We start from the raw sequence: 118397 nt of genomic DNA on the forward strand, positions 1-118397 counted from the left end.
GTAGGACTGCTCTACTGCACTTTGAGCTTTGGGAAGAGTTGTCCCAGTCTGAGTAATGAGTGTATGCGCCTCACTTCTGCTGAAAAGCTCACACTGCATATTGTTAAAATAGTTTTACGTGGAGTCTAACACTTTTGCAGCGGTCATCTGCTATCACTCCTAATGCATTGCAGTGTGGTGTTCAGCGTACAATCAAACTAAATTAATGTTTCACGCCAGTAGTTTTTCCAATATTACTATATCGACATTTTAAGATGCTGTTGTAATTTTAAACGAATCCGTTAAATGTTGAATAGGTAGGAAGAGAATGTATCATGTGGTTCAGGAAAATGTTTTCAAATATACGGGTAAATATATTTGCATTTGTCCAGGTATTCTGGCTTAATAAATTATACGAAATATGTCCGTATTAGCATCAGAACTATTTCAACACGGCGCAATTGTGATTTTATATAGTGCTTCTCATTTTCAGTTTTAAAATTAAATGTATGCATGAATAATTTAGAAAATGTGTACAGAAAAATGCGAAAACTTCATATACGCAAGAAAGTAATATTTTCTTCGATGAAGCAATAAATATTCTGGCACTCTTTTCGAGTGAGAGACTACCAGATGTAATTTCTTTGAAGGAGTCTCCACAATTAGGTTGATTTCCTACTGCAGTAGAAAGAGATTCGTTGTACTGCGGGAAAGTACAATAATAGCCTGCAGTGAAGGAAACGGCTACTTCATTCCCATCCATTGTTCTTTGTGGAGAACACAGAGTTAAGACTTCCACTGGCGTGCTCTTGCGTGGAAAAGGTAAGAGATCAGAAGTTTTTTGTGCAGCTTTCTGGTTAGTTGGGGATCTGTCACAACTCTCATTAGCTTTGCCCTTTGACATTACATGTGCACAATGAAAGTTCCAGGTGATATTACTGCCTTCGTGCTCCTTTTCAAGTTCAGGAAACGACGCTACCATGGAAACCGCAGCAACCACGCTAATTTGCACCCGGGTGTTTGTTAGTGCCTCGAATGTGTTTTGCTGCTGATGAATTTAAACAAATGTTCTTTCCCCTCCGGTAGCACTGTGAGACCATTACGGCAAATGCGCCCTGCGGCCCATAGCAAAGCCTGCTGCATCACACGCTTTCAGCTTAATGAAGTCCCATTCTTCAAATATAGGAATGAGAGAATGTGGGTGGGGGGAGGAATATAATTTAGTGATCCATCAGTTGGACCCAGTGTACACCTTCTCGTATCCGCTGTAAATGTCAGGTAGGTTGCAGACGTCCAACGATGATTTTAGTGGTTATTTCAACAACGAAAGTTCTTTATATGACAGTTTATACAACTTTTCTTAACTGGACACTGAGAATTTTTAATAAATCAGTTGAGACACTAAAGGAGGAGGGCAATCATGCTTAGCTGGTTTATTCCGATCTCATACTGTCCATCCATTCATCACCTCCCCCCCAGATTTTCTGATTTCAGTATACTGTACCTTAATTATAGCATATATTTATATAGACAAGGTTATATTTGGCAGGGTGGTGCGGTGGGTTTGCCCGGGTCCTGCTCCCCAGTGGGTCTGGGGTTTGAGTCCTGCTTGAGGTGCCTTGTGACAGACTGGCATCCTGTCCTGGGTGTGTCCTCTCCCCCTCCAGCCTTATGCCCTGTGTTGCTGGGTTAGGCTTCAGCTCCCTGCATGGGACAAGCAGGTTCAGGTGTGTGTGTGTGTGTGTGTGTGTGTGTGTGTGTGTGTGTGTGTGTGTGTGTGTTTGGGTTATATTTGCACAGTGCAATAGAAATTGTTATCCACATGTTAACTAATGAGTGTGATTTTCACAATTTTTCCCAGACTGTAATTGTGTATGTAGTGATGTGAACACTCTCAGACTGAAATATTGAACTGATATATATATTTTTTTAATCCAAAAGATTGTTTTACATGTACTACTCAGAGATTACCTCTGTACATATAAGAATCAGCAAGGGAAATTGTTCAGTGACAAATTAGGAGGCTCCACAAACAACCCAGGGTAGCCATTGGTTCCTCTGCTTTATTTGGGAGGTCACTATATATTGCACTGCCAGCTATTGAAGCCATACTGCACAGACATAGAGAACTGTTTATTAAATTTTACCTCTTCATGCAGCTGAATATTTCTACTTGATGTCTTTAGGTCAGCACCTTATTCAAGGACCGTTTTGAGACTTGAACTGGTTCCCTTCAGCTTTAAAGTCTTTAGTCATTTAATTTAGCTGGGTGGGGGATCCTTTTACTGCAGCTCAGGTATACACCTTCCCAACACACAACACAAAGTAGAAAATGTATGCAGCTCCATTATGGAAGGGTTTCCTACCGTCATTCATCAGATTGCCTGTGCAGGCAGGCAGAGCGCTTGTTGCGTCCTGGAAATAACCCAGGTCATCTCAACTCATTTCCAAAGCCTCTGTTCTGTATTGAAGGTCAAAGACCGAGGTCATCGTTTGGCAGTTAAGAGGAACAGTGACGTGGTCCTATTCCGCAGCATTTCGCTGAAACACCTTCTATTCTAATAACATAAGTAGGACTAAATTTGTTGCTAGATTTATGAGCTCAATGGCAAATTTCAAAGCACATAAAGTAGCAGAAATTGTCAGTCCACAGGGAAGCTGAGTAGGCAGCGGATAATAGCTCAGCAACATCATATTAAGATGTAGCAGAAATCCTCCGGGCTAAGAAACCCAAAATACATCAAGGGACTCCACAGAATGCACGAGTGTGCAGTATGAATGCAGCAGAACTTTCAAAAAGGAACTTCCGCACACTGACAGCAAGAGTTTCGAAATCCTCCAAAATGCACAAATGCATAATTCACGAGGACACTGTGACAAACATGAGCACGATCACAGAAGGGATGCCAAAATGGGGAATTAGTTAAGGGTGACACTTACATAGGAAAGTGAGGGACGAGTGCCAGGTAACAAAAACAGGGAGGTACGCAATAACAGGACCATACAGGATGTCATTACACCGTCACATATCCAGGAATCCACAAAAAAAACACAGGAAAAGGTGCGTATGGAATACAAATAAAATGGGCAGGCATTAGTAAAGGAATGCGTAAAATTCACACTGTTGCTCGCATGGTAAGATGAGCTGCAAGCCATGTACTGATTAAACCTTTTAACTAAAGCACCTGGGTTCAAATTGTGTTCCTTTTGTAGTACCCCGGGCCAAGGTACAATGAGTTGAATCTATATGAGTAAATCACTGTAAGTAGCTTAGTGCACAAGCCCGACACTGTCAGTTTAGAGAAAAGCACAATCCAAGTGAATTAATAGTAAAAATGAAAGCATAGATAGGGGTATTTACATGGTGACAGGATTAGGTATGCAGTAGCAGGGGCAGGTGTGAATACACGCTCGCGAGAGGATGTACGAATGCATGATAACATTGCCAGGGATGAGTAGCCAGGAGGAGAGGCTCAGATGAGAATGGAGTATCAGGATCATGGATGAGTACACAGTAGACAGGGTTTGGGATGAGTACAACTGCAACGGGGCATCAATGAGCAGGGGCTGCAGCGAGTGCTTATATATTATTTTTCAGTGTTTTAGAGAGCACCTCACCTCATGGCCACCTTTTCTTCTGTTGCTGTTAATGATGGAGTTTAGCTGAATGGTGGCACACTTTCTGATTGCAAACCCTCTGGAACTCCCTCTTCCTGTTAGGCAAAGTGCTTTCACTGCTCCTCGTAAACAAAGCCATCCGTTTAGTACTGATACGTCAAACTTCAAGCAAGCCCCAAATGATGAAGTCATTGTCAGTTCCAGCAGAGTACCCTGCAGCAGCTACGAACACTGCTTTACGTGACAGAACTAATTTTAATGAGTGGTGCAAAACACAGTTGCTATTGATTTGCTTCTAATTTGTTTGGGCAAAATGACATAAACTGCATTTCTATTGCAGAAATACTACTGCAGAAACAACCAAGCAATTGTCAGATCTTGATGAAGATCTCTGGCGGTTTGTAACGTCGATGCTGATAAAAGTTCTTCCATTTTTGTGAGGAATCAAGTGGTTTCTGAACTTTATTTTTGAGCAGTTTTCATGACATGGCAGTGCTGTTTGGCTGTTATCCTATCATTTATGGCTCCTCAAATACAGCATAAGCCTAGAAATCATTTTTGTATCTGCTGTTTCTCAAAGCCCAGTTTCTCACAGTATCCTTGGCAACATAAAAGATGCTTTTCCTGATGCTGAGCTGACTTTCTATTCATCCTGAAGTTCCCTATGAGGCCTCAAATCCACCTGGTCATTTCAAGTGTTTCACATTTGATCTAGAGTTTTCTTTCTTTGTATTCTTCTTCTTATTATTGCTTGAATATACAAAGGTTAGGACGAAGAGTCCTAGTTCTCCACTCCCCACCATGCTCTCGCAGTTTAGCTTCACAAAGGCTGTGATGCGCTGGGTCTGTAGGGGCCACATGTGCCATTAAACAGCTGAGCTACTCTGTGACTGACTGATTTGAACCAATTGACATGTTATCTGGCCCAGAGCACTGCCTTTGTATTTCAGCTGTACAATGATAGCTAAGGCACAGTCCAATTCATGCCCATGAATAGCATGTCAAGGGGAAAGGAATGCGGTATTAAATCAGTGTTTTTGTCAATTATTTTTTTCGTTGATTAAACAGGAAGAACCTTGAGAGTAGACGTGTCAATTATTGTCGCTTGGTTCTTCGGAGACTGAGCTGTTGATTGGGGCATAAGAGATGTACAAGGATCATAATCAGTCCTGTTTCCAGTGCATGTTAATGACTTATACGGCTTACTGTTTTCACACTTTTACTCAAATAATTTACTTATTGCACAACGCAACACAATTTTTCAGTTTTCTTAGTTATGTTGATTTTTGCATCGATTATGATTAATTAAAGTTTACTGATTACAAAAATACCACTAGTTTTTCTCGAGTGCCAGTTTTGGTTTGGTACTTTACAGCCATCTGAAAATTCTAGAAGACACCAGAACATTGTAGAAAGTACCGAAAACATTCTAGAAAGCATAAGATCCTAGAAGGTACAGGAATATTCAGTGCTTGGAACCCAGTGCCAAAATTAACTAATTTCAAGAATGTGCAATATTTTTCTAAAAACTGACATATAGTACAAACTAACACCAAAAGTACGCTTAATCTAACAGAACTGAATGGAAAATGCAATAAAATCGACAATAAAATTTTTGTTACATTGTGTTGTTGGCTGCAGTTTCAAAGCATTGGGAAACTTGCTGGTTGCAGAGTATGTCTAGCACAGAGAAAAGTTCTCACAACAAGGGGAAGGATATTGTGTCTCCTAGGGCATCTAAAAATATTTCCATGGTGTTTTCCATAATTCCAGATCACCCATATTATCAATTAATTTTTATCAACACTTGTATCCAGTCTTTATTCATAAAACAGAGACTCCTTGAAAGTGAGCCCCCGCATCTTGATACATTGCATGCATGTGTAAGTCTTATCCTAAATTTATGTAAAACCTTTCCTTCACTTGAGGTCATGATCTCATTATCATTTTTATGTAAAAGTAAAAAGCTGAGGGAGTGCATTTTTTGACAATCTTATTTTAATTGTGCCTGTAATTCCCCTCAGATGCTTAACGGCCTGTCCCTGCCAACTACACTTAATCCTGTGTCTTTTGAGATTCAAGTAATGCCTAAATCAATAGCTCATGGACCAAGTTCCTGACATAAGAAACGGGGAGAAAATATGGACGTATATTGTGCGCTAATTGCTACTTTGTATTCAAGTGAGAAGTGCTGTGATGGGTTGAAATTCCTTCTGGAGGTCTATGTTCACAAAAGAGGGAAGGATTACTTACTGCATGTATTTGAATTATAAGGTGACTTGACATATTTTTTGGGAGAGCTGAATAAACTCCTTTAGCTGAAAGAAGGGGTGCAATATTATTCAAACATTTTAAGTGCAGCTTCACAATGAATCCATCTTTTTAGTGGCCCAGAGAGGATGCACCGATCCCAGCTGTGACTCTGGGGTCTTGGTTATCTGTGCTTAGGGGAACCTAACATTTTATTATCCTTAATACCTTGCGTTCCAATTTCTTGCTAATGTTTTGAGAACTCGCTGAGGTTTACCTTCTGCAAATTGGGCAAAATTTGCAACGTTTATGCTAATTGACTCACTTGATTTAACGTCTGTTTTAATTTAAATGAAAACAAAGCCTAAGCTGCTTAAAAAAAGTGGAAGATTTGAGTTAAATTTAAACTGTTTTCCTGTTTCTCTGTAAACTGAGATTCTCTTTACTTACTCTGTCAATTCAGTAAAAGTGGAGCGAATTTTTGGTTGTAGCTTTGCAAAATCCAAAGGTGCAGTTAACGTTGATCTTGCATCTTGCAGTCTCTGGGGAAAAGCAGTGTTTTATTTAAACATGTTTGGAAAACCTATCCAATGTCAACTTTTCAGACAATGGCATCCCAGAATATGCAACATTGCAGTGTGGTACAAACAGTAAATCATTAGTTAAAGCTTACCTGTCAGTTACTTCAGACAGTGTCTGTGTTTTTGTGTTCTTTTCAGGGTAAGCGGTGGCGAAGAGTGCTGTTAGCCTTGCTTACTTTGTATTTTCTGGTTTAGGCCTGTATGTAATTAACGTAAAATATCAATCATCTAACATTTTTGCACATATTTAATAGAATAGTGTAATATAGCCCTGTCCATAATGATATTTGCTTTAGCTGAACATTAATGTCACTGGCCACCCCATAAATCATCGATAATGATGTTACTACATAACCACAATGCAGTTATTGATTTGGTCTCTGCAGACACTGCTTACAGAGCAAAAAATGATAAAATTGTTAGTCCTGTTCAAAATAGCTGAAAATTGATGGAAGGATGTGGACAGTAAGTAAGTCCAAAGCAAACGTGAGTTCATTAAACCTTAAAGTCCATTCAAACTAAATGTTTGGAGTGACTCGGCACAATTTTTGTTCCATAATCTTGCCATTTTGAGGCTGTTTAGGGCCACAGTGTGTCACAACACAGTATGAATGTAGTATAAATCATAAACAGTATAAATAATGCACATTTACATGTGCTCCATGAAGTTTGTGTGTAATTAAATCTCTGCAGCTTCTTAGCACCACAGAATGTATGTGGATTTAATATCTTCAGATAGAGCATATTCTCATTCATTCTTTCGTTACTTTTTTTGCAGCAAACTGGGGGAACAGGTGTGGTGGCCAGCTCAGGTAAGTTTTCAAACTGATTAAAGTTTTGAACAAATGTGTGACATAAGGTTTTTTAGACCACCCCTATGGAACTACTCAAGCTGAAAGAATAAATATCCCGCAAACCTTTGTGATCCAACCTTAACCCGCTGTTTCTTATTGAAGACATTTGACCCATCAAGTACAATTCAATACTGAACTGTGAAACCACTTTCATTTGATTACAATGACAGGCACTTCTCCATTTTCCAGGGTTCAGTTAAATTCAGTTAAATTTATTTTTTGAGCATCTGTCCCAAAATGTTTCCTCTGAGCACTTAACATATGAAAGTGGCGAGATACAGAATAATATGCAAGAAGCAGCTTTAACAATAATAACAATGATACACAGTTAAAACCAAGTATGGGGAAATACAGCCAAAAGGCAACAGAGGAAAGAAAAAACTGTTATGTATCTGTCTCATAGAGTTAAAAAATAGTATGTAAAGCCAGCTGATTACTCACCCTTCACAGACAGGGTTCAAATGGGAACTTTTAAAATGCACTTTAATTCTAATTTATCTGAACACACTTTCATTTCAATAAATATAATAAAAAAATACATCCAGACAGTTCAGCAAACAGCATTTCTGAGTGTTAAATTTAAATTTAGTTATCAGTGCAAAAACCCAGCAGGCAATATTTAATGTAGCTGATGTAGAGCATCAAAAGGCAATTCCCAGTCTAATATGGAAAGGAAGTTTAATTTGTGTATGTGAAGTGATCTATACAGCCCACAATTGTAAAATGGAAGTAAAAGTTATTACTTACTATGCAACATACACACGAATCCACATTGTATTCGTAGTATAGTTAATTACAATAAACATAAAAGTGTGGAATATCATAGTTGCATGCAATAAATACACCTTTTTTAGAATCTTCACTACATAGCATGTTTTATGATAAAGAATTTATATACTTTACTGCACGGTTGAATATGAAAATAAAGGAATTTGAATTCAGATGAGGTTATTAGTCATTTGTTAATAATGTATATGGATTTTACTGTTGCTTCCATCAAAATGACACTTGTCAGAACTGTGAAATATGTAAGACTGTAAGGAAAATCAGCATAAGATGAACATTTATGAAGATCAAAACTTTTATACGGGCAAATAAAAGTTAATGGCCTAGACAGCATTAACTCATTTTTATGTTATTAAACATTTTAGGGGATGACTCCTCTCTTGGCATAAACTGTTTAAAGGATATTGGATCTCGTCAGAAGCCTTGATTTAGCTGAAACGATTCACATTCAATGTTGATTCTATTTGTGAGACTAATTACCTGCCGCCCGTTTTATGTGCTAAACGTTCACAGTGTGGAAAAACACTGGGCTTCATCTTGTTATTGCGTCATATATCTGTTAATCTTTTAGTATGTCTGTCTCGCTTGTTTTTGTTTTACCTTCTGGCACAGTCTCTTCATGCCCTGGAGATTATTAGTATTTTGTTGTTTAACCAATGCCTCTGCCATGTACTCATTTTAAACACCTATATATTTTACAAAGGCAATTTAGCAAAGAATCTGGTAGGTGGCACTACAATAAAGGCTATCCTGGGGACTTGAACTAAGCACCTTTAGTTTATCTAGGCAAGTCCTTAACCACTAGCCAATCTGTTGTTTGTTTCACTCACTTGGCCTGTAGCCCAGTTTAGTCTCAGATGATTGATTTTTCCGTGACTAGGAACATAGTGTGGTTTACGAAGCCTGTTTTGGTCGAACCTTGCACAAAGCAATAAGTCCGATATGCGAGTGGACTGCATGCTCTGTACCATGCTTTACAAAGGCTGCTGTGGATGAAAGCAGTGCTTTGACTTTTTACAAGCAATTGAATGGTTTCAGAAATTCTCAGAGAAATAATTTAGTAAATGGAAGTTCCGAAATCAAAAGAGTACCCGGTGGATTAGAATCCCTAATGTTTGCTGTCGTGTGTTTGTTTCTGCAAGAAGGTGGAAAAGAAAAACTTCATACATTCATATAATAAAATTTAAGTTAAGGGTACGGAAAAAAGTAACTCTGAAAATTCCCCCAAATCAGTGTCATGGTCAAAAATGAATAGCTGTGGCTTGATTTCTTGTGTTAAATTTTAAAATTATAAATGTATTGAATTTATATAAATACAGTGCTGCTTGAAAGAATGGGAACCCCTTGTGTTCATTAGTTTTACCACAAACTTATTATTTAATCAGAAACAGTCTTTCTCATCTAACATAATAGGTGTGTAATTACCAATTTCATATGTTGATTTAGAGCAAATCACTCATGTAGTAGAAAACTGGAAGTGGTGCAGATGCAAAAAATAAGTGAACTCTAAGCTTCACTGGTCAAACCAAGCAGGTAAATAGAATCAGGTGTATAAATCTTAGTCATTTCTTCATTTTATAAATTTATCTTAAGATTTTGATTTTGTAAGTCTGTATATTTTATACAATAATATTGACAATCCCTATAGGGTTCACATACTTTCAAGTAGCACTGTATATACAGATGTGTGAGGGAAAGTCAAAAAGTGTTTTGTAATGTATACAGATTACTGTAGATACTTTGTTACCTACCTAAATGTGTGTGTGTGCACCTGTGTATATATGTATTGTTTCTGTAATTTGTCATAAAATTTATGTTTAGTTTTTAAATGCTGGTGCATGAAAAGCCATAAAGAGAACAGTAGGTAAGAAGTAAAGAGTATCAGAAGGATGAGTATCTACTTATAGACAAAACCGGACTATCCTTTAAAGATCCGCTACCAGCAATCAGCTCCGTTCCAATGTTTTTATTCTAGTTCTTAAGTACGGCTCCAACAATTTTCTCAAATGGCCTCCTCATTTTTGAAAAGGTGCGTTGATGCAGACCACTTGACATTTGCGCTTAAGTCCTTGAATGTGAAATGGCATGAGATCCAAGTTAATTTGCCGGTTAGCAACGCACTGTTTGGAATCTCAGAGCACTTAATTAAATTAAACAAGGCTCCGGCTGGAAGCACAGGGTATTATTATTTCTTCTTGGTTTGCCATCTCCTTGGCACAGACAAGAGAGGAATTAACAGCAATTGGAACGACACTAAATGGGAAAGGTGTGTGGGTTGCTGTCATGGAGTACGTGCAGTTTGTCGTTAATTACTGCTGGACATTGATTATTAAAAGATGGAGAGAGGCCATGTGGGGATGATTTGAGTCTTTTGGAATTATTTGTGGAGCAAGTGCTTTGTCATTTCTAAGACAAATCTACAGACCTGTCTTGTCTCGGAAACATCGCTACAGTTGCGTGTTATTAATGTTGCCTTGGTAGACTTGCCACAAAGAGTTTCTAGTTCTTCTGTGAAGTATTAATGCTGTTTTTGTCAGATTGTTAGTCTTCTGGGAAATGGCAGTGGAATATCAATCTCCCTTCACTGCGTTCAGGCTTGGAGTAGAATTTCAAACGGTGTCTTGAAACATTTCTTGTTTTGCTGTTCCAAACCAGCACTGTGATATACAAGGGTGCTTAAAAAAGAAAGAAAGAAAAAAAATGAAGTTCACTTCAAGTGTACATTTGGGCGTAGTTTATATGACATTCTTGTGAAGCAATATAGATTTATCACAATAGATAATTTTTTTTTTTTTTTTTTGGCATTCAGCATCAAATAATTACAAGTATCCAAATTTGGCAATTAAGACATACTTTTTTGCCAGTTTTTTTAGTTTGGAAACTGAACTTGTGCACTCAGTTACTCATGAACATTTTTTCTTTTTGGTTTTGCAAATGTACAGTTTAAATTATGTATTTAAATTATATACATTTAAAACTTTTAGATATTATTTAGTTCACTTACAAAGTTGTACTTGTCAGGTTTTTACATAATTCTACTTTCAATAATTTTTACAATTATTTTAGTTGGACAATTTTTACTGTATTAATTCCAAGTACCCTGTTCACTGGTTCTACAGCAAAAGCAGGGGATCAAACCTGGGTTGCTAGTTGCTGTCACTTATATCATTATGGATATTGTACTGTACATATTGTAAATGTGATGAAAGCCTGTGTGACCAAAAAATTATGAGCGATATTTTTTGGATATATTAATGGCTGCTCACAGATTTGAGTCTGTACATCATGTATAATAAAACAGACTTGAAATCAGCAAAGGGGAAATGCTTTCTTCTAGGCTTTACAAACATTACATGTCACTTGTGCACACCTGCAGAAGTGTGATACTGATACTGCTTGGTGAAGGGCAATGATACAGCATTGCCAGGACCATGTTGAATGTCTGTTTACTGCTCTTTTCAGGAGATGCTTCACACAAAGCTTTTTTCCAACAAAAACCCAGGAATGCTGTAAGATGTAATTTTACATACAAACTACACACACACACACAGGTTGAAACCACTTGTCCCTAGCAGGGTTGCAGTAAGCTGGAGCCTAACCCGTCAACACAGGGTGCAGGGCTGGAGAGGGAGGGGACACACCCAGGACAGGACGTCAGTCCACCGCAAGGAGCCCCAAGCAGGACTCAAACCCCAGACCCACCAGAGAGGAGGACTCAGCTAAACCCATTGTGCCACCGCACCCCCCATATAAACTACATTACTTCTAAAATTACTTCTAATAAAGGTATACTCCAATTAGATGTACAAGATCTGCTGCCTTTTTATGGACTTTCTCTCTTTAACAAGAGATTATAATAAAATGTAGCCAATTTAAAAATGACAAATCCATGCAAAATAAAATTTTTTACTGGATGTGTTTTTCAGGAAAGCAACTCCTTTGTTCTTAGTGCACGTCGTTCATTGTGCCGGAAGGAGCACTGCTGACTAGTCTGCGTCTCCAGCTCCATCGCCGAACATTGAAAGAAATGGTAGCCCTTTGTCCTCTTTCTGCTCTGCTGCTACAAATGCATTACTATGAGTAAATTCCAATTTTCCAGAGAAAGCCAGACTTGCATCACTTAAACAAAAATGCTGTTTTTCCACTGAGTTAAAAAACCATTGTACAATGTAACTTCCCTAAATTAAGATACTAAGTTTCCAAAGCACCTTTATCGGTTATGAACGGTGAACAATGGTGTAGTGATGTTGGCGAATGTGCCTTGGAGACTAATTTCTGGCCATGGTTATATTTTAACCATGATGCTGACTGAACCTTTCTTTCAGTTGTGAAGGACATGGTGCTATTCTGCAAGACCTGAAACCATAAACCCTAGAGCATAAAATATTTATCACAACGCCTATGAACATTTCACAGCATGTTTTAGTTTACTGTATCTGTAGTCCTTCGTTCTGCTGTACGTGAAAGGAGTACAACAGGACAAGCCTTATGTTGATTCTTCTGGTAACATTGATATATTGCAAAGGATTCAAATTTTTGAAAGCCCATCCTAACATATTAAAATCCTGCTGTCCTATGATTAATATTTTCATTTGAAATGTTGTGTTTCTTCTTCTGATGAAAAAATTTTCATGGCCAACGATGTAATAATCACTTGAATGATAATAAAAAAGGGCTTCTTGGCTACTTTTTGCCCTGTAACGTCCAACCTTGTGAAAAATGGTACATAATGAATTATATTCATGAATAATTTATATAATATCTGAAAATTATTTTGTCAGAGGAAAAAATGAATTGAGATTCATTTGCACAAGAAAACCAAGGAGGAATTGGAACATTATTTTATCATTGTATGGAGATTTTTTTTTTTGATAGGTGTCCAAAATTTTCTTTTCAGTCACCAAATTAAAATAAACAAGGATTTTTTTTCCCTTTTCTGTCAGTTACTTGACTTTAAAATGAATCCTGCTATGGCCAATTTATTTATTGTATGATATATATTATAGAATTTATTATATTTATATATACTATATATATATATATATATAGAGTATATATAGAGAGAGACTCTATATTTCTTAAAATTTGTCCCATTTACTCAACTGTACAATTACTTTTTCCTATGTGCTGTATATACAGTATATTGAATAAATTCTTGTATACCTTGGATATTGTTCATTTGCCAAAAGACCTAAAAGTTGAGGGGAAACTGGTGATAAAATAATATGTAAAAATGATGCTAAGAAAGTAAATTATTTATGTAACTAGACACAGGTGTAAATTTGAAAGTTGGATGGAAAGTTTGCTGTGTTACCTGTGTAGTCGACAAAAAGATGGTGCAAAGTGAACTTTTGGGAAGATAAATGAAAGAAACTGAACTGGTAGAGTACAGAACCAGCAAAATTTTGGTGGGCAGCCAAAAGCAGCAAAGGAGGACAAGCTAAGGACAGTAAAGAGAGCTTACATGTTGCAACACACAGACATTTCCCTTTGAGATCGAACTTCACTCTCAGACTGTGTGCAGAGCATTAAACTGGATTACAGGACAGAGATGGGCTCAAATCCCACTTTTTGTAACGCATCAATTAATTAGCATGGTGGGGTATAAAAGGGTGCAGTAAGGCCCAGATGATCAAGTTTAAAAACAGGTAGAAATCATATCAACTCAGATAAATCTTAGAAATCCTATGTATATAGTATTTTACAGCATTTTACCCTTTCTTATGAGAAAGTACTCAGTTAGCATACCCCAGTAAGTTTTGAGGGGTCCACAACCATTCCAAGGCTCTGGCATGTTTTTAATAACACAGACATCAGTATTTACTAATTTTCTTTAAGTACACAACTTTTTAAAGCATGGCATTCAATCTTTCAGTCATGGCACTGCAGAGGTGGAAGTCTTTGTGTAGCTCCTTGCGTGTTAAGGCTGGTGTTTCCGGGAAGCCTGTGTCAGCCGGTGGGGTGGGGGTTTAGTGAGACTTGTAATTGAGTAGGTTGGCTGGGGTCAGCTGAAAAAGCACAACTGTGCGTTTATGTCTGAGTGCTGTGTACAGGCAGTAGCTTACTGTAGAACACTTCCAGCATCCAAATGTGGGGTGGGCAGCATTAAAGTATATAATGCACATACATACATAAATACATACATACATACAGTAAATCACAATTACAATGTCTACTACAGAGCTCATTCTTAACGGTTACTATTATGCATCTAGCAGTCAGAATTTTAAAATATGAGTTTGTACAGTAACATGAGAAAGAGTTGAAGCATATCTTGTTCACACTGTTGCATAGACTAAATGTGAGCTTCAAAAACATGGTGTTTTGGGTACATCTACCATTTGGAAACCAGAAGTGGAAAGCCTGGGGTCCGTAGTACTGGTGTAAGCAATAACGTCAAATTTTTATTTTTTTTTTTTCTCTATCGAGCCTGTTTTCTATTTGGAGAGAGCCAGATTATCCCTGTTAAACATTGCGGTGGCTCTGTAATCGCATAAGCCCTAGCTTGTGGGAATCATTGACTCTAGTGACTGCTGCCTGTGGTTGTACAACAACCAAGGAACAAGAAGCTGTGATGTTTCTATATTTAAAGATGATATCACCCCTCTCTTAACTGCTGTACAGATCAAAGTGTGGCTTTATGAACACTAAGAGGAAGTCATATGTCTCTTATTAAACATGAGAAGTTCTTCACTATGGAGCCTGGAGTTCCAGTATGAAACTGCCCTTTCTTATTTAGCCACCTGATATTAATATTTCTTTAGTTTTTCCATAATTCAGCTTACCCTTTGGTATATGTCCAGGTCAAACAGAGTGTTTCAAATGTATGAATGCAGTTGCTTTAAAGCACCTAATAAGGTCAAGGATGGGAAATGATTTCTCCAGATAGCTGATTGTTATACTCAAAATTACATTTTGTCTTTTAAGACTATTTAAAATCACACAATACCAGCAGACCCTTCTGTTGGAACTATTTTCTTGCGGTGCATAGTAAAGGAGCCAGTTTTTGTGCCAACAATTTAATTAGCAATTTGAGCATTGCTTTTCCATTCAGACATTGATATCACTCGACCGAGCGACCATAGACAAATGGAAAATATCCAATCGATTTTTAATCTCCCAGAGAGGTGGTGGAACATCTATCCTTGAACTTGGATCTATAGAGCGGATAAACTCATATCTTCCTTGGAGATGGGATGGAGTGTAATACAAATGTTACCCTCTTTACAGAAAACAGAGGTAAAGATGAATGCTATGCAGATGTTTTATCACAGCTGCACTGCAGAATTATCAGGTTCATATTAGGTGCAAAACCTAGAATCTGCTGCCAAACATTGTTTGCGAGCTCTACAGTGGAAGCTTGTAACTTGTTTAACTGCATGATGTGGCCACATGCTGATATGGCAGACACATTCCAATGGCTGATGGGCAGGGTCCTGGCTACCTGTCAGCCACCCACCGCCGCCTGCTTGGGCAATGTCACTTTCTGTGTGGTTCGCTGGCATCAGCAGCTGCGCCATGTCCAAGTAGTACAGTAGCAGATCCAGAGCGGCCGCCTGATGGATGCTGGCTCAAAAGGAGATGTAAAGCATCTCTACTTTCCTCAGGGAACATGGTGTTGAAGGTAAACAAGCCCAAGGCCGTTTGTGCAAGTCCTCAGCCTAGAAAAACTAAGGGCTCTGCAATCCTCCCCTGGCCTCCCGGGGTAATAAACACAGATTCTCCTATCATTTCCTCGTGAAAACCAACCCAATTTTGCTGGTTCCTGGAGTGCTTGAAAATTTAGGCTTGTTTTCTGGTCCAGACTCATACCTTACTTGCAGTGCCACGCATTAAAAGAAATGTCTTAGCAAATATCCTGCAGCAGCAGCAGGTGTTTTGAAACTCCATGTGTAAATATGTAGAAGATACATAAAATATGTTTTGGAAAATATGTTCAAGAATATTCTTTAGACTGGTGACTCCTAAACCTGTCCTTGGGTACCCATGGTGTTTCCATCCCTTTGTTCAGTGTCACCTTCAGCACACCTGATTCAAGTGGTCATTATGCTTTTCATTAGAGCAATGAGTCCTGCTTATTGTTGAATGGCATAAATATATGGAGGTCTCCAAGGAGAGGTTTTGGAACCAGAGCTCAAGAAGGAGAGAAATGAAGATAAATGTCTGACAAAACTGGTATTTCCTAACACCACTGGTAGCCCAGATGCCACCTTCCTTCAACACTGTGTCCTCCTGCAGAGGAAACCTGGCTTTATTGAGCCCATTTCATACTATTTTACACCAGGCTGCTACAGCCCAGTAGATATAATATACTTATATCCGAGCATCACAGCAGAAAATGTGAATGACACCAATCAATGCATGACAGCACTAGTACTGGGTTACTTTCATATAGTACTTTTTTGATGGTAGAGAAGTAATGTGTTTTTTCTGTGAATAATTTAAAAGGCTACTTTTTTATATAAGTCATTTCTTTTTGTCTTAGATGCAGTGTAGTTGCCAGGGTGAACTCTGTTTATGATGACATGAGATGTGTGAAATGCCTATAGAATATCATGACCACATAATACAGTAACTTTATTTTATAGTACCATATTTGTATATGACAAATAGCTACAGTAGGTGGATACTGGAAGGGTGGGGAAAATTATTTATGGCCAGAAATGAATTGCACATGTGTGACATTCTGCACACTTAATTGCATCTGAAATGTCTGAAATTGTGCTTATGAATCTTGTTGTTATATGGATGCTATTTATTTCATTTGTTTAGTTTGTCAAGAATAATATAAATGTAATTTGTTAAAAATGTTTAAAGTATTTACTGACTTGGCTTGTTTTTGTGTGTTTACAGTTTGCACAAATGAGCCATAGAAATGTATTTGTTTACCGGTTACATTTTCATGCTGAAGCAGTGAGTAATATGTACTATAATACAAGATTAGAGAAGTACACCCTACAGCAGACAGTAGCCATCATTACAGATCTTTGAGTAACTGATTAATAAGAAGGGTTGTGGGGGAGGAAAATCATGATCTTATAGAAGGCCAGTGATTTTTTTACCCCTGACATGCACTTGTAGAAAGAGCAGTTATCCAAAAATGTCTGATCATATCCACACAGCAAGACCAATATCACAGTGCACAGGCAGGCAATGGCACATGGAAAATAATGGGCCCTTGTTTGTCATGAGCATTAGCTTACCTCTTGGCTGTCCTCTTTTCAAGGCTGCACAATTAAATCTCGTAATTGCAGAAGGAGATCCAGAGGAAGAAGTCAGTGAAGGGTTACCCTGTAGGGATTGTTAGATGGCCATAACATCTGCTTTTATCGCCCCTTGCATGGTTGACTGCAGCTCATTGTTCTGGGTACGACAACCGATCCATCTCCATTGCCATTTATAGAGAACGATATGGATTGTAGGCAAAACCACTGGGGGGAAATGCCATACCACATAACTGAAATGGGCAGTGCTGTGCTCACATTTAAAGTGCTTAATATTTCTTATAATTTGATTCAAAATGAGAGGTGAAATATAATAAAAATCTCCTTCATAACTGCAAATCATGGTATGTATGTATGTATTCAAGGGTTGAGATATGGATTTTAAATCCTTTCATAAGATGCACGATTTCTAGTTCATCAGACAGAACTGGAGAAATTTAGTGGATGCTGACACAATCCTTAAAATATTGAAAATTCCTTTAAGACCTTTTTAACTTATATTTTTTAGAATGCATGTCAAAATGTATATTTCAGTATTTGAAAGGGGTAGATGAGACATTTTTTGCACTATGTTGTACAGCTGTTTCCTGTGTCTTTATTTTGGAGTTGCTGAAAGCCAGTCCCTCTAATGCTACTGTTTCTCACAGTGCCAAGACTTCACGGTGTTAACTGAAAGAACCACAGCTCACACATGAAAGCCCCCCTCCCTAATTCAAAGCAACCAGAAGGTTTAAAATGGAATAAAATACCATAATAAGTAACACAAGTCAAGCATTTAGTGTAACTAATGATTTTCAGATTAGCCATTATTAAGAGCAAAGTGCTTGGAGTCACTTAATTATTTTCTGCACAGGGCAAACTGTACAAAGCAACTGTAAAAAAAATGAACACAAAGGAATATGTAATGTGTTTGATCTGTCACAAGGGTCATGGGCTACAGAAAGTCTATTTTCTGTGCTCTTTTAATAAATGAACTCCCAGATAATAAGTGTGAAGAGCATCAAGGGCATTGAAAGACTGCTCCATTTAATTTATTTCCTTGTTTGCAATACTTTAAGTAGAATGGCCTACTAATTAATTAGCAAATGTCATTAGTAAATGTTTGATAAACATACTTTGCTCTTTTCCTTCTTTTAGCATGACTGAGAGCTTGAATGCCTGTCATATGGAGATGTCAGTCGCTCACACCTGTGCTTCTGCAGGGAGGCCAGTCGGTTTTCTCATTAAAATTGAAAGATCAATGCTTTTGATATTTTTCTGTGGATTGTTTCTTAACCAGTAGCACTTATGGTAAATTGTTTCAATTCTTAATAGTTAAATATTAAATTTGCAAAAGATAGACAAACTCTCTTTATTTCTGAATTTGGAAAGGACTATAGAACACGGACTGTGTATTTAACCTTCTATTCAGTAGATTTATCACAACAACAACAACAACAATTCTCTATTTGTCATTAATTTCTTTTACATTTACATTTATTCATTTAACAGACGCTTTTCTCCAAAGCAACATATGTCTTATAGAAAATACAATGTGTGCATTACCTTAGGAGACAGAGATATAGCTGCAGATGTGTGACTCTTAAGTAGACTTAGTTTGTTTCCTTCACCATATGCACCGACGTTCATCATACAAGTAGCTGCATAAAACTTTACCAGAATATCGCCGATTCCTAATCACCTTCCTAGTAGTTTTTTTTTTTGAGATACATATAAACATTTATGTCACATTGCAGGAGTGGCTCTGTAAAGGATTGATTCGAGCATGATCATGAACAATTATACCTTACATGAACTTAAGAGATTATAGGCGAAGTGAGTCTGGAAGAGATGAGTTTTAAGACCTTTTTTAAATGTGGACAGAGATTTAGCAGTTCTAAGTGAGAAGGGTAGGTCGTTCCACCACAACGGAACCAGAACCGAGAACCTCCGCGTTTTACCTTTCGTGGTCAGGACCACCAAGCGGGCAGATGTGGAAGAGTGTAGTAGTCTGGTTGGGGTGTAGCAAATGATCAAGTCTTGTAGATAGCTGGGAGCAGTTCTACTGATGCATTTGTAGGCCATAACAAGGATTTTAAATTTTATCCGGGCAGCTATGGGAAGCCAGTGCAGAGAAATGAGTAGGGGAGACACATTGGAACGCTTCTGCAAGTTAAACACGACTCAGGCAGCAGCGTTCTGTATAAGCTGTTTGATGGTTTGATGGCAATAGTGGGAAGGCCACACAATGGAGTTGCAGTAGTCCAGACGGGATGTCACCATAGCCTGGAAAAGTAGTTGGGAAGAGTCTGTTGTGAGGTAAGGATGGATCCTGCGGATGTTATCCAGGATGTGTCTGCAGGTCCGGGTTGTGGCTTCAATGTGCTGAGAGAAAGATAGACTTGAGTCAATAGTCACTCCCAGACTCTTAGCCGAGGAGGCAGGCAAAATGAGTGAGTTGTCCAGTTTGACTGAGAGATCATGATAGGAAGACAGGCCAGCTGGGAGGTGTAGGATCTCTGTTTTGGAGAGGTGGTGATCAGATATCCATGCAGAGATGTCTGACAGTCAGGCAGCAATGCGTGCGGAAGTGTCTGATGCTCCAGGTGGAATGGAAAGGAAGAGCTGTGTGTCATCAGCATAGCAGTGGTATTTGAATCCATGGGAGGCTATGACCGGGCTAAGGGAGGAGGTGTAGATTGAGAACAGCAGACGACCCAGTACTGAGCCCTGCTGGACACCGGTTGAAAAAAGCAGAGGAGAAGAATGGGAGCCCTGCCAGACCACTGGATAGGATCTGTCAGATAGGTAGGACTCAAACCACTTAGTGCTATTCCTCTGATTCCAAGCTAAGAGAAGAGAGTAGAATCTGGTGATTCACAGTGTCGAACACTGCAGACAGATCAAGGAGGATGAGGACTGAGGAGAGGGAGGCGACTCTAGCCAACTGGAGGCTATCAGACACTGCCAGAAGTGCCGTCTCCATGGAATGACCAACTTTGAATCCAAACTGATATCCATCGAGGAGATGGTTCCGGGTGAGGAATTCAGAAAGTTGATCACAGGCCGCCTGTTCTAGAACTTTGGACAGGAAGGAGAGGAGGGAGACTGGTCTGTAGTTTTGGACCGAGTTGGGATCTACAGAGGATTTTTTTACCAGAGGCGAAATGAGAGCAGTTTTAAAGGTAGATGGGAAGCAGCCAGAGAAGTACAAGGAGTTGATGGTCTGCGGGGAGATGGTCTGTAGGAGTGAGGATGGGATCGGATCAAGCGAGCAGGTGGTGGTTTGGTGTGATATCAGGAGGTCGGAGACCTCAGATTCTGAGAGTGGATTGAATTCAGGGAGCATATCTTTGCAGGAAAGTCCAGGGTGAACAGGGCAGGGTGATACCGAGAACTTGTCCGTGATTGCGTTGACTTTGTCTCTGAAAAACAAAGCAAAGTCATCAGCAGTGAGAGAAGAAGGAGGAGGGGGCGGCAGAGGACACAGGAGGGATGAGAAGGTGGCGATGAGTCTGTGTGGTTTTTTATTTGCAGACTATTTTGTTGTGGAAGAAGGTTGTTTTAGCTGAGGAGACAGCAGAGTGAAAAGTAGCTAAGAGTTCTTTGTAGGCATCCAGGTCCGTGCAAGTCTTGGATTTATGCCATCGTCGCTCTGCAGCCGGAGTTTGGTCCTGTTAGTACCTTTTAGTCTATGATGCAATCATTATAATTACATATTAAGATACTATATGCCTTACAGCTGTTTCCTGCAAATTTTGCCAAGAAAAGAAAAAATATATCATAATAATTCATGTAACTAATTTCCACAGAGCTCACCACATTAGACAAAATTCAGATGATTAAATTTTGTAATTACAAATCTGTAAAATGATAGTGGATATTAAATTCATTACTGGAAAGGATATGAGACAGTGCCATGCTATTTTTCATATTGACAAATTAGCATGCATTTATTAGTTAACATCAGTAATAGTATTTGAGGATTTGAAATTTCAAAATATATTAAATCTTTTCAGGTTAGTTATGTCAAAAGTTAATGAGGGCTGGTTTTTCCAAAAGCAGACACTACTGTCCCAAATTTTGAACCTTACACATGTTAGAAGTAGCTGCTTCAGTTATTTCTTACATAAAACCCATTTATTTAAGTACAAACAGAGCTGTGGTTTCTCTTACCACACGGCTCATTCTAGTAAATTTTTCACCTTGTGTAAAGCTATCCCTGTGAGTTACTTTGGTTAGAGATGTTAACAAACAAGCAAATAAATAAGTATATGGGGTACTGTGGCAAATTTCTAATTTACATTCTTCATATAGTATCTCTATAAACATATACAGTCTTCTCATCCAGTGTCTTCATGTCATCCGATGTGTTTACACTCACACACCATTTGAAACAGCTTGTCCCGGGGAGCCAGAGCCTAACCTGGCAGCACAGGGTGTAAGGAGAGGGGACACACCCAGGACGGGACACCAGTCCATCACAAGGCACCCCAAGCGGGACTCGAACCCTAGACTCGCTAGAGAGCAGGACCCGGTCAAACCTGCTGTGCCACCACACCCGCCTCCGATGTGTTTATTACAGCCCTAATGTTGAGTAACAGTGTTGATCATCCTGAAGAGGTGAACAATGTGTTAGAGAAACAAAGAGGGATTGGGCAGTTCTGCTTACTGATGCCTGTGTATTTCGGAATGTGCCGCCTTAATACATCAACTTCTGCTTGACACTCTGTGATCGACTTTTGGGGGAAGTGTGCTCACTGTATATAGCTGCTCAAACGACATCTCGTGCACAGCGTGTAAATGGTGTGTCACTTGGAGAAGCACTTATTTTAACCCTGATTCCTGTTGAATAATGAATGGCCGACATGGGTGGAATTTGCTTTTAGTGCTCCCCTGTGAATGGTCTCAGTGTGGACGTTCTGCTCCTCTCCCTCAATGCCCAGGCTGCACGGCACTGAAACAGAAATCCGCCTTTCGTCTCTGTGTTTTTAATAGTTTCTGCTGGATACCATTTTTTGCACGTACGTTCTCCATCTCTTGAGGGCAAAAAATGGAAATGGTTGTTTATGAATATATGAAAGTATTCATTTATTTAAATTTGCATTGTGTCCTGACATACTTCTTGGTTATGGCAATGGGAGTGTTAGAAGTACTGGCTTACACTGAAATGTCAGATAAATAAGAAAATTTAATAAATGCATTAATGTGCTAGTAAACATTTTCAGTGAGTATTTTCAAGAATATACAGTGTAAAGAATGTCGTTTGAACATTCGTAGCATTTTAATTACTAACACATGAAAAACAGAACATTTCATTTTCATGTGAAAGGACTTTGAATCCATGTTGGATATTGTGTATTTTGCCATAATCACACCCACACACACTTCCTGAACTGCTTGTCCCATACGGGGTTGTGGGGAGCCAGAGCCTACCTGGCAACACAGGGTATAAGGCCGGAGGGGGAGGGGCACACCCAGAACGGGATGCCGGTCCGTCATAAGGCACCCCAAGCGGGACTCGAACCCCAGACCCACTGGAGAGCAGGACCCAGTCCAACCCATTGTGCCACTGCACCCCTCACTTGTCATGATTATCCTTAGTTTATTTATATGGATATCAATTATATATCATGTTCTTGCTCTTGCTGTAACTTCACTTGTATTTGTACTGCACACAAACTTTTCCTTCATCTTTGTTTTTCTTTTTTCATTTTACAAACATTCAAAATGTTGGCAAATAATTTATCTTTATATTTTTATTCATTTCAGATTAATTGCTGTGAGGTTATTGTGGATACAATATAAATGTATTTCCGTTAGATTGTCTGTGCTCATGCAAAACTAAAAAAAAAAAAAAACAAAATAAAACGTTGTTTTGCATTAGAATGATATTAACTGCATTTTTTTCCCCCAGAATTATACAAAGTGGGTAAATATAGTTTTGAACATGATCAAAGATTTCAAAATTATCCAAGGTCAGGGTTTGCTGACCAGTTTTGCACTGTAATAGAAAGTTATAATGACTTGATTAAAATTCTATAAACAGTGCATTGTTCAGCATTCCCGGTGATTTATGGCAAGTCGATGCAGTGCAAGATCACCTGCTTAAGAATACCTGCTCAAAAGATGACCTGACTAATCCATAGTTTCATTTAAAATTAAATAGAAGTATGAAAGCCCAGCATGTCATGAAGCTGGAGAAACAGAATGCATTTAATTATTAGTTCATTACATCAATAAGACATATTAATGTAATAAACTTCTCATCACTTTCCTTGATTTGGGCTGCTCTGAGGGTCAATTAAATACCTGTCTTATGAATTGTGTACCACAGCACGTGAACTTTCCTCTGAGGCCTACTGCATGTGAGCCATTGTCCTCACCTGTTTGTAACGGGCTTTGAGGACCACTGGAGTAGCGGTGCCAATAGCCCAATCAGTATTCCTCACTGCAGCCCCCCCAGATGTGGTGTGGATCACACACGGACAGCAGGTCGGGAGGCATTTCAATAAGGACTGTGACAACTGAGCTCCCTGAGGATAAACTCTTTCTCTTCAGTCAGGAGTGTAAATGGCACCTGCTGCTGCTGTTGCCAGGACTCGAGTGGGCTGGAGAAGTGGGCTTTCCCCTTGGGCGGACACTCAGGAGCAGTACCTCTTCTTAAGTGTGATGGATTACATACCACTACTTTTTTTATATTTTAAAGATACATAACACTTTCTTTCTGCTATTTTCGTAAAGATGCTTTAAAAAGGCACACTTTCCATGTTGTTCTTTCGATGAAACATAATGGGTTTTATCCAGGTGGTCTGTTTTCTCCTACATTTTATAGATGTGATTTTGGTGATTGTAAATTGACCTGGCTGTGTGTGTGAGAGAGTGTCTTGTGATGGACTGCTGTTCTTTCCAGGGTGTACCCTTGGCTTGCTCCTTTTTCTCTCTGTAGTAGATAAGTGGTTTATTATAATGGATCTAATAAATGGGATAAAACACTGGAAATGCCCTGCTTGAACACAGTGATGCAGTGGTGCGCATTATGATTAATGTAGAACTGTGGGTCTCAGTGTGATGTAGACTGCAAATTGCCCTGCTTGGGAATACCCAAAACTGCTGATCCCACTGGAGACACCATCAGCCTCCCAGGCGCTCCACGTAGTATCAGGACCCAGGGGAACAAGTATAAATCAGCTTATATTTCAAACATAGCAATGAACAGGAGGTTTAAAGTCCCTTTTTTTCCATGACTTATTGTAATTCCATTAATACGTAACTGGTATTTACATATGAACTGGTACCTTCTATTATCAGCATTCATTTTACACATTTTCAAACTTTTTCTGGTTTATTTGTTTATATTTATCTGCCTTTTCTGAAACTTCTGTGTGCTCAAGAGCAAAAATGACCCATGTTTCTGCTTTCCACTAGTAGTTCGCGGCAAAATACACTTAGTTTAACAACCCAATGGAGGTGAAAGACAGACTGTCATTTTGTCGGTTTTAAAGAAATTATCATTTTAATGTATCTTGCTGTTTATAAAAGTGTTAAAATGAAGTCAAAGTATTTATGTTTTCAATAGCTTCTAGTGAAGCACTGCTTCAACAGGGCAGTAAGTAAATAGTATTATATATTATTATTATTCTTAATAAAAATCTGTATATTAAATATTAATATTTCACACACATACAAATAGTATTTTAAATATTAATCTGCATGTTTACATTTAATGTTTTGGTGGACTTTCACATAGCTGTTTCTGAATGGTCTTTGTAAGGCTGAGCCCAGGCTAATACTGTCAATTTTAAATTGTGATATAGTGGATGTATTAAGGCTAAAAAGCTAAAAATCATCTTTTGTATTTGGCTTTTGCAATTAATTTGAATAAATTTGAAATCAGGCATTCCATATACTTGTACTCAAGACCTGGTTAATTTCAAATAGGCAGCTATGAAATCCGTAGTTAATGTTTTTTTTTTTTTTTTTTTAACTGATGAACATACCACTGAAGTGGAAAAGAAACCCCTGCTGTAAATGCTTTATACTGTATTCTGTATAATAAAATGTTTTATCAGGTCATCAGTATTGCAATATTACTCGCAATGCATAATGCCAAGCTTACCTGCTCCTCAGTAAAAGAAAAACTCCACTTGGAACAATGGAGAAGTGTACAAAATGTGTGAAATTTGAAAAGAAGTGCCACGGAACTGTCTCTTGACCTCTGTTGACAGCAATCTCCCGCACGTCCAGCACTCACTGCAGACACTAGACAGGTTGTTGAAAATGCAATTCCAAGAAAGCAGAAAGTTGCTAAGTTTGACTTGTGGCCACGGGGGCTGGCTGGCTCTGTACACATACGATAAGTAGCACTTCTAGTTTACAGTCATATCAGCTCAGATTCTCCATAAATTTTAAGTATTTAGGTTATTTCTGGAAAGCGTTGAGAAAAAGTAAAGAAATCAGTCAAAAGACACCCATATATCTTCTTGAGAACCTTTTAAATTCATAAAAAGTGGCACATTATAAATTAGTTATGTGTCCAATGTACACTGTAGTTAATGTGCAATTAGAGCTAGCAGGGTTCTTAAAGAGTTCATAAAAGATATGTTTAGACAATCCCAACATTGTCTGTGAAATTAGTTCTTTGAGTTATATTAAGGGATGAACTTGTAAAGATGCACTAAAGGAAGAACTTGGATAAAGTCTGACGTAAATAGCTTCACTCTTTTTTTATTACTTCTTTGGAGAAAAAAACAGCTATATCTACTGCTGACAGGGTTTAATACCAGTGCAGCTGCTCTAAGAGTGACAGGTGTTGGTATCTCACCAACATTCTCAGTGCAGCGAGCAGAACAATTCACTGAGGCCCCTCTGATTTCCATCACACCTGATGGACTGGACTCCTTGGATCAATATAATGCCATCATCCAAATCAGTAAGGCCCAGGGGTGTTTCATTTCAACAGTCTACCATTGCCGTGTTTAAAACGCGAAGCGTGACCTTCTCGCTGGTGTTCTTTCTCAACGTGCTGGTAGAAGGTCTGCTAGAGGGTCACCTGTGAAAGTTCCTTCAGAAGCCTCTAAAAATAAAACTGTCCTTTCTGCTACTTTGTCAAATTCTGATTTTACCTTAGTGCAAATCCGAGTTGTGCTGGAGGTATTTTTCAGCCAGCAATCAGGGTTTAAATCTGGAGTTAAAAGGGTACCATACTGCACAACCAATTAGAACATATATCAAATATGCTTCTAAGTTGTCTTTCATCACAGTGGCTTCTCCATTACTATTCTTTATAGCCCTTTATACATTCTTTTTCAGAGGTCATCGTATTATTAATGGGTCGTTTTGACTCAATATGATGTGTAATGACTATCAGAATTCTGGGTTCTGTAAATCCCAGAAGAATGTGTTCATAAAGGCATGAAGCAATTCTAACGTAAGTGTGTCTCTGGGTTGCACATGCTCAACACTGTCATAATAGCTGCATCATCATTCAATAAAAAAATTATTTTCCATCCACCAGATTCTAACTATTAAAGATAGCCACTAGCTGACAGTTCTTGCCCTTTGGTACAAAGTGATTTGTGTGTGATTTTTCAGGGGGGCTTCTCTTGTCTTGGGCAGGAGCAAATTTATGATACCAATCTTGAGTCTGCCACCTCATGTTGCCATGTGAGAGCCATACCTACATGACATGTTTAAAAAGCTCTGTTCAATGGCAGGCAAGTCATTTGTGCTGAGTGGGTGGGACACGGCACTGATGTGTTCCCAGCCCACCCCCTTAAACACGGGTGCGCTCTCAGGGCAGCATCAGCAGGCTCTGAGACCGTCTGGACTGAGCTTCATTGATATTCAGAAAAAGCAACACTGTCAGGGGCCATTTGCCAGACTTGGTCTCAGAAAAAGAGCTTGATGTGATTTATCTCAAGGTAATTGAATTCAGCTGTTAAGCGGGAATAAAGTAACCTGTTAGTTTGGATGACATGAATGGCTGTTTTCAAAATTTATGTGTTGGACACTCTGTAATCCCTTTGTTATGGTATCATACAAGTTATCATAGACAGCGGCACGATATGAACAGCAGAGGTGGAGAAATAACAGGAAATCAAAGTTCAGCACATGGACTCTCTCTTTTTTTTTTATAATGAAAAGGACAGCTGGTAGCATAGTGGTTAGAGCTAGTGCCTTTAGACCTAATGGTTGTAGGTTTAATTCCCACCTCTGGCATTAGTGCCACTGAGTAAGGTACTTACTCTAAATTATGCTAGTTAAATTACTCAGCTGTTTAGATGGCTAAATAATTGCATAAATAGCTTAACACTATTTGTTGCTTTAGAGAAAAGCATCAGCTGAACAAATAAATACAAATTAACAGCAAGAAGTGGAATGAAACACAGAGTTTACAGTCTACCTTCCTCATGTTTAAACTTTACAGATATCATGTATTCATTTTATAATTTGGCTTGAGGTATGAAGAAAGGGCTTAATAATACGACTTAGCAACATAGTTATAAAAAAAGGTCTGTCCTTCAGTAGAGTACTGGAGCAGTAAAATGTCTTTGTGCGACAGCGAAAACGTTGTAGCTGTAGTACGCAGCGGATTAAACAGAGGGAATTATTGTCCTGTCTGGTTTCTTGGGGGAAAAGCCATTGATTGTCCACATCCCATGGCATAATTTACAGGTGCTTTTGAGACTGTTTGGAAGGAGAATATGCCAAGCTGCTTTATTAAAATAAAATGGAATGGGAATAACATTGACCTGACATATTTAAGTACTTTGTCTTCCTTTAGTTCCAAATGTGTCAAAGTTAGGAAAAAAAGTGGCAATAAGAATGAAGTGTCTAATGTGCAAAACTCTATAAAGCTTGTAATCGCCTGCTCTAATCGAATACAAATTATTGAGCAGTGGCCATCAGCCTTGACATTGGCACTGTAGGCATTGCGTAGGTCTAGCATTTGCATCCCTGCAGACAGTTTTCCAAGACATGCAGAACAATTTGTAAAGTGGATGAAAGGTGTTTGCACTGCAGAGAGTACCTGTTCTTTCTGTGGTTGGCACTTTAAGCCCCTGGTTCATTATGAGACCACAAATCAATAATTCCAGCCTTTGTCAGCTTTTTTTACACTGCTTCTGTGCCCTAATTGTTCTAGAAGCTAATCTACTCAGCGTAATTATGCTTTGTGTTTGAAACAAAACCCTGACCCGAAATCGATTGGTTGTTAAACACTGTAAATATCAGAATGCCTTGTACTTTAGATCTAGATGCCTTCGAAGCAGCATAAACTCATTTATCTATTGAGCAACTGAATTTACACCGCTCCCTGTGCATGATGTTTTCCTCTTTTTGCCAATAGTGTCTCTGCAATGTGTTACTTAATTATCACTTTAAAATTCTAGTAAAATGTCAGCTTCCCATCCTGAATCCCTGTTTTTTTTTGTGAGTAATATGTGTACACATGTGAGAATAAAATACGGTAATATAAACAATTGTTTCTCAATGCTAAATAAAGTGGCATTTTGTTCTACTAAATTGTAGTTAGCTTGAATCCATGTTTTATTTTGTATGATCTGCTGAAATGCTCCAGATTTTTTAGGTCTGTTTTGCAATTAATTTGCTGCCCCAGTCCCTTGGCTATTATTATTTATTACTTAAATTATGTTTTTATCTAAAAGCAACTTACAGATTTTTATGCAGAAAGGATTTAGTTTTTTTCACTACGGCAGCGGGGATCAAACCAACAGTCTTGAGGCTACAGGTTACTTCCTTAACTACACTACCTGCTGTCCCTGAACCACCTCTGTCAACTCTGTCTCCCATGTACTATAACATTTACAGAAATAAAGAAGCTGTCAAAATTGTCAGATAAATAGAAATATAGCAAAACTAGTGTCCCAAGCACTTGGCTCCCAGCTGCTCGGTGGCCCAGGGCAGGAGACTGGTCTTCTCTTGCATCCCAGACTGAGCCACTAAGTCCAACAGCAATCTAGCTCTGCTGTGCCATTAAGATGGTGCTGTAATCCCGCACAGAGTGCCCGGCAGCCCGGCAGCCCACCAGCACTGCCCTGCCAACCCACCAAATCGGCAAGATCAAGCCAAGGTGGCGAAGCTGCAGACCTCAGCAGGACTCCTCATGCTATGCTCATAAATAGATTAAATCAGTGGGAAGCGCAGGTTTCGGCGGCGAGTGGTACAGGCTGACAGGTACAAAGTGATTAGTGGCGAGCTGATGGCTTGTCTGAGGTTCTTTCTGTTTTTTTTTTTCAATTTACTACCTGTGTTCATGTAGGTTCGCTGCAGATGAGTCTGTCTGAAACTTAATAATAACAACACAATCTGGGGCAACAGCAGCATTTTCTATCTGTGTGTTGCTGCCTGTTTCTTTTATCTGTTGAGATCAGGAATTCACATTGCAGTCTTCTGCTGATAAAGGCAGTTTACGGAGCTGCCAGTCAGAAATTGACCTCCTAGTCAGGGTTGTTGCCATTACATGTAACAACTAAGAGATTTTTGCTCTCCTTGTTGCACCTCTCGACAGCTGGCTTCACCGTGACGACGCCCCGCGGAGCCTGTCGGAGGAAGTTCTGCGGACGGGGCCGCCGGTGCGAGCTAGAGAAGGAGACGGGCCGAGCGCACTGCGTGTGCCAGGAAAGGTGCCACCCGGCGTTCGTGCCAGTGTGCGGCTCGGACGGGTGGCTCTACGAGAATCACTGTGAAGTGTACCGCACTGCCTGCCTGCACCGGAGGAAAATCACAGTGGTGCACAACAAGGACTGCTTCTTTAAAGGTAAGAAAGCACCCGATAGGGTTCTGGCTTCATATATTTTTAAAGGAAGAGTTTGACTGGTACTTGTAAACTGCGAGGATGGTGGAAGAAGGCTAAAACAAATATTGAACCTGAAGCTTTCTGGGTTATTGCAATATTGGTTGGTGGCGTGAAGCTTTGAATTGTTTATACTGTTCTCACTATATGTGTCAAAAGTAAAAACTTTGTTCGCTTGGAGTTAACCCGTTAACACCCAAATACTGTATATATCATATACAGTATATACAAAATCTCTGTGGAATTTGAAGTTTTATTTAAAAAAAAAAAAAAAAAAGACTAAAGTATATAGGAAATTGGGCATCTGGACAATACTTTTTGATGAAAGCAATGATGATTAATAATAATAATAATAATAACAATGACTAGGTGGAAAGAAATGTTGCTTTTGTTTCACTGTATTACAACTATAATGCAGGTGTATCCTCCTCTGTCTATTCTGAATGTTGAAACTCCACAGTTTCTTCAAGTTTTGAATAGTGATTGATTTCTGTTTTCTTTATTTTCAGTTGACAATAGACACAAATTACATAAAAGCACATTTCATGACTTTGCATCTGACCTGTTCGTAGGAATCCAGTATAGCACACCAAAAATTTTGTTGATTCCAATAGATACAATTCTAAGAATAAACATAACAGAGAAAACATAAATGTACCTAAATATTTTGAATGGAAAGATGTTGAGATGAAAACCTTTCAACACTGAAAGCTAAGTAAAAACGGTCACTCTGAAGACAAGCAGTGAATGACAGCATGCCTCAACCTGTATTATTAATGTTCAGAAGCTGCTTTTATCATCACCCCTCATCACTGTCAATTTAAAGGAACTGTTCTATACAATATGAAGCTGGGAGATAATGGATTAAAGTGAATGTCCTGAATATCCTAAGTATGAGCAAGCATAAAGTAAACACACACACACACACACACACACACACACAATGTATTTGCCCATTAAGTAGAACAGAAGTGACCCAGCATCATCCCAGATTATCAGGGAGTCCATCAGGTAATTGTACTGCTCACAGTGGACTGGTCTCGCTTCAATTTCCATGTGAAATAGCCTCTTCTTCTGAGCGGGATGTTCTGAGCAAAATATTATCACCTGTTTACTGAAGAACACTGATTGCATTTTCTGATACAAATGTACTTGTTTACACATTCACAGGCACTGTGTTAACACTTTGGTAATAACCTTCACTGCATTGTTCATTTAAATTTGTAAAAAATTTCAGCTGCTGTATGAGACATTATTATGATTTTGGTGCATAAATGTCTCAATAACTGTTTTCACACTAAGATACAGCAAAAGTGTTGAAGTGAGAGCAGAATATCAAGGGTAATTAAGCAGTGTGTGGGCCAAGCATACTTAGAAGTGACAAAGATGTAAATGGTTAATTTGACCGGATCTGCATATTATCTCCTCATTTGCTAACTTCAGTCTCAGTATGAGCATCAGTTTGAGTAATTTGTCTCGAAAAGTTTGAATAAGTGCACTAGTGATTTATCGCAGTGATGAATAGTCACAGCGGTGTAATCCTTCACATACTGTATTATAAATACACTGCAGTGTGTGTCCTCATTGGTGGATGGGCTCTCAAGTGTAACATCGGAAGAGATAATAAAATACAGGCTCCCTGGCTCTGGCTTCACATGTTGTTGGATCACTAACACTCTGAGTCCCAGTTCACTTTAATCATATGTCCATTCTCATTATGCTGATTTTCCCCAACAGATCCTTTATATTTAGGAGTTTGTAATTTGTCCTATATATATAAATGCCCTATTTATTTCTCCCCTGCCTTACAAATAGTGCTCAATGCTGAATCTGAAATACATGTTTTTCCAGCTTTTTTTTTAAGGATGGCATGCATCAGTAAATTGCAAATTTAGTGAGGTTGACTTTGAAAAAGGTGCAGTCTTTGGTATGTTTGCCACTGAGGTCCTACAACTTCATCAATACTTATTTTTATTGTGTCGCTAAGCCAATGCTTTCACTGAAATTGATTGTATTATACCTTCATGCCTGTGGATACTTTACTGGAGTCTTGCGGGTTAAATACTTTGAAAAAGGATGTGGTATGTGGCTACGGCGCAGAAATGACACAGCAAGTAGAGAACACAAAGAATGAAGTTGAAAAGGAGACATTGACTCAGTCTGACTGAAGAGGGGGTCCCAGGCTGTGTTAGACACACGCTGGGCTGATAGGAAGCTGTCTCGATGGAGCTCCCTGTCAAACACATGGACGCATGTCAGCAGATGTCCTGTCTCTGTTTGCAGTTATTTTTAAACTCTCTTCCAGAAACATTTTGCCAAAAAGTGAACAGGGTGAGCAAATTTTTCAAAACGAAATTCTCTTGGATAACCTATGAAATTAAGTCTGGATATCATATTTGAAACTTATTGTCATGAGTGTGGGAAGTAGCTCATTTCTATGATTTTCTGAGCCATGGTTAACCACACTGAGCTAATGATTGCAATGATATTATAGTATTAAAATACAGTATATTCAGAATGTTAAACATGTTGTGTAAATCTGTACATTTACAGTACATTGCTTTAATTGAATTAAAAAGTACCTTTTTTTCTGAAAGGAGGATTTGGGGAGGAATGCTTTACACGTGTGCTTTGGTTAAACTAAATATACATTATATTGTCTTGCATAAAACAAAAAATATACTGAAATCTATATGAAAAATTACACTTCATCTCAATATTAGAAAACAACTTTAAAACTCAAGCTGATACCTATTAGTTGTTCAGCTATAAAGTATCCCCCTAGTTTCTGGATGAAGATAAAAAATAACCAGTGTATGAAGTTATGGCTCGTTGTGGATATTTCCACTGATGCTTCACTGATCACACTGCTGGATGTGGTATTAAACTGAGGACTGAGGCACAAGTCATTGGAGCATTAGTGGGGCGAGGTTTTCGCACCTTAAATTCCCACTGATCAGATGGCCACCCTCAGTTGCCAAGCATTGCAAATAGATACTGCAGAATGCTTTTAGGACTTGATGAAAACACTCAGATGCAACATTTAATTGTCAATTCCAGTGTGTGCTTTCACAGCTCTAATAAAGCATTATAGCCAAAGTACAAGCCCAGAGCTGGGCTTTATGGGCCACTGAAACCTTAACATAAAAATCTGTTAAAGGCAGATTGAGGGAAAAGACCACACGGCAAACTGAAACCGTTACATTCCACCTCAAATGGTCTTGTAATTAGAAACGTAGATTTCCAGAGTTGCCCTGTTCTTCGCAGTCGGTGGCTGTGCTCTGTGATACAGTGTCTTCAAGATGCTATTTTAAGGTTTTCTGTTGGGAGGAAACATGTTTCTTTGCATTTTCCGCTGCCTTCGGGATTTGTAAGACAAATAAGGTCTAATATCTTCTGACTTCATGCTCGTTGCTCTCATTAGGGACGCCATCCTTTCATTACAAAAAAAAAAAAAACATTATGAGATAGTATAGTGAAATATATTGAAAATGGAAGTATCAGATGAATTCAATAAGAAGACTGTGACTGCTGAATACATGCCATTGATTATCACCAACTGATGAGTTTAAAGACCCACCTGTACAGCATAGCAAGACCCACATTGCTTAGGGAATTTGTTTACCGTCTCCTCCTAAATTCCCATGCCATCATGCAGATACCATGTTTTAATAGTGTCTGGCAGGCCCAACCCCCAAAGGAAGGGGTTTACAGTCCCATTGCAACATCTTTTAATGTGTCTTTTTTGAAGTATAGGCCTACTTATTGTCAGTTAGGGCCTTTGTGGCCTGTATTTTAAAAGTGAGCTTTTTACACAAAATTTCTTAACAGAGAAGGATCAACAACGCATATAAAAGATGCTCTCCCCCGATTGTGTTAAAGATTCTTTAATTAGCAAATTATGTTTATGTTTTATATTAGAGCAACATAGGTGTTTCATGTCCAGAGGGTTCAATTTGGATGGCTGGTACTTCACTGTATTCAGTCATGTAGTTGCCTTCGTAGAGTTCCAGGAATATCTGTGGACATCTTAGCACAATTAGGATATAATAATATTTGCAACAATAGGTTTCCTGAAACAAATAACAGTTCAGAGGTACTCGTTAGGATAGAGGAAAACTGTACTTCTGTAACGAAAATCTGCGTACTATACTTACTGTATTCTGTATTAAGGCGACAGAGTCAACACAGGTGACAGCAAGGTAATTTATGTGCAAATTTAAATCTTCTGTTCTTAGTGCAAGAACGTGAAGACAAAGTGGCCATTAAAATTTCCAAAAATGGATGATGAATGTCTGTCAGAGTTTAGTTACGTCTTCCCCACAACTCCACAATTCCACCACAGATTCTCTTGGGCTTTTACAAAAAACAGCACTAATAGGTCATGAGAAATGTTCCAAGAAGTATTTCTGAGCTTATTTATGTCTTTTGATATGAATTAGCCATATATTTTCAATGCCTCAACAGCATACATAGACCCAGATCCATTAAATTACAAAAGTTGGTTCCTTGAGGGCCACAGTCTCACATTTTTTTTATTTATTTTTTCCTGATTTTGACCCAGCATTTCAGCTGATGTGACATGCTATCCAAATAATTACTTAAGGAAGCTGTTTCAATCTGTCTCAGGCCTTGAATCAGTGGCCAGTCATCAAGTGCATGACCCTGTGACAATCCTTATCACAGAGTGTGTTTTTCCCTAAAGTCCAGAGCAAGACTACTCTTTTTGATACATGATTTTCATGTGTAGTGATTCCTTAGTAATGTAGTCACTCTGACAGTTGCAGTGAAGATAGCTTTTTAGTGATTCATTTTCTGCTTTGAAAATAATCTGTTTATTTTGAGAGCAAATATAAAAATAAAGCAGGGAATTGTTCATTTTATATATGTCCATTGAAATCAGTCAGTCTCCTATTATCAAGCCACTTTACTCTGTTTAGAAAACAACTGAAATAAAGTGATTTGAAGAAAATGTTATATTTGGTTCTTTACCCCAGTCACACGTCAGAAGTGCGCTGTAAGAGTTATGCAAGCGCACCAGTTCCATCTGAAAAGGATTAGATGGAAACTTTTGAAAACCTTTTAAATAAAATAAATGTAAAAGCAAGTACCCAATTTATAAATACAGCCTGTTCTTTTAACATGGCAACTCTTCAGATAGATTGCCCTGAGAAGAAATGCCTGCCACCTCTAAAATGTTTGGCAGAGTTTAGCAGTCTGCTGCTTGGCAGTCCTTTCCTTGAGAAGACTTTGTTTAAAAGGAACACAGCAATAAGTGTTCCCTTAAAATGAGAACAGATATATACTTCACCAGTGACAATATATCAGCAAAGGGGACTTTCAAAGCTTTGAATGACTTTGGCAGACTTAAAATCCATATTAAAAAGTTTACTTACTTTACCTTTCAGTTATGCAGTTTACATAATTAAATCTGAAGTATGGTTTTTATGTACCACAACTGTTTTCTTTTTTAATTCACAACAGAACAGATCAGGGTCATAGCAACAGATACAGAAACAGTATACAGAGAAAGTGCAAGTAAGAACAGATACATCATACAAGGCAAAGGGGAAAGGTGGGAAGGAAATTCTAACAGGATGGCCAAATATTCTAGGCCCATACAGGTTGAAGGTAAACTTTTGAAGAGGAAGAAAAACAGTTTTTTTAATAATGATTTCACTCATACAGCATTCTTTAACACCTAAAAATAGTTATCCATAAAACCTGCTTTGCTTTACACTGAATTACAAGCACTTGCATAATTTAATTTAAAAAGTCAAAAACAAATCTGAATACATGGAAAAATGCAAATGGACCAAATTTTTCCTTTGTTTTGTCCAAATTCTGTGTATTTGCAAGAAGATCTGTCCAGAATTTTGGATGCTTTTATTAGCTTGTAGGTAGCTTGCACTTGTTAACACCCAGGCCATATCCCCCATTTCAAAGCTCAGGTTGCACGTGGGATATCAATCATGTGCAGAGGCTTTAAGCTGTACTGCTGGGTGACTGGGTTACCGTGGTGAAGGCTGACACTTCGCACTGCCACAGTACAGACCATTCATCAACGTCTTGAAAAACAATAAATATATAAATAAGCACATCTAAATATTGTCCAGGTGCATGCTTTACCTTTGAAATGAAACACCTGACCCTAGCTGATTGCTCAGTGCTCTTGGGGGTGGGGGGGGGGGAGATGAAGAAAATGAAAAAAAGATCTGAAGGAGGGGTGCGAAAGTAATAAATCAGAGTCGGCATCTTGATTAAAATGTGGGTGGGCCGAATATTTTGCAGTACATAGTATATCTAATGTTTCGGTGATGAATACCTCTTGTCTGCTATCTGCTAACAGAGCAAAGATTGCATCAACTGGCTGTGCTCCAGCAACTAAGTAAAACCCAAAGAAAACATAGAGAGATATTGTAATGTTCATGCATTTTCAAACTGATACTTTCTGAATCAGTCTTCACTTTTGTTTTGTCTTCTAAGGCAATATTATTTCTGTTTAAAGTTATTTCGTTGAATCATATTGCACCACTTTCCCTATACTGATTTTATTAGGAAGTATTAATTGACATAATTATCAAAGAGGGTTAGGGTGGGAGTTGTTTTCTTCTTTTCATGTGATATGATGGAAAACTGTGTGTATAACTGTGCTGTTGTTGCATTGCATATGCCCGTAGCATAAGGAATAACAACGTAATAATTCATAGCATGAATGGAAAAATATTGTGAAGTGACTTTGGAAAAGAATGATTGCAGTGGCGCTAGAGGAGAATAAAATTCATATGGAGCTCAGAGTGGGTGAGCTTGTTAGTAGGAAGTATGAAGGCATCAGGGTGTCATGATACTGGGCAAAAGCTTTATAACAATTTACATAAACTATGTTGTTTCAGTATTATATTTTTGTGTGAGTAAGCACATAAGCAGCAGGATCAGTGGTAAAAAGACAGAGACCTTTGAGTTTTGCCATTACAAGTTCTATATCGTTTCACGGAAGAAAGCACTAAAAATGTGTAGGAGACCTTTGCAGCAGTAAAATGTATGGTACAGTGTCATAACCATCATAAGAAAGCACTTTTTTATCTATAATGACTTTCTATAGTAACTATATTGTACACCTATTATAACAGGCGAATGAGTTTTTTATGAAAGTTGTGCTACTTGATGTATTTTTCCAATATGGGATACAAGAAAATATTCCGCCTGAAAGTGAGAGAAATGCAGTTTCAAAAGTGCACAGGGACTGCATCTTCACATGCCACTTACCCTGAAGGCTCAATTACTGGGAAAGGGCAGTTTTGTCATTGTGTTATAAATTTTAATATCCCCTTTGGAGCTGTGCATCATTTCATGTAATCTTTGCATTCATAATTGCAATTTGTCAGCAGCGGCTGGCCAATAGGAGGCAAACACATAACTCCAGGAAAAAGTGAGGGTGATATAGCAGCAATTAGGGAGAACTGCTGCATGTGGACGAGGGCCGCATCTACATACAAGAGTTAGAAAGTTCTTATGGGAAAGAGTTTCTTCAAATACATTATGTATGATTTATTCATCAATATATTCATGATTTCTAAGTAGGTCTGTGATCAACAAGGAATCTGTCACAATGTTTTGTTGTCTGTTGGAAATTTTCCTGATTTGTAACATTACGAAATACGTTGTAGCATTCATGTTCATTTTCCCTCCCTGTTAGGAACTAAAACGTTATTTTCTTTCAGCAATGTTTTGTGAAACAAATAGCTTTTTCTTTGCCTTTTGAAGATGTGTGGGAAAAGGTAGTCTTACATTTTAGGGAATCGCAAAATTATTGATTCAGTACATTTTTTATAACCTGCTGCTTCCTCGCTGTAGATCCACATGTGAGCTTGATCCTGCTTCAGTGAAAGCTGGAAGAAAAATTAATGAGGGCCTTTTGCATAGAGCCATTATTTCTTTGGCATGGCTGACCAAGTATGTCAAAAAGAAATTGGCATGCTCTCAACCAACCTCAGTCAACTGTCTAAAAACTGACAAAAAAAGACTATCTTCCATACACTCCACAAAACACACTTGGGGAATAAGTTAGCACCATTACACTGGCAACCAAAGGGAGTGACGATATGTGGTGGGATACTGGACCACAGGTTGCGGTCAGTATCTGGCACTATTTAAATCAGAAGTGTGATGCTCAGCCCCGGTCGCAAAGCAGTCTTGGTGTGTCCAATGCAAGTACTGTGTTCAATCTCTGCTCTGAAGTCCTTCACCTGTTTCCTAGTCCTTGACTTTTCTCAAATCCTTTGCCTCCTGATCACTAATGTCCTTTGACTTTTCCTATTTCTTATCTGCTTGCCTTTTGTTCCTGGATGTTATCTTCTTTCCTGATCATCCCTGTGCCTTGCCAGCTGTGCTCTTGGGTCTGACAAAAAGTGTGCCTCCAGTGATCTGAAGGGAGGTTCCTACAGCCAATGGTTGGTGATGGCAGTGCTTCCTGGGAGAATGCCCAATCATTACAGATTCTAGTTCGACATGCAGTTCTCACACTCCATGTGGTGGTATAAGTCACAGAATTTTCTAGGATGAGTTCTGGAATCATAACCCAAAGACAACCAAATGTTTATGCCACTTATTACGGAAAGCTGGTTTGTTTACGTTTTATTCCATGCCCTTCTCATTTGAAATATTTTTAAATCATCATGTTTGCAAGTGTGATATAGGCTGTAAGGATGAGGAAGTGCTTTCACTTTTCTGACTAAACATGTCATCCAGGAGGCTGACATTTTAGGTACAGGGAATTGCATTACTTCTGCTTAATATTGAATCACACATTTAGTTTTTGATTTTGATTCTTATCATGTGGCATTATGTTGGCTGTATAAACATAAAGGTCCAACATTGTAGGTGCAACGCCGAAGATGAGTGACTTTATTGTAGCGCACAGTGTTTTGAAGCATAACATTTAATGGTGAAGAACCAAAAAATTCTTCTTTTTAATTATTTAAAAAATTTAAATCTACTGTGTACAACCACAAAAACACAGTAACAAATGCTACTATTAGTGTGGTATGCCTGAACTTGAATTTAATTATTTAGAGACCTAAAAATATAGTTCTCATCTGAGTTGTACCCCACCCCAAAAGAGTAGGGAGCATGAAATGATTTTAAAAATTCACCTTAGACTTCAGTCACTGCTGGAGAATGAGGCCTGTGGAGCTGTGCTGTGGTGGAAGCTGAACTCAGGACTGTCAGTACCTCTCATCTTCAGCTGTCTTATTTTCGCAACCTTTAAATTCTGTCAGCATTGCCACGGCAATGAGGGAAATGCCACATGGTTTAGAGATGAAATTCCTGCAGCATGACATCTAAACCAAACATTCTGGCGAACATTTTGAAATCCTGTAACCGTGTCCTTAAAGGACCACATTTTTAAGAAATATTACTGACCCAATAAATACAAAATGTGAAATTGACAATCCTGAATTTAACTCCTATTTTTTGTACTGTAAACAATGTGTAAACTAGTACAGTGGTGCAGCAGGATACACTGATGAGTTACCTCTCCTGGGCTGTGGGTTCAGATGTGGGTTTGAATCAGATTCACCTTCTTGCAGTCTTTGTGTGGGTTTCTTCCGGGTTCTCTGGTCTTTTCCCATAGGCCAAAGATGTGTTCCAGGTGGACTGGTGACTATAAATTCTGTATGTGTAACTGAATGAGTGCATGTAACAGCCCTGTGATGGAATGGCCTCCAGTGCAGTGTATACCCTCTCATAGACCCTATGCTTCTGGGTTAGGCTCTGGACCTCTATGACCTACACTTGGACAAGCTGTTCTTGATAATGGATGGAGGAATGACCTTACAGTGACTTTTTCTGTGGGCTTCTAAACAGCTACCATGTTTTTCTGACATGCAGAAAAAGTCCAGTTCATTCGCCTTTAGCGTTGCATTGAATTTAATTACACAAAGTTGAACAAAGATGTTGCAATGAATACATTTTAAACAAAAGCCAAAAATATGCAGTGTCTGCATTCACCTCTTTACATAGTAAACCAAAGAACACAGCAATGGCATTAAGATTAAGTTCGTGCAACAATCAAGAAAGCCTAGGCCACAAAGATAGCTTCGCATAAAGAAGAGACTTGAGCTTGAAGAGGCAAAACGTACTATTTTATTGAAATGCATATCCTTTCAAGTTCTAACATATTCCAGAAGTGTACAGCACATGCAGTTTTCATTACAAGCTGCTTCTCCAAAGGAAGAAGGAGCTTGTTTCACATTTCCCAGCCGTTACTAAAGTGGGAAATGATCAGCGGCTCTGTGCTGAGGCATACTCAATGTCTGAGTTCGTTTGAAGAGAAGTCTGCTGTTTGCGACGCCTTGCCCTGTAGGAAAGGATGCCACACAGCCTGTCTCTGCTCATTAGTAAGTGGATTCAGACAAACTCAGCATAAGATGTCAGCTTGATGTGGCTTGAATAGGAAACTTCATCTTATTCAGGGATGCTTATGAATCAGCTGTTTGCCAACAAATGCTCCCTCATGCAGTGTGGTCCCTAGACCAAAAAGGCATCTGGTAAAATGCAAAACATGTGGCAGATAAAGTGGGCAGGTTTATTTGTTGTCAGAAATCCTAAGGACACACTAAATATTACATTGTAAAAAAAGTGCCAAACATCTGTTGTACTGCGGAGATGCTCATTTCACTCTCCTGTCTATTTCTCTTCATGTGATTGTAAATTTGCAAGCTGTCTTTGTGAAATATAATTAGTTATTTATCATTCAGTATGCAAGTAAAGTATTTTGATGGCCGCAGTGGCTCCCTGAGATCAAGTATACATTTCTACCTGATCCACCCATAGTTTTCTGCATATGGCTCAGATACTGATCCAGGTGATGATGCTCTTATGAGTGTTTTCTTCACCTTTCTTCTAACCCAGGTTCCACTAATAGATTTAAATGTCAAGAAACTTAATACTTGGTGCTTGGAAACTGCCCCAATTACATATTAAATTATTTACTTGCTTTAACATACTAGGTTATCAGTTTGTTTTTGTGTTTATCGGTCAGTTTAAGATATTTACATCTCACTTAATGGTCCAGTTAAAACAATGAAAGACTGTAAATGTTTTGTCAAAGAGGACTGCTTAAGGGCATAATTATTTTTATATTTCCATATAATAAGGACTTTTCACATAGCCAATTCAGTATAAAAGAATTGTGTATTTTTTACAGAAGCCCCTTCCAGTAGAAATATTGTAAGAGTCTGCTATTGTCTTCCAGCTGCCAAACTGTTTTCAGTCTAAGAACAACATTCTCTGGCTCTCTTTGGTAATGTATGCTATTACATACTCACTAGAATTACTCACAAAGCTACTACTAAATCTTGAAAAAAAATAAAAGGAAATTGTCACCATATGTACAAGCTTAATGTTAAATTTATTTTTAAATCAACAGATAACGTAGTTGTTGAAAGTTGTTGCTGGTGCCTTCCCATTGAAGGACCCAGGTTCGAATCCCTGCTCCTGCTATAATAGCCTTTTGCAAGACTTGCTTTTAGTTGACACTGTAGGAATATCATGTTGTATGAATGAGTAAATGAATGTAAGTAGGTTAATATACAACCCTAACACTGTAAGTCATGTTGAGCAAAGGTTTTACCTATAGAATAGCTGATGATAACTTTTATAAGATCAACAATATTATAAGATAAAAAATATAAGATCAACAATATTATGAAGTTTTATGTGAGAGGATGTACATAATACACAGTAATACTAAAAAGTACTTGGCATGCTCATACCTGAGGAAAATACTCTCTCGTGTTACTTTTCTGCACGATAAAAATGCTAAATATGGAGTTCTGTATGATGACTTTATTAACCTTAATGAAAGCAGGTCAGCCCTCATTAGTAGAGCTACCTGCTGATTGAGGACATTAGTTTAGTAATAAAATGGAAAAAATATATAGTATTAAGGGGGGCGCAGTGGGTTGGACCAGGGTCCTGCTCTCCAGTGGGTCTGGGGTTCGAGTCCTGCTTGGGGTGCCTTGCGACGGACTAGCGTCCCGTCCTGGGTGTGTCCCCTCCCCCTCCGGCCTTACGCCCTGTGTTACCGGGTAGGCTCCGGTTCCTCGCGACCCCGTATGGGACAAGCGGTTCTGAAAATGTGTGTGTGTGTGTGTGTATATAGTATTATCAGGTGCTGCCTAAACTTAAAATACAGGGGTCACACTCTTCAAAGACATAGAATGTCTTATGACTGCACAATTATAAATTAGGTGTAATGAGCATCAACAGATACTTTGAAATTATCTGCTTTTCATCTAGCCTTTATTTAAACATACTGAACTTAAACCTTGCCATGATCTATAAGAAGTTACTAAGAGTAATATCTCTTATCCAAATCCTAACCCTAACCCTAAATCAAAAAGTAATATAACAAAAAGCTAGAGCTTTAAAATATATTACAGCTCGTTTCAAATTATCTACAGTATCATTATACCTGTAACATGAAGATTGGTCAGTCTTAGTCTAAAACGTCAATTGCATTGCAAGTACCAGAAACAGGGTATTTCCATCACAGACTTATAATTGGAAGAAAAGACCCGTTTATTTTTCATTAAAGTGACATGAATACCCTTATTTGTCAAATTCAGTTGTTTCATGAGTTTTTCTTCTTATCTCACTATGAACTGCTTTATCTTCCTAGTTTTCGTCCATCTGTTTGTATCTGCATATCCACCTGATTTGGATTCTTGCCATCACATTTTATGTATCTCACAATAAATCATTGTGTATCCACCCAGCCTCTTTATCCTAGTCCTCCCTTGGTTAAATGTGTCACAACCTATTGAGTATAAACTGTGAAATTGTGCAATTTTTGTTGTTGTTAGGTGTCATTGTATTGATGTTGACTCTTGGTAACCTAATAAATAGTCTCCAGAAACATCTGTCCTCCGCTTTGGACATTAGTGTTAAATGAGTTCTGTCAATTGTTACTGTGACTGACACTGTGATCTGATTGCTGGTCATCCTCTTCTTCACTTTCCGTCAACTTTTCTAAACATTACAGTCTAGTGGAGAAAATCTGATCTCTGAATTAGGAGTTTGAAGTACAATACCCTCAGTGTCATCATTTGTGATTTTAATGACAGTTCTGGTCTGATTTGGTCCAGGGTCTGTCTGTTTTTATTCCTCTTGGTTCATCCATAAAACTTCTGTCAAATTCCTCTAGCATTACAGCTCATAGGATACCATACTTTTCCTACTCTTTTTTTAAAGCCCAACTTTTACACCTGTGTTGCACTACAGAAAATACATTTTGAACAATTCTGATCTGCATCTTTGTGGAAACATCCACACATTTCAGGTCCTGCTCCACATCTTTCCTTGAAGCTCTGCTAAGTGTTGATCTTCATTGTATTTCTTGACCCTTAGATCCCTTGTTGGTGATTACTAATCCTGAGAGGCGGAAGCTGTCAACAATTTCTATGTCTTCACAATCAACAATAAAGTTTGCTGCTTTTCCATTTGTCATGAATTTTGTTTTTAATTGTAGGCCCATAGTTGTGCTCTCCACAATTAGTATGTATAATAGGACTTATTCATCTTCTGCTAATAGTATTCTGTCCAGTGTACTAGTTCTTTGTCAATGTAATCAGATGTTCTGGAGAACATTGCCCATTTTAACATGGTCAGTGCAATGAAAGGCTATGTGGTTGTCGATTAAATATGCACAGAACTCCTTTTAATATTGCCTGGGTTTTCCAATTATCCATCAGACAACAGCAATGATGTTTCTTGTTCCCCTCCTTGTCTGAATTATGCTTGCACCCCAGATGATCCTCTTGCTCTATGGTTGCAGTCTGTGTTGTATGACGTTGAGCATGGCCTTGCTTGCATGCGAAATGAAGGAAATTGTGCAATAGTTTGCACAGTTTGAATTTGGACTGATCTTTTCCCGTGTGTTGATCATTGTGTGTGTGATTTTACCTATTGTTAAATTTAGATTATAAAGATAAAAACTAAATGAATGTAGATTGGTGGGGAGCACAGGGGTGTGGTGGTGCAGTAGCACAGCAGGTTTGGCCAGGGCCTGCTCTCTGGTGGGTCTAGGGTTCAAGTCCTGCTCAGGGTGCCTTGCAAGAGAGTGGTGTCCTGTCCTGGGTATGTCCCCTCCACCTCCAACCCTGTGCTGCTGAGTTAGGCTCTGGCTTGTTGCATCCATGCTGAGAACAAGTGGTAATATAAGTGCAACAGAGCAAGGCTTAAAAGAGCAGTTCAACAGCACACTAGATATTGGAGGAGATGCTTGATTATTTATTGAGCTCTAACTTTAAGTAGCTAAATATTTTACCAAGCAGTAGAAGGCCAGCTACAAAAATGCATCAGAGTTCAATGTTACTGAGTACATTGATAAGGTTTTCACAGATTGACTCACTTTTGTAGGATGTCACTGTACATTTGTTTTTGCTTGATTAATAATACACACACACACACAGAGAACTGCTTGTCCCATACAGGGTTGCAGGGAACCAGAGCCTACCCAGTAACACAGGGTGTAAGGCCAGAGGGGGAGGGAACACACCCAGGACAGGACACCAGTCCATTGCAAGGCACCCCAAGCAGGACTCGAACCCCACACCCACGGGAGAGTAGGACTGTGAGCCAACCCACTGCGCCACCGCACCCCTCGCCTTGAGTAATAATAGTAAGGGATTAATCTGATATGAAAAGATCTGGCTCAATATTCATTAACAGGAGGTTACACACAATTCAACACATTTCTGTAGATCTATATATTAAGGAGAGACTTACATGCAGATATGTGATTTTAAAGTAGTTTGTTACTTTCCACCATATGAACCAATGTTCATCACACAAGTAGCTGTATAAATATATAACATTTTATGTTACATTTCCGGGGTGCGGTGGTGCAGTGGGTTGGACCACAGTCCTGCTCTCCAGGAGGTCTGGGGTTCGAGTCCCGCTTGGGGTGCCTTGTGACGGACTGGCATCCCGTCCTGGGTGTGTCCCCTCCCCCTCTTGCCTTACACCCTGTGTTACCGGGTAGGCTCCGGTTCCCCATGACCCTGTATGGGACAAGCGGTTCTGAAAATGTGTGTGTTATGTTTCCCTTTGATTGCTTATGTTCTCTTATTTTGTACACCTATATCCCTGCTATGTCTGAAGTTTTCACTTCTTTTCAGGAAATTCAGGAACTTCTGTGATATTTGTGAAGTTACATCAAAGGATTTTTTGTTCCCCTGCATGGCACCTAGACCACAGTCACAGTGACCAGCCAGGCAATCTAAACCTTCCCTCTCCTGGGATGGCAGATCCTGTTATGGGTAGAGTCTGTGGAATGTGAGAGATTAGAGTGATTCCCACTGCAGGTGTTCAGGCTCAAAATGCCCATAGAGCCCATGTATCTAAAATCTGATTATGAACTTTTTGTGCTGCACAGTTATTTTCCTTATGGGTTGTTAGCACTGGACAAACATATTTCCATCCTGCTTAAATACGAATCTCACTGGGTTTTGCGGAAAGTTTTGATGATTGTGAGGTAAGCAGCTGAATCACTGGGACCTAGTGGTTTAATGTTATTGTTATTCATTCATTGTGAATAACAACTTGTCTTTACAGTGGTATGGATCCTAGAAGAATGGAACATGAGGTAGTGTACACCCAGGGCTGGACAACAGTCCATCACAGAGCAATCACACACAGTCATGCACTTACAGATTAGCACACCAATGACAATTTAGATCTTCCATTCCACATGAAACACTGGTTGTTGGATTGTGTGGAGGAAACCCTCCCAGGCATGGGGAGTACATGCTCCACACAGAGAGAGCCAGCTTCAAACCGACATCCCGCCCCTCAGTCTAGAAACTGAGAAGCACCAGTGTTACCTGCGGTGGCACTGTGCCACCCATTACTATCAGATAATTATTATTAATGAAATGGTTAACATTTCTCAAAATTTAGCTTTGTAGTGAGCTTCAGTGAATTTTTGTATGTCTCCTTTCATAGTACAATGAGAGTGCAATATATGAGAACGGTGAGAAACAAAACTTGTTTTTGATGAATAGTCATTAGTGCCGCTCTCTCTGAAGCAAATATTCCTCCTGAGGTTACAATGTATGCTCCACTGGGTTTTAGTAATTTTGTCTTGAGTCTGACTTGTAAAGGTGGCAAAAGGATGGATTTTGGTACCATTTAAGCAGAGCAAAGTCTTTCTTCTGGTTTTGCATCAATTTTCTGCTTGACAGAGCACTTCTAAACCTTTTACTCCCAGATCCTATAAGTAATCCAGCCAAAATGATCTTTTACACATCATATTATTTCTTTTGAGGATATTGTGGCAAATTTGTATCACCCTTTCAAAAGGAAAGATGGATGCTCATTCCAAATGCAGTAAAAATCTTATTAAAAAGCTTAATTGTTAAAATGGCCTAAGGATGTTTTGTAAAGCAAGTCAAAGAGATATTGCTCTGTTCATAGGCAATGACTCTTTAATGGTAACACCCACTGAATCCTTTCTCCTTCCCTACATTGCCAATAACTCTCAGCTAGAAATACACAATCATTTAAAAATAATATAAACTCAAGGTAGAGACACTATTTGTGTGACAACAGAATGCAGACAGTTACTGACCAAATTATTATATTTTTTTTCCTATTATTATCACACATACACGCTGTCTGAAGCTCCTTGTCCTGAGCAGGGTTGCGGTGAACCGGAGCCTAACCCGGCAACACAGGGTGCAAGGGTGGAGGGGGATGGGACACACCCAGGACGGGACGCCAGTCCTTCACAAGGCACCCCAAGCAGGACTCGAACCCCAGACCCACCAGAGAGCAGGCCAAACCCACACCCCCCTGTTTTTATTATTATTATTATTATTATTATTATTATGAGTAATCACTACTTTCAAAAATGGTTTATACATTTGTTTGACTTAACATTGTGTGACTTACTGTATCTGTATAATGTTACCCTAATTAAGGATTCATCTCAAAAAGACTGCATTTTTTAAAAAAATAATGTGAAATTTCGATGTGGAAGAATTCTACCCTCAGTTTTTAGTTAACAGTAGAAACTTATGAGTGTTCATGATCTACAATGTTGGTATTTCGTATCTAAAGATATAATACGTGTTTTAAATTTTGAGTGCATTTCGTTTTCCTCTTGAAATTACTGGTTACCAAAATAGTACACATTCCCAGCCGTAGGGTATTCTTTTCATTGAAATGTCATTTTTTGTTCAAAATTGCATTAAAGTAAGCAGCAGTAATATCAATAGTTTTTTGTGCATGCTCCAGTGGTTTAGTGAACAGTTTCATATCCAGAGAGCTTATGATGTGTGTTTCCTTGAAAAGGTGCCATTCCTGAGTAGATGATGTTAAGTGTATACAGGACACACAAGAACTTCACCTTCAAAAACAGGAGGCAACACATTGTGAAATACTTGATGTAAATTTTATAAATGTGTGCAGTAGACCACATGACACTGAGTTCTAGACATTAAAATGGAGGAAAAAATAATTAATTGCTACATGGATTATGAAGGCAGTCACTGTCTAAAGAATTTGCCAAGCCCAATGCAAACCTACTAAAACACCAGACTGTACACCCAAAAACATAGTGATTAGTCCTTTCGAGTGTTCCAGGGATAATAATCGCACCTCCTATGCCACACATATTCATCTGTGTAACTACACCTAGACGTAGTGAGACACCAGTTTTGACAATTGGAAAAGATCAAGTCCCATGACAGTTTTCGAAAAGGAGATAATAGAGTGCCTGTATTACCGGATTAATGATGTGTCATAACAACTAATCATGAGTCACCACAATCCATTCTTAAGGAATACAGCTTTGATACATGTACTTTGTTTCAAGTTCCATGCTTAAAAATAGAATTTCTCCAGGGGCAATGCAGAACATACATCAATGATTTATCAGATGAGGAATACAGCTGGTGAGAAAAGAAAAGATTAAATTAACCAACCTGATGTCTCTTAGTTACGCATATAGAATTTTCATTTGAATGGGATTTTTACATTGTGGTGTATAGCTTGAAAAACAGAGAAAAAGGCAGTGAAGGACTTTCCTGATGCTTTGTGAATACTGTGGAATATATATAATCAAAATATGTAAGCTACACTAGTCACAGAAATAACCTCACAATGGTGTAATGCATATTTCGGGCAGCTGCATGGAATTTTCAAAGTAACAACATCAGCAGCTGATGCAGCAACATGGCATTATTAAAGATCAATAAACATGATGGTTTGTCCTTGCCATTTTTAATACATATTTAATTATTCAAAATTAATTCTCATTTACCAGATTTAGAGGTATACATCTCCAAATAAAGTTTTTTGTTGTAACCTAATTGAAAGATAGAATACATTCCTGCTTGATGTCATTTATACAGCTGTGTTTAAATTACCTTTGAACAAAGTGATTTTCTCCATTCATATCTAGCCCTGAAGCGCCTTTCACAACATATCTTATGTTTGCATAATTGGATTTCAAGAGGGGGTAAACACTTGTCTTATGTGATTAATCATGGCTGTGCACCGCTTTTCCATATTTATAAGTGCCTGCGTTCTGGAGGGATCGGGGATTATGGTAATGAAAGCCTTGCCATGTGTGAAACATGGGTGATAATCCACGACTTAAAACTGGAAAAAGGTTGCAGTGTTTAAAGAAGTATATATACAGTTGATATCACACGACCAATAGAGTGATGGTGTCATTTAAAGGGATTTCTGCACACAAAACTTTCAAGTGAAATTGAGCTGCTTTCATTGTACACACACACACACACACACACACACACACTGTATGAAACTGCTCGTCCCGAGCACGGTCGCGGTGAACCAGAGCCTAACCCGGCAACACAGGGCACAAGTCTAGAGAGGAAGGAGACACACCCAGGATTAGATGCCAGTCTGCTGCAAGGCAGTCCAAGCAAGACTTGAACCCCAGACCTACCTGCTTTCACTGTAGGTGTCTGAAATCACAATAACTGTAATTTCTGACTGGGCAATGTGTTTTCTCTTCAGGCATCACATGCACAATCGCAGACTATAACAAGTTGAAGAGTGCGCTCCTTGATCTGCAGTTCAAGAGCCTCAGTGGCGAAGGGGAGGGAGAGGATAAGCACAGGACCCAAAAGAGAGCCATGGTGGACTCCCTGTTTAAGCACCTAGATGTGGACAACAACAGTTGGCTTGACAAAAATGAGCTCACACAGGTAATGTGAACTGAATTACAGAGCTTATTGCCAGATGTATGAAATGTAAACCAATCACAAAATTAACCATTAATGCCACAAGGATTTCTAACATTTATTTAGCTGATGCTTTTGTTCAGTATAATTTACAATGTAAGGTAAACACGTTTACAACTTCTAGTAATACCAGAGCACATTTACATCTATTTAACCTTCTTTGGTTTTTAATGTGTGAGTAATATAACTGAGAAGGACGTTAGTTCATAGATTGTTGTATTATGTATCATCTGTAAAACTCAGACATACACTGTAATTTATCATAAATAATTATCCTTATTGAATCTATTTCTTTGCAGATATTTCTCAAAGGCCACCTTGAAGGTAACCTGTCAAAGTGCTCAACAGATGACTTGCTACGATATGACGACTATAACAATGATGAACAGCTGACTCTCCAGGAGTTCCTCAGAGCTTTCCGTAAGTGTGCAGAAGATCAAATCTCAGGATTGGTTAAACTTTGAGTCCATTACAGGTTTGGGTCCAGAAGACAGAGTTGTAAGTATTCACCAGGTTCCAGCTTTTCTGATGAATTTCCATAACAAAAAAATGTCAGCACTAATGAACCAAGTGCCTTGCTCACTGTGGCACAAACACAGAGGACGTGTTCAGCGTGTCAGAGAAGAGGAACTGTGAACAGGGTAGAAGTGCTTTCTTATTGTGTTTGTGCCGTGTTGTGCTCTTGCTATGGGGCATCAAGACTTCAGGGTCTGAGGTTCGCGTTTTCTCTCTCTCTGGTCCAGCATCTGTCTGGAACTCCTGAGTTGGTCTCCCCGATTGTTTGGGAGGACAGGGTAAAATAGGGCCGATTATCAACCACAGGCGGGATTAAATCACTCCTTTTCACCCCCATCCTGGGCATGCCACATTCACAAAATTATCAGGCCTTATGATACGTAACACTACACTCAATCACATTTGCTCATGTAACTGATGCTTTTCTCCAAAGAAACTTACTGTGTTAATCTACCTACAATTAGTCACCCATTTATGTCATTGGGTAATTTCACAGGAGCAATTTAAGGTACCTTGTTCAAGGGTACTGCAGTCAAAAGGGGGATTCAAACCCACAACCTTTAGAACCAGAGGCAGTAGCACTAACCACTACACTACCAGCTGTTATTGTATAATTGTCCTAAAATTATATAAATTATTTTAAAAAAGAGGTTTAGTGATGAAAAGACATATTACAGTAATCCCAGACCAGTGTAACTGGATATGAACACATTTAAAATCTGCCATTTGTTTAGTTCAGTTCTAGTACTAAGCATTTGGAGACATGTCATTAATTTCTCAATAAAGACAAATCACCAAACAGCCACCCAGATGAATAATGCTCACAAAACATTAACCGCTAGCATAGGGTCTATAAAACACATGATTCGTAACTCAAAGCAGGCTTTTTGAAAGTTTTAGTACTTTGGAAAGAAACACTGCCATAAAGCCTCGCTATTCATTAACTGCGATAACGACTGGTGGAATCGTTGTTGTCGTTATGCGGTTATATCCCCGTGTGTGTCCAGATGTACTGCACTGTTGCTTTCTTTGTTGTCCATGCTGGGACTGCATCAGGGCATCTTCTTTAACAGCAAAAGAGCCATGTGTTACAAAAAAACAAACAATTAGCTCCACCTTCATATGACAAACCAAGAATGCTTTTATGGTTTAGAAGAAAGAGAGGTAGGCATCATTCCAGATGTTCTGCCTGGGCTTCCACTTTGTAATCATCTGCTTCCACTGCATGATAACAGAGATCCACTAGTGAAGTGTCTGTAATGTTCATGGTGATTAAACATGGGGTGCAATAACTTATTCTCTACTTATAAAGATTTGTGCAGAAAAGAAGAGATTTTGCAAAACTATGCTGATGAAAATTATAGCTTTCAATTACTTTCTGTTGAAGAGCCCATTTAAATGAATTTATTATTGCTCACAATTACAGTGTGGGTAGCATAAGTTAATTTCACATAACAGTGATATTTTTACATTTCTCTCTTCTTGTAAATGTCTAAAAATGTTAATGTTTAATGTCTAAAAAAGTCCAGTAATATTTATTTTTAAATCTGACTTTTATGCTTCTCATCCATTTCGAAATCATGATGTGTAATATCAGCAGCTGTTTTGTTTTGTGTAGAAAATAATCTGGATAGGGTTACAGAGCACTGTTTTACTCAGAGCAGACCTGTTGGAACTGATTGTGAATTGCAGACGAAAGGCCCCTGCTGGGTAGAAGCGAGACAACCAAGCGGAGCACACAGCTAAGCATTGACCACCACCGGGGTCTCAGTAGGGTCTTGAGAGTAAACCTACTCAAAGGTTGTTCTTCCCCTCCACTGCCCCAGATTATTGCTTTCTGGAACTGCTACTAATAGAGGTATTATGACGAGTTTGCAAGGCTCATTGGCAATAGATTCGATACGTCTGCTTAATTAATCAAGGAGGAGAAAGAGCAAGAGACAGGACAGGAGAGAAGGAGTAAAGTGTCTGTTTCACAGGTAAGATGGTTTGTGGTCATCCTATCAGGTACCATTCTCTTTGTTTGCCTTATGGCTCTAAAAATGTTTTAGGCACAAGGAATTTAATTTGGACATAAGACTTTCTTCATCAGGTTTTGTCAATAACTCCATCAGGCATCAAAAAATTTTTAAAGGTATCCTCTGTCCCGTTGTTTGACTGCTACAGAGTCTGAGCGAAATAGATGTTCCTCCACAGATGAGTGAATGAACTATTAGAGCCATCTAGTTCATGCTAAAATGATCGCACAGTGAATACCTGTAGCAAAGAATATCTTTTGATTTGTGCCTATGCAGTGTAAAATTTGTATTGCTAATGTATAAAAATTAAATGACCACATACTAAGGATTTCTTCTTATCTTGCATTAACCATGAAAAGGAGAATTTTCATAGTTTCTTGTGATATACCACTGTATAGTGCTTCATGAGCATAGAAAGTATCCTGTGTTTGTGTGCTGTGATGGACATATAAAAGCAAGTATGTCTTAAACACTTACTTAATTATGTGTGAATATTTCTGCTCATTGAGGAAACTCATGATTTTCACTCTCAGTTAAGAAAAGCACTTGACTCTTCTCACTTATGTTGGCAACAAGCAACAGCTTATTCTCTTTTTTTGGCACAATTTTCCTCACTTTGACACCGCTGACTGTAAGATGCACAGTATGGGGTCTTTTTTTAATCTTCCCTCAGACTTTTGCTGGAAGTGGGAAATGAACTACTGTAACTCAGTCTGTCTGCTGCTGCTTCTCTAGGTTCTACTCTTCTTTAGCTTGAAATCCCCGAGTACTTTGGAAAGTTGAGTGGCTCCCATGGCGATAAAGAGTCCCTCTCAACAGCTGACAGACATGTTGCATGATGTACTTTGTAATCAAGCGAGCACATGCAAAATGAAGGACCCTAAACCATTTCAGAGGCACAAACTCTCATCAGTCCTCTAGAATGTGTGCTACATGCCATGCATCAGACAGTCATGTGCAGAAATCATCTTGCACAGCTTTTGTTACTTTGTCACCTTTTACTTCAGTTACTAGTGTGAAACATGATCTACTAATGCTTTCTGATGTGTTTTCGCAAGTCCACCAATACTTTGTGCATCAGTAATGCAAAAAAAATTGCAGAATATTTTTCTTGAACTTATCTTTAGATCTTGAGTTCAACCACTGACATTTCTTGACTGAAGGTATTGGCATCGAGTGATAAAAGATGACAGTTCAGATGACCTTCAGCTCCCAGACAGAGAAAATTTTGTAAATGAAGAGTTTAATATCTTATGTCAGTGTTAAGGCAGCTGGCTGAACTGTCTCATCTGGCCTTTGGGGAACTGTCAGGTGGCTACTGGCCACGCGAGCTTCATGTATCTCAGAGTGTCGGTGGCTCTCCCACGCGGCGCTGCCCAACCCGAAATGTGCATAATGACTTCCGTCTGTAGGGGTGTGAATCGGGAACACACGCCTACTGCCTTTCATTCTTGGCTGCTCCTGCGCTGTTACCAAAAAGCTGAATTTCAGTTGCAAAACCCATTTGGAAACATCAGCTGTCCAGCAAAAAACTTTGAGACTATGAAAAAGAAAGAGTTTCCAAAAGAATTGCAGAGATCATATATTTCACTCGTTTGTGGTGTGCACTGGAAAGCATTTTATAGGTTGTAGCTTGGAAAGACGAGTTTTAACTGTCTTATCCAACATGATATTGTTTACGTGAAAATTTAATTTTGTTGTTTTTGTGTGTGTTCTTGTGTTGGCCAGGGCTCTCTTTAAAAATTGAAAAATAAATTTAAAAACCATTAGCTTCATTATTTTTTTTATGTTGTAGTGGTGTTTTCACACACCAACTGGTGCAACTGCATTGCCTCCAATGTGGGGATTTCTAACAGCATTGAGGGTGTTGTGGAGAGCTAGTCATAACACGGCATAAAAAAGTGTGGGAGATAAAAAAAAAAAAAAAAACAGTTAATTTTAGCCAAAAAAAAAAAAACCCCATGAAAAAGACAACCATTACTGCTGAGATTGCTGTGTGGACCAGTGGATTGTGGCGAAGATTGAAAAGAACAAGGATGCTCTTCTACAGAAAGATTTGGGCTCTTCAACATATCTGCCAACCCGACTGAGTGAGGAGAATTACCTGAACCCAAAGTGACACCCATATCATTCCATCACCCTCGATTGTACTGCACCGTTGCTGTCTTCTTGACAGTGTCTGCAGGGGGAGAATATTCAACAGAGGCTTGGCAGTGCACAATTGTCATCCTGTATTTGCTCTGATTTTGCATGAATGCTCATAACTTCTCTGCAGTTAAGATGCCACGTTTCACCTCTGTCATTTATAATGAGTGTCTTGATGTTGTGAAACTAATATCTTGTCCCTTGGCAAATGCTGAGCGTCCACAAATAATGTATTCACTTGTCCTCTGTTTTGCTCTGACTTTGAACTCCCACCCGAAGGATAAGACACGGTAAAACCTTGCTCCAGCTTTGAGGCTGTAATTACGTTTGAAGGAAAATACATATTTCATTACAGGAGAAGTGCAGTGGTTTGAGCACAGTGGTTTGGGCTGAAAAGGGGGGAAATAAATAAATAAATCTTTAGCTGTACCTTCAAAGGGAAATATCAGCATAAGCCACACAACACAGCCATAATCCTTTAAGTTTACAAATGAACTAAGTGATGAAGACTCAACCCTGCGGTACAAGATGTGGTAATAATGCTAAAAAAACCCATCATTTTAATGATACGGGTGTAAATACATATATTCATAGATTCCATTTTGGCTTGTTTTAGTATTCAGAGAATTACTTTGCTGATACTGATAACATCTCATAATGGTAGAACAAGAGTTCTGGCATCATGTACATTAAAGACAAGGCAAGTATAACAAAAACAATAGCTACATACAACAAAGTAATTTAGAATAATTTATCCTACTCAAAGAACAGCTCTCATTTTGTGATAACCTCTCATTTTTCTTTACTGATGGAGCATTCAAAGCAGTGGAGTGGCAAGTTGGGAATAATGTGTTTTGATCTTTATGATTTTACCCGGTTGCTGAAGCGTTGCTGTTTTATATTAGGGTGAAGCATGGAAAGTGGGCAGTGGTTGATAAAATCTCACAATATTTCACAGGATCAGAAAACATTCATTAGTCTTTTTAAAACTGTTCTATTTATTCTTTTAAAACAAGCTTTTGAGAGAAGTAACATTATTTATGACACTATCAATATGTAGTGAGCTGTGTAAAATTGCTTAGATATGTTGACAGTTGCTTTCTTATCTAATCATTTTACTTATGGGACGTATGACTGATGGCAGTTTCTGAAATTGTCATATTAGCAAAACATGTTGGATCATCACAACTTACATTACATTTACATTTACATTTATTCATTTAGCAGACACTTTTCTCCAAAGCGATGTACATCTTAGATAAAATACAATTTATGCATTACATTAGGAGAAAGGGAGACATAGTTGCAGACCTGTGTTTTTTAAGTAAACCTAGTTTGTTTCTTTCCACTTTATGCACTGATGTTCATTGCACGAGTAGCTGCACAAAACTTAGGATAGATAATCCTGATCACCATCTTATAAGTTTTTTTCTTTTTTTAAGGTACACAAACACACACACATTTCCAGAACCGCTTGTCCCACACGGAGTTGCGGGGGAACCAGAGACTACCCGGCAACACAGGGCGTAAGGGGGAGAGAACACACTCAGGACAGGACGCCAGTCTGTCGCAAGGCACCCCAAGCGAGACTCGAACCCCAGACCCACCGGAAAGCAGGACTGTGGTCCAACCCACTGCACCACCTTCAGTACACAAACATTTACATACAATATAAGAGTAGTGGCTATGTAAGTGCTTATCTGGGCATTATCATAAAGTTACGGTGCATGAACATTTACACCATACATGAGCTTGAGGGATCATGGGTGAAGTGAGTCCGGAAAAGATGAGTTTTCAGACCCCTCTTGAATGTAGACAGAGCTTCAGCAGTTCTGAGTGAGAGGGGGAGGTCATTCCACCACAACGGAGCCAGAATTGAGAACCTCCGCACTGGGACCACCAAGCGAGCAGAAGCAGACAAGCAAAGCGGTCTGTTTGGGGAGTAGGGGTTAATCAAGTCTTGTAAATAGCTAGGAGCAGTTCTACTGATGCATTTGTAGGCAATTACCAGGGTCTCAAATTTAATCCAGGCAGTTATAGGAAGCCAGTGCAGAGAGACAAGTAGAGGGGATACATGGGAATGCTTTGGCAAGTCAAACACAAGTCATGCAGCAGCATTCTGTATCGGCTGCAGAGGTTTGATGGCAGTAGCAGGAAGGCCAGACAAGAGAGAGTTGCAGTAGTGCAGCCAGGATGTCACCATGGCCTGGACAAGTAGTTGGGCAGAGTCTGTTGTGAGGTAAGGATGGATCCTGCAGATGTTATGCAGGATGTATCTGCAGGTCTGAGTTGTGGCTTTGATGTGCTGAGAGAAAGATAGACTTGAGTCAATTGTCACTCCCAGACTCTTAGCCGAGGAGGTAGGAAAAATTAGTAAGTTGTCCAGTTTGATCAATAGATCGTGACAGGAGGACAGGCCAGCTAGGAGGTGAAGAATTTCTGTTTTGCAGAGGTTGAGTTTGAGGAGGTGAACGTGATCAGACATCCAAGCAGAAATTTCTGATGCTCCAGGTGGAAAGAAGAGGAAGAGTTGGGTATCATCAGCATAGCAGTGGTATTTGAATCCATGGGAAACTATGACTGGGCCGAGGGAGGAGATGTAGATCGAGAAGAGAAGAGGACCCAATACTGAGCCCTGTGGAACAACAGTTGAGAGAGGCAGAGGAGAATTACGCGAAGAAGCTCCACCAGACCACTTGATAGGATCTGTCAGATAGGTAGGACTCAAACCATCTGAGTGCCATTCCTTTGATCTCAGGCTGACTAAGAGAGGAGAGCAGAATCTGGTAGTTGACAGTGTTGAATGCTGCAGACAGATTGAGGAGGATGAGGACCGAGGAGAGGGAGGCAACTCTAGCCGACTGGAGGGTATCAGACACTGCCAGAAGTGCCGTCTTCATGGAGTGACTAACTTTTAAACCAGGCTGATATCCATTCAGGAGATAGTTCCAGGTGAAGAATTCTGATAGTTGATCACAGGCCACCTGCTCTAGAGTTTTAGACAGGAAGGAAAGGAGGGAGACTGGTCTGTAGTTTTGGACCGAGTTGGGATCCAGGGAGGGTTTCTTTAACAGGGGTGAAATGAGAGCAGTTTTGAAGGCAGCTGGGAAACAGCCAGAGGAGAGCAAGGAGTTGATGATCTTAGAGATGAAGGTGGAGATTTGCGGGGAGATGTTCTGCAGGAGTGACGATGGGATTGGATCAAGCAAGCAGGTGTGATATCTGTGTGATATCAGGAGGTCAGAGATTTCAGATTCAGAGAGCGGTTTGAATTTGGAGAGCATGACTTCACAGGGAGGTCCAATGCGAAGCAGGCAGGGTGATGCTGAGAACTTGTCCGTGATTGCCTTGATTTTGTCTCTGAAAATCAAAGCAAAGTCATCAACAGTGAGAGAAGAAGGAGGATGGGGCAGTGGAGGACACAGGTGGCAAGGAGTCTGTATGGTTTTTAGTTGCAGACTGTTTTTTGTTGTGGAAGAAGGTTGTTTTAGCTGAAGAGACAGCAGAATGAAAAGTAGCTGAGACTAGTTTGTAGGCATCCAGGTCCGAGCAAGTCTTGGATTTTCGCCATCTTCGCTCTGCAGCCCGGAGTTTGGTCCTGTTAGCACATATCGCATCAGTCAGCTATGGGGTGGCACTGGAGTGAGCTGGTCTGGAAGACAGTGAGCAGAGAGAGTCAAGGGAGGAAGATAGGGCAGAGAGGAAAATACTGATTGAACATAAAATGTAAACTATGTATTACTTAGTATTTGCAATATTTTCTTTAAATTTTAAACTCATCTTATTCAGTAACTGATGTTTCTGTCACAATCACGCACACACCGCAACCAGCAGCACCTGATTCCAGTTAAGCAATCAGAGCACTCATCTATAAAAACCGTCCCCTGCCTCTTCCCCATTGTGGAGTCTCTTTGTAGACAACCGTCCCTCCAGCATTCACAACTCTTCATCAGCACCTTACCTGTCCTCCTCCGAGTTCCTTGCTCCTTGTCCCTGTTCCTGTTTCCCACGGCATCGAACCTCGCTTCGTGTAATGGATCACGTCTTTGGATTCTCCCCTCGGACCCGTTTGCACCTTGGATTGAACCACGCTTGTCCCCGACTGAGAGCATTGCCTTGTCCTGGATATCTTTATCCCCAACGATCCTGCAATTCTGTCCACACCCGGGTCTCCAGTCTGCTATGAGCCACAGTTTCACTCTCAACAAATTCTGATGTTAATTTATGTATTACATGGTTCACCATGAAGACTTGATTGCCATGTTTAAAAAAAGTGAATTAAGTGTAACGGCAATATGTCTGTAATATGCAGCAAATAGAAAATTGGAGCATGCTGCTGGAAAGATGGTCTGCACGGCTGACTGCAGGTGCAGGCATACGATGATGGGACAACGCTATTCAGAACCCCAGCATGTTGGCGGAGTCAAACTCTACAATAAATTAATTCAACAGTAAAGAACTATGCACAAATGACAGTTTATAAAGCTTGTGAAACATAACGATTGTTGCTGGAAATAATCAATCAAGTTTCCCTGTTTGAACTTCTATATAAACTTCATTATGATCACTTGTGTATAACAGCTTTTTAGAGTGATACTTATTACTGAGTTCTTATTGCATGTATCATTTCATTGCTCAAGTGCTATAAAAAGACACAAGAGCACATGCACTTTTTGAAATTATGTTGAAGATTTTCTCCTTCTCTTGCTGTGCAATTGCAGCAAAATTACAATGAAGGGGTAATATGTCTCTGCTTGGATAATAACCTTAACCCAGAGACTTGCATTTTAATAAGGATCTTTTTTGTTTAAACCTTGTCCACTGAATTGCCAGTGTAGGCACCTCCACACCAAAACAGGCCAAAGGATACACAACAGGCTTAGCTAGTGTTTTAATTTCTTTTGTAACAAACAACAGAATAATTATACCTAATACTTTCTTTGGTGTCAGAACATTTTAATATCTTTATGCAGGTGTATGAGAATACAGCAGTTATTTCAATGTTGAAGCATTAATAATCTTAAGATGCTGTGTAGACCGCTGGGGAGCTCTGTCAGCACAAACCTATCCAGACCCTTAAAATGCTCATTTGACTGTTGTCTTTGTCTTTATTTAACGCATCTCTATGTAGCAGGTAATTAAAGCATGCATTATGAGAATGGCACAATCCTGTCTGAACACTGTGCATTAGTTCTGCCTCCAGTATGAGTGCATTAGTAAGATGCAGTGCTGGACACATGCAGATGCCACTGGGGTTGTCTGATGAGGTGTACAGCAGGGAACAGAGCCCAAGATGCAGGCCTTGCAACGCAGCCACGTGAGCAGTTGAAATACACCGAAGCTGCATTGTGCATTCTTAAGTATGATTCCAGCCTCTTAGAGGGGGTGGTGCCTGATGCCTGCCAAGACAGGTGCTTTAGACTCATCCCCTGTTCACATGCTGGTGTGTCTTTCTCTTCAAGTGCACTGTTGCCTCTCTGTTTGCATTTGCCTTTGCATTGGATCTACATTGTAATTCTAATATGTCCTTTACTTGCCATGGTTGTTGGTCATAATTGGCCTACCGGTTCTGGTATCTGAACAAATAAAGGCTTTTTTTTTGTACAATATCATTGTTTCAGTTTCGGTTTTATTTTATTTTTATGGAGTGCTGTTCTCAGCAGAATGATGCAAAGGACTGAACAATAGACAAAGCAGAGCAGTTGTAGAACGGTAATATTGTGTGGTTGAGTTGGTCAGATAAGCCAGCTAGCAGCTGAGGAGGGGAAAACAAAAGCCATGACAAAGGGGGAGAAAAAAGAACCTCTGGGGTCCAAGCACCAGAGGCTGTCTACCCCTCCTGGGCTTTATAATGCAATAACAGTGGATGTATATTGATATGTATGATTTTGTAGTGCTATGTATTGGGCAGCACGGTGTTACAGTTGCTATCTCACAGCCGATGGGTGGTGCAAGAGGCCATGGGTTCAATCTCTGCTCAGTCTGTGTGAAACTTGCATGTTGTCTACATGGGTTTCCTACTGGGTGCTCCATTTTCCTCCCAGAGTCCATAGACATGCTGTTCAGGTTCACCCATAGTGTGTGAGTGACGGAGAGAGTGTGTTTCCCTGATGTATGGATGAGTGATCCGTTGTAAGTAGTGTATCTAGCAGTGTAAGTCACCTTGGTGAATAAGGTGTGTGGGCTGATAACACTTGGAGAAAAGCGTCTGCTAAATATATAAATGTAAATATGTATATTACTAAAGGACCAACATTACAATCAGTGCAAAGCCTGTGGTCCAGTCTCAGGTGACTGATCCAGTTTGGGTAGTGAGGGATTGTCTCACGTGGCATCCAAAGGGTGTTAGCTTCTTGAATGGCTCAGGTGTTCCTGGGGTGCTGCCAAGAGAGAACAACCAGTGACCACAGTACCGATGGGAAGCTAGAGTAAAGGTATATTCAACCTAGATTTCAAAGCAGCGACAGAAAGCAGCGACGTTTTTCGCAGAAGCAGGCAGTGTGTTCCATTTATTACATGGAAATTTTTAATGTTAAAACTGGAAGTAAACTTTTAAAACATTTTTCTTCTTAATGCATTTATCTACAGTAGTTCTGTCTGTATGGAGGCACAGCTGCTAACAAGGGTGCTACATAGTGCCTGAGCTCTGTAATTAGACATACAGTATGTCTGATTCCCTTTCAGCCCAAGTCAAGTTGCATGTTCTAATAAATTTTGAGTGGGTTTCCTCCAGGAATAGTCCGTTTCGAAACCAAAGTATCCCAGGAGGAGTGGTGCTTCTAATTTCCCCTTAATGTTTGAATGTGTGAGTTAGTGTGTTTGTGTGTATGTGACTGCCTAGTAATGGGTTGGGGTCCTGTACGGAGTGTACCATACCTAGTAGTGCCAGTGGTTCCTGGGATAGGCTCTGGACAGCTGCACTGAACAAGTGGTTAATTAATAATTATACAATAATTAGTGTAAATCCTGTATGTCAGGAACTCCATTTAGAAGGTCTTATGTTTTATAATGTATCCTTAATCATTGTAATGCAGTTTGGCTCATGAAATGCATGGCAAGTTATAATTATATATCCGGAAATTCAAATTAGGGGGCGTGGTGGTGCGGCGGGTTTGGCCGGGTCCTTCTCTCTGGCCGGTCTGGGGTTTGAGCCCTACTTGGGGTGCCTTGCGACGGACTGGCGTCCCGCCCTGGGTGTGTCCCCTCCTCCTCCAGCACTGCGCCCTGTGTTGCCAGGTTAGGCTCCGGCTCGCCGCGACCCCGCTTGGGACAAGCCGTTCCAGACAGTGTGTGTAAAATTCAAATTAGCAATTTGCCCAAATGAAAGAAGTAGGAGAATCTATGCATTCTTACCTTTTAAACTGGGATGCAAGTGTAACAGACTTTTTTGTTATAGATTTATTTAAGCTTTTCTAATCTCCAGATTTCTACTCCCGTCTTTAGCAAACACAGTATGCGGAGCTTTGCATGGCTGGCAGGGTCTGGGTTGGTTTGCTAGCAGCCAGGCTCAGGGCTTCTAAACTCAGATAAGACTGAGTCAAACCCTTCGCTCCCAACAGTCCTTGGTGCCAATGCCAGCCTCTCTAATTCGAGGTGTCAGAGAGGATTCTTACCCTGAAAACTTCATTGAGTGCCATTAGTATGAGAGGGAAAGAGGCCCGTAGGGAGCACATCCTTTATGGCTGCGTAGCTTTCTGGGCACACCACCTGCAGCTTTTGCTCTGCAGGAGACCGCCTTTGCTGTTCCCAGATTCTTTTATTACCTACTTCTGGTTCCTGTTTTTATATATTTATTGTTGGAACACAGCAAGGGCAAATAGGGATGAGAATTAAGTGCTTTTGACTTTGGAGCGTTGGCTCAGGGATGCCATTTGGCAGTGGCTCTCGGAGCATGCCCGCGTGTACATTGCTTGAGCCTGTTAAACAGCAGGCTCTGTGGAAATTAGCTCCGCCGTCAGCACTCTGTTTCTGACAAACAGGAAAACACCTCAGTGTTCATCACTTGCTACAACATCAGTCTCTGGGAGCAAATGAGGAAACTCACCGTTAATGTCAGGAATCCTTTTGCTGACAAATTTTGCAGTGTTATAGAGAGCACAGCATGTTTGGCATGTGTCATAGCAGGTAGGTAAGGAGCGTAATTCTGACAGGGCGCTGGCTTCGGTCCCAGCTTGGGGTATTGGTGTGTGTGTGGAGTATGCGTATTTTTCTTTTTTTAGTACTCATGCTTTTTTTTGTTCTTGGTGTCTGTCTGTCTGTCCTCTCCCAAACTCTTAATTTTACCCACAGTAACCTGCCCGTGTTCAGTCTTGAGGAAAAACAATCACATGACCCTCCATGGTGTTAGACTTTGACAGTCCACAGCTCAGTTCCTAAGCAGGGATGTGAATGTGAATGAAGGTCACCTCCTCCATGGACCTCCCTAGTTATTCATTACCTGAACCTTAGTTTTGAAAGGGATGAGTCCATTTTGTACAAAGTGTTCTTTGGGAAATCTCTGGAAAAAATAATTAACTCCACACTTTTTAAATTTTGATAATGTCTGTAGTAAGGGAGTCTAGATAATTGTTCTCTGAGAAATCGGGGTCGCACGGAGGTCACTGCTGAATGAAAGCAATTGTATTCCCAGCTTTTATTATTTTTCCTATGATTCCATACTTATGGGACAGCCTGTAGATTTGAGTCCATTCATCTTTTCACAATTATGATACTGTATTTTTCAGATATTAGACGATCAGATGATTCTGTACTTGCATATGTACAACGTTGTAGCAGAGAGTAATATTAAAACTCCCTATTCAGTCTGTCTGGAGTTTGCATGTCCGCCTCTTGTTTGTGTGGGTTTCCTCAGGCAGTTCAGGTAAACTGGTGACTCTAAACTGCCCATAGTATGTGTGAGTGAGCGAGTGAGCGAGTTGCTTTGGTGCATAGATGAGTGACTAAATGTAGGTACTATACTGTACTGTAGAATATCTAACATTGTAAGTCACCTGTGGTGAAAAGGTGTCAGCTAAATACTACATGGTGTTCAGTTTAAGTTGCTTTGGAGAAAAGCATCTGCTAAATGAATAAATGTAAATGTGAAACTCAAAGGAAATTTGGGTAAAAAATTACCCTTTACCTTGTAAGACATCCTCCAAATCCTTGCTTCAGCTCTCTCCCCCTTGCCCTTCGTTCTGCTACTCCCTCTATTAATAACGGTTCTTATTTGCTTTGGGGGGATTCTGCAGCTCATCTACATACTGGCTGCGGCAGCTGTAGTGCCGATTCTGAGTTAGGCCTAAAAGGACAGAGATGGAGGCACCAACGGGGAGAGGGTTTCATCACTGCTAATGGTGATGTGTCCTCTGCTCAGACACCCTCTGGATATGTCATCTGAACCACTGCAGCCACAGCACTTTTAATATCACTTGTAAACTGACAAAGAAGGGTGAGTGTGGCAGATTGGGTCCAGCGCATGAGTTGCTGCAAGCCATGTCGAATCGATGCTCCCCGTTCTGCACTGAACCATTTTGTATCAATCGACCCTTCACCCCAGCCATAAACTCCCATTTCCAGTGGCTGCGAGCAAACTCTCAGGAGAGCGAGTAGTCAGAGTCGAGGGGCTGCACGGTATGCCTCCCCTCCGCAATGAGCCGTGCATCGGCAGTCAAATATAACACCGCAGTTCTGTGATCTAACAATGGCTTCAAAGTCTGTATTTATTCAGGAAAAAATAAATAGAATTAGAAAATTCAACTCCTCCGTGCGTGGTAGCCAAGTACTTCCTGCTGTGGTTATTCTGAGACTTTACACAAGGGAAGTTGAAAGGACCGTTTTTCGATATAGTCCTCCTATCAGATGCCGCAACGTCATCGTTGATTTTAAATTCTTGTTGTACTTATGACATGTAAAAAAAAAATATTTGGTGAATTTAAGAACATGGGAATGATGTGTGAACTACACGATAACTTGGCTTGTCACACAGTGTCAGGAGTGATTACTAGTCTGAATTTGTAGAGAAAAACACATATTCTGCGGAGTGAGATAGGAAGGTAGCGTTTCTTGTGTGCCATCCCTCTTGGCAATTTTACACCTCTGTCACTATGTGCTGTCAGAGAGCTTTGCACATTTTCATTTTGGTTTAATGGTTGGAGTCCTTTGATGAAGTAAATAGCGTGCAATCTTGTGCATCATCATGTCTATTATTACCCTGCAAAAACATGAAAAATGTAAAGCATTTCTGATAAACATAGCATTTTCTGAGAAACAAACGTAAATGCACCCAGTATAATTCCTGTTAAAACTTTGAGGTCAGAGGCCTTATTGAGTGAACGTGAATCTATCCAGTCTAGGAAAAAGCAAATGAACAGTGTTTATGCTGTGTAACTAAACAAAATTAGTGTAATTTTGGAAGCTGTTTTATTGTTTTATTTTTTAGATCAACTGCTCTGATGTGTTAAGGTTCTTGGTTTTAAAAGAGGTAATTGATAACAAATGAGTTCTGACTGTTACACCAAAGTTTTGTGGAGCATTATAAAACCCAGATGGAAATGCATTGTTTATTATATCATCTACTTCTAAAAACCCTTGTCAGTTCTGACCCTGCATTTCTTTTCTATTTTGTAAAGGTAGATCACCACTACTCATCAGTTGCTGTGAGTTCTGTGGAGATGTGAATGTACTAAAAATTGTTTCTTTGCTTTATCTCTCAGCGATCAAGATGGTATATGAAAGATATTGGGTAAAGTTAGGAATGTGAATTATTTTCATTCTCTCATTTTCACAGAGGTTGCTCAGCTTAATCTTCCAGAGGAGAAGCGAGTGATTGTTTCCACGGTGACAGTAGGACTCAGCTTGGTGTTGTCATGTGACATTCAGGGATCTCAGCAGCCACCTGTAATGTGGAAGAGAAATGGAATCAACCTCAACTTCCTGGATCTAGAAGATATCAATGTAAGCAGTGAATAAGGCCAAATATTTTTATTAATGGCTTAATAAATCAGTTCTTGGGGATCATGTAAAACAACATTGCACGACTACTGCAAAAGGCATTTTAAATTAATATGTGCGACGAGTCTGGCCTTTGATTTTGAGCAATGTAAGAATTATACTTTAATTTTGTTGGCATATATAATGATGTTCAGTGGGTGGTTTAAATGTGTAGTGATTCTGCTTATAGGTTTTAACAGCAGACTACAGTATAATCAATTTTCAATTTAACAAACTATAGTCACCATTTGTCATCATACATTATGGCTTCTTTGATTATTATATTTGTAGATGAAACAGATGTTCTGGTGAAATATCTCTTTAATTTTTGTCTTTTCGTATATCATGAAGTTGTTGCAAAGGAATTTGAAATACTTCTCAACTGGAGGAAAACACTGAAACGGATAGTCCTTTAATGGACTACTATATAACGTGTGTTGACCGTACCTGTGTTACCGACAAAAAGTATGTCTTTCTAGTGTAGCCTCTTTAAAAATTCACAAACAAAAACGGAGTTGAACAGTCTCATCACGTCTTTTTACACTGCTATTTTGGAAATGTTTCTACATCTGTAACCAAAGATATGCTTTTATGTACAGACACCCTCTGGAAAAACAATGGATGCAGGAGAAATAATTCATGTGTGAGAGTGTCTGTTTTATGATAAGTATAAGCTGACAGGTTTTCCAGTGCATACTTCACCTTTCAGTGCAGTAATGATTGCTCACTCTGCATTACCAAGATGACAACCAGCTATCAAAAGCAGAAAGACTAACCCGTCTGTTCTCTATTACGTTTTGATAAATCTATATGCATGTTTGATTTTTTCAAGCTATGTAATTCATTCTACTTTTTAGGGTTGATTGGGTCTTAATTTGAGCCATATTTCTGAATAAAAGAATTTCTGTACTTTCCGCGCTATAGAGCGCACCTGTCTATAAGCCTCACCACCCAAATTTCATAAAATTTAAGAAAAATTACACACATAAGCCGCACCTGACTATAAGCCGCGCCTGCCTATCAGCCGCAGGTTCACACTGAACCACGATATCTTTATGGTACACAGAAAGATGGTACATAGAAAGATTTTTTAAAATGTTTAATTACTAAACACAGCAGTAAAATGAGATAACCATACCGGCTTTTTTCCGAACAGTGCCTTAACACGGCAGTAACGCAGCAGTGAAATTACATTATAGTAACATGCCGGTTAAAAAAATAACAAGCCTACCAGCTGTTGATCGTTAGCCTTTTAAAAAAGTCATTGATCGCTCTCTTCATCTTCCTCACTAAAACCACTGAATTCGTCGTCTTCAGTGTCGGAATTGAACAGCCTCAGAATGACGCGCAAAATGACTGTTCAAAACACAATTAACGTGTGTCAATCAAACTAGCGACTTCCTCGGCGTATTATTTCTCCTGTCTGTCTGTCACGCTCTTGCGCTTCCTGCTAGAGCGCCCGCTATAGGCCGTTAGCCCGTAAAAATATATAGATTAGCCGCATCGTTGTTTAAGCCGCAGGGTTCAAAGCGTGTGATAAAAGTAGCGGCTTATAGTCCGGCAATTACGGTTGTTCTGTTACATTGGAGTAGAGGTTGACATTGTGCGGGAATAAAAGGTGAAGGGTATGTGACTCATTATGTTTCCATTTTAAATCTACTAATTATTGCGGAAGAGAAAGAAAGACTTGGTTATCAGGTGCATGCAGTATAATGTAATGTAGGATTTCAATTAATAATGTAAGGTTTCCATTTCAAACCGTTGTTATAAATAACAGACCATTTTAATTAATGTCAGCCAGATATTAGATTCTCTCATTTAGCAACACTGAGGTAAAATACAAAGTCCCACACATCTTGAGCAGACGAATCTACGACTGACGACACAGCTGACTTAGTTCTGTCTAATCAGAACTGACAATACAAGTGAAGAATTATTCTTCAAAACGAAGAAAGAAATATAGAGGTTTCTGAAGACATAAACAATGCTGTGGCCAGGGAAAGTGCTCAGCCAACAACGGATTCAATTCAATCTAATTAAATGTAATTCAGTTCCAGCTCAGTGATATAAAATATGGTCCCTATGATGAAGATGTTGATAAATATAAAATGAAGTTGTATCTCATTCTAATCTTTAAGTCATTTAAGTAACGGTTTCTAACATTTAAATGTGATTGGAAGATTGGACTCTACACCAACATACATTAATATTTATTTAGTTTATTTTAATCATGAGGTAATTTCAACAACTATAAATTATTTAAATTTACAGCTGCAACTAAACAGCAACTGCATTAGTTCAGCATCAGTAGTCCTGCCTTTTCATTTGAGCAAACCGCAAAAGCTTCATTGAAATATGCTTGCATAATGGAAGGCAAGTACTTAATAAGGAACAGAAAAGCACATCTTAGCACAGTGGTTAAGTGCTTTCTTTCATCAAGAATGATTATTCTTATGTGTCCCTCATAAGACATTTGTTTATTTACATTGACTTAGATTCTTAACGTAACCTCCTTTTGTATTAGGATTTTGGTGATGATGGCTCACTCTACATCACTAAGGTGACAACCATCCATATGGGGAATTACACCTGTCACTTGCGTGGCTATGAGGATCCCTACCAGACACATGTTCTGCAGGTGAATGGTTAGTAAATAGAATATTCACGTTAGCATTTATTTTATGTTGAACTGATATGTGTTGTTCTAAAGAAATGTGTATGTATTTAAACTAAGTGCCCAGTAATGTGACACAAGAAAAATCAGTTTAATTTAATAAGTACATTAAGCTATGTAGTGACAAGTTATTATATCTGACCCAACTAAGTTCATTATATCTTATTCATGGAATGAGATTAAAGTTAATAGCAGTTTCAACCCTGTACAGTAGTACAAAATGGATTGTTATAGACTGCTGGTATGGTTTGTTTAAGTTTCATGTTACACCTTTTTGTGTGTATTGAGCCCCAGTAAACTATATTTGAATTTCCTGGACAGTTGCCTGAATATAATAAAATACTTTTGTTGCTGATTATTCCGTAGTAGGCCGTACTTGTTCAGTCCTTTAACACAAATGAATGTTGTTGTTGATTGCTTGTTTTCCTGCATGCTCCCAGTACCTCCTGTGATCCTAGTGTACCCTGAGACCCAGGCGCAGGAGCCCGGAGTGGCTGCCAGTATGCACTGCTATGCAGACGGCATCCCAAACCCCAACATAGTATGGCTGAAGAATGGCATGGACTTGTCACCCAAGCTGTCAAATCAGCTTTCACTCATGGGTAAAGCAGGCTTCTGTCTTCTCTACAGCTCTTAATTATTAACACATATTTCTAATCTATTACTTCTAACTGGAATTGTGGAACAGAGGTGTGCTGGAACAGAACATTTTTTTTTCTATACGTGTGTCTCTTAAATTCGCCAGATAATAGTGAAAAGATGGAAATTGGAAAACAGTCAAGGAAAGCCAGTTAAGATAGTGCAAGTGAATTCGGGAAGATTACTGCCGTCTGAAAATGGTACTGGGAAATTAGAAGAAGTAACAATTAACAGTACTTATTTCAAATATTAAAATACTTAAAAGTCATATGAAATTTAAGTGACAAAATATGCGCCCAGGAGTAGAAAGTGGTGTTCCACTGTGGCATTGTTCAGAAATGTTAGATAAGAAACAAACATAAATAACAGGACTGATTCCCATGGTGGCTAGATTAGAAAGGAGGCCTTAACAAGACCATCTTTAGAAATTGCGAGTTATAATAGAGAAGCACCACAACAGATAACTCAGGTTCTACTGAGAAAGTTATTTCAGCTGAGTAACGAAATCCAAAAAGTAGTAATGAAAGCCTTCAAAATAGATGGAAAACACAGGGATAGGGCACAAATAAGACTGCAGCATAACATGAATACAAATTTCTTGGAAAATTGCTGGTTTCTTAAGGCCAGTGTGGTTTGTGGCCTTGGAGCAAACTGTAAATATCCGAGTGACAAACGAGGGCAGTGGGGATGCAGCAGAAAGTTACAAATGTGCCAGCTTGAAAATCAGAGTCAGGGGTCAAACTCAGTATAAATATAAATTGAAAAAATTGCAGAAAAATTATTAAGCAAACTATGCATAATGCAGAAAACGTATACAAAAGTACAACATTTAGTCTAGCAACAACTGTGAAAAATAGAAAACATGCGTATCTATGTTTAAGGCAATGTTTAGAAGACAGTGGAATTTACATCTTGGTGCTGCTTATGTCTTCTTGGGCTAAATAGTAATAGTAATGCACCACTAAATTCATTTCTTCTTTATTGTGGAACATGGTAAAGCTTTGCTAATAAACTGTGTTTGTTTCTAGGAGGCCCAGTTACAGTTCCACAGGTTGGCAAATTTCTATTTGTTGATAGGGTCACAACTCATTAGCTCCGCTCTGTGGGGAAATCATGATATCCTGATGAGTTCATTATGATGGTGGGAGTGTCGACACGCAGACTGCAAGGAACACAGGAGTAAATGCTGGTTTGTGAGCCGGGAGTCATCATTTCACTGCTACAATGCAACAGTGGAACAGTAAAAATTATGGATGAATTTATTACCAGCTTCGCTGCCTTTTTTATTAAATGAAATTAATCATAAGTAGGCGCAGAGATGTTTCGGTATTGGTACACTTGCTGATATGAGCATGTGTTATTTTGCATACTAATTTCCTATCAAGAGGGCAGCAGAAGATGATATGCATTGCGTCAGCCTGTATGAAGTTGGAGTCATTTGGATAAATTGTGTTTGCCAAGATAAGTCTTTCTAAAGACTGGAACATCTGACAAGACAACATTAAATAAATATTTATTGAATGTTGCCATAAAAATAGACACATGTCTAAAAATGCAGTGCTACTTTTAACACATTTTGCGCAATGTTCATAGATCAGTGCTGAGAATCTGTTTCCAAGAAATTTAATTGCATGGAACAGCATGCCTGTCATTTGTTATGAGATGCTTTATTTGTGTTTCTGAGTAGGCAGATTGGGTTTACATAAGGCTCCACAGCGTGCAAGTCTGCTTATACTGGTCTGTGTGGACTCCAGTGATTTTAAATGGGCCTAATATTTAAACAAAGGGTACTTTGAGTGTTGGTAGCATTCAAATGCTCTTGCGCTCACTGAACAGGTGCCGTAAGTACTGTCAAAAGATGCAGTCATGTCATAGTGCATAAAAGAGCAGCCACCAGCTTAACAAGAGGTTCACATACCCTACTCACTTCCTGACAAGTTTAAGATACTAATGAAGTGAAGTTGCAGATAAAGTAATCTTCAGGAAGAAGTGTTCCTTACAGTAATTTAGTAAATTAATAAGTGTCCACTATTACAATAAATGTGTAAGGCAAGTCATTGGAACAACTTCAAGGATGAAATGGTATCCCAATAAAGTGGATTTTAGGTTTGTAAGCCAAAAATTTTTACTGACTTTATATTTACAATAAATAAATAAATTAATAAATGTTTTAATTTTGAATTATGATTACAGTCTTTACCTGCCCTATGAAGGTAATTTGCACCTTTAAAACCCTTTGTATGGTGAATTGTCATAAATCAAAGAAGTAATTACTATTAGTTTCAGTAGTAAAATTTTTATGCAATCCTCAGCTCCAATACTGGTACCATTTACTCTATGCTAAAATATCACCAAAATCCATCAAACTGAATAAAATTTCTTCAGTAGTTAACAGTAGGTGTAATAAAAGAAATCAGTTCAGTCTCTCTTCATTAATTATTGTGTAATACTGTGCTTGTTTAGCTCTTTTGTAGCTATGTACTGCATACTTAATCAAAATCAACATTGATTTATTCGAGAACAGCTCGATATTTTGAATTAGCTAATTCAACCTTCAATGTAAAAAAAAAAACACAGAACAGCAAAGAGAAAAGAAATTGACAAAAACAATTCAAATGAATTTACAACCACTAAATAATCATTTTGACAGTCCAGCCATGATTGCTGATTAGGAACCATCATTACTAGGATTGTAAGAAGTGAAACTAGGAACCAAGAGGTAATGGTGACTGAGAATTTAATAAGCCTGAGCCAAAACTATACCTGCTAAGAAAAGTGCTTGGTGCTCCAGTTTTGCATCGCTCAGCTGTTGGGTGGCACATGAAATCCAAATGCAGTGCAGGTATACGGGCAGGAATGTTTTGTTAAATTAAACCATTCATAATGTCAAGTTTTTGTAACCCAAATGGACATATTTCGGGGATTTGTAGCCACCCATTTTCAGTAAGCACTTGTCCTGAGCAGGGTTGCAGTGATCCAAAGCCTATCCCAGAAGCATTGGGCACAAGGCATGGGGGGTGCACCCAGATGGGATGCCAGAGAGATGACTAAATTGAGATTAATTAATCAAATATAGCTAAATAACTGCTACAGTCCTACAATGCCATAGTAGAATAATCGTGCTGAGATCTTGATAGGTGAATGGGGAACATGTTTTTTTTTTTGCTTATTTAAAATTGCTACTGCATCTTGCGAAAACTAACATTTAATCACATCTTTCAATGTCTAAGCACCTCTATGATGGTATACTGCCTTAAACTTATAATTTCCTAATATGAAATCCAACAATTACTGTCAGGTATACAGGCTACTGTGATTCCCAGAACACATTTTGGCACATTTTGATGTTTTGAATAATATTTATCAGTATTACAGGACAACACTGAGTCATTGTCCTCTGAGCAGTGCTATCCCATAATGAGTAATTCCAGGAACACCTCAAACATGACAGAATGACCTAAACGCATTAAATGCGTAGTGAAAAATCTTTGTCATTAATTACAGCATTATATCTCTTGTGGCTGAGGTCTCAGCCCTGGGCAGGGACTGTTGTGTGGAATATTGATATACCATCCTTGGTCATCACCATTCATGTACCAGTGTTTGCTTTGGCCCCACTCTGTCTGACAGCCAATGGAAGTGTGTTGCACATTGGTAGTGTGCGGTATGAAGACACGGGTGCATACACCTGCATTGCCAAGAATGAGGTGGGAGTGGATGAAGATATCTCCTCACTGTTTGTGGAGGACTCAGCCAGGAAGACTCGTAAGTGAAGAAAGCAGGCAGGCGTTGTTTCCGAAACTTTGGTGTGAATTTGACTTCTTAAAAAAATTACAGCACAAACTGTTGTTTATTTGTCATAAATGAACCTTTTCGTAGATAGTTCTCTCTCTGTCTAGATAGGTAAATAGAACAGACAGTATAGATGCCTATGCATTTTAATATTTGTGATAGGGAATTGTGGGTATTAAACAGTATTCTAAATTCAATCTGGAGAGTCACTATAAAGCTAAATGCATTTTTGCAAACTGACTTTGCTGGTGCAGAACATAGCTGCATAACTGATATGTTATTATGTACACATAATAAAAGTTAATCTTTTTTCTCTTCCTGTTTGACTTTGATGCTGCGATCCTGCAGTTGCAAACATACTGTGGCGTGAAAAAGGTACTGAACCTCTTGTATTTTTTGCCTTTCAACTTGAAAGTTTTTTTCTCTGGGTCATTCACTTCCCCTTCTGTCTTTGGTTTGAGAAATTCAGTAAATTGCACTTCACTGAACTCTACTAGTTGCCTGTGTCTGATATCTATTACAAGGTCAAAGATCAAGTTCTGTCACAAAAAGTGTTTTCAGCTTGAACCATAAAGTGTATGCATTTTCTATAGGGCTTTTTTATTATTAGCAAAGAATATCCCTTCTAGGGGAGTGTGGTGGCACAGCAGGCTTGACCAGGTCCTGCTCTTTGGTGGGTCTGGGGTTCAATTCCTGTATGGGGTGCCTTGTGACAGACCGGCGTCCCGTCCTGGGTGTGTCACCTCCCCCTCCAGCCCTGTGCCCTGTGTTGCTGGTTTAGGCTCCAGTTTGCTGTGACCCTGCTTGGGACAAGCGGTTGCAGACATTGTATGTATGAGAATATCCCTACTTCTGTGTCTGGAGAGGGTTTTACTCCAGCTAAATTTTGGCAACAGTATGTGCACAACTCATGTAAGCTGAAAACTAATTTGTTACAGTACAATGCCTATTGAGTAATACTCTAGATCAGGGGTGTCCAACCGTTTTTTTGGCCAATGGTCACAGTCATCATTGTGATTTGGTACAAGGGATGCATATGTAAAAAACTGTAATAAGTGACATATTGAATCTTAATTGGGTAAACTGACAAATTCATTTTATTGTATTTTATTTCTGTGGAATTCATGTAACTACTGTATAACTGTATTATCATGCAATTTCATAGCATTTATGGTAGATATAGTATGTATTAATAATGTTACAAATGTTTTTCTGGACTGTATTACATGAAACTGCGAATCACATCTTGAGGCCTTACAGTGGACACCCTTGCTCTAGATATTCCTGCATCAACTGAAAAACCCCTCATTGTTAATCTTTAGCCTTAGAAGTCATGCTGTTATTTCTGACAAAAATATTGATACTGTATGTATAATTTTACTGTCTGTTTCGATTACCCATTTTGTGTAAAAAAGGTCTTTGTCCTCCTCCTGTAATAAAAATTTGACTAATTATAGAAACTAAGGTTAATTAAAAAATGCTTGCTGAGAATGAGGTCAAATGTGTTCTAAGCTCATCACTTCACGTTCAAGAAGTAACTGCAGTATATTGATGATTATTCAGTAGTCAGGCAATAGAAGAAAACCCGAATAATATGTTATTTACTTAAAAATAATGATAAAGCCTAATACGCATGGGAAAACTGGAACAGTTGTGTGAGGCTTGTCAAACATAAAATAAACAAATCACCATTTGTATAATTAGCAGTAAAAGAGTTACCAGGTTTAAAATCAATATTCACTGATGCTGACATGACATATATTTCACCAGAAAGTCAGGTTATTAACAATATAATCTTGTACTGGTGAGAGTTAATCTTTTGAGAAATATTTAACCACAGCTGACAGTTCTCTTTTCATTTTTCTTTAGGACTCAGTACAGGAAATGTTTTCTACGTTTTCTCTGAGGAGGGAATGACCATCGTCCAGCCTAATGAGTGTGAGATCCACAAGCATATAAAGGCCACAGAGAGGATAATGGGAAGCAATGTAAGAATACTCAAATTGTGCTGTCAGTATGACACTGTAGTGATAAGTCTAAAAGGGGAATGCATAAAAAGAATCCCTGGATCAGTATACAATAATTAATGGAACATGAGAATGTGGTTATTAAGGAAAATTTTGCTAATTATATCAAGTACTGAAGTAAAGGCAAATTATTGTTATTGCTAATAATAATGCAATGAATTTTTTTTTTGCCGTAATATGTGGAAATAAAGACTGAGTTCAGTGTCTGTAAATGCACCAAAGAAATCAGTCAATGGAGAAATGAATGCCAGCTCTTCAGTCCTCTAGGATGGTTACATACTTTATATTTCAGAAATTTCAGTGTTACTCATCCCTCATTCATCAAGCAACGGTTTGGTGTGCTTCCGCTGTGAACATCATTTTCGCAGTTACATCCGATTACGTGGGAGGCGGTGCTGTTCCCAACTGCGATCCGATAACTGGAAGTCGCTACCTTTGTCACCTGCAGGGAGACATGTGCCCCGAGGTTCATGGGAGTTTATCTCAGCAGCGCTGCGTGTGGGCTATGGCTGCCAATGTAAGGGACAAATACATCTACATCACACAGCCACTGCATAACAGACTCCTGATCATTGACACCCAGGGTGAGAAAGTGATGCAGGTGGGTATCAACATTGTTTCACTGCCAATGCTTGCACCAGCTTTCATAATACATTTGCGAATATAGTGTGAAATTCTGTGTGGTCCAAGATTGACTATTGTATTACATGTGACCCATTTTGCTTTGATTTAAGCTTTTTTTTATTATCTCACTCACAAATCATTATTAGCATGTTTTTCTCAAAAAATGATTTCATAAAACCTGGATATTTTTGTCCACTGTTACATATTTCTAAGTTTTGACAAAATGAAACATTGTTTGCCTGCTGTTTGATATTTCATCATTTAACAGATGTTTAACATCATGTGTTATGTAATGTTTCACGGCTGTAATTACATTATGAACTAAAAGTAAGATGATTACATTCTATAATTAATCTGTAAAATAGTATTGTTTGTAGCTGTCTCACGTGGCTTAGAAATACTGTAAAAGCACCAGAGAACACGGTCAATTCGTTAAAGCTAAACAGAGTCTGCACTCAGAACCCCTGAGTAGGGGATAATTTCAGTACATTTCCGCATAAGCTAATTTGGACTTGGCTTTCATGACCAGCAGAGCCAGGTTCCGCGTGGGCCTGTCTTTGTGTTTCTGTACCAGAGGGCAGTTTCGTATGTGTGGGCGTTGCTAGCTAGCCGAGTGCGAGCTCCTTATCCACACAGTGCAGCAAGCGGTACCGTCACTGCCCGGTTTGCCTAATCTGGTCCCCCAGGCAGGAGTCAAGGCATTTAGGGCATACAGACCTTTGCGAAGAGGAAGTCCACAAGGTCTTGGACCCCTGTTGGGATTACTGAAGCAATACGCAACACTAGCGTATACTTTAGCTTCCTGCACTAATGCAACCACCCAACATCCGAAGGCCCTGTGCACATCCTCTGGCGCGGGTACCCTCAATTCAGTGTGTTGATGGACTTCAATAGTGCTATGATGCACCGGATGTCACGGGAACACAACAGTTCACTACAGTTCAGGCCGAGAATCTCGCAGAAAGCTGGAAACACTTTAACACAGCTGACATGCGTGTCCTGATGACATCTTTCAGTAGTCAGAGTTCTAAGGTAAGGATCCGTACACAGGCGGTAGTGTTCTTCCTGTTGAGTTTTCTCTAAGATGTATTTGCTGCAGAGGCCAGAACATGGACACAGACAGCGTGAAATACAATTTCTTCAGTGGATAGAAAATCTGACTTACCTCACAGGAACGTACTTCCTGATTCTCAGGCTGAAAAAGTGCTGGATTTCCCATTAGACTGCAGGTGTAGGCGCAATGGCCAGGGCTATGAAGGAGGGAAAAAATTAAAAAGCAGAAAAAATAAAGAAAAATAGGGAAAAAATAAGAATAAAATGATTTAGATTTGAGATTGTGCGATTTTGAGAAGTTGAATGCCATCAACTACAAAACTACATTTAAAAAACAATTCCAGAATTTCTTGGCAAATTTTTTTTTTGGTTTCTCCATCTGTCACATGGTTTAGCATTAGAATAGTTTGAAGTGCATCATGTCACTCAATGGAATTCAGTTGGAGTTTATCCCTCTCTGTTCACATTTCCAAGTAAAAGAGCGTAGGGTCTGTGAACACTAAACTCCCAGGGGATGCACACGTATTCACTTGATCATATGATCATCTGTTTTGCCAGATATATCTAGCATGGTTCAATGCTTGTACTGATGGTTTCTGGTTGTCACATGCTGGACTGGCCCAGCTGATGATAAATGAGGAGATACGACTTAGAAGCATGACTTAGCATTTCCTTCTTGCTTTATTGTAAACATCTACATGCCAAACATCTGGCAGTCTATTCCCAATTTGAAAAACTCATTTTGCCCTTGTTCCATGAAGATGGAATTAATTACCAAGGATTCCTTTGTGGTGGATAAAAATGGGGGAAGGGTTTCATTAAAAATCACAGGCTGAACCACAGTCTTAACTGCTGATTCGTTCCTAATTTCTTAGTACTTATTTGACTATTATTATTATTATTTCTGAGTATTTATACAGCTGGATGAGTTACTCTGGGTTAAGGTTAAGTACCGTTGCTCAAGGATACTACTGTAGGCTCATTCTGAGCTGGCAGCTGTCAGGTTACAAGTCCATGCCCTTTACTGCTGTGCTCTCCGCTGCTTCCTGCCACCCCTGCATCTCTGGCCTTCTATCATAGGCTTCAGGCTGTGCTTGACTGTCGGTGTGACATCCTGCAGTGCTTAGCCTCAGGAACTAGTGGCCAACCATGTAATTTCCCAGTGATGACCTTGCTTTGGTTCGAGGTGCTGCTCTTCTCTGCCTTCTCTTCTTAAGGCTGTGGAAACAGACCCAGTTCCTGTGAAGGTCCACTATGACAAGTCCCATGATCAGGTCTGGGTTCTGAGCTGGGGAGACATGCAGAAGTCCTACCCCACCTTACAGGCGAGTACTGTTCCTGGACTTCAGATTCTATTGTGTTTTAGACTTCAGAGTCTACACAAGGGAGTCAATTATACGAGTGCTTTGGCTGAACTGTGAGAGAATCATATTTCACACATGTCACACAGACATAGTAACATATTTCTGTGAGATGGGGAGATTTCTGCAGGTATCTCAGAAAATATTTTTGGAAGTAGTATTACAGTTTTGTATTAATGAGGGAACCTGTTTCAAGACTTGTGAGACATTGTCTCTTTTCTATAATGTTGACCACTTTACATTTTTAATCTGAATACACAGAAAATAACAGGTGATATGCCAGCTGTTTAAAGACCTGATGGAACCAATTTAGAATTTTACTTAGTTCTCATAGACAGTTATTTATATGGATTAATCAGTTAAAATATTACAGCATTCTGAGATTCTTACCTGTAAAAAGCAATACTGAATATATTTCACATGAAAAATTTGTATATAGAAAAAGGCAGGTGAGAAAAATATTTATATTATGTGTCCTTGACAGTTGGGGGGGGGGGGGGGGGGGGGGTGCGTCTGGGCTTTGAGTCCTACTTGGGGTGCCTTATGATGAACTGGTATCCCGTCCTGGATGTGTCCCCTCCCTCTCCAGCCCTGTGCCCTCTGTTCCCGGGTTAGGCTCCGATTCGCCGCAACCCCACTCAGGACAAGCGGTTTCAGCCAATGTGTATGTGTGTGTGTGTGTGTGTGTGTGTGTGTGTGTGTGTGTGTGTGTGTGTCCTTGACAGATAACAACATCTCTAGACATAATGATAGAGATTACAGTCAGAAACAAACAAATACTATTTTTCCTCTTTTAGTAAATATTCAGAGTCACTTCCCCTGGCCAGAACACATTTGATGGATTAATTTATGTTCAGATTTTTTTTATCACTCTAAAATGTTGCCGTAGCTTTCAATGCATAAAAAGAGAGTCTGTAACAATTTAGAATTTCAAATCACTTGAAAGATGTTTCAATAGCTACCAGTTAACTATAACCAAGCAAGGTGCATAGAGATGGCACATTGTTTCAGCATCATACATCTATCCTAAAATGCCTGTTCTCGATTGATGAGTGCATACTTTAGTAGATTATCTACAGACCGTGTTTAGTATTTTCATTTTGTGCACCCATTTCGTTAAAGTATGGACTGGTATTCCATCATTTATCTGTTGCTTATTCTCCAAACCAACTTACAATGATTTACCCATTTACACTGCAGGGTGATTTTTACTGGCGCGATTTAGGGTAAACACCTTGCTCAAGGGTACCACCACCAAAGGTGGGAATCAAATCTGCAACCTTTGGGTTAAATGGCAGTGATGCTAACCACTATGCTACCAGCTATCCTGTCTGTTCTTGTTTTTGAAATGAGGGATGCCTTGTAACCGTAATGGAGGGGGGAACACCAGAGGTGGTGTTCCAGTAAGGTATCACTGAGGAACAAGGCACATGAAGATCCTCTGTGGGAGAATATACTACCTGAACAGTACAGTAAAAATAAATTTCTGTTCTGGAGAACTGAAAGCTGACAATGAGAAGCAAAAATGATTAGCATTATTAGTAAGAGCTTATATTTTATCAAGTGCGCCGGTAGGAAGGTAGCACACATTAGAAGTGGCCAGACTGCTTCACAGAGAAGATTGGTTTGAGAAGACTGGAGAGAACCCAAAAAGTCCCCAGTGGTGTGATGAATATAATATGAATTTATTTTACCGTTCTCATGCTGTGGTGTTTGTTGCAGGTCATCTCCCGAGCCAGCGTAGGGGAAGAGCATCATGCTGCTGAAACCAGGTTTCAAAAAGTGGATGACTTCTTCATTCCACCCACAAACCTCATCATCACTCATGTACGGTAAGAAATTCAGCTGTAACGTTACCAATCACTACTGAACAAGGGTAAAGACAAAAGGTGGACCATTTTGATGTTGGTGTATCAAATCGATGCCAATGGGTTTAACACAAAATCATTATCTGATCATTTTATTGACAGATTTGGGTTCATTTTCTTCAAATCTGAGGCTGCAGTTCACAAAATTGACTTGGAGACCTTCCATCACCTTAAAACCATCAGCCTGAAGAGCTATAACTGTGTACCTGTCAGTATGGCTTACACCCACATGAGTGGGTATTACTTCATCCAGTGCCAGGAAGGGAATTCTTCAGCAGCCCCACCTCAGCTCATTATTGACAGTGTCACAGACTTTGTGATTGGAAATAACCTTAACTTAAAGGGCAAGCCCCACGTTTCACCCAACGGACGCTTTGTGGTCACCCTGGAACATGAGCGCCAAGTGATGACTGTACAGAACATAACCTTCAAGGGGGAGTTACAGCTGTGCCAGGAGATTGACACAGTCGCACCCATATCGCAGCTGGTGTTTCAGCCGTCTTTTACCGAAGCCAACCAGTATATGATTATTGCCACCTCCAGGGCACACACGGACCTATTTTTTTACGACCTGTCCTCAAGAAGGAGGGAAGTCCTAAGGAATCTCAAAAATTCTATACCAACACGCTACTGGCCGTGGAACCATGGAAATGGGCTGCTGGTGAACAGTGGACTGTTTGGACAGTACTTGGTCATGGGTTCAGACAAATCTCTCCTTTTGCTAAACGTAAAACAGAAAAAAATCCATTGCGAAGTATCGGAAATGCAGGCAAGCAACACAGTGGTCTGGGTGGAGGAGGTATGAGGAAGTTCATAAGGTTTCAGAATAACGAAGTTCATGCAAAAAAAGGAAAAAAAATGCACCGACACGGACTCAATCTTGTGACTGAGCAGAAAAAAATCCATCTATGGTAACTGAAAGAAAAAAGCAGAAGAGACTGAAAATGAAAGAAATGCTTTGAAAACATTTTTACAGGGAGAAGATAATCTAGGCCCACAGTGCCACAATGATCTATGTGCATTACTTAGCAAAAATTGTACATTACTGCACTTCCTTTTTACACTGCAGATCCGGTTCAGTACCCAAGGGGAGAGGGGATAGTGATCTTTTCAAAACGAACTATGCACAATGCTACCTTTTTTATAGCAATGCTTTTTATTTTAAAACTTTGGTTGAATTACCAGTGCTGCATATAATCATAATACTAATTATACTGTATGTCCTCCTACAGGTGTACGTGGTCATAGTTGCCCTATAAAGCTATTGTTCCCCTGTTGTGGTACATTCTCATTGTGGTGTGTGAACTTTAAAATGATCATCTCATCCAGTAAAGATCAGTCCCAGCCAGTACCAGCTGACCTGTAAACATCCTGCAGATCCTTTGGATTTCATATGGTGGTATTGTATGCAAATAGTTATGCCCAATGGATCCAAGATGATGATAAGCATCTAATTTCAGAGACTTTGGTGGACATCTGTTGCTGTGTTACACCTGGTTAGCAGTCTCCAAGGTCTGCTGAAGTGGCTGTAGCCTGATTTCTCTCTCTTCCCAGAGCAAGTTAGGAATAGCTATGTGTTATTCTTCAAAAGGGATCAGATATTCTTGCCTGGCCAACTGCAGCTAATGAACATATGCCAACATTTTTGTTTGTAAACACCCTTTTCTTATTTTTTAAAAATAATTATTTATAGTTTAGATTTCCCCAAAGGAGCAGTCAGTTGGGTGATCATTTGCATTTTAAATAGATCCTTCTTGACTGAAAGTCTAATCTAGTCTCATTTTCTATTACACCTGGGGTTTGACAGCCCAGTTATGTCCTTCTGATTCATGTAAAATTGTTCTGACGGTAGCTGACCATCAACCAGGCATCATGAGCAGGGATGATGTGATTATTTTTTCTTGTTTGGTCAGTATTAGCACATTTTCTTTTGAATTTATTATCATTTTTATTTTAAAATGTGCAATAGATTTTCTTAGAGAAGATGTTGAATGCAAAACATAAGTTTATTGCTGCATCTTAGCTGAATAATTGTACAGTATGTTGCATAAAACAAATTTTAAATAAATAAAACTGAAAGTAAATGCTTTTGTTATTTACATCTAGTTGATATTTACTCACAGGGGGCACACATAAAACAGATTTAAGAATCACCAAGCATCTAAGGCAACAGTGTGATTTTGCGATGTCTGACATCTTTCTTGGTGGTTTTGGGATTATTAGAACAAAATGAAGAAAACATAGAGTACACTGAACCATCCGTCAAATTCCCCTATATATTACACACTTTGCAAATAACGTTTCATTATAGTTTATGAAGACACAAATGTATTTACATTTAAGTCATGTTGACTTGCCTTCAACTATGGAAAAAAAGCATAATGTTCAAAGACAACTGTTCAGAATGTCTCTAGACCACCGCTGGTCTGACAGTGACAAAATTTCTTTCAGCATCTCTGGAACATCTCTTCAGATCTTCTTTTCTGGTACATCTCTTCACTGCCATTTGTTAACTACACAGAGAAATCAAGATGTTTCTCTACGTTTGAAATAATAAAGAATTGCCTCTTTTATGAGTCAAAAATATTAGAAAACCTATTGTAGTGTATATATATGGCATATATTACAATCCAAATGGACAATGGTTGAAATAATGTAATTCTGTTCAGTCATGAATATATGTATTGAAACATGTTCAGAAGCGATATCATTATCATACCTGAGTTCAGGATCAGTTCCCTTGCCGATTATTCACTAGGTTACCTTCTGAGCACAAAGAAACACCTTTACTTGAGGTTTTAATGTACAGAGCAGTGAGAGAGCAAAGTCAAGTTAATTTCAGGTGCATGTTTAATGGTCTAATCACAGAGTTCTGTTTCTTAGACAACACACCGGCATGTGCGCAAGTGTTGTATGATCACTGTTCCCTAGCATTTCTACCCAAATTCCTTCTGAAATTCTTTCATTCTTACTGTAGCCCAAAGACTAATAAGCTTATAATCTTGTTTTTATATTACATTTGAATAGGATGTTTAATGTAAGGAATGGTTTGAGAAATGTAACTTGCCCACATCCATACTTCATCTATTTCTACAATTTAAAGGCCCCTTTTTTAAATCAAACAAAGAAAATGATGTATACATTTTTGAAAATGATTTCGGTTCATACCCTATGTGAAAGGATGGAACAAATATCCACAGTTGAAGGATATGAATCCATGTGAGGGTGGATAAAACAGTTTTTTCAAAAAACACCATCTGAAAACATTTGAAGAAAAAGACCGACATTAATCCCCCCCTTCACAGTTTCCACATCCCACCCTCCCAAAGTTTATTGTGTCTTTGAAATTGAAATACTGGCTCCTCAACTTAAAAACAGAAGTGTGGCTCAGCACTTAAAGACAATCAAACTTGATTTTCTCGTAACTCCAATGTCACTTTCACCTCTAAGTCACAATCAGTAAAAGCTTCATAATACAGACATCCCTCAGTTTTTTCATGGGTTACACCCTAGATGAATAAATGAAACGCTTCCACCAGCCCAATGCAGGATCCCCATGACCTGAGGCCTATCCTGGAAACACAGGGTGCCAGGCGAGGTACACCTTCACTAGAATGTGAGTCCATAGCAGTGTACCGCTTTATATTTCTAAATGTTTTAATTCAGATGTTTGTAATACAAGGAGACTGAATGTATACATTTTCAAGTAATGCCCCTTTTTGTAGTTGAGCTTTATATTGTCACTGAAACTATGGTAAAATTGCTTCCATATGTACTTTTCACACATACACTGGTAACAAGGAGAAAAAAGATCAGCAGGTGACACGCACATTGTTACTATTAAAACATCAAACCGACTCACCAAGCAGTTGCAGTGGCAAAATCACAGAAATCCAGAGAAAGCAGCAGTTAATTAAAATGGTTTTTATAATGTGATCTATGTAAGCGTAAAATTTTCAAGTAAGATGAATATTTTTCTAATGTAATATTTATACTTTCTTAACGTTTTCTGAATGTATGCACCAAAGTTACTAATGACTACTTTTATCCAGTATTACAGTAAAATGTGATTGCTGCTTTTTGAATTCCTCTTTAAATTTTAGAAGCTTCACCAACTTTCCCCACTGCTTTTTTATTTTCTTTTTTAACGACCATACTTTGAATTTAGGTAATTAATCACCTTGAGGTTTCCTTGGCTTTCGACACACTGCAGGACTTTCTGCGGGACCTGATTCAGAGCTGTGAATAAACATCTCAGAGTAGGAGGTTTCCTGTGAGATTCTGCTTTGGTGTACATTGATTACTACGCTTTGCTGGGCCCTGTGAGCGGTTTCCCAGCTGAAGCGACAGCAAACCTTTGACAGTCATCCATAGGGCCTGTCGCCAGTATGTATCAGTATGTGACCAAATATATAAAATGATCCGACACTGGTTATTACATTATGGTTGTATATGGTGTGTATTTTTCTTCAGGCTTAATAAATTAACAAATTAAATATAACATGATGCTTGTGTTGCATTAGTCCATCTAAAGGTCACAGTCAAAATAAAACACAGACAATGAATAAAAATGCACTGCACATGTATGACCTAAAAAAAGTTACCAGATACTGTATGTAAGTACGCATTGACTTTACATAGTATGTTTTTTCCATCCAAAGTGAATGTTTCATTTTCTGAGAACAGTGTGAAACTGTAAGATAACCGTTATTCTACTTAGTAGCTAAAAAAATTGAAGCAAGTGCTGTTATTATAAGACAACAAATTAGGACAGTACAATTTTCACTTATGAAAAATGAACATTATTATCCATTCATCCATCCATCTTCCTCCGCTATCCGGGGCTGGGTCGCGGGGGCAGCAGTCCCCGCACACCTCCTGCAGTTCCTCTGGGGAAACCCCAAGGCTTTCCCAGGCCAGCCGGGAGACATAGTCTCTCCAACGTGTCCTGGGTCTGCCCCGAGGCCTCCTCCCAGTGGGACAAGCCCGGAACACCTCCCCAGGGAGGCGTCCAGGAGGCATCCGGAACAGATGCCCGAGCCACCTCAACTGGCTCCTCTCGATGCGGAGGAGCAGCGGCTCTACTCCGAGCTCCTCCCGGGTGACTGAGCTCCTCACCCTATCCCTAAGGGTGCGCCCAGCCACTCTGCGGAGGAAACTCATTTCTGCCGCTTGTATCCGCGATCTCATTCTTTCGGTCATGATCCAGAGTTCATGACCATAGGTGAGGGTAGAAACGTAGATCGACCGGTAAATTGAGAGCTTCGCCTTACGACTCAGCTCCCTCTTCACCACAACAGACCGGTACAATGACCGCATTACTACGGACGGCGCACCAATCCGTCTGTCAACCTGCCGCTCCATTTTTCCCTCACTTGTGAACAAGACCCCGAGATACTTAAACTCCTCCACTTGAGGGAGAAGCTCCCCCCTAACCCGGAGGGGGCAATCCACCTTTTTCCGACTGAGAACCATGGCCTCGGATTTGGAGGTGCTGATTCTCATCCCCGCCGCTTCGCACTCGGCTGCAAGCCTCCCCAGTGCACGCTGCAAGTCTTGACTTGATGAAGCCAACAGGACCACATCGTCCACAAAAAGCAGAGACGAGATCCTGCGGCCACCAAAACAGACACCCTCCGTTCCCTGGCTGCGCCTAGAAATTCTGTCCATGAATATAATGAACAGAATCGGTGACAAAGGGCAGCCCTGGCGGAGTCCAACATGCACCGGGAACAGGTCTGACTTACTGCCGGCAATGCGAACCAAGCTCCTGCTCCGGTCATACAGGGAACGAACAGCCCGTAGCAGTGAGCCCCGAACCCCATAATCCCGAAGTACCTCCCACAGGATGCCACGAGGGACACGGTCGAATGCCTTTTCCAGGTCCACAAAACATATATGGACTGGTTGGGCAAACTCCCACGAACCCTCCAGCACCCTAGTGAGGGTATAGAGCTGGTCCAGTGTTCCACGGCCAGGGCGAAAACCGCATTGCTCCTCCTAAATCCGAGGTTCGACTATCGGTCGGATTCTCCTTTCCAGTACCCTGGCATAGACTTTCCCAGGGATGCTAAGGAGTGTGATCCCCCTGTAGTTGGAACACAATCTCCGGTCCTCCTTCTTAAAAAGAGGGACCACCACCCCGGTCTGCCAGTCCAGAGGCACCGTTCCCGAACTCCACGCGATGCTGCAGAGGCGTGTCAGCCAAGACAGCCCCACAACATCCAGAGACTTGAGAAACTCGGGGCGGATCTCATCCACCCCCGGAGCCTTGCCACCGAGGAGTTTTTTTGACTACCTCAGCAACTTCAGCCAGGGTAATGGACGAGTCCCCCCTCCAAGTCCCCGGCCTCAGCTTCCTCTACCGAAGGCGTGTCGGAGGGATTGAGGAGATCCTCAAAGTACTCCTTCCACCGCCCGAGGACATCCTCAGCTGAGGTCAGCAGCGCACCACTTCCACTGTAAACAGTGTTCGTGGAACACCGTTTCCCCCCTCTGAGTCGCCGGACGGTTTCCCAGAATCTCTTTGAGGCCGACCAAAAGTCTTCCTCCATGGCCTCACCGAACTCCTCCCAAGCCCGAGTTTTTGCCGTGGCGATTACCAGAGCCGCGCTCCGTTTGGCCCGTCGGTACCCGTCAGCTGCTTCAGGAGTCCCATGAGCCAGCCAGGCCCAATAGAACTCCTTCTTCAGCTTGACGGCATCCCTTACTTCCGGTGTCCACCACCGTGTTCGGGGATTGCCGCCGCGACAGGCACCGGAGACCTTATGGCCGCAGCTCCGAACCGCCGCCCCGACAATGGAGGCGTGGAACATAGTCCATTCAGACTCAATGTCCCCCACCTCCCTCGGGACCTGGTTGAAGCTCTGTCGGAGGTGGGAGTTGAAGACCTCTCTGACAGGGGCCTCCGCCAAACGTTCCCAACAGACCCTCACTATGCGTTTGGGCCTGCCAGGTCTGTCCAGCTTTTTCCCTGGCCATCGAATCCAACTCACCACCAGGTGGTGATCAGTTGACAGCGCAGCCCCTCTCTTCACCCGAGTGTCCAAGACATATGGCCGAAGGTCAGAAGAAACGACTACAAAGTCAATCATCGACCTCCGACCTAGGGTGTCCTGGTGACAAGTGCACTGATGGACACCCTTATGCATGAACATGGTGTTCGTTATGGATAAACCGTGGCTAGCGCAGAAATCCAATAACAACTCACTGCTCGGGTTCAGATCAGGGAGGCCGTTCCTCCCAATCACGCCCCTCCAGGTGTCACTGTCGCTACCCACGTGGGCGTTAAAGTCCCCCAGTAGAACGACAGAGTCCCCAGTGGGAGCGCTTTTCAGTACGCCCTCCAGGGACTCCAAAGAAGGCAGGGTACTCTACACTGCCACTAGGCGCATAAGCACAAACGGCAGTGAGAGACCATTCCCTGACCCGAAGGCGCAGGGAGATGACCCTCTCATTCACCAGGGTAGACTCCAACACATGGCGGCTAAACTGGGGGGCTATTAATAAGCCCACACCCGCCCGCCACCTCTCACCCTGGGCAACACCAGAATAGTGGAGAGTCCACCCTTGGTCGAGAAGAGTGGTTCCAGAACTCAAGCTGCGGGTGGAAGTGAGCCCGACTATATCTAGACGGTATCTCTCAACTTCCTGCACCAGCTCGGGCTCCTTCCCCGCCAGTGAGGTGACATTCCAAGTCCCAAAAACCAGAGTTGGCGCCCGAGGTTTGGGTCGGCCGGGCACTCGGCCCCGACCACCACCCAAATCACAATGCACCGGCCCCTTACGGTCTCTCCTGCAGGTGGTGAGCCCACAGAAGAGTGGCTCCACGTCATAGCTTGGGTCTGAGCCCGGCCAGGCCCCGTGGGCATAGACCTGGCCACCAGGTGCTCGCATGCCCCCCCCGAGGCCTGGCTCCAGGGTGGGGCCCCGGTGACCCCATACCGGGCGGGGTAAACAAAAGCCTTGATTTTATTTTCTTCATAAGGGGTTTTTGAACCGCACTCTGTCTCGTCTGTCATCCAGGACCTGTTTGCCATGGGAGACCCTACCAGGGGCATACAGCCCCAGGCAACATAGCTCCTGGACTCATTCAGGCACTCAAACCCCTCCACCACGGTAAGGTGGCGGTTCACGGAGGGGTGAACATTATTAAATATGCCATATTTTGACAGTAGAGTTATTCTTGGGATATAAAAAACAGTTTCCTTTTCAGATCATTTTATGTGGGAGGACTCTGGATACAGAGCAAAGGAACCACTATAGTAGGAAATCAGCTTGTGGTAGTTCTTATTAATAACAATACCCAGTAGTAGTTACTGGCTCAGTAGTGGATTCTAAGAGCCAGCACAATGAAAACAGAGCAAATCCAGGCAATGTTGTATAAGCTTGTCTAATCTACAAAGCAAACCTGTTGTTTCCCATATTGTTACACCCCCCGTATCTTGCTTCGCCTCCAGTATGGGCATGAAAGAAAGGACATAACAGTGACATGAGTGAAAATTTTAAAAATGAGATTATACAAATTTGTCAATCCCTGGCTGTTCCCTCCAACACAGTTCATGTGAGCCCAAACTGCAGCCTGTCATTTTTACCATGTTTATCATGATGGGCAGCCATTCATGGAAAACAGCAGGCATTCTTTCATGCGTTCACAACAAAAAAAAAAAAGCAAAAAAAAAAAAATTACAGGAACTCCAAACTCAACAAACTTAACAGGGCACTATTTTTAACACACAATGAAAAATGAATGAGTAAATAAACAGTTCCAAAACAGCTATATTGCCTACACAGACCACAGAACACATTCCTCCAAACCTCTTTAATGCTGCCCTACTTTCACTTTTGTTGATCTTATAACAAGTTATAGTTTTCTGCTACAATTCCTTTGTAATTATTAATTTATTTCTTGCCTTCATTTCCACAAACAACTAATTTTTCCTGCATCAACAAACCACTGCATAAAATCCCAAGAACACTGCTGGATTAGTAGCCCATCCTGGACAGGCAAATCGACCACTAATCAGTCTCACTGGCTACCCTTCTACATAGAGTTCCCCATGCACTCATGCAGCAATCTTTAATATACACTTCAAACACCCATCACAGCGTTCTTCTTCCACCCTTAAACCCTATCACCCACTGATTTGTTGGGCGACCATTAGCATTCCTCGCTAACTGATGTCTTATTAGCTTTCGAATTCTGCTGACTGCTGCAGGCTCTTTCTGACTACCCTCCATCTGCACATTTCACTGTAACATGAGATTGATAACATCAGAAAAAGTACCGGTGTTTTTTTTTTTTTTTTTTTGCAGCCATTTCCCAGGAGTGGTATACTCACTAAAAGTAACAGGATGACCAAGATAAAGAAGAAATTGTAAAGTAATATTGTAAAATGGGTGGGGGGCGCGGTGGCGCAGTGGGTTGGACCACAGTCCTGCTCTCCGGTGGGTCTGGGGTTCGAGTCCCGCTTGGGGTGCCTTGCGGCGGACTGGCGTCCCGTCCTGGGTGTGTCCTCTCCCCCTCCGGCCTTACGCCCTGTGTTACCGGGTAGGCTCCGGTTCCCCGTGACCCCGTATGGGACAAGCGGTTCTGAAAATGTGTGTGTGTGTGTATTGTAAAATGGAAAGATTCTCAAATATTCTTGGCTGTCTTTATTGTTAATCACACTCTCTTTTCTTTGTCGGTTGATAGCCACCAAGTGTAAATGAGTCATGACAATTATTCAGACAAAACAGCTTTACACAAGTGTTAACTGCAAAAATACCATAGCGATTTAACAGATTTGACTGTTTCAGTGAAAAATATGTAGCTCTTTTTTTGTTGCTGTTCTGTAAGTCTTGATTCTGTTCTGTAAGTCAGATTGAATGTGCTTTGACATGCTTTTTGCTATTCTTTTTTTTCTAGTGGACCTCAAAGTCAGCAATCAATAACTAATCTGCTGCAACAGTCCAAAAAAACCAAACAGGCAATCTTCTGCGAATGCACAACAAAATGAACATATACTAGAACTATGAAGGGCCTGGACAGGCGGAGCCATGCCGGAAATGACATAACAAGGCAAAGAGAAATAAAACTTGCTTAAAACCATACACCACACCTCTACTCACGATTGCAATAATACATTGAAGTCAGCAGCTTAATGTCACACCTTGCTGCTGATGGTGAGAAGTGACTGATGAAAAGTTCCCAAAGTGTGATGTTAACCCAAAGAATGATCTCATACACCAAGCTTTACGATCAAAGTTATGGCTCCATGTGAGAGTCCCCCATCAGCGGAAGAGGCCATAGATGGTTTCTTTGGCATGAACTGCTTCTGGCAAAACACTGCTGATAATGCTCACTGAAGTGTAAAAAACTGAGATGAAAATGAGTTAGCTTCTAATTTGTGCATGTGAAGCCATGCATTAATATTTTATTACTGGACGTGCATTTCAAAGTTGCTCCATTTCCTTTATAATCATAAAATCTAAGTTATTATTTTTCCTCAAGGTCCCGCGCAATAAACTACTGTAAACTGTCCCAGTAGCCTTTAACTTCACATTTAATTTTATTAAAGTTTTCACAGTAATGCAGAGTGTCAGTCATCGCTTGTAAAGGAGACAGCACTTATAATGTATACCGTTGCTGGCACCTTGCTGCGTTTAGTATTTACGTGCATAGATACGTGTTCTAGAAAATATATTATTGAATATGTTAAATGTATTAGGCATGTTCTATGTTGTCATAGTATAACCCGAACCATTGTGAACCCTTAAACCCCTATTAAATGTCTCAGCACTATACATAATGAAATACAGAAAATGAGTCACAAAAGTGGTAAAAGGGGTAAAATTATGTCTTTGAGCCATGGATCGTGAGATTTATTGGGGATAGTGCAATAAAATACACTCTATAATATTCAGTGAATGAGTTTTGATGCATATTGATATACTGTATTGCAACTCATATTTCCAGTGAGTGCATTTGCCTTTCTTACATAATTCATTACATTTAGGTGTGCTCTGTCTGATGTAAGTGGTCTGAAACTGCAGTGAGTGAACCAGTGTGTAATGCCGTCAGGAGTTGCCACAAGCAAACTTTGTTTTAATCAGCACACTCATTACAGGCCTTCATGCAAGGCAGCGTTACCTGATGGTTCCTTACACACTGTAATAGAATCACTCTGGCTCCCGGGACACAGTTGCATCAACCTCACTTAGAGTTATATACACCTACGCTTGTCCGTATTCAGTGTGCAAATACAGCAAGAAAGAAATCCTTTTTGATTTGATTGGTCTGAACTTATTCAAAATTATCATTTCACGTTAACCATATTTTCTGTATGTAGACACAAATTTTTTCAGACTACATGGGAAGGAGGGAGATGGGAGTGGGAGATCATTCCTCCAGTGTTGTTCAATGATCTCCTGCTCTCAGTTAGAACTGCTGAATCACCTGAAATGTTCAAGAAGTGTCTGAAAACAGCTTCAGTCTCGACCACATTTCTCTCGAGATCTATCTACTCCATACATTTACAGGATGTCATTTGTTACAAATACCTTAGTGTTTCCTATTGACTCTGTATGCTTTAATGTTGTAATGGAATGTTGCTGTTAATGCTATTTGTTTTAAAAAAATTGTACTCTCTACCAACTCCATGTGCAACTACCCATGTAATATATGCTGTTTTAAATTGTTGCCTTAGAAAAACTGACTGTACTGTAAAAATCTCATATCTGCATCGCTATCTCTCAATCTGTTGGTGAAATGCACTTTTGCTTTCTCCAAATTGTACATTGCTTTGGATAAAAGTGTCTGCTAAATGAATACATGTAAATGCAAATGTACATTGATCAATGGTACAACATAGAGCCTCTGTTAGGGACTTAATTTGTTAAAGGGCAAATTTTGTACTACTGTTGGACCTGTTCCTGTATATGGTGGCTGTGTTCACTTGTCCATCTTAAAAAAAGAAAGGTGCAATAGGTCTAGAGTAAAATTTATAGGTCAGGACTCAGCACAGTTGTACTTTCCAAAACATAAAAATACACTTCAGTTGCTCAGCTGCTCTGAGTGCCACAGGAAATATTCAAACTCCTGAGACCAAAACCAAAGAGCTGGACTAGCAAATGGCATCCTCTTGCTTGTAAAATTCATATTGTTGATGCCTCTTCAACAAATCAACTCCCCTAAGTGCAACCAAAGGGCTACTGCCAATGGGGGTCATCCTCCAGTTTTCACATGTGGATCTTTAGCCACTGTACAGCCTATTCTTCTTGAGAGTTTATGAGCAGATTCTGAAATCAAAACCGGAATTTAATTTGAAATAAATACCTTGGCAGGGTTGAAAGATGTTACAGGCATGTTGCAGAGTGGAAAATTATGAAGAAAATAATTGCCCAACCTCCCTCTAAAAATGACTCCAGGCCAGTTAGCAATGTGCAGTGATCCAAATAGTCAAGGCTTTTGAAGTCAGCAAACCAAGTGAAACACCTGAAAAATATTTTACACAAAACAAAAATGTTAGCATGGTTTGGAATCAGGTGTGCAGGCTGGAAATACATCCATTTTCTTGTTCACGAAAGGGTAGTTCCTGGAGAGCATTGTGGGTAAGTGAGAAGATTGTGTTAAGCACACAATGACCTTTCCACCAGAACACTGTGTCCATTGCAGATTAGCCACACGTCTGAAGAATACTGAATCCCACACCCCTCCCCCACAAGACTTAAGCAATATCAACAAGGACCACTCCACCACTGCCCTTTTGCTGGGAAAATGTCAGATGCCTGAAGAAATCTAGTGGGGGGATTGGAGGGCAGGGAATTAACTCTGTGGCTACAGTCAATGGTACAGATGGTTAACATTACCAGAAGTCCCCTTCCCAGGATCCAGGTGCGAAGGAGCTATGACAAAGGGCACCCCAACATGACCCAGAAAACCTTGACACCTGTGTTTCATCTTTGTAGGAACACCAAAAAAGTGTAAGTATTTATTCAGTTAGCAGTAGCTTCAAAGGGATTTCCAATATTACTGTTGTGTACTAGGGTACTTACAATGCTTTACCTAATTTTACAGATGGGTAACTTTTACTGAAGCACATCTGAGTAAGTACCTTGATCAAGGATATTATAGCAGGAGCAAGATGCAAACCCAGGTTGTCCAACTGTGAAGCAGTAGCTCTAACCACCATATTCCCTGAACCTCATGAATAAACATGAGATAAAGCCATGATTTTTCTCAAAAACACCATGTCTGCTGCACAGATCTACCCTCTATTCTTAATAACTGATTATCCATGGCAAAGGAAGTAGCTGTGGCAAGGGGCAGGTGGGTCAAAGATGAGGAGCTCCTTAATGGCCCTGCAATGTCTGTTCAGTACAATGAAGACCAGCTGCTCACAATTAAAGGGACAATCAAGCAGGACATTCGAGGCTGCTGGTGTGAAGGATGGAGAGAGATCTTAGGGAAATAGAAGGACTTGAGAAGAAGCACAATAGACCATGCACTGCATTCATTTATAGCTGTTTGGTTTATTTGTGCTGTGGATAGGGTGGGTGGGCTGATAACACTACATAGAGTTTATTGGAAGTCTCTTTGGAGAAAAGCATCTGCTAAATAAATAAATGTAAATGTAAAATATTTGTGCTATCTATTTAGCCTGGATATAGTCTTCATTCTTTAAGATCCCTTGTCAACAATTTATTTGTTTTGGTAAAAGTCTTATTTTGATTTGCTGTTTGCTGTTTCTTTCTTGTGGGGGTGCGGGGGCCTTGGGTTGGACCGGGTCCTGCTCTCTGGTGGGTCTGGGGTTCAAGTCCCACTTGGGGTGCCTTGTGATGGACTGGTGTCTTGTCCTGGGTGTGTCCCCAGCCCCACACCCTGTGCTGCCAGGTTAGGCTCCAGCTCCTCGCGACCCCGTATGGGACAAGCGGTTCAGACTGTGTGCGTGTGTGTGTGTGTGTGTTTTTCTTCCTTTCGCACAAAGACATCACAAACCCCAAAAATGGCTTCAAAATCCAGAAATTCTGAGAAATTAATGCACATAGAGCAAATTGTTAAATCAATTTGTCACATAGCACACTTCAAAATCAAAATGTGTATTGTACATTTTGCGTTCTGTACACCTGTTTTTTGTCCAATGCAGATTACAGTGTGGCCCAATTATACAGCTGGATTTGTTTTACTGGAGCATTTCAGGTCAAGTATGTTGCTCAGGAGAAGCACATGGCCCCTACTGAGACTTGAACTCGCAACAATTCATTAGCAAAGGCCTGAGCCTGGCAATAAGCACAGATCAGGGTATCATTCATACACAAAGCCACATACTGCTATCCAGACAGGCAGCGGTGGTAAACTGGCAAAGCAGTAAAAGAGCTGGACTGATTCAAGATGTGCGTTTCTAAATAGAGGAGCAGACATGACAGGGCAATACATCACAGCGGAGATCAAGGAAGCACTGTACATCACAGGGGAAAAGGCTTCAAGCAGACTGCACTGGCTCTTAAACACCAGGGCCATGGGAAAATCATCTTGGACATCTACAGAGAGCACAAATGAGTCACAATTCACAGTTACTGCATATGAACATTCCTGAGCTGTTTCTGCAAAAACTGTTTTATATTCTATTAGATTTTTGATTTGCCTGCATTGCTTGTGCAAAACAATTTCCAATTTGTAAGATACTCGTGGGTGAAGAGGAATGTGTTCTTTCGTTTCAGCCGTAATTAACTCAACGGTTTACAACTAAAAGTTTTGGTCGGCTTCATGCTAGCATGCATTGCACCCAGAGGAGTTTATGCAATCATAATCACTGGTTATTCCAAGTATGAAGTACATTAGCATTTGAGATAATTCCTCTATTGTTCTGCTCTAGATAATTGTAAAATTGTATAAATCCCTTTTAAAAAGATAATTTACTGACTCTCTTGGTTACTAAGAAACTAAGGACTTACAGCTACCGCTTTTGGTAAAGCAGAAGTTATGGCAGCTGGCTTTCACTGGAAAGACTAGGGTTTGAATCCCTGCTCTTGCTGTAGTATCCCTGCAAGGTACTTAATCTGCTCTGTTCTAGTAAAAATTTTCCAGCTCCATAAATTGGTCAGTAATTGTAAGTAGCTCAACAATGTAATTTGTGATGAAATACAGAATCAGTTAAATGAATAAATAGTAGTACTGGCAGCAAATTGGGATTTTGTGATGAGCTATCCATTCAGCACCAACAAGCATCTTGGCGCCATGGATGGCACCTTCACAATCCTGTATTATTACAGTGGTGCCCACAGCAATAGAGTTGTGGATGTGGGTTCAAATCTGACTCATCAGCTCAAAGGTGGCTCTCATTAATGTTATTTTTCTTTTTTCTCTCTTAACTTTTACATACTTTCTAAAAATTTGACTTCACTACTGGATATTGTGTTGTTGTTTTCATCATAGGTGTTGTTATTACTGCGATGTAAAATAAAATGATCTTTTGAGCCCTGAGTGCCCTGACTGTGTCCTTGTGTTCTGGTTTTCAGGTTCCAGATGCCCAGGATGATCTCTTCACATTAGTAAGATGTACCAGTTGCAGAATCACACCAATGATGTTTTAATTATTTTTCAGCTCTCCTTCAAAGTAACAAGGTAAATTGCAAAGCATGCGATCCGTGCTGGCGCATTAACTTTCATTAACCCGGTTGACTATACTGTGATAAAATCGATAAAATAGAAGGCAGACAGAACGCTGCAGAAAGGCGATGAATGATAGCAGTTCTGCACTTGAGAATGTCACCAGTACAACAACCATTTACCACCCACCCATCCATGCATTTTCGGTTCCGCCTATCCTGTAGAAGGTGGGGACAATCTGGAGTTTTAAACATCAGAAGCCAAGGAAGCATAAAACAAATAGCAGCCGTTTTAAAGTCCTCTTGCAGAACACTTTTTCCCTGAGTTTTCACGGCTTAACGTTAACATTGTAAGTCGCTTTGGAGAAAAGCATCAGCTAAATGAATAAATGCAGTGTAAATGTAGTCTTTAATGCTAATGGTTTAAACAAAGCCTGTCTCTGTGCTGCCCTGGTTGTTTGGCCCCACAAGCAGGTGGTACAAATAGCCATGAGCAAGCTTCTCTGGGGTCGTTAGTGGATTTGTGCAGCCTGCCAAGTCCTGAAAAAGACAGAGGCAAACTGCTTGATCCGCAGAGGGATGACGGAAAACACATTCAATTACAGGAACAAAAAATAAGCCCCATTCATCACAGAGGTGACCTCTGCTTTTATTCACAGTTGCTTTCCAGCAGGAAATATAGTGTCACCAGCAGCTCTCTCATCAGCTGTCCACACAATGCATCACATGGACCCAACGGACACATTTACGTTTGTTCATTTGCTGATGATTTTCTTTAGAGTGAGCTACAATACTGTACTTCTTACTATGATTTACCAATTTATACAGCTGGGCAATCTTTATTAGAGCAAATCATTGCAAGTACCTTCATCAAGGGTACTATAGCAGGAGGTGGAATTCAGACCTGGGTCCTTTGAGTGGAAGACAGCAGCGCTGGACATAAAGATGTACATTTGCATACTCTCACACACACACACACACACACACACACACACACACACACACCACTGACACTCACCGCCCCCAACACACACACACACAGAACCGCAAGAAAAATATCACACAGAGAAGTTACCCAGTCCTGGATTCTGGATGTGGGCATGTTCAGCTTCCCCAGCCGCATCCCGAGTAGCAGTGCACTGTAGGAGGACCACAGAGCAAGCAAACCTGCTCCGTTTGGAACGTCTCAAATTCAGAAGCTTCTACTCATCAGGACCTCTGAAATGAGAAGCCCCAGCAGGGCTTGAGGCCTCAGAAACAAACAGCATAATTAAGGTTGGAACTGCTGGCCGTTAGACCTCTGCAGTTCTGTACTTTTGGAAAGGTTTAACACACTACCATTTCTGCCAGCAAAGGAAATAGAAAAGTTTGACTGATTCTTTTAGTGAACTGGATATATATACAAGAAGCAATTATCTACAGGCAGCAATATTAAATAACACACTTTCCCAAAAACGTGCTTGTGATCAAATTGTTTTTTTGAGATTGGAAAAATGAAGGCTAAAGCAAGCTGAATGTCAACCTTCCTTATCAGGCAGAGGATAACAACAAAAGGTTGTTTCAGGGCAAGGTCATTTTTACATACCCAGACTCAAGCATAGGAGTGTTGAATAAATAAGGTGAACTAATTCTGCCACTGCTTCTCTCCGGTTTGTGGGGGCCCAGTGGTTAGTTCTGGAAGACAACAGAATAAGTTCTTGGTGGGACACCATTCCATTGAAGGAGAGCCACGTGGTGATCCACATGGATGTCTGCGTTCTACCACCTAACAGCTTCGGAGAGTCTCCGCACGGACAGAGCTGAGGACACATGAGGCTGCAGCACTCCCAGACGAACCATTGCACAGAAGAAAGCCCCAACAATGACAAAATTCGCAAACGCATGCATAGCCATTCCACTGCTCCGCTGTCCGAGGACGGTTTCCTGGCACTGATGTATCGAATCGGCCACAGCACTGTGGCTAATTCTAATTCTGCCCTTTCAAATGCACATATATCCTACTTCCTCCAGCAGCATCATGACATGAGCGTGATCTGCACTCTGTTTCACTACTTTACACCAAGGATGTAAAACTAGATAGCGCAAACAATGACAGGTGCTCACGTTTGTCCGACAAATTAGATCGCAGTATACTGTATAGTGTGTCATAAAAGAATACTTGTTCAGAATACTTAATAGGGAGCCTCAAAACAGTATTTAGTTCCACCTCCTGTTTGACTCCTAATGTCTGTGATTTATTACTGTCTCCGAACACACAGACCGTGGGGAAAACTGGCTAAAAATCTAACTGAAAATTAATGAGTGGAGAGTAAAATGGCTATATTCACATTTCCAGAAAAAAAGTCCTCTTTTTCTTTTTTTTTGCAAAATCAGCGATATTATATAATTTGTAATAATTACACTTGTGAACTGTATATTCCTGTTTTACTGTTCAACTAAATTCAGTCACTGGTAGACTGTTTGCCTCAGTCTTCTTTCCGATCATCTTCAACCTCCTCCACCTCCCCGATGAAATGTACTATATATAAAATTCATTCTCTTGTGATGCTGAAAGGTGCCAGTGTTTCTGTAACAGAATAAATGTCTAATGCATCTGTAGGGCAATTAGATATTAGTTATTCCAGGTACTCACTATGCAAGCTGTGGTGTTAGTGGACAGGTCTCTCATAACTTGTGTTCAATAATTTTCTACTTATACATGGCTGTGTGAGGGCATGACCTCCACAGCTGCTAGTGAATTATAAGCATATGTTCCCTGTTGTACGTGTTATGGATGTTATTGATACTGGTAGCATTTACCTTCCGAATGATACCACTTTATTTGTGTCTTATGGTCATTTTTCAGTCTATGAAACAATAAAAAGCTCTGCAATCAATGTTATGCTTCCTAGCACTATTTGGTACCAGGGAGTGGGCAGTCTTTTGAAGCATTACACTTAGAATATAGAGGTTAGTGACCAGGAGAAGTGGTTAATGAAAACGGATGAATGGATTTAAATGTTATAATTACTAATGTATTCTTAAACCCGTATTTAAGAAATGAGCTAAGTCTGCAGCACCATTATGTATGTACCTAGAGTGGACTGAGATCTCTTCTGTTCCTCTTTTTCCTTTGTGGGTTTTCTCTGAAGCACATTTAAAGGCATCACACTTCCTCCTACAGGGCTTTGTGACTGCCATTATCGATTCCACAAGCAGTGTCAGCTCCATTCCAAGAGTGGAAGCTGAAGATCCAGCCTCCCGGAGAATAAAAGCTAATCAGCCGTTAACGTACCTTTTCACCATTGTTTTTTTTTCCCTACAAAAGCAATTGGATTATGTGCCTCCAGTGTGGGAAATGTGTGTATTTATTTAAAACGAGTAAACAAAAGAATTAATTTTCTAAACAACTCTCTAAGTAATTTTTTTTTAGCTGCCGTTTTTATAACCCTTGTGCTGATTTTTTTGCCACAGGTAGGTTGTCCGGTGACCAAGATATGGATTTCTTTGCAGTACCCGTGAAGTCTTTTGAAAGCATGCTGAGTTTTACCCCGTGACCCCAGCAGAGTGATGCAAGAGACACTTTCTGGCTTATTGGAGCTGCAGCTATTTGGGCTGCACCCTGGCAAATGGTTTAATGGGCCGAAGGGGCCTCCCAGGCATGGGAGTGGTGGCACTGTGCCTGATTTATGATGTATTAAAGAGGTGCTGGGGAACAGGCATTGGAACAGGCAAGTGAATTATTTATGGGATAATGCCCAAATCCCCTCATTGCCACCCTTGGCACGGGCAAAAGTTTAGCCATTAAATTCCCAGGGCTCATTTGGACGCTTCTGCTATGGCACTTTGGGGACAATACGTGCCTCACTAAGAATATTGCGCTCCCATTTTCACCTTTCGGACGGAACGTGTGTGACGAGGAATACAGACGGCTTGATGGTGATTTGCCTCTTAGAAAAACTCAAGGGGGTAAATTACTGCAAAAATCAATGAAGGAGACAGTTGGTCATACTATCAAGCTGCAAATTCACATGTACTTTGTAAATACCTTAAATTACTTACCTCTGTATGACCACTGCAATCCCTACAAAGGTGTTAAAGAAATTGCCATAAAGAAACAGCCATGGGAAAGTATTCAACTAAAGGGAATACTTTGCTTTGTGGACAAATTTCCCAAAACAGGCAGATGTAACGCACACCTGAAGGTTGCTAGCGTCACCCATCAAGACCATTTTTCCACAGAAACAAAGTAGGAGATGTGAATTGAACTGATCAGGATTTATTTGAGACAGAACTTGTTGAAATACACGTATTCCATAATGTAATATTTTGCTTAGCAATGGAGAGCAAACTTGAGGTCAGTGATCAAATGCTCATAAAGCGAATAATTACAATCCATTTTTTAAAATTAATCTCTACTTTTCTGACACCTTTGTACTGTTGAATTATTTGTTAATATATTATTTGCAAAGCTGAGTAATTTTTCCGGGAGTAACATGGCATAAGTCATTTGCTCAAGCAAGGTATAGGGACCTTCCAATCGCAAAGTGAAAGCTCTAACTAGAAAGCTAGAGTGCTGCCCCAACACCAAGTAAAAAGAAAAATGCTAATAAAGATTCAGCTCATCCAAGAAAGATCTTTTCCCCCTGCAAACTGAAACACAACAAATAATGTGCTTACAAAAAAGTCTGAGGAGATCTGAAGAATTCATGTAATTGCTTGTCTTTCTAACAGTTCGATTCATTTTAATTAAATTCTACCCGTGGTTTTCAGAAGGCAGAGTTATTTCCATCCTGGCAGGGCTCAAAAATGTTGAAGCAGCTTGGACGCTAATATCCGAGGGGGGGCGGAGATAATGAAACTAAGAACTACCCAGAGTTGTAGAAGTGTCACACTCCGGAGCACCCAGCCACAGGATGAGGGAAAATCACAGCATTTGCTGTCTCCACGTTCGTACAGGACAGGATCCAGCTGTGCAAAAGAGAGGTAGGTCCTCATTAAGGTCATCACGGGCAGTGTCAGATCACGGACAGCGCTATGTTTATCTGGTTTCTTCTTTGCACTTACACCCTGGCTGCTGTAGCGTCACCTGTGCTGTTTTCTATGATTTCCTGTATCAGCAGCTTGGCCTTGGCTTGCTGACTCAATTAATCTGGTTGAAGTGAAGTATAGTTCTGTGCCTTCTCTTCTTGACTGGAGCCACCACGTGTGGGCCGGACCCAAGGAGGAAAGAGACTGAACTTCCAGGTAGCTGTGATTAATGGCCGTGTTTTGTTCTCTCCTTTTACGGCTTTGCCCGGGAGCAATTCGGCTTGTGTGGGAAAATGGATGTAAACAGGTAGAGAGGCAGACGCAGGTGATATCACCCCACAGCCACCCCCAACCCAGCCAAGAGATCCTTTGCCCTGAACAAATGACACGCTCACTTTATAAACCCTTTAGGGACAAAACACCATGAATATGATGCAGGCACTGGAAAAGTACCTGGCCGCATCTCTTGGCTGCTTTGCCCGACGAAGCTGCTTGTCACGGGTTCACCTTAAGGCAGGAAGTGAACCGCTGGTGTTATTTAACAATCATTTCTCTGCCATAGGTCATCATAAGGTGCAAGGACACCTCATGGGAAAAGAAGCAATTGTAAAGTTGGGCTTCAGGCTTGTTGGTTCCAATGCTTTCTGCTTTCATTCTAGTCAGCCTCATTCACTGCATTAACATGTTCTATTGAGTGTCTACCTGCAGATCCGCATTCACTTAGAGTGAAACTACCGGGAAAGTCTGGGCAAGGACAGCATGGCTGGGAACTAAACAGGACACATGAATAGAGCTTTGTACTGAGACATCAGTACTGTAACAATGAAATATGTGGTCCTCCTTGCAATTCAGAGCAACCTTTCCCCTTTTCACCAAAAAGCTCCTACCAAGTATTGTGTATTTATAGCTTTGTCGGCTAAGCAATGAACCACACGTGGCCCTCTTAGTCATCAGGTTATGCTGCAGTTATTAGAAAAACATTTAGGGGAATTCTTTCGATGAAATTAAATTCACAGAAATTTTAATTTTGCACATTAAACTTTACAACTTTGCAAGCTACTGTGATGCTAAACCGTTAATCATACACTGCATTATGAATTGTTTTGGTAACGTGACGAGGGAAAAAAGCGGACTGGATGTTGTCGACCAGCAAGTGCACCAGTGCATTTGTAAATCTCCAGTCTCCAAGACATTTCTGTCCAGTGGAAATTATAAAAATATTTTCGGCCAATCTGGACTAAATAAAAAATGAATCAGATACTAGAACTCAGCCCCAGGAGCAGGAATATATTAACTTATGGGAAAGCACTATGATGTTACACAGCCCATTTGCGTCATACAAATACTTAACATTCCAAACTGTGATCTGTTACTGGTGAGATCAAGCCTAATTAAACTCTTGATAATTACTGAGTTCCAAAAATTGTTAATGAGCAAAAAGGGAGGGGCTATGCTGAAATATTGTAGCCTCCACTGGAATACTTGCATACATATTTTCTTGGTTGCGTACCTACTTGAAAAAGTAGCTTGCATTACTAATTTTTGCAGGAGTTCTGCAAAATAAGTGAATAAGGTAAAACATATAGTTAATTACATTCTGTTTATATTGGGCTGCCTATTTTACCTTCATAATCCATTGTCTTGTTTCATTGTAATAACACAACCACAAAACTAGACTGGGTACTGTATATGCAGTTTTTATTCCAATCAGCTTCATGACCGACTGATACAAATGAAGCTCAATACAAACTTAGGTGTTACAGATGAGCAAAATCAGCTGAAAGAATGTTTAATTTAAAAAGCTAAAGCATAGCCTGCATTGACTTTCTAAAAGCTTTGTAACAATTGCATGAAGTAACTGCAATCACAACTGGTAACAACCCAACTGAGCCATGAAAATTAAAACATATTTAGTTGGAAGTGAAGTCCTGCTCTGATAAGCCTCTACATGAAGCTTGGACACTAAACCATTTATAAGCACAACTTTTCTGCTATATTTAAGATATAATTTTCATAGGGAAAGTTTAGCCTGTTTAATCCAATGAAATCGTTTGCCTCAGAATGCAATACATATTAAGTTTTAGATTAATTAGTTATAAAAATTATGATCAGTTAAATTAGGCTTGGACACACACACAATCTGAACCGCTTGTCCTATACCGGGTCACGGGGAGCCAGAGCCTAATCCAGCAACATAGGGCGTAAGGCTGGAGGGGATGCCAGTCCATCACAAGGCACCCCAAGCGGGACTCGAACCCCAGACCCACCGGAGAGCAGGACTGTGGTCCAACCCACTGCGCCACCACACCCCCTACCTTGAACACATTGCAATTAAATAAATAATCATTTCATTTTAGGCATAGCTTTGACGCAGATATTTTAGATGCGTGAAAATATACATTTAATAATATAAAATGTATATTAACACACAAATAATATTGCAGTCTGATTTTAAGAACGTAAAATCAGGCTGGACAAATAATGAGATCGCAGTCTGATGCAATGACAGGGCTAGACATGAGGAAAAAAAATGCTCTTCATTTTATCTCTACAGTGCTTGTTTTTAATTGTGTTCCTGTACAGAACATACTATCTTATTGACAGAAGGACTGTCCTGTCACTTCAGAGGAAGAAGATGTAAATGTTAGTTGCTGCGGAAGGCGTTGCCTGTAAGTGTCACATAACAGAAATTTCCTCTCACATGTAGACTTGTCCATTCAATGTTTATGTGCTTCATCTTTAATGTCAAATGACAAATTCCAAAGGTTAAAATTTAAGAGTGAGAAAGCAATTAAGGTTTTTTTTAACTTTGTCCTTTATTAAGAAACACAGGCACAAGTTGTGTGTTCAACTATGAGTTCAACTGTGTGGAGTTTGCATATATTCAACATGTTCATATGGGTTTCCTTTGTGAGCTCTGTTTTCCTGCTGTGGTCCAAAGACATGTATTTTGTGTGAATGGAAGAAGCTAAATTGCCCTTTCTGTGTGTGTGTGTGTGTGTGTGTGTGTGTGTGTGATGGTACACTGTCTTATGCCCTATACTTCCAGGATGAGCACCAGACCACCAAGTCTCGAGAAAATAATTTGAGAAAATAATTATTGGCTCATGGTTGGATGAGCATATTTGATATGCTGTACAGGGAAAAAATTCGTAAAGGCTTATGATGTACAAAAGCAGATGTGACACTCCAAATCTAGGGCAATTATGACCTGTGTGAGAATAAAAAAGTGTTTCTTTTTATTTCTGTTTTACTTCTTTCTTGAATTGCAAAGCGTAGTATAAAAGACAGGCTGTTCATGAGTGATGGACAGTTTTTAAATAAATTAACAAATCTCAGACACTTGGAGAAAACTTGTCACTGACACACACTTCTCAATTTGAGCAGACAAACACATGGGTGACCACAGCCTGGCATCCTCAAAAGTCGCTAGAAGAAGCTTGAAATTATACCTGAATTATCAAATGCAGGAAAAACTCAATGCCTTTTTTGCGTGAGACACTGATGTTACTTTAAAGCATCTTTTGAAATAATTTACAGCCATTTCCTTGCTTTCTGGGAAACTCATGTAGTTTAGAACATGACTGTCATTCAGAGACAACACTGTACATCTCTAAAATCTCAACAATGGCATATTTACAGGCATCTAGACCATTACTAGAGTCAGTGCCATTATCTGTCCTGCTGGATTTTAAATTGTTGGCAGAGAGTATGTACATCAATAGCAAAAAAGGCGCAATCCACCCTGCTCAGTTATCTGTGAATGGATGCTTGCATGCTGATGTATTGCTACTGCTAAAGGTCTTGGCAACTTGACCTCAATGGTCAAATGAGCGTCAATGGACACAAAATTGCTTCCTTTTACAGACAGTTTTGGGGTTGCTGACCAAAAAGCTTCAAAGTATATTCTGATCAGGTTTTTTCGGACTGGTTTCAGGAACTTCGGTATCCAAGCTGTTCTGAGAAAAAATGTTACCCATAATGATGTAGCCACCATAGTATCGTTGCTTTGTCTTGGCCTACTGGTAATGCTGCTATGGTCACAAGGTGCATGTTTTGATTTTCTGCATCAACAATGTTGCTGTGAGAAACATGAAATAAACCCTAGTTTGGTTACCCTTCAGATAGACTGTAGCGTAATGCAAAGATCCAGTCTCTATCTTTCACTATGCTATGCACTTCACTGTGCTAGTTGATGCTGAATGACAGATGTAAAATGATGATGAGTGACCCAGTGTAAGTAGTGTATCTAGCAGTGTAAGTCACCTTGGTGAATAAGGTGTGTGGGCTGGTAACACTCCATAGAGTTCATTGGAAGTCGCTTTGGAGAAAAGCATCTGCTAAATAAATAAATGTAAATGTAAATGTAAATGTAAAATGGGTAGCACAGTGGTCAGAGCCATCACCTTACAGTTAAAGGGCCCAGGGTCAAATCTTTACTCCTGCTGTAGTATCACTGTGCAAGTTGTAGAACCTGAACTGCTCTACAAAGGTGGCCATCTATACAAAGAGGTAAACTGTAGTAAGCGTTAAAGTAATTTTAACAGTGTAAGTTGATTTTGTATTTCGCTTTGTGCTCTGCATTCAACGTGGGAGGTTGGGGTTGAATTCTCAACCATGAGTTACACCCCCGAGTTTTTAATAAATCCTATTTTTTTATTAATGGCACGGTGAAATAACTTAGTTACCCACCTCTCTGATTTATGATCACTTGTTTAGAAACAAAATTTTGGGGAGATTCGGCCCCTCTCAAACACTGAATCCCACAGCTATTTCTTATTGTATTTTCAGACTTGATTAATTGCATTGAAAATATTAACATTGTTGCAGTAATGTCAAATTTACTATAGTTAGTTATTCTCTAAACACAATCAAGCTCCAGAAGTATATTCATAGGTGTTTAAAGCGCTGACATGAAAGTCATTACATAAAAAATACGCATGCATTTTCTGCTTCTGTACACTCATCCATCATCCAGAAACACTTCAAGCTGGGCCCCAATGACACATTTTTGTTCTCCTTTGTATTACCAGAAGAGAAACATGGAATACATTGTGAAAAATTTGAAAGAATGAAAAAAACATGCAAATGCGTAGTACATCCATATGGATCTCACTGACTTCTTCACATTTATGAAGCTTTTCCTCCTCAGAAGCTGACAGAGTTAGTGTTGTTTTGCTGATGCCTCTGATCAGCACATGTCAGACATTAAACAACAAAGAAAACCTCGGAATGATTGTGGATGCCCAATTCTATTTCAGAATGACTTTTTGCGACGGAGAAAGTCGATATTGACAGCAGAGCATTTCATCAGCCTTCAGCTCAACTGGAAAACAGTGATGCCGTTCATGGACCAAACCCGACAAAGACTTCATAGTCATCCTTGTTGATGTCAGAGAGAGCAACTGACAACAAGGTGCCCAGTCTTAACCAAGTAGGAATGGTCCTGATTTTGCTAATCAAAAAGAAATGAGTGCAAATCAAAACTTGCTATTGATGCCTGACTACAAAACAGAGATCGACTGTTTCTGATATCTTACTGAGATCTGTAATGTCCTGAAGATGTACAGAGCTTTCACAGACAAGTCAAAATGTTTCAGGAGGAAAAAAAAAAAAAAAACACAATAATGATACATGAATTTCACACTTTAAAATGAACCAGAAAACACAAAGAAGCCCATTACTGAGAAGAAAGACATTAACTGCAGCCACCTCATTCTTTTTTTACTATGGAAAAAAAAGAAAAACAGGCCCAAGGACACGGTGCGGTGTGTTCAAAGTGTATCTATCCTGTGCTCCTTTTATTACTTCTTCTTGGTGGTCTCGGACAAAAGCGTCAGAACAGCGCAGCCCAGTTGTGTGAACTTTCCCATTATTTCCACAAGCTCCAGGGTGTTACTTAGAATGCAATCATCTTACTTATTTAATTGAAAATGAATTCTTATATATTTCCGACATATAAGAATTCAAGTTTTATGTGATCCTGTAGAAAGGGGAACAAATACGGCGCTCAGCAATGGCAGCAAGTGCCAGATTCAAAGCAACTCATTTACACTTAATCCCTTGCTCTGAATAACCATAACAGCGGCCCCCTCCAGGGTAAGATCAAATCGCATGTACTACAGCAGTATGGTGTGCGTGTTAAAGGAATTAAATGGCACGCTAAAGCATGCAACAAGGGAGGTAATGTCTCACGGAGGAACTTCTCAGCGTGCCCGCATCCACAGCTAAGGCCCCCGGGCTAACCAGGTGGTACGGATAAGCTGAACTCTGGCCAAACTGCTCCCAGGGTGACCGAGGATGGAGGAGGGTCTCCGTCCCGGGTGACGAACTCTGTTCCAGCAGCAATTGCACTTAAAAAAAAACTAATATCTTGGCCTCCCTCTACTCCTTTGTCAGCCAGAGGTAGGACCTCGCTTTGTTCCGTTCCGTGTTTTGTTTTGTACTGTAGGTGTAAGAACTAAGCGCTGTGCATTTTTACCTTTTTGAAACAAATTGCCAATAGTCAATTTTTATGCATCCCCCTTGAAACTTGGCAAGCATGGTTTGGTGGGGGTTCAAGCCCAGATCTGTATCATAGGTGGCACATCAGAACACAGTTATTATTATTATTATTATTGTTATTATTATTATTATTGTTGTTGTTGTAGTAGCTCAAACCATGAAGATTCATTCAAACAGTAAAGTTCTGACAGCGTCCGTCTGCAATCACACGAAGCTCTGGTAGTTTGCCCATAAAACAATACTATGTGTAGTTCTGCAGCGATGTAGTTCTGCCACACTTCCAGGGCTCTCCTTTCTTTTTCCGCTACAGCATTGATTTTAGGTGCCAATACACACAAAGCTAGTAATTGGAACCTATATTGATGCCTAAGGTTTTAATTATGTTGGTTGTGAGGATCGATCTCGGCCTCTGCAGCGAAGATGTGAAAGACACATCCTGCCAAACGCAGTTTGCTCAGGACTTAACAAATGTAGGGGCATGCGGGAAAATCGTAATGCTAATGATAATACACATGGCGTCCACAGCTATTGATCTTGCCGCTGCTTTATATTTGGCATGCAGGCACCTCTGAGGTTTCAGAACGTACGCCTTCAATGTCCCACCTGAGCAAACTTTGGGGAGAGACACGTGAGGTGAGGCTGTTCGTTTATTTGGACCTGACCGAATGCTGCTCACGCTGTGTGAGGTTATGACCAGAGAATACATTGTTACTGTTTCAGCAAACTAAATCCTGCAGTGGAACTTAGACATTTTTTAACCAAATAGCTTTCGGGACATTGACCATATATTTTCGTTAATCCTTTTTTGGCCGTATCACTTTGCAGCATAATTGTGGGTGTGATGCTCGGTGTTCGAAGAGGTGCGCAGGAAAGTAGGTTCCCGTAGTCGCTGCTGTCAAAAAGTCCAGGATCAATTTTACTCGGCAGCTAAAGGTTTGATGGGTGGACCTGCGGTGGTGTTTTCGATGAAATGGAAACCTGAGCAGGCACAACGATCACAGCCGTCAGACCCAGTTACACGATGATTGCATGTTACAGTAAGCATGGGACAGAATGCAGAATTTTGCATCCCAGAGGTGTCTTTGTAATGATCTGGTCTCGAATAATTAATCGAAAAATTTGCAATCTGGGACAATGATGGTGATTCCTTCTATTGAGACACAGCTCATGAAGCAGCACAACATCATGGGTGTCTTCAAGATGAACACAGGCACAGCTACATGTTGAACCTGCTGTAGAGGGTGGGGCGGTATGGATCCCACCTGTTGTGCCAGACTCCTAAGGCTGTGTGCACATATGCAGCACACGCACCTTGGGAGGGAAATGGGCTCCTGGGCAAACGGGAAAAAAGAGGGACGACACACTTACACACACACAGACGCATACACACCATTAATAGGCACCTCTGCGTGCATGCTGGGAGCGTAGACCTAGAAGCACTCAGCTGGAAATCAGGGACAAACCATTCTAAGCAGGAACTTTTGGCCTCTCCAGAGCTAAAAATCAGTTTTAACTCCACTGAGGACCACAAAGCAAAGGATCAAGATGCAGCTGCTGCCTCTGGTTGAACAGGGAGTTAAAAAAAGAAAACAGTATTTGCTTTAGGACACCTTGCTTCAGGTACACTGTGTGAGGAGTCTCCACAAAGGCCCATTTACAGAGTTAAACCTTGGCTGCTTGGAGATTCTGAATTTGTGCTGCTAAGAGGCTTCAGGTATAATTAATGCAACCGATGCTAATTCAGATCTCCCCTTTTTTCGAAAACACTATCGCTCCTCCCATTACCAGTCCTGTGCTCCTCTCCTTAGACTACTAAGTAGAAGATTAGGTGAAAGAAGTGTTTTATATGCAGGGTCAGTGTGTGCATTTGTAAAATGGGACGCGGAAAGGTGATGAAAGAAAAAACACACACGTTTACAGGCACACATCTCCCAAGCGAGGAAGGCACAGTTTGAAAAACAAAACCTCACAAACCTTAATTGCGGGACTGGCCCTCTTGGATTTAAGGGCACAATCCTTTTTTTAATTAAATTATGGCTCAGGTTTTACAGCTCAGGACAATGGGTAGAATATGCTATGACAGATGCCTTGGACTTATTTGTGTTTCAGTGGCAAATATTTTTGCTTTTGTGGTTGTCAACATTTATTAACCACCTTGCAACGACACTTGGAAAAAAATCATGTCCCCCATGATGCAACGTTTATGTAACTCTGATGTAACCATGACGTAACTTCCCAACTAACCTAGAGCACCTGTCTATAATTTCTTAGGTAGCTTTTGAAGTCCTTTAATTCTGTCTGTTTGCTCCTTGAAGCCACTTAAGGTGTAGGAAAAAAACGAGCAGAAACATCAAGCATGTGTTTTTTTCGTTCAAATAAAAGTTACAGCATTTTTTTCTGATGTGTTACATAATTACAGAACTGAATGTTTTATAATGCTGGTTTTCTTGTTGTAATTGTCGTTGGCTGCTGGAAATGTTAGAATCAAAATGCCATTCCTTACCTTCATTTTCGAATATACTTATATCTGGCATCATAATTGCAGCGGGTTATGAAATGCAAGGTGTTGAGTTTTCCGTGACGGATCAAATGAAAAGAATAGCTGCCGAAATTCATTCACATGGCAATGTGTTATTTCTTTTCCTGTGTGTGTGTGTGTGTTGCACTCTGCAAAGCAAAACTAACAATAAAAAAAAACACAACAAAAGCAGACGGCTTTCAGATGCGTGGACGTCTGAAGTGGAATGGAATGGCGACGCGTTTCCCCCCTCCGTCCCACTGCATTAGCGGCAATAGGCAACGGTGCACTAGAGCAGCCCTGAACTGTCGTTCGCAAGAGGGACCAAAGACACAATTCCTTGTTGATTTGATCTGATTGCAGGTGATTTCCAAGGGAAGGAAAATAAAGACAGAAGATAAAGCTGACTTTTCATATCAAGTGCCTCTTTCCCTGGACTGAGCCTTTGATTTCCTGCAGCCGGTGGTACCATTCAGCTGTTTCACGTTTCTCTTCCACTGTACATGATATGATGTAACATACCGATAATTGGTGTTGGATTTGGGAGAAGATTTTGTCAGTCACTAAGGATCTCTGTAAACAATTAACCAGTATCTGCTCCACTTGAGGCACCATGACATTCATTCACATAGCTGATCCTTTTCTCTACAGAAACTTACCATGCTAAGCTACTTTCAATCATTTACTTGATCAACTGCTACACCCCAACCAGATCGCTTTGCTCGTCTACTTCTGCTCGCTTGGTGGTCCCACGCATGAAAGGTAAAGCACGGAGGTTCTCTGATCTGGCTCCGTTGTGGTAGAATGACCTCCCCTTCTCACTCAGAACTGCAGAAACTCTTTCTACATTCTAGAAGGGTCTGAAAACTCACCTTTTCCGGATTCACTTCACCCAAGCTCATGTATGGTGTAAATGTTCATGCACCGTAACTTCGTGATCATCCCCAGATAAACCTTTACACAGCCACTACTCTGGGATTGTATGTGAATTTTTGTGTACCTTATAAAAAAAAAAAAAAATTGTAGGAAGGTGATCAGGACTCATCTATCCTGCGTTTTACACACCTGCTTGAGCGACGAACATTGGTGCTTCAAGTGGAAAGTAACAAACTCAGTTTACTTAAGAATCACATGTCTGCAACTAAGTCTCTCTTTCTCCCAATGTAATGCACAAATTGTATTTCTCCGAGATGTACGTCGCTTTGGAGAAAAGCGTCTGCTAAATGAATAAATGTACTTATTAGGGTACGGACTTCACTCAGGGGTACTACAGCTAAAGGTGGGATTCAAACCTATGACCTTTGGGTCTAAAGGTGGCAACTTCAACCGCTACATTTAGTGTCAATTAAAGACTTGTGGTAGGATGCTGTAACCACAAACAACAGCTAAAATTTTCCAACATGATTTCTGCTTTTTTCCCAGTCACAGAGGCAATTTAGAAATGAGGACATAATGCAGGGTGGAACAAGGCATAAACTTGTACTTTATTATGAAGTTCCTTTCAAGTTTCCTTGTATTTCTTTGATGTAATGCTTTATTTGCAGGGATATATATTTTTTAAAATTCAGCATTTAAACGACAATTACCAAAACACAACAAGGACCCGTTATAATATTAACAGAACATTTCATAACTTAAAAGGCAAAGACTTGCAGTGAAAAAGTGCAATGAGAAAGTGAAAGACACAGGCACACACACACACACACACACACACACACACACACACACACATCCACACACCCACTGCTTGCATTCCCCAGCCCGTAACGGCTCATGTCCCCAAGCATTATGTGAATTTCTAGTATTCCCAGATGTAGGAGCGAGTCTGCTGCTTTATCTGCCCATTCTCACACCATGCCCAGCAGCCTGGTCTGCCTGCCCAAGGGAAGCCGTGTGAATCATGGCCATGCTAATCTGAGCCTATGAGGATGGAGCGGATCCTGTGGCAGTCTGCACTTTTCACACCAGAGCACCGCGGTTTTCACTACTGGAATGTGGATTTATGGACACGTACCGGTGGTCAAACAGTTTCAGCTGTTCAGCACCTCCACCTTTCAGTTAAATTGTGCCACATTCCGCAACATTAACCATCTTAAATATGGAGGGTAAGTATGCCATACTGTGTATTTCAATAAGATATCCTGTGCCCCAGGGTGTAATTGATGAAATTAAAGCCCAAGAATTGTGATCTGTGAAAAATCTGAAATACTGCTGAGTTTTCAGAAATTGGAGATATGGAAAACTGCAAATTTGTTCTTTGGATAAAAGATGCTTTGAAAATGAATCACTGCAAAAAGAACAGCAAACACTTTTTTTTTTTGCCACATCTGAAATTTATACAATAATATTTTTAAAAAATTGTGTTTAATTTACAAGAACCCATCAAAACTATGAAAACTGGAGCACATTCTTCCTCTACCCTGCAAAGCTACTGTAATCTTGAAAATCCTTCGTAAGGTAAATTATCACACCTGAAAGATGTAATTACCATAAGTTTTAATGGTACAAATTTTTATGCTTTGCTGAGCCCCAAAATTTATACCCATTTATGCTAAAATATCCAAATTCCATTATAATGGACACCATTCCATAGTTAAAATTATTATAATAACAGAACAAAAGTCAATTTCAACACAGTAATTGCTCTGCAATACTCTGGCTGTGTGTGTGCTCAGTTCTTTTGAAGCTATTACATACTCTTAACCCTTAACAAAGTGTGTGTGTGTGTGTGTGTGTGTGTGTGTGTGTGAGAGATAAATTGTTCTGCTGTGCACTGTAAATCGGGGGATGACTGAAGGGAGTTTAGTGTAGTGTATCTAATACTGTAAGTTACCTTGGATAAAAGTGTCAGCTAAGTAAATCACTGTACGTCCATTTGGAGAAAATCATCTGCTACATGAATAAATGTAACTATAAATGTCTCATGCGGCCGAGCTGTTGGGGGGGCGGGCAAAAATATCCAAATTCTGTCCTTGTAAGCATCAAGACATGCCTTTTAAGAGGAGGTAGGAGTAACTCAAGAGTGTGTGTCTCAGGGATGACTCTAATTGTACATTCTTACTATTGGTAGCCGCAGGTCCAGTGCAGGGTCGTGGTGGTCCAGAGTTTATCTCAGCAGTACAGTGTACAAGTCAAGGTGCATCTTAGACAGGACTCCAGCCCATTATAGGGGAAGCATACACACACACACACACACACACACACACACACACACACACACACAGGGAAATTTAGTCTCCAGTTTGACGGAAACCCAAGTGTTCAGACAGCAGGAGGAAACCCACACAAACACAGTGAGACAATGTAAAGTCCACAAAGACAGAGTCCAGGCACAGTGAGACACCAGCGCTACCCAATGCACTGCTGTTCCACTCGTAATTAAATGAGATGCTGGTTACCCTTTACTGTCTATACACCGTGCGGCTCATTCAGCAGAAGGCCTGTGCTGACCTCTTAGCTTGTGAAAAAGTAGCGACAGGAGCGTCCCTAAGCCTTGCGTGCATTCCTCAGCACATCCTCCAGGGGGCAGCTCAGTGAACGGAGACACAGGGCTACGGGACAAACCTCTTTTGCTGCCGTCACGCTAATCCTGGGTCATCCTGCTGACTGCTGCGGCCCCGGTATTAAAAGTAGTGAAAAAACACAGGACCTCTTGAGTTTGGAGTCCAACCGCTGTAGCCCTTATCTTCCCATCGTACAAAGAACAACAAAAAGTCAAAAAACCCTCACCGGAGGAAACACCTAGCGTTACGGCTCGAGAGACTCCCGCACCAGCTGCTCTCCTTGCCCCCTCAGCCCGCAGCATTTGATACCATTTTTTTTCACTTCCAGCCTTAAGGCAACGGGCTCCTCAAACACCGGTGTCAGAGTCATGCACAGGTGCCCTTCCGCATAGAGGCTGTTGTCAGAGCCGAGCAGGGGCAGCTGGGCCTGATTTAGTGGCACACAACACAGCGGCATTCTGCAGCCCAAAGCGCAAAGAGTTGCTTGTAATGCCAGAGGTAAACAAAGAGCACATTGGAGCGGGATACAGGCTAAAGTGCTCTCTGAGGATCCCTTATCTCCCATTCCTGAAGGCCTGTTTTCACCTACTCAATAAAACCACTATGCAGTCATATAACTAGTTTCAAATAGCTTTTCTGTACCGTCCGGGGAAAAAATGGGAACGCTTCAGGGGTATGCAGAAAAACGGCATGTAGTGCAAAATAAATACAGCAGAAGGCTATAATTTCATAGACGTGATGTGTTTATTCGTAATATTTTTACCGCCTATGAGAAATAAAACCAAACTTCCACATGGATTTCCGTACGAAATTACAAACGTCCATCCCGTTCCGTGGAGCTCAGTCCCCGACCCACCGACAGACATTTCGCATCTTTTAATTCAAATTGTTATGTCTCGTTTGGAGAAGAGAACAAGGTCATTCTCAGATTTTTGTGATGCGAAGCTGGAGTGCTGTTCTCTGGGATCAAGGGCTCACTTGCAGAGTCTGCAACTCTGGAAAGCCATCAAACGGCTTCTTTGGCTAAACGGATGTCACAGCGTCCAGGGAGCCTGTTCGCGTCTCCTGCCGTAACGAGCACGGCGCTGACGCGCATCGGAGATAAATCGAGCGAGACGCAGGGACGCGGAGGCCGGGGCGCCTCTCACCCAGCGCCCTTGACTTCTTGTGAAGCCGGCGCTGCCCAAACTGCTCAGCACACACCAAAGCGCGTGACGCCAGCGCGATCCGGCCGAGCAAATGTCCACTCGCCTGGGCCAGAGATTCAGCCAAAAACAGCTCCGCTTTCCAAGAACTTTCCGAAGCTGATGGCCAAACGTGGCATAAGAACCTCTCGACCCTCTGGGAGATGAGCTCACATGAGGCTGCATTCCCAGAGATTAGCCAGGTCCCGAAATCGGCACGTCTTAAAGCTGATGTGCGCAAGTTCCGTGTTTCTGGAGCAATATTTCCCACACAGTTTTGCTATTTCACTAAACAGAGAATTGTAATAAAAAGAAGAGCGAGAGGAGACGCCATGATTGGTGGCATTTCGTAAGCAAAAAAACAAAAAAAGTTATCTGTTGTTTTATTATTGAGCCAATTATTATAGAAAAAATGTAACACGGAGCAACTTCATCGCAGGCTCGTTTGGGGAATACTTTCGTTAGCCTAATTAGACTAATTGGATTTTACAAGCAGGCCTCGTCATTGGGCAGCGTGATTGCATTCACACGTAATTTGGGGATTGTTTTCTCTGCCCCAGCATAACAATGGCGGCTGATGTCGATGCGGAGCCACAGCAATGTCCTGCATGTTGCATTGTCTCCTAACAACAGAGATTCACAATGGGCTGCCAAGCAAGCCCAGCGGAGACACATTTTACGAGCGATTCGGTGGCAGACCATTAAGCCTCTTTCAAAAAAGAAAAGAGCAGTCAGAAAATAGCCACTGTTAAACAAAAATAGATTTGGAGTTTTTTTTTTTTTCCTCCCTAAAATATACAAATTTAAGCCAAATTTATGTCAATGGCACTAGTTGTGCTGCATAGAAATATTTGTTGTCATGATATTCCCAATTGGCTTCAGTAAGGAGTGAGAAAAGTATGGAACTACTGCCACCTGGTGGCCATCGTTGCAACTGCAGAAAAAAGTTTTGAAATGAGCAATTAAATTCATGTAGGGAAGATGTAGAGCTGCAGCCCAGCACAACCCTGTTTATAATTGTCTGTGCAACAGTATTTAAAGAGCAGATGCTGTAATTTAAAGGTCAGCTGGCTGATTTACACAGTGTTTAAATAGCTTGCACCCCTGAAGATGCCTCTCTTCTGCCATTTCCTTTTTACTGTTGCCCAGTTGACATTCACTAACCTTTCCCTGGATCAAATGATCCAAATGAAGACACAAGAAGGGGTCTGCATCACTGAAAACAAATGGGCCACCGCAGACCACAGTGTAGCAGCTCCATAACGGCGCCAAACATCATGCCTTAAAATAACATCTTGATAAATGAGATGGTTAAAATAATCTGCTATTTTACTCCAGTCATTTATATTTATTCCCATGAAAAGCTGTGATTTCTACAGTTCTGCTCTTAATCACAACTAATTCTGAGATAAAGCTCTTTGGAGGAATTCCTTGCACATTCCACTTACTGTAGGGGCCCACGGCAGCCCGTTTTCACTCACTAAACCCTTAACACCTCTAAAACTACAAACTGAATGCATGCCGATGAGGGATACATTAAGGAGATGCTTGGGTCTTTGTAAATCAGGCATTTAAAGTTTATTTGAGCATTTTAAATTTTTTGTATTACTTGCTTTTGGTGATTGATTTTCTAGGCAAAATGAGAACGCAAAAACTAATCTTACGTGAATCTCATTGTAGGGTCTGTTGCCAGGTCATGACCTCTATCTATTTCAAATAGATTTATCAGTTCCACCTTTCTGTGTGATTCCTAAATCCACTGAAACAAGAAGGGGTAATGAAGACCTCAGATAACTATTTTATTTATCATGGCAAATTATTTTGTTTACATCTAGCACTGATGGCCCTAATATTCAATCATTTTTGCAGGGAAATGTTTGAATGAAATCGCGCCAGTGACTTTCTGGTCCTTTGGTGATGCTGACTTTGGACTGGAAGTGTGGGTTTGCCTACATCTCAGACTTTGAGGAACCCTCTGACTTTGTGTGGGGATTGTGGGAATGAATGCATTTCCTTAACACTTCTTTGTCAGCCTTTAGTTTAGCAATCATACCAACTTTGTGCAGTTTGAAAGCTGGCAGTGAATCACATTTGAAGGCATACATGTGTGGTGGGGGGGGGGGTGGGTTCAAGCAGTGGCTTATGTGTTGTGCGTTTGGGGTTCGAGTCCTCCTTGGGATACTCTATAATGGCCTTTCATACTGTGTTGCTGGGTAAGGCTCTGGCTTGCTGTAACCCCACTCAGGACAAGCTGTTCCAGGCACTGGATATCTGGTAGATTTCTGAGTGCATCCTAGAACAGCCCTAGTCCTACTTGAAGCACAGTATTTACTGTGAATAGTGGCAGTAAATAGAGTCAAACCTTCAAATAAAGGCCAGGTACACAGCAGCTTTCCATGTCACTCATCCACCCAAAGGTCAAATGGGAGAAAGTCTCAATAAGAGGAATATTGCAGATATGGAAGTTACCAGCATGCTTTCTATTGTAAAATTTTACAGCACTAAAATTAAAAATGTTGTTCTGCGGTAAATGTTCAAAGTGATACAACATAGCATCCTGCTACTTCTTCATGATACATATCCTTAAAATTGTTGAATGAAATAAAATACTGGTAGCTCTTGAATACTACATGACCCGCTGCTATCCTACTCACTCACTCGCTATCCTTGTCTGCTCATCCCAGCAGCACAGGACACACGGATTCATTTCGGTTTTTTGCAGCGGACTCTCGGTATGTTTCCTAAAATTGCACACGGAGTTGTGAACCATACAGTAATTGCTATAAATGCCCAGATGTGCTGTGTATTTGTTACATGGATATCAATCTTGCCAGTACTAGTATTAATACAAATAATACATTTGCTGATATTACAATAGGAATTGATTTTATAACATTCAGTCTTTTTCTACACAAATCTAGTGAAGAGCTGCTTAAATGTTGCTTGTGAGCTATACATGTTAACCCGAATAACGAGGGCTGACAACAAGGGACGTGCAGGCCGAAGCCAGGGCCTAACTCAATAAAAGTGCAGCGGAATGCTCTTAAGGTCTGAATACTTCTCATATGAATTTTGCAATTTTAGGAAAACCAGCAGGGTTATTAAATTAAACATTAACTGTATGCTGGTGATTTTTTTTTTTTTTAATTAGGTGAAGTGAGCTGCTGATTTTGAATAAGTATGTATTGAAATGGCAAGCGGGGGGGCGCGGTGGCGCAGCGGGTTGGACCGCGGTCCTGCTCTCCGGTGGGTCTGGGGTTCAAGTCCCGCTTGGGGTGCCTTGCGACGGACTGGCGTCCCGTCCTGGGTGTGTCCCCTCCCCCTCTGGCCTTACGCCCTGTGTTGCCGGGTAGGCTCCGGTTCCCCGCGACCCCGTATGGGACAAGCGGTTCTGAAAATGTGTGTGTGTGTGTGTGTGTGAAATGGCAAGTGTGACAGGTGGTGAGTTAAATGCCGGGTAGTCTCCAGACAGACAGAAGAATCTTAATAAGCAAATAAGACATGCATAAAAAGGTAAAAATCGCAGGTCACATCTTGGCCAAACTCACCAAATGCAGTATATTATGTATATTAATCTTGCCAGTACTAGTATTAATACAAATAATATAGATCTGCTGATATTTCAATAGGAACTGATTTTGTAACATTCAGTCTTTTTCTACAAAAATCTAGTGAAGAGCTGCTTAAATGTACGCTTGTGCTTATGCTTTACGCTGCGTCTGCCATTGTATATTATGGCTGTTGATAAACACATTGCCTTCAGATGACGATAAAAGAATAAGGATAGACAAGTGTCCTTATTAATAGTGCAGTTTGACTATTGCTAAAAATGACCACACAGGAGCAAAATATGATGTTTAACAGTTTATTGTTATACAAATTTATATCAGTGGACCTGGAGAAGTAAGCAGTACTTTTAAAAACATACTTTCAAACCAAAATATAACAAATATATACACTCGATGGTAAAAATACAAAAGAAGTATACAAGCAAAGCATTGTCTTTCTAAAAGACATAAGTTACAACAACTATCAAAAGTGAGACACAAAAATAAGACTTAGTAGCAGACATAATTGTTACTTGTGCAGTGTAATTGCTACGGGTTTGCTGACAATTGTGTAACTCTGCCATAAGACTACATTTTTATATGTTAATTTCACATCTCACTTATTGCATTCCAGGTAACACAGCAGATCATATAGTATAGTATCAGTTTTAGTGAATCTGAAGTAAACATGAATGCAGAAATACCACCATCTGTAATAACATACAGTTTTAGTCTGACAATCAAACGTTTCAGTGTTTCATTCAAGACTTTTTAGACATTTGCCACACGAAAAAGATCTATTTCTTTAACTCAGCTTGCGAATAAAGGATAGTTTGCTATCGACACATCTGATCAATATGATCAGCTCACCTGAATGATAGCCATAGTAAAGTCATGCAGTTCAAATCAAATGTCTGCCAAACACACACTGATATATGTCAACATCATCGTCATCATCATCATCATCATCATCATGAAACAAAGGATAATTTATGTGAATATTCCTAGTATTTACACTCCTTTATTACCTGGTTGTTAAGATTAGGAAAATATAAACATTAATCATATGTGAGGAGGGGGATACATTTCAGTGAGGTGCCAAGTATAGTTTCAGTTCCCTGCATGAGGGTTCTGTTTATGGTCTCTGTGGAAAGTTTTCCACCAAAAAATGGGGTAAAGGTGTATTCTGGTATCTGGGCTCATGATGACTGAAAATATTCAGCATGCAATATGAATTATGCACATTTGAACAGAGGCCAGTGACATTTCTGGGATGAGGCCTGTCTGAAACTATGCTGCTGAAGGCTCCACCCTGGCATAGTCGACGTGTTTGTTTGGTTCATTGCGCTAAACCGTCATCCCCGCCTTTTGACAACACGTTCCTAGTCTTCAACTAACCTTACAGTTGGCCCCTGTGGTTAGATTTTGTGAAAATGATTTTTATGTAGTACTGTACATTCAGTTATTAATTTATGCAGTTCCA

At 40.2% G+C, this 118397-nt stretch overlaps 1 protein-coding gene across 1 annotated transcript; it reads left to right on the forward strand.

Moving 5' to 3' along the window:
- The first annotated feature begins 20438 nt into the window (after positions 1-20438).
- Positions 20439-79973, forward strand: LOC108929681 (follistatin-related protein 5-like). Its single transcript, XM_018744368.2, has 14 exons — positions 20439-20520; positions 29804-30052; positions 49145-49335; positions 49671-49791; positions 64819-64985; positions 67546-67666; positions 68136-68297; positions 71965-72099; positions 72475-72501; positions 73996-74114; positions 74602-74754; positions 77048-77155; positions 78914-79023; positions 79162-79973. Exons 1-14 carry the CDS (start codon positions 20439-20441, stop codon positions 79862-79864), a joined length of 2448 nt encoding a protein of 815 aa, XP_018599884.2. The 3' UTR covers positions 79865-79973.
- Positions 79974-118397: the final 38424 nt, after the last annotated feature.

This window comes from Scleropages formosus, chromosome 13, assembly GCF_900964775.1.
Source record: "Scleropages formosus chromosome 13, fSclFor1.1, whole genome shotgun sequence".
NCBI lineage: Eukaryota > Metazoa > Chordata > Actinopteri > Osteoglossiformes > Osteoglossidae > Scleropages > Scleropages formosus.

Excerpts from the sequence above, each read along its gene's own strand:
- LOC108929681 (XM_018744368.2), top strand. The coding sequence starts at position 20,439 with ATGAGAGCAGTTTTAAAGGTAGATGGGAAGCAGCCAGAGAAGTACAAG. Across the intron at positions 49,792-64,818 it reads GGAGTTCCTCAGAGCTTTCC|AGGTTGCTCAGCTTAATCTT; the intron begins GTAAGTGTGCAG and ends TCATTTTCACAG. Across the intron at positions 64,986-67,545 it reads TGGATCTAGAAGATATCAAT|GATTTTGGTGATGATGGCTC; the intron begins GTAAGCAGTGAA and ends CTTTTGTATTAG.